The following is a 144,179-nucleotide window of genomic DNA, read 5'->3' on the forward strand; positions in this document are numbered from 1 at the left end:
ACAAAGTACTTATGCTATAAAACTAGGATAAGCGCTGAAGCATTGCCTCCCTGGTGCCAGGATCCAGGATGTCACGGACAGAGTGCAGAAAATCCTCAAGGGCGAAGGTGAACAGCGGGAAGTGGTAGTAGTGCATGTCGGCACAAACGACGTCGGAAAGAAGGGGATGAATATTCTGCAGCGTGACTTTAGAGAGCTCAGAAAAATGCTGAAAAGTGGGACCTCTAGGGTGGTATCTCCGGTTTGCGTCCAGTTCCTCGTGCTGGCGAGAGCAGGAACAGGGAGATACGGGATCTGAATGTGTGGCTGAGGAACTGGTGCAGGGGGCAGGGAGTTAAATTCTTAGACCACTGGGATCTGTTTTGGGGTAAGGGGGGATTGTACAAAAGGGACGGATTGCACCTTAACAGGTGGGGGACCAGCATTCTGGCAGGCAGGTTTGCCACTGCTACACGGGTGGGTTTACACTAAATAGTGGGGGGGGGGGAGGGGGGTCAAATGGGATAGTCAAGGATGGAGTTAAAGGGAAAGAGAGTAAAGGGATAGTTAATGACCCCAGAATTAACGGGAAAGAAAGCTCACAAAGGGATGGGAGAGTGTGGCCAAGTGTTATAGGGATCGATGTGAAAGGTGAGATGAGTAAGGAATTAAAAATATTGTATATGAATGCGCGAAGTATAAGAAGTAAAGTAGATGAGCTTGAGGCTCAGTTAGAGGTTGGTAGATATGACATTGTGGGGATTACAGAGACGTGGCTGCAGGAGGATCAGGCCCAGGAAGTTAATATTCAGGGTTATACATTCTATAGAAAGGACATATAGTATAAGAAAATAACTGCAGATGCTGGTACAAATCGATTTATTCACAAAATGCTGGAGTAACTCAGCAGGTCAGGCAGCATCTCGGGAGAGAAGGAATGGGTGACGTTTCGGGTCGAGACCCTTCTTCAGACTGATGTCAGGGGGGCGGGACAAAGGAAGGATATAGGTGGAGACAGGAAGATAGAGGGAGATCTGGGAAGGAGGAGGGGAAGGGAGGGACAGAGGAGCTATCTAAAGTTGGAGAAGTCGACGTTCATACCACCGGGCTGCAAACTGCCGAGGCGAAATATGAGGTGCTGTTCCTCCAATTTCTGGTGGGCCTCACTATGGCACTGGAGGAGGCCCATGACAGAAAGGTCAGACTGGGAATGGGAGGGGGAGTTAAAGTGCTCGGCCACCGGGAGATCAGTTTTGTTAATGCGGAACAAGCGCAGGTGTTCAGCGAAGCGATCGGCGAGCCTGCGCTTGGTTTCGCCGATGTAAATAAGTTGGCATCTAGAGCAGCGGATGCAATAGATGAGGTTGGAGGAGGTGCAGGTGAACCTTTGTCTCACCTGGAAAAACTGTTTGGGTCCTTGGTTGGAGTTTAGGGGGGAGGTAAAGGGACAGGTGTTGCATCTTGTGCGGGTGCAGGGGAAAGTGCCCGGGGTTGGGGTGGTTTGGGTAGGAAGGGACGAGTGGACTAGGGAGTTACGGAGAGAACGGTCTCTGCAGAACGCAGAGAGGGGATGGGAAGATATGGCCAGTGGTGGGGTCCCGTTGTAGGTGACGGAAATGTTGGTGGATGATATGTTGGATCCGCTGGCTGGTGGGGTGGAAGGTGAGAACGAGGGGGATTCTGTCCTTGTTGCAAGTGGGGGGAGGGGGAGCAAGAGCGGAGCTGCGGGATGTAGAAGAGACCCTAGTGAGAGCCTCAACTATAATGGAGGGGAAGCCCCGTTTTCTGAAGAACGAGGACATCTCAGAAGCCCTAGTGTGAAACACCTCATCCCGGGCACAGATGCGGCGTAGACGGAGGAATTGGGAGTAGGGGATAGACTTTTTGCAGGGGACCGGGTGGGAAGAAGTGTAGTCCAGATAGCTGTGCGAGTCAGTGGGTTTATAGTAAATGTCCGTCACTAGTCTGTCTCCTGTGATGGAGATGGTGAGGTCCAGAAACGGGGGGGAGATGTCAGAGATAGTCCAGGTATATTTAAGGGCAGGAAGGAACAGGACAGGCAGGTGGGCAGAGGCGGTGGAGTAGCTCTGCTGGCGAGGGATGGAATTCAGTCCCTTGCGAGGGGCGACATAGGGACTGACGAGGTAGAGTCACTGTGGATTGAGTTGAGGAATTGTAAAGGCAAGAAGACACTAATTGGTGTTATCTACAGACCACCAAATAGTAGCCTGGATGTAGGGTGTAAGTTGCAGCAGGTGTTAAAGCTGGCATGTATGAAAGGTAATGCCACTGTGGTGATGGGGGATTTCAATATGCAGGTAGACTGGGAAAATCAGGTTGGTTCTGGACCTCAAGAAAGAGAGTTTGTAGAGTGCCTCCGAAATGGATTCTTAGAGCTGCTTCTAATGGAGCCTACCAGAGAAAAGGCAATTTTGGATTTTGTGTTGTCCAATGAACCAGATTTGATCAGAGAACTTCAGGTTTATGGAACCGCTTGGAGGTAGTGATCATATGATTAGTTTTAATCTGCAATTTGAGAAGGAGAAGGTTAAATCGGAAGTGTCAGTGTTGCAGTTGAACAAAGGGGACTATGAAGGCATGAGAAAGGAGCTGGCCAAGGTAGACTGGAAAGGGATCCTAGCAGGAATGACGGTGGAACAGCAATGTCAAGTCAAGTCAAGTCAAGTCAAATTTATTTGTCACATACACATACACGATGTGCAGTGAAATGAAAGTGGCAATGCCTGCGGGTTGTGCACAAAAAGAATTACAGTTACAGCATATAAATAAAGTTAATAAGTTACTATTAGTGTCGACAAAAATTTAGTCTCTGGGGTTATAAAAGTTGACTGTCCTGATGGCCTGTGGGAAGAAGCTCCATCTCATCCTCTCCGTTTTCACAGCGTGACAGCGGAGGCGTTTGCCTGATCGTAGCATCTGGAACAGTCCGTTACTGGGGTGGCAGGGGTCCCTCATGATCTTACTTGCTCTGGATCTGCACCTCCTGATGTATAGGTCCTGGAGGGGGACGAGTGTAGTTCCCATGGTGCGTTCTGCCGAACGCACTACTCTCTGCAGGGCCATCCTGTCCTGGGCAGAGCTGTTCCCAAACCAGACTGTAATGTTGCCGGACAGGATGCTCTCTACAGCCCCAGAGTAGAAGCAATGAAGGATCTTCAGAGACACTCTGAATTTCCTCAGTTATCTAAGGTGGTAAAGGCGCTGCTTAGCCTTACCCACCAGTGCGGCAATGTGCATTGCCCACGTCAGATCCTCTGCGATGCGGACTCCCAAGTATTTAAAACTGCTCACCCTATCCACAATCGACCCATTTATCTCCAGTGGCGTGTACGTCCTTGGATGTTTAGCCCTTCTGAAGTCCACAATCAGCTCCTTTGTTTTAGTGACATTCAAGAGGAGGCTATTGTCCTGACACCAGAGTGCCAGATCAGCCACCTCCTCCCGGTAGGCCTTCTCATCGTTGTTGGAGATCCGGCCCACCACCACAGTGTCATCAGCAAACTTGATGATGGAGTTTGAGCTGAACCTGGCCCCACAGTCATGTGTGTACAGGGAGTACAGTAGGGGGCTAAGGACGCAGCTCTGGGGGATCCTATGTTCAGGGTGAGGGAGCTAGATGTGTGTTCCCCCATCCTGACCACTTGGGGCCTGGCAGTGAGAAAGTCCAGGACCCAGGCACCCAGGCTAAGCCCCAGTTCCAGCAGCTGCTCAACCAGTCTGCTGGGGACTATTGTGTTGAATGCTGAACTAAAGTCAATGAACAGCATCCTCACATAGCCCCCCTGGCTGTCCAGATGAGAGAGAGCGGTGTGTAGAACCTGGGAGACCGCATCACCCGTGGACCTGTTCGGACGGTATGCGAACTGTAGTGGGTCCATGTTGCGAGGAAGGAGGGCGCAGATGTGCTTCTTGACTAGCCTCTTAAAGCATTTCATGACAACCGAGGTGAGGGCCACCGGTCGGTAGTCATTTAAACACGCTGGAGAGGCATTCTTTGGCACCGGTACAATGATGGATCTTTTGAAGCATGCAGGGATCACGGACTTTGCCAAGGAGAGGTTGAATATTGTGGTGAACACTGAAGCAAGCTGAGTAGCACAAGACTTTAGTACTCGCCCAGATATACCATCTGGGCCTCCAGCTTTCCTCGTGTTCACACACGTCAAAGCCCACCTCACCTCATGCTCGGACACCGAGAATGTGTGCACATCCCCGGCGGTGGATCCCCCTCCAGCCTCGCTAGCCAGCGCCCCTTCGGTGCTGTTTTTAGACGGCGAGCTGGTGGTGTTACCCGTCTCAAACCGTGCATAAAAAGAGTTCAGGTCATCAGCTAAGGAGGAGCCGGCACTTCCGGTTGAGGGGGTGCTGGACCTGTAGCTAGTTATAGTCCGTAGCCCCTGCCAAAGGCGCCTGGTGTCCTGCTGCTCCATCTGTGACTCCATCTTGTCCCGGTACCTCCTTTTTGCATCCTTCACTGCCCTTCGCAGTCGGTAGGACTCTCCCTTGTAGTCGTCCATGTTGCCGGATGCCAGGCCGGAGTTGTAAGCAGCGGTGCGAGCATTCAAGGCCACGCGAATAGACCTGTCCACCCAGGGTTTTTGGTTAGGGAAGATACTGACCCTTACCGTGGGGATGATGGTATCGGCTATTGTGGCAATGAAGTCCGTAACCGCTTCCGCAAACTCATTTACGTCTCTGGAACTTGCTTGGAACATGTTCCAGTCGACTTCGCTCAGTGCATCCTGCAGCATGGCCTCTGAATGGTCAGCCCACCGCTTTACGTCCCTCATCACTGTCGCTTCCCGTACTATCCGTTGTTTGTACTCCGGCAGCAGGAAAATGGCAGCGTGGTCAGATTTTCCAAAAGGAGGGAGAGAAACGGCCTTGTAGCCTTTCCTGAACGGCGTGTAGCAGTGGTCCAAAGTTCTTTCCCCCCTGGTGACACACGTGATGTGTTGGTAGAAGTTGGGCATGACCTTTTTGAGATTTCCCCTATTGAAGTCTCCAGCCACCAGCACAGCCCGCATCAGGGTTCTTGTTTTGGTGTTGACACAACACATCGTGTAGGGTCGACAGTGCCACGTCGGTGTCCGCATGCAGTGGGATATAGACGGCTGTGATGATCACCGAGCTGAACTCCCGGGGTAGGTAGAATGGTCGGCATGAGATAGTTAGATGTTCCAGGTCCGGCGAGCAGGAACGAGAAAGCGTCTTAATATTTCCAGGATTACACCAGTTATTATTGGTCAAGAAGCAGACTCCTCCGCCCTTGGATTTCCCGGATTCTTCCGTTCTGTCCGGCCGGAAAACGGTGAAAGACTCGGATGGGCAGATCACCTGGTCAGGCACCAGCGGGGTCAGCCATGTTTCAATCAGACAAAGGATGTTACAGTTCTTTATGTCCCTCTGGAATCTGATCCTTGCCCTCAGGTCATCCAGCTTGTTCTCCAGGGACTGGACGTTGGCCAGAAGTATGCTGGGCAGAGGTGGACGTAAGGCTTGGGTTCTCAGCCTGTTCCGAATCCCCCCTCGCTTCCCTGTTTTTTCCGACTTTCCCACTGACCTGCGCTCCCACTGCTGCTGCCGCGGTGCGCTCCTTTGATGATCTCTATCGGTATATCGGTGAGTAGTTTTCTGTTTAATAGTGCTCCGGTAGCGCTCGAGTTTAATTTTACAAGCGTTTCCCGGTCGTACATTGGTTAATGCTAAGTGCTAGCACACGCTAGCGCACTTAGGGATAATTTAAAAGTAAACATACCAGTTTAAAACGCACAGTTCCCGCAGAGCTACCACGACGGCGACTGGGCTGGACCGCGCCATCACGAATGGCAGGAATTTCTGGGCATAAGGAATGATCCTGTGAGACACAGGATCATTTCATTCCAAAGAGAAAGAAAGATTCTAAGGGGAGTAGGAGGCAACCGTGGCTCACAAGGGAAGTTAGGGATGGAATAAAACTGAAAGAAAAGATGTATAACACAGCAAAGAGCACCGGGAAGCTAGAGGATTGGGAAACTTTCATAGGACAACCAAAGGTAACAAAACGGGCAATACGGGCTGAAAAGATGAAGTACGAGGGGAAGCTGGCCAAGAATATAAAGGACAGTAAAAGCTTCTTTAGATATGTTAAGAGAAAAAGAGTAGCAAAGTCAAATGTGGGTCTCTTAAAGGCAGACATGGGTGAAATTATTATGGGTAACAAGGAAATGGCAGAAGAGTTGAACAGGTACTTCGGATCTGTCTTCACTAAGGAAGACACAATCTCCCAGATGTACTAGAGGACAGAGGATCTAGGGGGGTAGAGGAACTGAAAGAAATTTGCATTAGGCGAGAAATAGTATTGGGTAGACTAATGGGACTGAAGGATGATAAATCCCCTGGGCCTGATGGTCTGCATCCCAGGGTACTCAGGGAGGTGGCTCTAGAAATAGTGGACGCATTGGTGATCATTTTCCAATGTTCAATAGATTCAGGATCAGTTCCTGTGGATTGCAGGATAGCGAATGTTATCCCACTTTTCCAGAAAGGAGCGAGAGAGAAAACGGGGAATTACAGACCTGTACAAAAGTATGACCTGTACAAAAAGGACGGGTTGCATCTGAACCCGAGGGGAACCAATATCCTGGCGGGGAGATTTGCTAAAATAACTGCGGAGACTTTAAACTAGTACGGTTGGGGGGAGGGACTCAAACACAGATAGCTAATAGGCAGTGTGTGAGGCAGGAGGCAGAAAAGGGAAACACTCAGACCCAATATGTAGGAGAGAAAGAAGGGAAAAGAAATAAACTGAGAATAAGAAATGATGGGTCCCTTAAATGTGTATATTTTAATGCTAGGAGCATTGTAAGAAAGGTGGATGAGCTTAGAGCCTGGATTGACATCTGGAAGTATGATGTTGTGGCGATCAGTGAAACATGGTTGCAGGAGGGTTGCGATTGGCAATTAAATATTCCAGGATTTCATTGTTTCAGATGTGATAGAATCGGAGGGGCAAGAGGTGGGGGTGTTGCATTGCTTGTCAGGGAGGATATCACAGCAGTGCTTTGGCAGGACAGACTAGAAGGCTCGATTAAGGAGGCTGTTTGGGTGGAACTCAGAAATGAGAAAGGTTTAGCAACACTTATAGGGGTGTATTATAGACCGCCAAATAGGGAACGAGAATTGGAAGAGCAAATATGTAAGGAGATAGCAGATATTAGTAGTAAGCACAGAGTGGTGATTGTGGGTGATTTCAATTTTCTGTATATAGACTGGGAATCACATTCTGTTAAAGGGCTGGATGGTTTGGAGTTTGTAAAATGTGTGCAGGATAGTTTTTTGCAGCAATACGTAGAGGTGCCTACCAGAGAAGGGGCAGTGTTGGACCTCCTGTTAGGAAATGAGATGGGTCAGGTGACGGAGGTATGTGTTGAGGAGCACTTTGGGTCTAGTGATCATAATGCCATTAGTTTCAATATCATTATGGAGAAGGTCAAATCTGGACCAAGTGTTGAGATTTTGGATTGGAGAAAGGCTAATTTTGAGATGAGAAAGGATTTAAAAGGAGTGAAATGGAAATTGTTGTTTTATGAAAAGGATATAATAGAGAAATGGAGGATATTTAAAGGTGACATTTTGAGAGTACAGAGTCTTTATGTCCCTGTTCGGTGGAAAGGAAAGAATAATAATTTGAAAGAGCCGTGGTTTTCCAGGGAAATTGGACACTTGGTTCGGAAAAAGAGGGAGATATACAATAAATATAAGCGGCAGGGAGTAAATGAGGTTCTTGAGGAATATAAAGAATGTAAAAGGAATCTTAAAAAGGAAATTAGAAAAGCGAAAAAAAGATATGAGGCTGCTTTGGCAAGTAATGTAAAAGTAAACCCCAAGGGGTTCTACAGATATGTCAATAGCAAAAGGATAGTGAGGGATAAAATTGGTCCATTAGAGAGTCAGAGTGGACAGCTATGTGCTGAGCCGGAAGAAATGGGGGAGATATTAAACAATTTCTTTTCTTCGGTATTTACCGAGGAGAAGGATATTGAATTATGTGAGGTAAGCGAAACAAGTAGAGTAGTGATGGAAATTAGGAGGATTAAAGAAGAGGAGGTACGGACACTTTTGAAGAATATAAAAGTGGATAAGTCTCCAGGTCCTGATAGGATATTCCCTAGGACATTGAGGGAAGTTAGTGCAGAAATAGCAGGGGCTATGACGGAAATATTTCAAACATCATTAGAAACAGGGATGGTGCCGGAAGATTGGCGCATTGCGCATGTTGTGCCTTTGTTTAAAAAAGGTTCTAAAAGTAAACCTAGCAATTATAGACCTATTAGTTTGACGTCTGTGGTGGGAAAATTAATGGAAAAGATACTTAGGGACAATATATATAATTATTTGGATAATCAAGGCCTGATTAGAAACAGTCAACATGGATTTGTGCCTGGAAGGTCATGTTTGACTAATCTTCTTGAATTTTTTGGAGGTTACCAGGGAAATTGATAAGGGCAAGGCTGTGGATGTTGTCTATATGGACTTCAGTAAGGCATTTGACAAGGTTCCACATGGAAGGTTGATTAAGAAGGTTAAATCGTTGGGTATTAATAGTGAGGTTGCAAGATGGATTCAACAATGGCTGAATGGGAGATACCAGAGGGTAACGGTTGACAATTGTATGTCAGGTTGGAGGCCAGTGTCTAGTGGAGTGCCCCAAGGATCTGTGTTGGGTCCACTGTTGTTTGTCATTTACAGTAATGATCTGGATGATGGTGTGGCAAATTGGATTAGTAAATATGCAGATGATACTAAGATAGGTGGAGTAGTTGATAGTGAGGTAGATTTTCAAAGTCTACAGAGAGACTTGGGCCTTTTGGAAGGGTGGGCTGAAAGATGGCAGATGGAGTTTAATGCTGATAAGTGTGAGGTGCTGCATTTTGGTAGGACAAATCAAAATAGGACGTACAGGGTAAATGGTAGGGAATTGAGGAATGCAGTGGAACAGAGGGATCTGGGAATAACTGTGCATTGTTCCCTGAAGGTGGAATCTCATGTGGATAGGGTGGTGAAGAAGGCGTTTGGTATGCTTGCCTTTATAAATCAGAGCATCGAGTATAGAAGTTGGGATGTAATGTTGAAATTGTACAGGGCATTGGTGAGGCCGAATCTGGAGTATGGTGTGCAGTTCTGGTCGCCAAATTATAGGAAGGATGTCGACAAAATGGAGAGGGTACAGAGGAGATTTACTAGAATGTTGCCTGGGTTTCAGCACTTGGGCTACGGGGAGAGGTTGAGCAGGTTGGGTCTTTATTCTTTGGAGCGTAGAAGGTTGAGGGGGGACTTGATAGAGGTTTTTTAAATTTTGAGAGGGACGGACAGAGTTGACGTGGGTAGGCTTTTCCCTTTGAGAGTGGGGAAGATTCCAACAAGGGGACATAGCTTCAGAATTGAGGGACAAAGGTTTAGGGGTAACATGAGGGGGAACTTCTTTACTCAGAGGGTTGTGGCTGTATGGAATGGGCTTCCGGTGGAAGTGGTGGAGGCTGGCTCGATTTTATTATTTAAGAGTAAATTGGATAGGTATATGGATAAGAGGGGATTAGAGGGTTATGGTCTGAGTGCAGGTAGATGAGACTAGGTCAGGGAGAATGGTCGGCGTGGACTGGTAGGGCCGGACAGGCCTGTTTCCATGCTGTAGTTGTTATATGTTATATGTTATACAGACCAGTTAGCCTGACATCGATGGTGGGAAAGATGCTGGAGTCAATTATTAAAGAGGTAATAACGGTGCATTTGGAAGGCAGTAAAAGGATAAGTCCAAGTCAGCATGGATTTATGAAAGGGAAATCATGCTTGACTAAGCTTCTGAGATTTTTTGAGGACGTGACAAGTAAAATGGATGAAGGGGAGCCAATGGATGTAGTGTATCTAGACTTTCAGAAAGCCTTTGATAAGGTCCCACACGGGCCATTGGTGAGTAAAATTAGAGCACATGGTATTGAGGGTAGGGTATTGACATGGATAGAAAATTGGTTGGCAGACAGGAAACAAAGAGTAGGAGTAAACGGGTCCTTTTCAGAATGGCAGGCCGTGGCGAGTGGAGTGCCGCAAGGCTAGGTGTTGGGGCCTCAACTGTTTACCATATATATTAATGATTTGAAAGAGGGAATTAGAAGCAACACTAGCAAGTTTGCAGATGACACAAAGCTGGGTGGCAGTGTGAACTGTGAAGAGGATGTTAGGAGGTTGCAGGGTGACCTGGACAAGTTGAGTGAGTGGGCAGATGCAGTATAATATAAATAAATGTGAGGTTATCCACTTTGGTGGCAAAAACAAGGAGACAGATTATTATCTCAATTGTGTTAGGTTAGGTAAGGGAGGTGCAGCGAGACCTGGGTGTCCTTGTACACCAGTCACTGAAAGTTGGCCTGCAGGTACAGCAGGCAGTGAAGAAAGCTAACTTGGCCTTCGTAACAAGAGGATTTCACTATGGAAGTAAAGAGGTTCTTCTGTAGTTGTATAGGGCCCTGGTAAGACCACATCTGGAGTATTGTGTACAGTTTTGGTCTCCTTATTTGAGGAAGGACATCCTTGTAATTGAGACAATGCAGCATAGGTTCACGAGATTGATCCCCGGGATTGCGGGACTGTCATATGAGGAAAGATTGGAAAGACTGGGCTTGTATTCACTGGAGTTTAGAAGGATGAGAGGGGATCTTATAGACATATAAAATTATAAAGGGACTAGACAAGCTAGATGCAGGAAAAATATTCCCAATGTTGGGGGAGTCCACAACCAGGGGCCACAGTCTTAGAATAAAGGGGAGGCCATTTGGAACTGAGGTGAGAAGGAACTTTTTCACCCAGAGAGTTGTGAATTTGTGGAATTCTCTGCCACAGAGGGCAGTGGAAGCCAAATCACTGGATGGATTTAAGAGAGAGTTAAATAGAGCTCTAGGGACTAGTGGAATCAAAGGATATGGGGAGAAGGCAGGCACGGATTATTGATTGTGGACGATCAGCCAGGATCACAATGAATGGCAGTGCTGGCTCAAAGGGCCGAATGGCCTCCCCTTGTACCTATTTTCTATGTTAACCAAGAAAACCCAAGCCCAAAGCCAATGTAGTCTCTAAACTGATTATACCAACTATTGCAAAGGGCAATAACTAACTCCATATGTAACAATATCTACATGTTAACATGCACATCAAAACCAATCATGTAGGTGCAAGTATATCATTGGGGTTATCAAATAGACACCTCCCTTCACTGGTGTTTCATTGAGTTAGGCCCACGAGATCTCGGGAAGGCTCAACAGTTAGTTCTGGTGTCCCAGAACAACCCCGCTCAATACCTGCTCGCACCACCTTGGCTACCAGTATCTACTAAATAAAGGAAACTACAGACGATTAATTCACTCAAATAAATGCTACACTCGTATTCTGTCTTACACTTATCCTAACCCATCATTAAACAGTCTTAGCACCAGAAAAATATAAACGCATAAAACCAGGATACACTTACAAAGAAATACACATACTGCATGTTATATATTTCGTTGGTAGACACAAAATGTGGAGTAACTCAGCAGGTCAGGCAGCATCTCTGGAGAGAAGGAATGGGTGACGTTTCATGTCGAGACCCTTCTTCAGACCTTTCTGTAGTTCTTTCCTTATACATTTCCTTTCTGCCTCCAAGTGACACTATTTCTTCTCCATCAAATCCTCCTATTACCCTGCTCTGCTGCGTCTGACATGTCCTTTCTGTGAATTCCTAGCTCTCCAAATAGCAATATGGTCGATCGCGCTATGAAACCTCTACAACCCACCTCCACCGGACGTCCTCTTGCTTTCCATCCTCGCTGCTCAACTTCTGCTGCCTAATCTACACATCTAAGCTTTTTCCTTTCATAAGACTCATCCACTAAGTTCTCCCACGGCACCGTCAGTTCTATAAAATACATTATCCGCTGACTGACCATAACAAGGGTATGAAGAAGGGTCTCAACCCGAAACGTCACCCATTCTTTCTCTCCTGAGATGCTGCCTGTCCTGCTGAGTTACTCCAGCATTTTGTGAATAACAACAAGCTTTGCTCCCAAATCTACCTGCATCTCTCAATCATTGCTGGCCCTACTCATACCTGTCTGAAAACTTTCCTCCTCTACCTTTCTCTCCCTTACAGACATAATGAACAGCTGCACTCTCAGTCCCGATAACGACTGAATTTATTTGTGCTCTTCTCCTCTCAATTGCTGCAGCTATGCACTTCAAGACCTGGTTATGCCGCTAAATATACTGACCCTGAGAAAGACAAGTCTTGCATCCTGACAAAATATGCCTCAACGTTGTCACCTCCGTACACAGGGGACAGGCTGGGCCCCAACCTACCCATTGTTTGAGGTTCTGCGGAACTTACATGACCCGCCTCCATGCACCACAGGCCCCTACAGCTAAACCTCCACTTCATCCACTGTCCCTGCTTAACCTGAGCCACTGCCCTTATACAGTATATCTCACTGTTTCCTCTTGATGGTATACCTGCTCTACAACTAGTGTCCTCCTCTCTGTTGGACCTGCCTTACTCCACACTGATTTCCCTCCTCCACTGGTAAGCCTCCTTTCCCTCGCTGCACCCTACCAACAATGCCTGTATGCCTCAGAGCTGCTTGTGTTTCTTCTACTGCCTGCTTAGAGTTCCACTTCCTCCCTCTAGTTATACTTGGCACCAGATTGCAAACTAAGGTATCCTTGCTCCCTGATAATTGCAACTCTAACCTCACCTTAGCATACTTAAACTCCTCTGTTTGGCTGGGACAATGGTAAATGGAGAATACCTTTCCCATATAAAGCTACATTATTAAGACATCATGGAACTCCTAACCATTTCCTAATCTATGAACTAACCAATCTCTCAACCCTTTCCACCGTAGAAATTGGCACCTCATATATTGTTAATGGCCACATCAACCTCGGAAATAACCCAAACTACAAACACCACAACTTCAACTTCCCTGGAAGCACTGACTTCTCTATCCTTTCTAACGCGTTAATAACATATTTTCTAAGTTGCTGAACCTGTTCAGTGTCATCCAACTTCCTGTTATATCACCTACCCAAACTTTTAACTGGCTTCTCCATTATAGATGGGATTTCTTCATCTACATAAAACCTTTCTCTACCTTTCCCCTAGCCAAATAAATACTCCGTGACTTACTAGGCTTAATCTTCAATCTAGCCCATTTAACTTCTCTAACGATCTTCTTGTACAAGCTGAAGGTATTTATTCACAAAATGCTGGAGTAACTCGGCAGGTCAGGCAGCATCTCAGGAGGGAAGAAATGGGTGACGTTTCGGGTTGAGACCCTTCTTCAGACTGATTGCTAAACTCTCGTCGGAGAGAGCTTCTTCAAAGTAGACATACGTTTAGGAGAACTCGCAGTGACGCGGCAAAATGTGTAGGAAAAAAACTGTAGATGCTGGTCAAAATCGAAGTTAGACAAAACACTGGAGTAACTCGGTGGGTCAGGCAGCATCTCTGGAGAGAAGTAATGGGTGACATTTTGGGTCGAGACCCTTCTAGGTCTACCTTTAATTTTGATCAGCAACTGTCGTTTTTTTCCTACACATCTAGTCTCTGCCATGCTGTCGTGAAGTCTACTGTACTAAAACACATTCGGACATCTTGGAAATATGCATACACTAAATTTACTATTGATCCTGGATCTCTAAAGAAATCAAAAGCAATGTATATGCGTGCCCTTCTGGATGACTGAGGTTTCCTCTCCAAATTATGGATTTCCTCTCCATATTCTGTGTAAGAGGAGTCAAGGACTCCCTGTCCAGCATCTGTTCAGAAGGTAAGTCTCATCTCCTGCACAGCTCTGATACTGTCTCTGCAGGTGTTCTGATGCCTGCTCACTGTACTGCCTGGAATATTTCAGTAATATTTCTGGAAAGGTTCACGATAATCTATGTCCAAGAGGTTTAAGGAAACTCGACATGTCTCCAATTACACTTGCCAACTTTTCCAGATGCACCATAGAAAGCACACTGTCGGGATGCATCACAACGTGGTTTGGGAACAGCTCTGCCCAAGACCGCAAGAAATTGCAGCCCAGTCCATCACAGATCATCCTCCCCATCATTGACTGCATCTACACTTCACGCTTCCTCGTGAAAGCAGCCAGCTTAATCAAAAACGTATCACCCTGGCCATTCCTTCAATCACATACCACCTGACTTAGAAGCAGCTTCTTCCCTGCTGTTAACGGACTACTGAACACTCCTCTCATATGCTGGCAGTGTAGACCTGATCTTCCAATCTACCTCATTGCAGCCTTTGCATTATTTTTTAATCTGCACTTTCTCAGTAGCTGTAACACTATATTCTGCACTCTGCTTAATTTCTGTTACACTAGCTGTTATTATTTATTTTAGTTTTAGAGATACAGCATGGAAACAGGCCCTTTGGCCCGAGGAGTGATCACCCATTCACTAGTACTATCCTACACACTATTTACAGAAGTCAATTAACCTACAAACCCACACATCTTTGGGATGTGGGATGAAATCGGAGCACCCATGCGGTCACAAGGAGAAGATACAAACTCTGTACAGACAGGACCCTTAGTCAAGAATGAACCCGAGTCTCTGGTGTTGTAAGGCAGCAACTTTACTGCTGTGCCACTGTCATGTTACGATTTGCTTGGATAGCATGCAAATAACATTTTCTCACTATACCCCAATACATGTGACCACAGGAAACTAATACCAAGATGTAGATGGATCCACACATGCTGCTGAAGGTTTGAACATTGCGTTTTAATATTCACTGATGGCAATGGTCTGAGAGCAGGGCTCCGTGCTGGGGATGTCTGCTGTTGAGTGCAAGCTGTTGTTGTGTTGAAAGCTTCCAGTATAGGAGCTGGCAGAGTTCTGAGTAGACAGATGAACAATGACATTTAACCAGAACACTCTGGAATCACTCATCAGGAACGGTAAGCATCTGCATGGGAGACCTTTCACCTTTCAGCCTGGACCCTTGGTCTGAACGGCTAATGAGAGATCTTTCATCTGAGATATTAACTGATCCTCCCTCCACAGCTGCTGCCAGACCTCGTGAATGTTTCCAGAGTTTTGGTTTTATTTCAAGATTTCTAGCATCTGCAAGTTTTATTATTTTCATGATCAATGAAATGGATTTTAAATTAAAGCATCTTCTAAGCTTTCTGCAAGGAAGCAGCGATTTAGATCTACAAGCACCGTTCCCCTCTCCAATCGTTGTCACCTCGGCGATTTCAGAGCTCGATGCTGGGAAGCCAGAGTACATCAGCGGAAACAAAACACGCCAACATTGAAGAGGGCAACAGGATAAACAAACTCTCAGCACCACCACTGAGGTGACAGGTTAGTCTGAACGTTCAATTGATTGCAGCCATCCCATTCCTTACCCCCAACCATCAAACCAGGACTGCTGTGGGCCAGAGAGCCTATATTGAGATTGTGGTATCTGAGAGCAGACACCGGGGCTATTGGCATGGTATCGGAGAGCGACGATCAGTAGGCATGCGTTGTATGGCTTGATGATGCCAGCTCCTCCACTGCTGCCTGCAGTGGTGCTCTGCACTCTTATAGGAAGCGGCAAGTTCCAGTAAAGCCGATCTGTGATCAGGGGTTAGCACAGGCCGTGCACTGACACGTGACTTCATGACAAAGCACTACCAAGCCGAATGGAGGAGGATGACCATGTTTGCACCAACGGATACAACAGCGAGGTGATGGCTGGCGTTCTGTGGGATGGTTTGTGAGACGTTCGATGCAGCTGCCCCATCCCATGGGATGGGAGGGGACCCAACATTCCACCGATCCGCTGCTCTGCAACCTACTCTGTTAGTACACACAAAGGTCTGGGAACTTCATCTCGTACACAGGCACGGAGCGGGGTGGCGTCTGGCCATAACCAGTGATTGTGCCCGATGGGCTCGGAGGAGGCCTGCAAATAAAGAGAGCTCTTCAGAAAAGGCAAAATGGCAGCAAGAGCTGTGCAGAAATTACATAACAGTGTCACTGCTCCTACTCTGGGCGTTCAACCCTGAGGCCAGTGCAGCACTGACACACACTTGCAGATAGAGCTGCCCTCCTTGGGGAGCATGAACCTCAGCCACCACTCGCCCTTGTAAAGGAATCCTCAGCAAGCTAGACGTTTCCTCACTGCTCCATCCACCTGTCCCACTTTCAGGGAGCAGAGACTAGCACTCCAATGTCTCTCTGTGATTGACACTCCTGTGGTCCCTGCTGTTTACGGGATCACACGTGCATGACCTCACACTTGTCTGGATATTTTAGCAACGGGGAAAGGTTTACAATGGTCATCTGGTGTTCTGAGGAAGGGTCGCAGACCCAAAACATTCTTTGTTTCTCCTTCAACAGATGCTATGCCTGACCTTCTGAGTTTTTCCAGCATTTGCTGGCTCGATGGGCCAAATGGCCTCCTCCTGCACCTGTTTTCTAAGTTTCTATGTCCTCTATTCTACTACTCCATCTGGATCTTGTATCCCTCTGATAGGCCTTCCCTCCTATGTTCCGGCACTGTGCTCGTATTCGCCCTTTATCCATGTACCTGTCCAATGTTTTCTTCACATTGTACTTGTACCTGCCTCAACCAGTTCTTTTGACATCTCATATCACATCCCCATCACACTCTAGGTGAAAAAGTTGCCCTTTAGATCCATTTGAAATCTTCCCCCTCTCATCTTAAATCTATATTTAACTTGCTTAGGGAATCCAGGGGAAAAGACTGTGATCGTTCACTTTATCTATGTCCCTCATGATTTTATAGACCCATCTATGGTCACCCTCCTCAGCCTCCTGGGCTCATGGGGAAATAGTTCCAGCCTATCTTTTGAAAAACCAGTCCTAGTAAAAACCTCTTGAATCTTTTTTGCACATTTTCTAGCTTTGACAATAGGTGCAGGAGGAGGCCAATCGGCCCTTCGAGCCAGCACCGCCATTCAATGTGGTCATGGCTGATCATTCTCAATCAGTACCCCGTTCCTGCCTTCTCCCCATACCTCCTGACTCCGTTATCCCTAAGAGCTCTATCTAGCTCTCTCTTGAATGCATTCAGAGAACTGACTTCCACTGCCTTCTGAAGCAGAGAATTCCACAGATTTACAACTCTCTGACTGAAAACGTTTTTCCTCATCTCCGTTCTAAATGGCCTACCCCTTATTCTTAAACTGTGGCCCCTGGTTCTGCACTCCCCCAACATTGGGAACTTGTTTCCTGCCTCTAATGTGTCCAACCTCTTAATAATCTTATATGTTTCGATAAGATCCTTCTAAATTCCAGTGTATACAAGCCTAGTTGCTCCAGTCTTTCAACATATGACAGTCCCGCCATTCCGGGAATTAACCCAGTAAACCTACGCTGCACGCCCCCAATAGCAAGAATATCCTTCCTCAAATTTGGAGACCAAAACTGCATACAGTACTCCAGGTGCGGTCTCACTAGGGCCCTGTACAACTGCAGAAGGACCTCTTTGCTCCTATACTCAACTCCTCTTGTTATGAAGGCCAACATTTCATTGGCTTTCTTCACTGCCTGCTGTACTTGCATGCTTCCTTTCAGTGACTGATACACTAGGACACCCAGATCTTGTTGTACATCCCCGTTTCCTAACTTGACACCATTCGGATAATAATCTACCTTCCTATTCTTACCACCAAAGTGGATAACCTCACACTTATCCACATTAAACTGCATCTGCCATGCATCCGTCCACTCACACAACCTGTCCAAGTCACCCTGCAACCTCATAGCATCTTCTTCACAGTTCACACTGCCACCCAGCTTTGTATCATCTGCAAATTTGCTAATGGTACTTTTAATCCATTCATCCAAGTCATTAATGTATATTGTAAATAGCTGCGGTCCCAGCACCGAGCCTTGTGGTACCCCACTAGTCTGATGCAGACCATCAGACCCTGGGGATTTATCAGCCTTCAGTCCCATCAGTCTACCCAACCCCTTTTCCTGCCTAATGTGAATTTCCTTCAGTTCCTCCGTCACCCTAGGATCTCTGGCCACTAGAACATCTGGGAGATTGCTTGTATCTTCCTTAGTGAAGACAGAGCCAAAGTACCGGTTCAACTCGTCTGCCATTTCCTTGTTCCCCATAATAAATTCCCCTGCTTCTGTCTTCGAGGGACCCACATTTGCCTTGACTATTTTTTTCCTCTTCACATACCTAAAAAAGCTTTTACTATCCTCCTTTATATTATTGGCTAGTTTACCCTCGTACCTCATCTTTTCTCCCCGTATTGCCTTTTTAGTTATCTTCTGTTGCTCTTTAAAAGAGTCCCAATCCTCTGGCTTGCAACTCATCTTTGCTATGTTATACTCTTTTCTTCTATTTTTATGCTGTCCTTGACTTCCCTTGTCAGCCACGGGTGTCTTTTACTTCCCTTAGAATCTTTCCTCCTCTTTGGGATAAATTGATCCTGCAATTTCTGCATTATTCCCATTATGCCATTGCAGTTCCACCGTCTTCCCTGCTAGGGCCTCCTTCCAGTCAAATCTGGCCAGCTCCTGCCTCATGCCTCTGTAATCCCCTTTGCTATACTGTAATACTGACACTTCCGATTTTCCGTTCTCCCTCTCAATTTGGAGTGTAAAACTTATCATATTTTGATCACTGCCTCCTAATGGCTCTTTTACCTTGAGTTCCCTTATCAGATCAGGTTCATTACACAACACTAAATCCAGAATTGCCTTCTCTCTGGTAGGCTCCAGTACAAGCTGTTCTAAGAATCCATCTCGGAGGCACTCCACAAACTCCCTTTCCTGGGGTACAGTACCAACCTGATTTTCCCAGTCTATCTGCATGTTGAATTCTTCCATAACCACCATAGAATTACATTTGCGACATGCCAATTTTAGCTCTTGATTCAACTTGCACCCTATGTCGAGGCTACTGTTTGGGGGTCTGTAGATAACTCCCAGTAGGGTCTTTTTACCCTTACAATTCCTCATTTCTATCCTTACTAATTCTACATCTCCTGATTCTATGTCACCCCTTGCAAGGGACTGAATATCATTCCTTACCAACAGAGCGACCCCACCCCCTCTGCCCACCTGTCTGTCTTTTCTATACGTTGTGTACCCCTGAATATTCAGTTCCCAGCCCTGGTCCTCTTGTAGCCATGTCTCTGTAATTCCCACATCATACTTGCCAATGTCTAACTGAGCCTCAAGCTCATCCACTTTATTTTTTATACTTCGCGCATTTAAATACAACACTTTTACTTCGGTATTCACCTCCCCTCTCACACTGGTCACCATTGGCCCTGACCTTACTCTCTTATCCCATCTAGAACTTTCCTTCCCATTTATTCGAGAGTCCTTTGCAATTTCTCTTGTATTCGCTTCCCCTTTAACTCCATCTTCATATTCCCAATTTGTCAACCCCTCCCCCCCCACTACTTAGTTTAAACCCACACGTGTAACACTAGCAAACCTACCTGCCAGAATGTTGGTCCCCCTGCTGTTAAGGTGTAACCCGTCCCTTTTGTACAGGTCACCCCTACCTCAGAAGAGATCCCAGTGGTATAGAAATCGAAATCCCTGCTCCCTGCACCAGCCCCTCAGCCATACATTCATATCCCCGATCTCTCCGTTCCTGCCCTCACTAGCACGAGGTACAGGTAGCAATCCAGAGATAACCACCCTCGACGTCCTACTTCTCAGTCTTCTTCCTAACTCTCTAAACTCACGTTGCAGTACCTCCTTCCTCTGCCTCCCAACGTCGTTCGTGCCCACATGCACAACTACTTCCGGTTGATCACCTTCCCTCGCTAGGATGTTCTGAAGCCGGTCCGTGATGTCTTGAACCCTTGCAGCAGGGAGGCAACAGACCATCCTCAAGTCCCGCCTGCCGCCACAGAATCTACTATCCGTACCTCGGACAATGGAGTCACCCACTACTCTGGCTCTTCCTGACTTCAGTCTCCCCGGTCGAGTCTCCTTGCCTGGATTAGAGCCACCAACCTGTCTGCCGCTCGGACTGGAAGCGTCTTCTGCCCCGACAGCTCCCAAGAGGATGTACCTATTTACAATAGGCACAGCCACCTTAATGGCATCCTTAATGGCACTATGCTCAATGGCATCCTTTTTATAGCTAGGCAACCAGTACTCCAAGTTGTTGGCGAGACCACGCTCCAAGTGTGGTATCACCAACAACTTGTACAGTTGCAACATGACAACCCAACTCTTGTACTCAATGCCCTAACCGATGCAGGCAAGTGTGCCAAATACCTTCTTCACCACCCTATCTAGCTGTGTTGCTTCTTTCAGGGAACTTAGTACCTACATCTACCGTTCCTTGGCCCACTTAGCCAGTTCAACTAGATCCTTAATAAAGAATCTTAAATAACCTTCTTCACTGACCACTATACTAACAATTTTGGTGTAACTTGCAAACTTATTCTAACTATCCTCTGAAATGCCTTAGTAAGATATTTAGTTGTATGAAACCAAGACGCATCAAAACCAACGATCAACAGCTTATCAGGGCAATTAGGGATGGGTGATAAATGTGATCTTAGCAGCAACAGCCTCATTCCAAGCATCAATTATATAAAAATCCTTCCATAATCTAACTTGGAAATTTCCGTTTCTACTGGATGAGGGATAGGATAGGTTTAGAAGGACATGGGCCAAACGCAGGCAGGTGGGACTAGAGTAGATGGGGAATGTTGGCCAGTGTGGGCAAGTTGGGCCAAAGGGCCTGTTTCCGTGCTGTATGATTCTACTGGAATTGAAAAAAACGATGGCTGGCTAACCTGGAATTCATGTGTGTCAAAGAATTCAGATGGGCTATTTTGCAACTTACCTTACAGTTATCTCAAAGATTTGATTTAGCTTACTCTGCAGAATAGTTGCCTGAAATTAAAGGAACAAGAAGCAGTAAGTAATGGATAATATCACAGTAACTCAGAATCCATCATTCCCTACACATTCCTCCCGTTTGGATCAGGCCCTATACAAACTGGAAAAATGCCGAGACCAACAACAACTGTGGCCTTTCACACTTGAAAGTGGGGCTGGGAAGGAGGTGCTGTAATCGAGTGGGGGAGATGGATAGAAATCCTGCTGTTTCTTTCTATGAATTTGCTGACTGCCCATGGCCACCACGACCACTGTCCTTCAATAGCCCTACAGAGCATCCCTGCAGTCAGTTAATGATCATCCACACTGGATGACATGTAGCCGTGTACCACCCGTACCACCCGTGTACCAGGGCGGCACGGTGGCGCAGCGGTAGAGTTGCTGCCTTACAGCGAATACAGCGCCGGAGACTCAGGTTCCATCCTGACTACGGGTGCTGTCTGTACGGAGTTTGTACGTTCTCCCTGTGACCTGCGTGGGTTTTCTCCGAGATCTTCGGTTTCCTCCCACACTCCAAAGACGTACAGGTATGTAGGTTAATTGGCTTGGTAAATGTAAAAAAATAAAAAATAATAAAATAAAAAAAATGTCCCTAGTGTGTGTAGGATAGTGTTAATGTGTGGGGATCGCTGGGCGGCGCAGACCCGGTGGGCCGAAGGGCCTGTTTCCGCGCTGTATCTCTAAATCTAAAAATATCTAAACCCTGACTAGGTGAGTGAGGATGGTGGGCTCTTTTCCCTGAAGGATATTCTAAACCAAAAATGATTGTGTGAAAATCCAATGGTCTCAGTCTTTATTCCATGGTACATATTTATTCCAAAAGTATTTAATTAGTTGAAATTAAGATTTCCCAGCTGCTGTGGGAAGGGAGCAAATGGCTCTGCATCAATGATGCAAGCCTCTGGGGCTCATGCAGTTATTTAACCACTGCACCATGCCTGGGCGATGGCAACAAGGACAGGTGCTGCAGTGAATTCAGGACTAAAGGAATTCAAGAGTAAACTGGAGTGAAAGGGAGCAGGGATATTGAAAGTTAGGCAGGTTGCAGAGATGTGTTCACATGGCTGACCTGGCTAGCTGGGCTGAATTGCCTGTTGTGTGCTGTAACTGTTATGAATGTCCACGTATCCAAGATCATGGGCCCACCCTTCCTTGGTTTGCTTCAGAGCAGCTAGACACGACCTCTATTGATCACTTATTCCAGGTGCTTGTTACCGTTGCACTAGTTGCACTAGCCCTTTGGACCACATTGGGAATTTTTATGTAGTCTGTCATGCACTTTCTCTCCGTTAGGGGCCAGATTTAGATAATAACTCTTCTTCTACAAGGTAGGTCCTTACCCGTGCTCCACAATGGGCTGCTATCTCTTCAAATGGAGCCTTCTGAAACTTCTCCACCACCAGCCGCCTCCTCTCCCTCTCCTGCTCCTCCATTGCTCCACCATCTACTGGCCAATAAACACAGGGCATCAGTGGCAGCAGCTTCACCCCCACCCACCCCGTGCTGACACAGCAGGCCCCCACCCGATGGTGAGGTGATATCCTTAAATGCAAGAACATCAACTTCTACCATTCATAGGTTATGCCAGGAGAGCGCCAGCAACGTTCAGTGAGGCTCACGACTTGTCTGCTGCAGTTTGCAGACCAAGCATTGGGTACAGAGAGAGTGCCCACTGTCGAAGCTAGATAAAGTCTGCACCACTCCACAGTCCTCTCCACAAAGCCCTAGTTTCCTTCCTTAACTATTCCGTTTAAAATTCCACAGGTGAATCTGCCTCTACTACTCACCGTCTGGCTGTTCACCCTCTTTCCTGCAGAATGTCCTGCGTCTACTCAGAAACATAGAAAATAGGTGCAGGAGGAGGCCATTTGGTTTTTCGAGTCAGCACCGCCATTCATTGTAATCACGACTGATTATCCACAATCAGTAACCCGTGTCCCTTGATTCCGCTAGCCCCTAGAGCTCTATCCAACTCTCTTTTAAATTCATCCAGAAAATTGGCCTCCGCTGCCTTCTGTGGCAGAGAATTCCACAAATTCACAACTCTCTGGGTGAAAAAGTTTTTTCTCATCTCAGTTTTAAATGGCCTCCCCTTTATTCTTAGACTGCGGCCCCTGGTTCTGGACTCCCCCAACATTGGGAACATTTTTCCTGCATCTAGCTTGTCTAGTCCTTTTATAATTTTATACGTTTCTACGATCCCCTCTCATCCTTCTAAATTCCAGTGAATACAAGCCCAGTCTTTCCAATCTTTCCTCATGTGACAGTCCCACCATCCCGGGGATTAACCTTGTGAACCTACACTGCACTGATTCAATAGCAGGGATGTCCTTCCTCAAATTAGGAGACCAAAAGTGGACATAATACTTCAGATGTGGCCTCACCAGGGCCCTGTAGAACTACAGAATAATAATAATAATATGTTCCTTTATTCGTCCCACACCGGGGAAATTTACAGTGTTACAGCAGCAAAGTGGATAGCAAGAGATCATTCATTATAAATAAAAGTAAAGACAAGGATAAATTGTCATCAGTTTTCTGTGTATTCCTTAACTCTTACTGCTACTGTTGACTCGTCTGCTGGGAGCAGTGCTGGTTGTGCAGTCTCACAGCAGCGGGATGAAGGACCTCCGATATCTCTCCTTCACGCACTTGGGGAGAAGGAGTCTGTCACTGAAGGAGCTACTCAGTGCAGTGACAGTGTCCTGCATGGGGTGGGAGTCGTTGTCCAGCAGCGATGTTAACTTTGCCATCATCATCCTCTCTCCCACCACCTACACTGAGTCGAGGGGGCAACCCAGGACAGAGCTGGCTTTCCTGACCAGCTTGTCGAGTCTCTTCCCCTCTGCCACTGAGATGCTGCTCCTCCTGCAGACCACTCCATAGAAAATGACTGATGCAACCACCGTGTTGTAGAAGGTCCTTAGGAGTGCCCCCTGCACTCCAAAGGACCTGAGTCTCCTCAGCAGATAAAGTCTGCTCTGGCCCTTTTTGTATAGCGCATTGGTGTTTTCGGTCCAGTCCAATTTATTATTGAGGTAAACACCCAGGTACTTATAGGAGTCCACCCTCCCAATGTACATTCCCTGGATGTTCACCGGTGTCGGGGGGAACTGGCTGCAACTGTGGAAATGTACCACCATGTTTACTCCTATACTCAAATCATCATGGCTGGTCTGGACTTGACAACTGCCAGACAAGCTGCCATCTTGGAGCCACACCTGTAGCCACAGAATAGATGTCTGCTCGTTAACCCATTTCCCTGCACCATGCTTTTCTGACCTTTCTCTTCCTTCCCAGCACTGCTGAGCCACCCACGGTGCTCTGGTCTTGGATATGGCCACACTCTCTGAGGGAACTTCTCCTCAGAACCAAATACTACTGAGAAAGCAAGATACACCAGGGTCCTCTGAACAGGCATGGAATGAAGGGATATAGACCACAAGAAGGCAGATGTGCAGTGTGAATTGGATTCATGGTCAGCACAGATATGGTGGGCCGAATGGTCTGTCTCAACAGTGCTGGACTGTTCTACCTCCCATGAACTATCTGGCAGTTCTTTCATGTCTGCCTGACAGACACAGTCTCTCGCTGCCAGCAGTTGTTTTAGCTGCAGACTGACAAAAAGACATCGGCAATATAGAATGAATGAGAAGCCAGTGGTAGCAGTGTATGAACAAAGCCTTGCAACAATGCAGCAAGCAGCTGTGCTTACCTGTAGCCCAGCCTGCATGTGCAGGGAGATGTGCTGCCCTCATAGGCTGAGCTACACCTTACCTATTGCTTTCTTCAGGGTTTCGTATGTGATTTCCTCGGCTGGCAACTTCTGTAACAAGATACAAACATTGTCATGTCACTGAGATTCCTATGTAGCAAGCAGATGTACAAGTGAAGCAGAAAGCTCCAAGGAGAACAAAGGCTTATTAACACAATTAACACGCTTGTGATTTCTCCCAATCCCTTTGCCATTCATCACCCTCTCACGGGCCACCAGTGCTTCACCTTTCACCATACATTCCCCAGGCCCTTAATTGCCTGGGCAGGGTTCCTGCCATAACAAGAGGAGTTTAACCCCAGATGCAACGTGATGCCCTGACAGACTCAATTAGAGCCGAGCTCATTTTTCCATCCCCAACACCTGCTACCAAACACAGCTCTTTATCCACTCACTCCTCGGCAACCCTTCACAAGTTTAAATACCTCCACTGAACTAACTCGGGCATGCGGTCCCGTGAATCTGACCAGCTCCGTGTAAAAGTAATCAAATCAGTTGCACCCCTGAGTAGAACACAGCGGCAACTCCGTTGCGTCACAGCTCCAGATTCTCTCCTGCCCTCGTGTACTGTCTGTGTGGAGTTTACATGTTCTCCTTGTCATGCTCCTGTGGCATGCTTCTCCCTCCCTGTGTGCATGTCAGGGGGTATGGGGAGAAGGCAGGAACGGGGTACTGATTGAGATTGATCAGCCATGATCACATTGAATGGCGGTGCTGGCTCGAAGGGCCGAATGGCCTCCTCCTGCACCTATTGTCTATTGTCTATGGCCATGTGGGGTTCCCCTGGGTTCTCCAGTTTCCTCCCACATCCTAATGACGCGGGGGGGGGGGGGGGGGCACTCCGATTAATTGGCTGCTGTTAAATATACCCGATTTAGATAAGTGGTAAAACGAGTCAAAGGAGAATTTATGGGCATGGAAGAGAGAATAAGTTACAGGGCAAGTGTCAGATGAGATTGCTCTGCTGGCATGGATATGACTGGCCTCTTTGTATGTCAGTACAAGGATAATACATCTCTTTGCTTATTATGGATAATTCCAATGCTTAGTCTCTCCATTGTTCTGCTGACTGCACTCCCTGAACCTTTTGAAATGAAGCACCGCAATGTATACAACCTTGCGACAATAGTCCAGCCAATCTTCCGTAAATGTTTCACTTTATCTAGTGCTCCATTCTTCTGCTGCATGACTTTGGTTTTAGTCTTTCTACATTCCATCTACCTGCATTTAAACTAGCAAAGAGTCTGTATCTTGTGATTTTCACAGAGTGGTACCTATCCATTATTAATAGAACATAGAACAGTACAGCACCATAACAGGCCCCGTCACCCACCAGAACATCTTCCTGCACACATTCACGCTGAATTGCTTTGGTTAACCTGCTAAGTGTGAAGAAGGGTCTAGACCTGAAACATCACCCATTCGTTCTCTCCAGAGATGCTGCCTGTCCCGCTGAGTTACTCCAGCTTTTTGTGTCAACCTTCAATTTAAACTAGCATCTGCAGTTCTTTCCTACACACTAAGTATTTACCTGAAACTCTTTACAGTCTGCATCATTTTGACATTCTACTTTTGTGCAAAAAAAAAAAGCAAAATTATTATCTAAATATTGAAGTCAGCAATATCAGTACCAAGAATAAAAGCAGACCACAAGGGTTGATGCTGAGAATATTCACAAAATGCCCAGAAATTCACTGTGAAATGTTATTTGGGCAGGACAGGCACTGCTGAGAAACAGTGTAAAGCTCCCTCTACAGTGTGCCATGAAATATTCCTGGGGTAGGGACAGGGACAGATAGATACAGGGTTTAGTTGGTTTTGAGCCCAGGGACTGTGGAGAAGCCATGAGGCACTCTTTCCACTGAGTTCTTTCATCGTCTCTCACAGGAAGACTCTGTGGGACATGTGCTCAGCTTCCACAGGGAAGGTACCAATTAAAGTTGATATTTGTACTCAATGATAAGCTCTACAACTATGCCTGTCACCAGCAGCCCTTGGTGACACCCTATTCCAGTGAGCCACCTTCTGGCTCACTAACCCAACACCAGCTATCCACTGCAACGTCAGAGAGATACCTCTTCCTTTTCCGGACTATTGCGAGATTCCACTTCCACCTGCAGAGAGATGGTCTCACCAATGCTCTTCCTCTTTGATAAACGATCTTCATCTGCAACACACCATACAGAACACATTAGAGGGTGGCACAACTGGTAGAGCTGCTGCCTCACACTGCCAGAGACCTGGGTTTGATCCTGACCATGGGTGCTCTCTGTATGAAGTCCCTGTGACTGCATGGGTTTCCTCCGGTTGTTCTGGTTTCCTCCCACCACCCAAAGATGTGCGGGTTTGTAGGTTAATTGGCCTGTGCAATATGCCCCTTTTCTGTAGGGAGTGAATGAGAAAGTGAGATAACAGAACTCGTGAGAACAGGTGATGGTCGACGTGGACTTGGTGGGCCAAAGGGCTTGTTTCCTTGCTGTATCTTGCAATTCAATTAACATGGCTTTAGAACAGATTCTATTGGTATGTGTGAAGAAGAGGAGAGATTGTGTATAGGACCATATGCTCTCAAATTTAGATAGAAAAAATCTCATCAAAACTTACACAACTGTGAACAGCCTAACAAGTTAGGTGCGGGAAGATACTTCCATTGATTGAGGAACTGTGGAGTTTGAGAATAAGGCCTTTAGAATCAACACAAGGGGAATTTACTTCAGACACCTTGGAATTTTCACCCCCTGAGGGCAATGGAGTCTCAGTGGCCAGGTTCATTCAAGCAGAGATCGATAGATTTGTGGACGTATAAGAAGTGAGGGATGGGGCAGGAAAGTGGAGCTGAGATAGAAGATCGATGGTGATCTTGACGATTGGTAGAGTTGAATGGCCGTCTCCTGCCTTAATTCGTTATGTTCTTGCATTCACCCTTTGAGACAGAACCCTGTTTCCCTCCTGACCGTTTCTGTAGCTAAGCAGCTTCTCCCTCATGGTCAACCACACAGCACATTATAGTCTTCATTGTGGACCTTTGGCTAAGTGGAAATTACTGACAATATGAAGTGGAACACAAGGCCTGTGTTCTGGACTATGGAGTTGAACTATGCTGGTGCTGAACTATGGAGTCATCATTCCTCTCCTCCACATTACCTTCCCATTTCCCCCATCGCATAACTTTTTCATCCCACTTCCCACTGGATCCCAGGGAGCTCGCACTTGAGGCCCACTTGTCAGGCGGGACATTGTGAAATGCATGAAGACTACATCGAATGTGCTGCACCACGATCTGATGGCCTTTGCTCCTGGCGATGCAGAGTGACACAATTTTTCGCTCTGCAAAAGGTGCAGCCACTGGCTACACCAGCCTCCCTCCCTCCTGTAAATGATCATGTCAGTCTAGTCCAGGACCACGTCACCCTCAATGTTAGCTTGTCCACCCTGCGCTCTGGTTCTACTGCCGTGGAATAGTAGGGGCCATGTTGCACAGTGTATTATGCAGCTGGCAAGCAGTGCTGTGGGAGGTTGCTTGCACATGCCACAAATGGATTCCTTGAACCTCCTACCTGTGAACTGGGGGATGTAGGGGATTCCCAGCCTGTCGGAGCTGTAGCCACTACCTGCAAAAACCTCACTGATCTCATTCTGCAAGAACAGCAGCTCCTTCTCCAATTTGTCTATGGACTCCGGAATGCTGAGGAATAAAAAACAGGAAGAATGCTGTCAATGAGGAGGTCATTGAGTCAGTCATACAGCATGGAAACTACTTACCCACACCGACCAAGGTGCCACATCTACACTAGCCCCACCTGCCCGTGTTTGGCCTGCATCCCTCTAAACCTTTCCTATCCATGGACGTGTTTGTGCCTCATTCCATACACCCACCACTGACTGGTAGATGAGACATGGCCTTGAGAAATACCAACATGGCATTGAAGCAGCAAAATGGTTCTGAGGGAGCAGACCAGGCATGGTCTTCCTGAGTGGCAAAGCAAGCATGAAAGCTGACCGGCCCTCTCCTGCTTCCAGTGTTTACTGAGCATGGGCTGGCTTCCAATGGGGAACAGGGCCTGCGGGTTGCCAAGAAGTGATAGTTTGTGTTGGGTACTGCTCTTCACCTACTTCTCTCATGTGCCTCATCCCTTCGTAATGCAGTACCACACAACAAAGTGAAGAACATTCTTACTGCAGACAGGATCTTGCCTTCACAAACCTTGTGCTGTGACCACCTGCACCATTCTCAGGTGCCAGAGGCAATGACGTCGTCTCTGATCAATTGCACTACATTCTCAAGATGAGCAGCCAGAGGAAGCTGCACATGGGTGGAAACTACATTAGTAGAAGAAGGGATGAGGTCCTGCAGAGTGAATATAGAGTTAGGCAAGAGATTAAAGAGCAGACCTCCAAGAGTTACCTCTGGTACCATGTGCTGGAGAAAGTAGGAAGCCCTTCCCCCCTTATCCCTCCCTCTGGCTTTACATTTCACTTCTCCTCATATGTGGCACCCTTTTGTCTCCTTTTCACTTCTAGCCTTTGTCACTCACTCTACCCATCTGCCAATCCCCCTCACCTGTATCCACCTGTATCCACCTATCACTTGCCAGTCTTTGTCACACCCCCTTCTTTTCCGTTTTCTCCCCTTCATCACTCTGAAAATTGGTTCCCAACCTGAAACATCATCTGTCTATTCCCTCCACAGATGCTGCCATAGGAGTCGAATTAGGCCATTGGACCCATCAAGTCTACTCCTTCATTCAATCATGGCTATCTATTTCTCCCTCCTAACACCATTCTCCTGCCTTCTCCCCATAACTTCTGACACCTGTACTAATCAAGAATCTACACCATTCAGAAAGTATTCAGACCCCTTCACTTTTCTCACAATTGGTTACGTTACAGCCTTATTTTATAATGGATTAAATTCTTTTTATTTATCATCAATCTACACACAATACCCCAGAATGAAGAAGCAAAAACAGGTGTTTAGAAATTTTTGCAAAGTAATTAAAAATAAATAACTGAAATATCACCTTTACATAAGTATTCAGACCCTTTGCTATGACACTCAAAATTGAGCTTAGGTTCATCCTGTTTCCATTGATTATCCTTGAGATGTTTCTACAACTTGATTGGAGTCCACCAGTGGTAAATTAAACTGATTGGACATGATTTGGAAAGGCGCACACCTGTCTATATAAGGTCCCACAGTTGACAGTGCATGTCAGAGCAAAAACCAAGCCATGAAGATGAAGGAATTGTCTGTAGACCTCCGAGACAGGATTGTGTCGAGACACAGATCTGGGGAAGGGTAGAAAACAATTTCTGCAGCATTGCAGGTCCCGAAGAGCACAGTGGCCTCCATCATTCTTATGTGGAAGAACATTGGAACCATCAGGACTCTTCATAGAGCTGGCCACCCGGCCAACCTGAGCAATCGGGGTAGAAGGGCCTTGGTCAGGGAGGTAATCAAGAACCCGATGGTCACTCTGACAGAGGTCGAGTTCCTCTGTGAAGATGGGAGAACCTTCCAGAAGAACAACTATATCTACAGGACTCCACCAATCAGGCCTTTATGGTAGAGTGGCCAGACAGAAGCCACTCATCAGTAAAAGGCACAAGACAGCCCGCTTGGAGTTTGCCAAAAGGCACCTAAAGGACTCTTAGACTATGAGAAACAAGATTCTCTGGTCTGATGAAACCAAGATTGAACACTTCGGCCTGAATGCCAAGCGTCACGTCTGGAGGAAACTAGGCACCGCTCATCACCTGGCCAATACCATACCAATACCATACCAATCCAAAGTTCTTCCATTTGAGATGAAGCATGGTGGTGGCAGCATCATGCCGTGGGGATGTTTTTCAGCGGCAGGAACTGGGAGACTAGTCAGGATTGAGGGAAAGATGAAGGGAGCAAAGTACAGAGAGATCCTTGATGAAAACCTGCTCCAGAGCATTCTGGACCTTAGACTGGGGCGGAGGTTCACCTTCCAACAGGACAACGACCCTAAGCACAAAGTCAATACAACGCAGGAGTGGCTTTGTGACACCACTGTGAATGTCCTTGAGTGGCCCAGCCAGAGCCCGGACTTGAATCTGATCGAACATCTCTGGAGGGACCTGAAAATAGCAGTGCATCGACGTTCCCCATCCAACCTGACAGAGCTTGAGAGGATCTGCAGACGAATGGGAGAAATTACCCAAATACAGGTGTGCCAAGCTTGTAGCGTCATACACAAGAAGACGAGGCTGTAATCGCTGCCAAAGGTGCCTCGACAAAGTACTGAGTAAAGGGTCTGAATACATATGTGATATTTCAATTATTTCTTTTTAATTACTTTGCAAAAATTTTGAAACACCTGTTTTCACTTTTTTATTATGGGGTATTGTGTGTAGATTGATGATTAAAAAAAAAAGAATTGAATCCATTTTAAAATAAGGCTGTAAAGTAACAAAATGTGGAAAAAGTGAAGGGGTCTGAATACTTTTTGAATGCACTGTATCTATCTCTGCCTTTAAAATATCCACTGACGGCCTCCACAGCCTTCTGTGGCAAAGAATTCCAGATTCACCACCCTCTGACTTTCTCCTCATCTCCTTCGTAAAAGAACGTCCTTTGATTCTGAGGCTATGACCTCTAGTCCTAGACTCTCCCACTAGTGGAAACATCCTCTCCACATCTACTCTATCCAGGCCCTTCACTATTCCGTATGTTTCAATGAGGTCCCCCCTCATTCGTCTAAACTCCAGCGATTACAGGCCCAGTGCCGACAATCGCTCATCATAGGTTAACCCACTCATTCCTGGGATCATTCTTTTGAACCTCCCCTGGATCCTCTCCAGAGCCAGAACATCCTTCCTCAGATATGGTGCCCAACATTTCTCACAATATTCCAAATGCTGTCTGACCAGCGCCTTATAGAGCCTCAACATTACATCCCTGTTTTTGTATACAAGCCCTCTTGAAATGCATTGAGTTTGCTTTCTTTACTAACGATTTGACTTTCAGATTAATTTTGGGAATTCTGCACCAGCACTCCCAAGTCCCTTTACACCTTTGATTTCTGGATTCTCACCCCATTTAGAAAATAGTCTACGCCTTTAAACCTACTACCAAAATGCACGACTCCACTCTTTGCTACACTATATTCCATCTGCCCAACCCCTTGAGTTTCTCCAGCACTTTGTGTTTTGCTCAAGCTTTTAGCAACTGCAGTTTCTTGTGGCTGTATCCAAGTAATTGTTCCTCAAAACTGCAAATGTGATCCAATTTAAACAAGTTCAGAATGCAGAAGACAAGCAGTTGCAATCCTCAGTCATTTAGAGATTGCTGGAAAATGTTATCCAGTGAGTCTTTAGCATGAATGACATTATAAAATGAGATCTGTCTCGAGCATCTGTTTTTTCCCCTAACCTTCAAACTTTACAACTCCAGCTTCCTGGTTTTATTGGTGAACTGTGGAAATGTCCCCCACCTGCTCTGTGGCACCATCTAGTGGCTTTGGAGCCTTTAATGGATTTTATATCTGTCTGTGTCTGTCTGTCTCTAAAACTCTCATCTTGTCTGTTTGTTTGTGCGTACCCGAAATACAGCCAAAACGGTACACGACATTGCAACAATTTTAGCCCCACCTTACCATTGGCTTGCGGTTGAAATGGTTTCGGAGAACCCGATATAAGGCGAGAAGCCAGGAGGGTTAAAGGCAGGTATTTTAATTGGCAAATCGCTAGCCACTGTAATGCTGGGCGGTCGGATGTTATCTCCGCTCCAGAGGATATCAGGAGACTCCCCCAGCGCCACAACCTCCCCCACTATATAGACCCAATACCTGGGCCGTCCCCGGACTATACCAAGTGCCGAGGGGTTCGATGCACAGGGTGGCCTGACTTCTGAGAGGCCCCACATGACCCCCCCCCCCCCAGAAACGGAGGCATCATAACGGACCGGCGGACGTACGCGACGACCGGCTCGCGTATGCATGTCCATGTCCATAGACGTCGGGGCCAGCGAAGACGCAGGTGGAGGGGGCCGTGTGGGAGGACGGCTCCGTGGGCGAGGCTGGGCAATCTCACCCGTTGGTCGATGTCCAGGTGACCGACTGACACCGTCTCACGCCGACCCCCAATGTCCAGCACAAAAGTTGGCTGTCCATGCTGCAGCACCTTGAAAGGGCCCCCATACGGCCGTTGGATAGCGCCCGGTGGGCGTCCCGGCGCAAAAAAACGTATTGACAGTCCTGCAGGGCCGCTGGCACGTGCGGGTGAAAAGTCCTATGGTTCGACATGGGAACAGGTGCGAACTTACCCACCCGCTCATGGAGGAGCTGTAGGGCGGTTGAGGGCGGTTCTGGATGATCCGTCGCCGACCATACGAACTCCCCGGGGACGGTGAGCGGGGCCCCGTAGACTAGCTCCGCCGAGGAAGCCGCCAAATCCTCCTTGGGGCGGTGCGAACTCCCAGCAGGACCCACGGCAGTGCGTGTAACCAGTCGGGGCCAGCAAGCTGCACCTTCAGAGCGGCCTTGAGCTGCCAGTGGAACCTCTCTACCAGACCGTGTGGGTGGTAGGCCGTGGTGTGGTGAAGCTGCACGCCCAACAGGCAAGCCATAGCCTACCACAGCTCGGAAGTGAAATGTGGCCCATGGTCTGAGATGCCTACCGGCACCCTGTAACGGGCTATCCAGTGTGCTGAGAAAGCCAGGGCACATGTGGCCGTGGAAGTATTGGCCAGTGGAATGGCCTCCGGCCACCGAGTGAAGCGATCCACCACCGTGAGGAGGTAGGAGATGCCGCGGGATGGAGGAAGCGGGCCCATGATGTCCACGTGGACATGGTCGAAACGGCATTGCGGCAAGTTGAACCACTGCAGAGGCGCTCGGGTGAATCTTGGCGTCTGGCAGGCGATGCAGCGGGCCCAGTGCCCGACCTGCTCACGCAGGCCGTGTCACATGAAACGCGAGGCCACCAATGCTGTCATCGCACAGATGGAGGGGTGCGCAAGCCCGTGGATTGTGTCAAAAATCTTACGTCGCCAAGCCGCCGGAATGATGGGCCATGGCTGACCCGATGAGACGTCAGAGCAACGAAGCGCCGGCTGGCCCGAAAAGCACGTCCTCTAGGCGTAGACCGGAGATGGCAGTCCGGTAGGCCGACATCTCGTCGTCCTCCCGCTAGGGCTGAGTAATCAATTCCCGGACACGTCCCTTGGACGGCATCGAAGACGGGGTGAGACAGTGCAGCGGCGACCCGCTTCTCCTTCCCTGCCACGAAACGGACATCAGTGGTGAATTCCAACACAAAGGCGAGATGGCGCTGCTGCCGAGCGGACCACAGATCGGAAATCTTCGTGAAAGCGAATGTAAGTGGTTTGTTGTCCGTGAAGGCAGTGAATGGCCGACCTTCCAAAAAATAGCGGAAGTGACGTAGCACGAGGTAGAGAGCGAGGAGCTCCCGATCAAAGGCACTGTACTTGTGCTGGGCGTTGGACAGATGTTTACTAAAGAATGCCAAAAGCCGCAAATACCCGCCCATGAGCTGCTCTAGGACCGCGCCCACCGCTGATTCGGGGCGTTCGGGGCATCTTCCCGTGGGTGGACGAGCATCGTCGCCCTAGCGAGGGCCTCCTTAGCGCCGTTGAAGGCGGCCACAGCCTCATCGTGCCACGCTATGGTCTTCTGCTTACCCACCAGGTGGTTGAACAAAGGCCGCATAATGCGGGCCGCAGCCCACAAACTCCTGCAGGCCGCGTACCGTCGACGGCCGTGGAAACTGGCGGATGGCGTCCACTTTCGCCGGCAATGGGACTGCACCCTGCGGGGTTACCCGATGACCCAGGAAGTCGATGGAAGACAACCCGAACTGGCATTTCGCCAGGTTGATGGCGAGGCCGTGGTCGCTGAGCCGCTGACAAAGCTCCTGGAGATGCGCGATGTGCTCCTGTCGCGACCGACTTGCCACGATGATGTCGTCCAGATACACGAAGACAAACGGGAGGCCACGGCACACCCAGTCCATCAGGCGTTGAAAAGCCTAGGCAGCGTTTCTCAGGCCGAAAGGCATCCTCGTGAACTCCCATAGGCCGAGAGGAGTGATTATTGCCGTCTTCGGGATGTCGTCCAGGTGGACTGGGATCTGGTGATACCCTCGCACCAGGTCCACCTTTGAAAAAATGTTAGTCCCTGCCAGGTGTGCACTGAAATCCTGTTTATTTGGGACAGGATATGGCCCTGGGCACCATATGGAGGGGGGATGCCCGCGGGCTGTCGGATCGACGGACGATACCCAGGGACTCCATAGTGCGGAACTCGTCCCGGGCGATGCGGAGTTTTCCGGGTGGGAGTCGGCGAGCGCGTGCGTGGAGTGGTGGACTGGAGGTTGGGATGACGTGGCGCACTCCATGTTTCGGGCTCGTGGAGTGAAACTGGGGCGTGAGGATGCCTGGGAAATCGGCGATAACCTAAGCTATTATCGAGCGCCAGCGCCGTCTGTCGGTGGTGGCTGGTGCTTGTTGGGACGGGGCTACCGCGGACGAACTCACGCTGGCCGCAGGGGGCGGTCTCGCAGGCCGCCGGCGCACGGCCGAAACCCAGTCGACAGCTGAACCGACTTGCTGGGCGGTGTCGGGCGCCCCGGACCCGGCATCCAGCGCGTCCATGTCACTGCCTCTGGCCAGCAACAACTCGTCCGCACTCTCCAAGCGCCTGAAGGTCATCGAAAGAGGCTGCAGGTGGACGTCGTCGGGCAGCTGCTGGAGAAAGGCATATTCAAAAAGGAAATAGGGCCAGTGCCCCTCCATCAGCTTCATCGTTTTGCCGAGCAACGGCGCCGGCCGCCGGGACCCGACATTCTAAAGATGCGCGCCGCACGCCCCATGCGGCTGAGGCCGCAGCAGGAGAGTCTTCAGGCCGCCGTACCTGTTATCTGCCAGGGGCGCATTCAGGTAGGTGATAATGCAGCCGGTCGTCTCCTGGTCCAGGATGCCAACAACATGATAGTACTTTGTGGTGTCAGCGGTGATGCCCCGGAGGTGAAATTGGGCCTCCGCCTAGTTATGCCATATGTTTGGTTGCGCGGTCCAGAAAGTTGGATGTTCAAGGCCTACCGCGTTGAGTTGAGCCGGGTCGAGTAGCTGGGCCTGGTCGGCGGGCTGCACGTTGTGATGCATCATCTTCGCAGTAGCGCATGTCGGGGTCACCAATGTGGCGTACGTCGGCGAACCCGAAATAAGGCGAGAAGCCAGGACGGTTCAAGGCAGGTTTTTCAATCAGCAAATCGCTAGCCACTGTAATGCTGGGCGGTCAGACGTTATCTCCGCAGCGCCGCAAACTCCCCCACTACATAGACCCAACACCTGGGCCGTCCCCGGACTATACCAAGTGCCGAGGGGTTCGATGCACAGGGTGGCCTGACCTCTGAGAGGCGCCACAGTCGTTATATTTTTAAAATTATTCACTTTTTAAACTTTAATAAACCACTCTTTAAACTTTAATAAATTTGATTGGCTCTACCACCTCCCCCCCACGTGGGGTCTGGCGCGTCCTGATAGGCTACCTCCATGTTTGACGTCACAATGGGAATCCAACGGGTCCGCGCCTGCGCAGTTGCGGCCCGTTGATCTAATACTTACGTAAGATGGCCGCCGGATCCGCGCAGGCGCAGTTGGGGGAGGGTTGCCGCTCAGAGTGACGGGAGTAGCGGCCAATGGGGGGGGGGGGGTGAGGGAGGAAAGGGGAGAGGAAAGGGGAAAGGAGAGCGACCGCAGGCAGTGAGAATGGGCCCGCACCTGTCCTCCACTATCACCCTGAGTACCGGCACACCACAGGGCTGTGTTCTGAGCCCCATGCTCTACTCCCTCTTCACACACGACTGTGTTCCTGCATTCGACACCAACACCATTGTCAAGTTTGCAGACGACACAACGGTGATCGGGCTTATCACCAACGGTGATGAAACAAAATACAGAGCGGAGGTGCAGAACCTGGCGGACTGGTGCTCGGATAACAACCTGTCCCTAAATACCACCAAGACCAAGGAGCTGATCATCAACTTCCGTAGGTCACATAACGGGGAATATGCCCCGATCTCTATCAACGGGGACAGTGTGGAGAGAGTGTCCAGCTTCAAGTTTCTGGGCACTCACATTTCGGAGGACCTAACAAGGTCCAATAACACTGCTGCGCTGGTCAAGAAGGCACAGCAAAGACTGTTCTACCTAAGAACACTGAAAAAGTCTGGTCTACCCCAACAGCTGCTGACGACCTTCTACCGCTGCACCATAGAGAGCATCCTAACGCATGGCATCCCTGTGTGGTACCTCAGCTGCACGGAGGCAGAAAGGAAAGCTCTACAGCGGGTAGTCCATAGAGCTCAGAGGGCCATCGGAACACAGCTACCAGACTTGGAGGGCATCTACAACACACGATGCCTCAGAAAAGCCACCAGCATCCACAAAGACTCTTCACACCCCTGCAACAGTCTGTTCGAACTCCTTCCATCGGGCAGACGATACAAGGCCTTCTACGCCCACACCTCCAGACTCAGGAACAGCTTCATCCCCAGGGCCATAGCTGCTATGAACCGGTCCTGCTGAGCCGGATGGTCACAACGCACAGTGATCCGGCACAGATCAACTTGCACTTTATCCTGTCTAAAACTGTTACAATTGTTTCGTTGGGTTGCTGTTGTCTAAATTAATTAGAGATTTGCACCCAAGGGGTCCACGCCCGTCTAGTCTACTTTAAAAGTTTTAATTGGTCCAGATGTTTGTCACTCAATATTTGTAGAAATAAAGTTACAACTTTATTTTGGTCACCCTGAGGATGTCATTAAGCTAGAAAGAATGCACAGAAGATTTACGAGAATGTTGCCAGGACACGAGGGATTGAGCTATAGGGAGAGGTTGGGTAGGCTAGGACTGCATACCTTGGAGCATAGGAGACTAAGGGGTGAGATCATTAGGGGTCAATGCACAGTCTTTTACCCAGGGTAAGAGAATCAAGAACCAGAGGACATATGTTTAAGGTGAGAGGGGAAAGATATAATAGGAACCTGATGGGCAATACTTGCACTCAGAGGGTGGTGGGTATATGGAACAGGCTGCTGGAGGAGGTAGAGGAGGCAGGTACAATAACAACAATTAAACACAGGGACGGGTACATGAATAGGAAAGGTTTAGAAGGAAATGCGGGCAAATCGAACATCTTGGTTGGGACTGACGAGTTGGGCCAAAGGATATGTTTCTGTGTTGCATGTTACAAATTAAAAAAATAATAATAATTTCAATATTAAGGATTAATTCATGTACATAAATTACAAGTATAGAAACATAGAAAATAGGTACAGGAGTAGGCCATTTGAGCCAGCACCGCCATTCAATATGATCATGGCTGATCATCCAAAATCAGTACCTCGGTCCTGCTTTTTCACCATATCTCTTGATTCATTTAGCCCAAAGAGCTATATCCAACTCTCTCTTGAAAACATCCAGTAAATTGCCCCCCACTGCCTTCTGTGGCAGACAATTCCATAGATTCACAACTCTCTGGATGAAAATGTTTTTTCTCATCTCAGTCCTAAATGGCCTACCCCTTATTCTTAACCTGGTTCTGGACTCCCTCAACATCAGGAACATTTTTCCTGCATCTAGTGTGTCCGATCCCTTACAAATTTTATATGTTTCTATAAGATCCCCTCACATCCTTCTAAATTCTAGTGAATATAAGCCCAGATGATCCATTCCTTCATCATGTGTCAGTCCTGCCACCCTGGGAATTAACCTGGTGAACCTACGCTGCACTCCCTCAATAGCAAGAATGTACTTCCTCAAATTAGGAGACCAAAACTGCACACAATACTCCAGATGTGGTCTCACCAAGGCCCTGTACAACTGCAGTAGGACCTCCTTGCTCCTAAACTCAAATCCACTTGCTATGAAGGCCAGCATGCCATTTGCTTTCTTCACTGCCTGCTGTAGCTGCATGCTTACTTTCAGTGACCGATGTACAAGTACACCCAGTTCTCGTTGCACCTCCCCTTTTCCTAATCTGACACCATTCAGATAATAAGCTGCCTTGTTATTTTTGCCACCAAAGTGGACCACCTAACATTATCCACATTATACTGCATCTGCCCACTAACCCAACCTATCCAAGTCACCCTGCAGCCTCATAGCATCCTCATCGCAGCTCACACTGCCACCCGGCTTTGTGTCATCCGCAAACTTGGAGATGTCACATTTCTTCGTCTAAATCGTTAATATATGTTGTAAATAACTGGGGTCCCAGCACTGAACCTTGCGGCACCCCTGCCATTCAGAAAAGGACCCATTAATTCCTACTCTTTGCTTCCTGTCTGCCAATCAGTTCTCTATCCATGTCAATACCCTACCCGCAATAATTGTGCTCTAATTTTGCACACTAATCTCCTGTGTGGGACCTTGTCAAAGGCTTTTTGAAAGGCCAGATACACCACATCCACTGGCTCTCCCTTATCCATTCAACTTGTTACATCCTCAAAAAATTCCAGAAAATTAGTCAAGCATGATTTCCCCTTCATAAATCCATGCTGACTTTGACTGATCCTATCACTGCTTTCCAAATGCACTGCTATTACATCTTTGATAATCGACCCAAGCATCTTCTCCACGACCGATGTCAGGCTAACTGGTCCATAATTCACCGTTTTTCCTCTCCCTCCTGTCTTAAAAAGTGGAGTTACATTGGCTACCCTCCAGTCCACAGGAACTGATCCAGAGTCGAGAGAACATTAAAAAATGATCACCAATACATCCACGATTTCTCGGGCCACCTCCTTGAGTACTCTGGGATGCAGACCATCAGGCCCTAAGGATTTATCTGCCTTCAGTCTCAACAGTTTATCTAACACCATTTCCTGACTAATGTGGATTCCCTTCAGTTCCTCTCTCCCACTAGATCCTCGGCCACCTAGTATTTCTGGGAGATTGTTTGTGTCTTCCTTAGTGAAGACAGAACCAAAGTACTTGTTCAACTGGTCTGTCATTTTGTTGCTTCCCATTATAAATTCGCCTGTTTCTGACTGCAAGGGACCTACATTTGTCTTCACAAATCTTTTCCTGTTCCATATGGTACACTGGTCTTTATCAGTTCAGAAGAGGAGAAGTTGGAACAATATGTTACAGTTGTACAAGGACACAAAGTGCCTGAGTAACTCAGCGGGCCAGGCAGCATCTCTGGAGATCATGGAGAGATAACATTTCAGGCTGGGACCTTTCTTCAGACTGATTGTGGTGGTGTGGGGGAGAAAACTGGAAGAGAGGTGAAGGCAGGACAACGCTTGGCAAGTGATAGGTGAATACAGATGAGAGGGGGGAGGTTTGATAGGCAGATGGTTGGACAAAGGCCAGAGATGAACAGACAAAAAGTGTGATGCAAGGATAAAAGCTTATAATCTAACGGTGTGAACATTGAATTCTCCAATTTCCGGTAACTAACCCACCAACAAACGGGGCCTGAGGTTGGAAGATACGATTGTGAGAAAGCACACTGCAACAATATCAAACCAAGTCACTATTCTGCGGAGGAAAGCAGCCCCAATTTCATACCTGTTTTCAGGTTCAAAGACTCCTTCAGGTAAAAGGTATTGTGCTGTCTTTTGACGTGTCTCGATCACCTGCAAAAACAATGGTCAACAGTTAGGAAATTAATAATGGTTTGGGAGGGCAGGGGGGGGGGAGAGAGAGAGAGGGAGAGTGAATCTAGGTTTGACCAATGGGCGGGTTGAGAGAGTGAATGATGGGTTTAACCAATCATTCATTAATGAATGAGAATGGGAGAATGAATCATGAGTTTGACCAAAGAGAAGGAATGGTGATTCACAGGTTTGTCCAATGGGGAGAAAGAGAGTGACTGATAGGCACGAAAAGCTGGGACAGGCAGCATCTCTGGAGAGAAGGAATATGTGACATTTCAGGTTGAGACCCTTCTTCAGAGAGTCAGGGGAAAGGGAAACAAGAGATAGACAATGATGTAGAGAGATGTAGAACAAATGAATGAAAGATTTTCAAAAAAGTAATGATGATAAAGGAAACAGACCATTGTTACTGTGGCCTGGGTGAAAATAAGTTACAGACAATGAGACTCAACAAGATGACTTTGAAGCTGGTATGACTTGGGTGGGGGAGGGAGGGTGAGAGAGGGGATATGGGGGTTACATGAAGTTACAGAGTTCAATATTCACCTCACTGGGTTGTAAGGTGCCCAATTGAAATATGAGGTGCTGTTCCTCCAATTTGCGTTTGGCCACACTCTGACAATGGAGGAGGCTCCAAGACATAAAGGTCAGTGTGGGAATTGGAAGGGGAATTAAAGTGTTTGGCAACGGGAGATCAGGTAGGCCCAGGTTGACTGAACGATTGTGTTCAGCGAAACCATCGCCCAGTCTACCTTTGGTCTCGCCCATGTATAAGAGTCCACAAACTTGAACAACGAATACAGTAGATGAGGTTGGAGGAGATGCAAGTGAACCTCTGCCTAACCTGAAAGGACTGTTGGGGTCCCTGGACAGAGTCGAGGGAGGAGATATAGGGACAGGTGGTGCATCTCCTGCGGTTGCAGTACCTGGAGAGGGGGTGGTTTGGGTGGGAAGGGATGTTAACCATGGAGTTGCGGAGGGAATGGTCTCTGCGGAAGGGGGAAAGGGGTGGAGATGGGAAGAAGTGACTAGTGGTGAGATCCCGTGATGGCGGAAATGTGTTGTGGCGGAAATGTGTTGTATGCAACAGCTGATGGGGTGAAAGGTGAGGACTAGGGGGACTCTGTCCCTGTTGCGACTGGAAGGAGGGGGAACAAGAGCGGAGCTGCGGGGCACCAAGGAGCCACATGTGAGGGCCTCATCTATGATGGAAGAGGGGTACCCCTGTTCTCTAAAGAATGGACAATCTCAGATGTCCTGGTATGGAACACCTTATCTTGAGCGCAGATGCGCCGTAGATGAGGAATTGGGAGTAGGGGATAGAGTCTTTGCAGGAGGCAGGGTGGGAAGAAGTGTTGTTGAGAAAGTTGTGGGAGTCAATAGGTTTATAATAGATGTCAGTTGACAGCCTATCTCCTGTGATGGAGATGGTGAGATCAAGAAAGGAGAGGGAGGTGTCGGAGATGATTCAAGTGAATTTCAGTGCAGGATGGAAATTGGTGGTAAAGTTAATGAAGTCTGTGAGTTCTGCATGGGTGCAGGAGATAGCACCAATGCAGTCATCAATGTAACGGAGATAGAGTTCGGAGATAGCACCAGTGTACGCCTGGAACAGGGATTGTTCAAAGTACCCTACAAAGAGGCAGGCATAGCTGGAGCTCACACGAGTGCCAATGGCTACTCCTTTGATTTGGAGGAAGTGGCAGTAGTCGAAGGAGGAGACATAGGCCTTGGAGGGAGTCACCAGAATGACATCTGGGCTCCAACGTATGATGAGATTACCAGAACTACAGGAAAGATGTGGTAGCAAATTAATGCAAATACGATTCATCAGGATGACAACTGGAATGGAGGGCTGTAGTAAGAATGAGCCAGTGGAGGGGGATAGATAGGATAGACAGTCAGAGTCTTTTTCTCAGGGTAGCGGAATCCAGAAGTAGTAGGCACAGTTTTAAGGTGAGAGGGAAAAGTTTAAAGAATATCTGAGGGCAGGGTTTTCACACAGAGGGTGGCGGTTACCTGGAATGAGCTGCAAAAGGAGGTGGTAAAAGCAGAAATAATTACAGTTAAAATGGCATTTATAGAAGTACCTGGATAGCGAAGGAGTGGAGGAACACAGGATTAATGTGGGAAAATGGAATTAGTGGGTCTGCATGAACAAGGTGGGCCGAAGTGCCGCACATTTTGTTTTAGTTTAGAGATACAGCACAGAAACAGGCCTTTCGGCCCACCGAGTCTGCAATCCCCACACACTTGCACTATCCTACATATACTAGGAACAATTTACACTTATACCAAGCCAATTAACCTACAAACCTGTACATCTTTGGAGTGTGGGAGGAAACTGATGATCTTGGAAAATGAATGAATGAGTTTATTAGCCAGGTATGTACACATACAAGGAGTGTGCCTTGGTGCTCCGCTCACAAATAACAACATGAACATACAGTAACAATTAAGAATAAAGCATAAAACATTAAAACATTAAGAATACAACATTACGGTTTAAATGTGTGAGTGAAATAAACCAGAGCAAAAACAGACTACAGACTTTGGTTATTGAGTAGAGCTACTACTCGCGGGAAAAAAAACTGTTTTTATGTCTGGCTGTGGCTGCTTTGACAGTCTGGAGTCGCCTTCCAGAGGGGAAGTGCTTCAAAGAGTTTGTGGCCAGGGTGAGGGGGTCAGAGATGATCTTGCCCGCTCGCTTCCTGGGCCTTGCAGTGTACAGTTCATCGATGGGGGGAAGGTTGCAGCCAACAACATTCTCATCTGATCGAACGATTTGCTGCAGCCTCCGGATGTCGTGCTTGGCGGCTGAGCCAAATCAGACCATGATGGAGAAGGTGAGGACGGACTCAATGATAGCAGTATAGAATTGGACCATCATTGCCTGTGGCAGATTGTGTTTCCTTAGTTGCCGCAGGAAGTACATCCTCTGTTGGGCTTTTTTTGACTGTGGAGTCAATGGTGGCCCCCCATTTAAGGTCCCTGGAGATGATGGTTCCAAGGAACTTAAATGACTCCACAGATGTGACTGTGGTGTTGTTGATGGTGCGTGGGTGGAGGGGAAGCTCTTCGAAAGTCCACAATTAGTTCCACTGTCTTGAGAGCATTGAGCTCCAGGTTGTTGCGATGGCACCAGGACACCAGCTGTGTCACTTCCCCTCTGTAGGCAGATACCTCACCATCCTGGATCAGTCCAATCAGGGTAGTGTCATCCGCAAACTTGAGGAGCTTGACAGAGGAGTCTGTGGAGGTGCAGTTGTTGGTGTAGAGAGAGTAAAGGAGAGGGGAGAGTAGGCAGTCTTGCGGTGCTCCTATGCTGAGGGTCTGCGGGTCCGAGATGTGCTTTTCCAGCCTCACATGATGCTTCCTGTCTGTCAGGAAGTTGATGATCCACTGACAGAGGGGTTCAGGCACAGTCAGCTGGGAGAGTTTGGAGTGTAGTAGTTCTGGCACAATGGTGTTAATTGCAGAGCTAAAGTCCACAAACTTGCATAGGCAAATCCTGGCATAGATCCCCTTGCGATCTAGGTGCTGGAGGATGAAGTGCAGGCCAAGGTTGACTGCGTCATCCACCGATCTATTGGCCCTATATGCAAACTGCAGGGGGTCCAGCAGGGGGTTTGTAATGTTTTTCAGCTGGGCCAGCACAAGTCTTTCAAAGGTCTTCATGACTACACCATGAAAACTCATGCAGGTCACAGGGATAACGTACAAACTCCGTACACACAGCACCCGTAGTCGGGATCGAACCTAGGTCTGCAAGCGCTGTAAAGCAGCAACTCTACTGCTGTGCCACCGTGCCTCCCAGGTTCTATGACTGATGAACTGGCTGAAAGATCATTGGTCTGCCATAGCAACTTTGATATTGCTTAACCTTTCCCTGTGACCCTCGTGTCAGGGTCCAAGACATTTCAGACTGACTTCAGAACATCCTCGAGAGGGACGGGGAGTAGTTGTGCATGTAGGCACAAATGATATGGGTAAAAAGAGGAAGGAGGTTCTGCAACGTGAATATAGAGAACTAGGCAGGTGGGCTGAAAAGCAGGACTTCTCGGGTGGTTATCTCTGGGTTGCTTCCAGTCCTCTTGCTAGTGAGGGTAGGAATAGGGAGATGGGGGTCTGAATGTGTGGATGAGGAGTTGGTGCAGGGTGCAGGGATTTAGATTTCTAGATCTGGTATTTATTCACAAAATGCTGGAGTAACTCAGCAGGTCAGGCAGCATCTCAGGAGAGAAGGAATGGGTGACGTTTTGGGTCGAGACCCTTCTTCAGACTGGGATCTCTTCTGGGGCAGGGGTGACCTGTACAAAAGGGATGGGTTGCACCTTAATTGGAAGGGGACCGACATTCTGGCAGGCAGGTTTGCTAGTGCTACACGTGAGAGTTTAAACTAAAATGTGGGGGTGGAGTCAACAACGTGGATGCGTATGTGTGCAGCTAACGGGAAAAAGAGTGCAGGAAAGTTCACGTTTAAACTAACAAGGCAGGGGTATTGGAACCAGTGCAATGAGACAGATGGCCATAAAAGGATGACTGAAGCAAAAGGTAGAAGGGAGATAAGAAAAAAAGTCCCCCTGTTTGTCTGCAGTGCCAGAGGAAGCCAGGTGTCCATGATCGAGGAGATGGGGGTCACGCTTCCTGCGTTTCCCCACACCCCTCCTCCCCCTCAGACCCTAACATGTCACCTTACCTGCTGGATGTTCTGGCAGAAGGCTGGTAGGTTGGTGAGCTGGCTGATGAAGTCCAGGTAAGCAGAGGCAAGGGAATGTATTGCACAGCGGTTCCACACAGGCAGGAAATCTTCATTGTTCAGGGAAAGTTCCTGTCAAAGGGAGAGACCTTTTCAGTTTCCATTGTTGACCCCCAGCTGCGTGGAGATCTTACGCTAAGAGAGAAATCAATGCACGAAGCAGCGGAGCGAAGAGCAGTTGGCAACAGAGTCAATGACCTTGGTTCATTCCTGGCCTCAGCTGCTCTCCAAGTGGAGTTTGTGCATTCCCCTGGTGACTAGATTGTGAGAGAAATACAAGAGGAGCACCAGTCTGGAGCGCCAACACCACACAGATAACACCCACCCCTACCTGGAGGACCAATACCACAGGGGTCCCAACCCCACTCCCCCCACCCTGCCCCTACCTGAAGGACCAATACCACAGGGGTCCCAACCCCACTCCCCCCACCCTGCCCCTACCTGAAGGGCCAATACTACACGGATCACACCCACCCCTACCTGGAGAACCAATACCAGCGGGATCACACCCAGCCTTCCTCGCTGGACCAACCTGAAGGGCCACACGGATCATCCCCCCACCACTGTCCCTACCTGAAGAACCAATACCACACGGATCACCCCCCCACCTCATTGGACTTACCTGAAGGGCCAATACCACACGGATCAGGTCCACCACCACCTCTTCATTGGCTAGCTCCACACTGATGATGGCCAACATGGCATAGATGGCATCGTAATGGATGAAAGAGTTATCCTGCTGCTTACAGCTCATGTAGATATATCTGTACAAGGTCTGTGAGTGCTGTGGGGGAAGAGGTCAACTTTAACCACAGTGGACAGTATTACCAGAAACAGATATCCCATCTCCCTTAGCTGACCCATGCTGGAAGAAGTAACCGTAACAACATTGAAGAGGTATCCGACAGGTATTTGAATGAGCTGGACAGAGAGAGATACAACATTAATGTAGACAAGTGGGATAAATAATGATCAGTATCGACATGTGGGCCAAAGGGGCTGTTGCCATGCTGTATCTCTATACTCATCTGATCACATTCTCTGCCATGTCCTTTCCTTTGGTGAATACCAAACAGGATGTTCATGTAGTACTTGGCCTATATCCTGACTCCAAGCATACATTCCCTCCTTTATCCTTCAGTGGTCATACCCTCTCCCTGGTTACCCACTTGGTTTTAATGTATGAATTTGAATGTCAAACGTGTTTTTAATGTCTGTGTTGTATGACTCTATGTAAAAGAAGCCTTGGAATTGTCTTTATTCGGACTTGCAAATAACATTTCATGGCCCACTTCTGGCTCTCCTAATTCCCTGCTTGAGTTCTTTATTGCTTTCTTCATATTCCTCAAAGGCCCTTGTTTGACAGATCTTGGATTACTCTTGGTCTTTCTGTTATACCCACACTGGGTGAACACAGCGGTCAGTAAAACAGTACACTTACCTTCTTCATGAAGAGCGTATCCTGCCGAGAGCATTTTTCTACCTTCAGCACCAGGGCAGAGATATCGGAAGTAAGACTGAGGAGCAAAACGAAACACAGCCAGTCACAGAATAGTTGGGCGCATACAACAGGACACGTACACACAGGCACATACACAAAGGGATTAATGCACACACATGACATGCACATACATGCACACACACACGCACGCAGTATTTTGTTTGTGCTTTCAACATGGTAAAAGTCAGATTAAAATTTTTTGAGGATGTGACAAGTCAAATGGATAAGGGACAGCCAGTGGATGTAGTGTATCTGGACTTTCAAAAAGCCTTTGACAAGGTGCCACACGAGAGATTAGTGTGCAAAATTGGAGCACATTGTATTGGGGGTAGGGTATTGACATGGACAGAGAACCGGTTGGCTGACAGGAAGCAAAGAACAGGAATTAATGGGTCCTTTTCAGAATGGCAGGCAGTGACTAGTGGGGTGCCGCAAGACTCAGTGCTGGGACCCAGTTATTTGTAGTATATATTAAGGATTTGGACGAGGGAATTAAATGTGACATCTCCAAGTTTGCGGATGACACAAAGCTGGGTGGCAGTGAGCTGCGAGGAGGATGCTATGAGGCTGCAGGGTGACCTGGTTAGGTTGGGTGAGTGGGCAGATGCATAGCAGATACAGTATAATGTGAGGTTGTCCACTTTGGTGGCAAGAACAGGAAAACAGATTATTATCTAAATTATGTCAGATTAGGAAAAGGGTAGGTGCAACGAGAGCTGGGTGTACTTGTACATCAGTCACTGAAAGTAAGCATGCAGGTACAGCAGGCAGTGATGAAAGCAAATGGCATGTTGGCCTTCATAGCGAGAGGATTTGAGTTTAGGAGCAAGGAGGTCCTACTGCAGTTGTACAGGACCCTGGTGAGACCGCACCTGGAGTATTGTGTGCAATTTTGGTCTCCTAATTTGAGGAAGTACATTATTGCCATTGAGGGAGTGCGGCGTAGGTTCAGCAGGTTAAAAGCAGGTTAATTCCCGGGATGGTGGAACTGACATATTATGAAAGAATGGGTCGACTGGGCTTGTATTCGCTGGAATTTAGAAGAATGATAGGGGATCTTATAGAAAGATATAAAATTCTTAAAGGATTGGACAGTCTAGATGCAGAAAAAAATGTCCCGATGTTTGGGGAAGTCCAGAACCAGAGGTCACAGTTTAAGAATAAGGGGTATTTAGGACTGATATGAGGAAAAACCTTTTTACCCAGAGTTGTGCAAAAATCCATCGAAGACCTTGAAGCCTGGCTCACCAAAGTCGACAAGTCAGGCCTACCTGGCAGATTCAAGGCCTGGATCTATCAGCATTCCATCCTGCCCCGTGTCCTGTGGCCTCTCCTGGTTTACACTGTTCCATTGACCACAGTTGAGTCCCTCGAAAGGAAGATCAGTGGCTTTCTTCGCAAGTGGCTTGGCCTTCCCCGCAGCCTCAAAAGTGCAGCACTGTACGGGACCAATAACATCTTGCAGCTCCCATTCAGTGGTCTCACTGAAGAGTTTATGGTGGCACGGACAAGAGAAGCCCTACAGTACAGGGACTCCAGGGACCAAAAGGTGTCATCGACTGGCATCGAGGTGAGAACAGGGAGGAAATGGAGGGCGGAGAAAGCAGTGGAGGTGGCAGAGTCATGCCTAAGGCAAAAGGCATTGGTGGGAGTCATAGCAACTGGCAGAGCGGGCTTGGGATACTTCCCTAAGACCCATGTTGGCAAGGCCCAGGGCAAGGAGAGACACCATCTCATCCAGGAAGAGGTCCGAGCAGGTGTGGAGGAAGAGCGTGTGAGCAGGACGGTGGGGCCCAGGCAGCAGGGAGCGTGGACAAGGTGGGAGAGCATACCGCAGCGCAGGATTACCTGGTCAAACATCACGCAGGCAGACTTCCAGCGCGTCCGGTTCCTTGTCCAAGCTGTCTACAATGCCCTACCAAGCCCAGCAAACCTCCACGTCTAGGGCAAGAGCGTGACACCTTCCTGCCCACTTTGCACTGGAAGGGGATCATTAGAACATCTCCTCAGCAGCTGCCCAAAGTCCCTTGGTGAAGGTCGCTATCGGTGGCACCATGACCAGGTGCTCAAGGTGGTTGCTGAGAGCATAGCCACTGCCATCAGTAGCAGCAAACACCACCATGCCCCGAAGAAATCAATCACTTTTGTCAAAGCTGGAGAGAAACCTCGACCACAACCAAAAACAAGGGCGGGCCTCCTCTACACGGCCACTGACTGGCAGCTGCACGTTGATCTGGGCAGACAGCTGAAATTTCCGCAGCACATCACAGCAACATCACTCCGGCCAGACATGATCATCACCTCCGAAGTGACAACACAGCTGATCATTCTGGAGCTGACAGTGCCCTGGGAGAAGCGTATGGAAGAAGCAAATGAAAGGAAACGCGCAAAGTACCAGGAGCTGGTGGTGATGTGCCGGCACAGAGGCTGGAAGACACGCTATGAACCCATAGAGGTGGGCTGCAGAGGCTTTGCAGGACGCTCACTCTGCAAAGTCCTCAACCAATTGGGCATTATGGGGCTGGCAAAGAAGAGGGCCATTCAATCCGCAAACGAAGCCGCAGAGAAAGCCACTAGATGGCTTTGGATTAAGAGGGCTGATCCGTGGGCAGTTGCTGCTGTGACGCAAGTCGGGGCCTGATCAACCCCGGCTGGGTCGCCTGGGCGAGGGTGTCTGATGTTGTGAGACCCGAAACACTCGATGACCCCAGGTCACATCACTGCGGATGCGTCCGAGTGCATCCAGAAGATGTATCTTGCACATTGAATCTGTGGAATTCTCTGCCACAGACGGCAGTGGAGACCAATTCACTGGATTTCAATAGAGGGTTAGATTTAGCTATTAGTGCTGGAGTAACTCGGTGGGTCAGGCGAGAAGGAATGGGTGACGTTTCGGGTCGAGACCCTTCTTCAGGCTGATGTCAGGGGAGGGGGTAGGACAAAGAAAGGATGTAGTAGGAGACAGGAAGACTAGTGGGAGAACTGGGAAGGGGGAGGGGATAGAGGGAAAGAGGAACTATCTGAAGTTAGAGAAGCCAATGTTCATACTGCTGGGGTGTAAACTGCCCAAGTGCAATATGAGATGCTGTTCCTCCAATCAGGAAGTGCAGATTAAGACAGTCAGCGTGGACCTATTTGGGAAAAACCTGACTAGACTATTTAAATAGCATCTGGACAGATGAAGGGTAGCCCACCAATGTAGCTTACATGAATTTGAGACGGGTGTTTATCGAAGCCTCACAAAGCAAATAGATCAGAAAAGTAAAAGCCCCTGGGATAAAGGGAGAGTGGTGAGTTGTTTAAAAATGGTCCATGCGGCAGGAGCAAAGGGTAATGATTGACAGGAGTTTAGAAACTGTGTGGCTAGGTGCCTCAGGCTCCACATTTTTATGAGGGACTAGCAAAGCGGGCCCTTTGGGCCCGTCCCCACACCCCCCATTCTCTCCTCCCCCAGCCCCACTCTTACTCTCCAAGTGTGCCCGTTGGGCCCGTCCTCCTGATCTGTGTATGTCAAGTGACTTGCAATAACAAAAAAGACTACTTTAAAACAATCAGCACTCTCCAAGTGTGCCTGTTGGGCCCGTCCTCCTGATCTGTGTATGTCAAGTGACTTGCAATAACAAAAAAAACCACTTTAAAACAAGCAGTGATCTGGAAACTTTTTGAAACAATGTAGCTGTTTTTTGAAACAATGTAGCCGTCACAAGCTGCACAAGCTGAAGGCTCAAGCTGAAGGCTAAATCTGCACCGCAGCGCCCCCCTGAAAAGGGGGGGGGGGGGGGGGGGCAAGCGCTTTAAAACCTCTGTAACTTAAAAAACACGCGACCAAAGCAAATGAAAATATCACGGCCGGTCGTTTGGGAGGTTGGCGATTAAGGCGGTGCGAAAACCGTCACGCTACTGTTCACCAGTTTTCCGCAATCGCTGTTACGCGCGAACATATCAAATAATTCAGGTCAAACCCAAAAAATATATATATACAAGATCTGAGTTTTAATAGTATATAGATCGAAGATATTAATATAGGGGCATGGTTTAGCAGGATGACATTGAGAACTAAATTGGCAGTGGATTGCCTGGGGAGGTATGTTAAAGAAAGGCTTGGGTGGACTTGAAATTTGAAGAAGAGTGAGGTGATGTGTTTAAGGAGGGATTGCAGTTGGAAATACAGGCATATGAGTGGGGTAAAAAAAAGAGGAAAAGAGCCGAGCGCTTGCACGAAGCGTATACTGGGGGTCAAAAAATGGGAAAATTTACACAAAATTACCAGTTTTAAGCCTCTTTTTGTACATTTCAAAGTAAAAACGGACATTACAAAATAATGTGAATATGTCACTGTATACTAACAACATTTTGAAGTAAATTCGCACATTAATTGATAATCAGCCCAAAAAGGTGGTAAATGGCTTTTAACCATATAACCATATAACAACTACAGCACGGAAACAGGCCCGTTCGGCCCTACCAGTCCACGCCGACCACTCTCCCTGACCTAGTCCCATCTACCTGCACTCAGACCATAACCCTCTAATCCCCTCTTATCCATATACCTATCCAATTTACTCTTAAATAATAAAATCGAGCCTGCCTTCACCACTTCCACCGGAAGCCCATTCCATACAGCCACCACCCTCTGAGTAAAGAAGTTACTTCTCATGTTACCCCTAAACTTTTGTCCCTCAATTCTGAAGCTATGTCCCCTTGTTGGAATCTTCCCCACTCTCAAAGGGAAAAGCCTACCCACGTCAACTCTGTCCGTCCCTCTCAAAATGTTAAAAACCTCTATCAAGTCCCCCCTCAACCTTCTACGCTCCAAAGAATAAAGACCCAACCTGTTCAACCTCTCTCTGTAGCTTAAGTGCTGAAACCCAGGCAACATTCTAGTAAATCTCCTCTGTACCCTCTCCATTTTGTCGACATCCTTCCTATAATTTGACGACCAGAACTGCACACCATACTCCAGATTCAGCCTCACCAATGCCCTGTACAATTTTAACATTACATCCCAACTTCTATACTCGATGCTCTGATTTATAAAGGCAAGCATACCAAACGCCTTCTTCACCACCCTATCCACATGAGATTCCACCTTCAGGGAACAATGTTGCCTGGGTTTCAGCACTTAGGCTACAGAGAGAGGTTGAACAGGTTGGGTCTTTATTCTTTGGAGCGCCAATTCTCGTTCCCTATTTGGCGGTCTATAATACACCCCTATAAGTGTTGCTAAACCTTTCTCATTTCTGAGTTCCACCCAAACAGCCTCCCTAATCGAGCCTTCTAGTCTGTCCTGCCAAAGCACTGCTGTGATATCCTCCCTGACAAGCAATGCAACACCCCCACCTCTTGCCCCTCCGATTCTATCACATCTGAAACAATGAAATCCTGGAATATTTAATTGCCAATCGCAACCCTCCTGCAACCATGTTTCACTGATCGCCACATCATCATACTTCCAGATATCAATCCAGGCTCTAAGCTCATCCACCTTTCTTACAATGCTCCTAGCATTAAAATATACACATTTAAGGGCCCCATCATTTCTTATTCTCAGTTTATTTCTTTTCACTTCTTTCTCTCCTACATTTTGGGTCTGAGTGTTTCCCTTTTCTGCCTCCAGCCTCACACACTGCCTATTAGCTATCTGTGTTTGAGTCCCTCCCCCCAACCGTACTAGTTTAAAGTCTCTGCAATTACCTTAGCAAATCTCCCCGCCAGGATATTGGTTCCTCTCAGGTTCAGATGCAACCCGTCCTTTTTGTACAGGTCATACTTCCCCCAGAAGAGGTCCCAATGATCCAGAAACTTGAATCCCCGCTCCCTGCACCAGTTCCTCAGCCACGTATTTATCCTCTACCTCACTCCATTCCTATTCTCACTATCGCGTGGCACAGGCAGTAAGTCTGAGATTATTGCTTTGGAAGTCTTTTTTTTGAACTCTCTTCCTAGCCCCCTAAATTCTCCTTTCAGGAACGGGGTACTGATTGAGAATGATCAGCCATGATCACATTGAATGGCGGTGCTGGCTCGAACGGCCGAATGGCCTACTCCTGTACCTATTGTCTATTGTCTAATGTTATCCCACTTTTCAAGAAAGGAGCGAAAGAAAAAACGGGGAATTACAGACCAGTTAGCCTGACTTCGGTGGTGGGAAAGATGCTGGAGTCAATTATTAAAGAGGTTAGGTAAGGGTGCAGCGAGACCTGGGTGTCCTTGTACACCAGCCACTGAAAGTTGGCGTGCAGGTACAGCAGGCAGTGAGGAAAGCTAATGACATGTTGGCCTTCATAACAAGAGGATTTCAGTATAGGAGTAAAGAGGTTCTTCTGCAGTTGTATAGGGCCCTGGTAAGAACACATCTGGAGTATTGTGTACAGTTTTGGTCTCCTAATTTGACGAAGGACATCCTTGTAATTGAGGCAATGCAGCGTGGGTTCACGAGATTGGTCCCTGGATGGTGGGACTGTCATATGAGGAAAGATTGAAAGGACTAGGCTTGTATTCACTGGAGTTTAGAAGGATGAGAGGGTATCTTATAGGGACGTGTAAAATTATATAAGGACTGGACAAGCTAGATGCAGGAAATTTTTTCCCAATGTTGGGCGAGTCCAGAACCAGGGGCCACTGTCTTAGAATAAAGGGGAGGCCATTTAAAACTGAGGTGAGAAGAAACGTTTTCACCCAAAGAATTGTGAATTTGTGGAATTCTCTGCCAGAGGGCAGTGGAAGCCAAATCAGTGGTTGGATTTAAGAGAGAGTTAGACAGAGCTCTAGGGGCTAGTGGAATCAAGGGATATGGGGAGAAGGCAGGCATGGGTTATTGATTGTGGATGATCAGCCATGATCGCAATGAATGGCAGTGCTGGCTCGAAGGGCCGAATGGCCTCCTCCTGCACCTATTTTCTATGTCTATGTCTATGTCTATACATCGTTTCTTTTTTTTTCCGATCAGATTTCTCTGTTGGTAAACGCGATTTTGGCAAAGTGAAGAACGCGGAAATCATGCAAAAAGCGCGGAAAATGGATTTTAAAAACGCGGAAATCTGAGGAAAATTCACATGCCTGGAAATATGAAGAAGGAATAAACGTAGAAATAGTTGGGAATATTCTGCAACTCAGGCAATATCAGAGAAGGAGAAACAGAGCAAATACTTTTGGTCTGTGACTTTTGGCCTGAACTACTTGCTGTGCATCTTTTATACATTGTCTTGGAAAGGCTGCACTGAGAATCAATGCAGGAACTCTGGGCAGCTTCACAAATAGGTGGCATTACCAGAGGCCGTTACAAAGCAGCACCCCCACAGAAGAAGCAAGCAGAAGGAACAAGGTTGGTGGTCCAAGAGGGTGCCTGCTCAGCACAGACGGCCCACTTGTCACACACCTGACGCGACAGAACTTGCGCCTGTTTTCTTGGCGGTCGATCAGACTGAGGAGGATCTCGATGACCAGGAGGCGAAGTTCTGTATCCTCCATTAATGAGGCAGACAGAAGAGACTCCAAGAAGGAGGTGGGCAGGGTTGCTAACAGGTTCTTGCTCTGGAATCCAATTGTCACCTGCAGGCAGAAAAGACATAGCAAGGGTCGAGTGTGTAAAGTGGAACCTCTGAGGAGCAGTCAAAGTTACAAACAACAATGTGCTGAACGAGATTACATGCGACACTCACTATCAACCTAATAGTGAAATCTGTACTAAACCGACTGACAGATCCTCAACAGGACGTAGTGGATAAGCACAACTTGCACACAGAACAAAGTGAATCTCTGGAACCCTCTGTCCTCAAGGGTGCTGGAAGCGGATATATAATTGGATATATTTAAGGTGGAGAAAGATTGAGGGCTACAGGAACTGATGCTGGAGAGGCGTTGACACCAACGTAGATCAGCCAAGACTACATTGAATGGCCGGACAGGCTTGATGGGCCTGCTGGCCTAATCCTGTTTTTATTGTTTTGTATTCAAAGTTTCCTCTATACTGTCCATTTCACACCTTTGCCAGTAAAATCTGGCAGGGAACTGGTTGATATCTCCCGAGGCTGCTTGAAACACTAGGTCTCTGCTACAGCTCTCCTGATTGAGGAGTTTTGCTGTGCCTTGTGGTGGAATTAAATACGACTTGGTGGATTGGCAGGCCAGAAGATGAGAATTTAGAGACCAATGTGATTGTCTTTCAGCTTCTGGGCAGTCAGGTATTTGCATTGTAGGAGTGAGAGAATATTTTCAGGATGTCTTTACCTGGAGGAGAGATTTCAGCAGTATCAACTGAATCATACGATTTGCATCATCCCTGGAAGACACAGAATGAAAGTTAATGCTGTTTTAACTTAAAATATGAGTGCAAAGAGGTCTCCCCTAGATTGGAGAAACCAAATGTATATCGAGTGATCACTGTACAGAGCATTATATGACTTGATTTCACCTTATCACAGATATTCCTTTTGCTTTATAGTTTTTTTCTGATGTTAGTCTTCTACCTTTCCATGGTTACTACCCAAACTGCTGGGTGTTTCCAGAATGTTCTGATCTTGGAATAAATATCAGTAGCTAGTAGGGCAGGTGGATCACGAATATTAACACAAAAACCTGGAGTAACTCAGCAGGTCAGACAGCATCTCTGAAGAAAAGGAATAGGTGATGTTTCGGGTCGAGACCCTTCTTCAGACTGAGAGTCAGGAGAAAGGGAAACAAGAAATATAGACGGTGATGTAGAGAGATATAGAACAAATGAATTAAAAGATTTGCAAGAAAGTAACAATGATAAAGGAAACAGGCCATTGTTAGCTGTGACCTGGGTGAAAATAAGTACAGACAATGAGGCTCAACAAGATAACTTTGAAGCTGGTGTGAGTATGGCGGGGTAGGGATGGAAAGAGGTGATGCAAGGATTACTTGAAGTTACATAAATCAATATTCATACCACTGGGGTGTAAGCTGTCCAAGTGAAATACAAAATGCTATTCCTCCAATTGTGCGTGGCCTCACAATGGAGGAGGCTGAGGACAGAAAGGTCAGTGTGGGAATGGGAAGGGAAATTAAAAGTGTTTGACAACCGGGAGATCAGGTGGGTCCAGGCGGAATGAGCAAAGATGTTCAGCGAAACGATCGCCCAATATACGTTTGGTCTCGCCAATGTATGAGAGTCCACACCTTGAACAACGGATGCAGAAGATGAGGTTGGAGGAGATGTAAGTGAACCTTTGCCTAACCTGAAAGGACTGTCGGGAAGGTAGTTCTGACATTTTCGCCACCTCCAACGGGATCCCACCACTAGCCACATCTTCCCATCTCCACCCCATTCCGCCTTCCGTCGAGACTGTTCACTCCGCAACTCCTTGGTTAACTCATCCTTTCCCACCCAAACCACCCCCTCCCCAGGTACCTTCCCCTGCAACCACAGGAGATGCAACACCTTTCGCTATACCTCCTCCCTCGACTGTCCAGGGACCCCAACAGTCCTTTCAGGTTAGGCAGAGGTTCATGTGTTGAATACAATGGCTGATGAGCTGAAAGGCAAGGACAATGGGGACTATAGTTGTTCCTAGTCGCATAAGGGACAGTGTCCCCTTAGCCCTTATCTTCCACCCCCATCAGCTGTCGTTTCGCTGAACACCATTGCTCAGTCTGCCCGGACCTACCTGAACTCCCGGTTGCCAAACACTTTAATTCCCCATTCCCATACTGACCTTTCCTCCATTGTCCAAGGCCTACCTGAGGCTTCCACCGCTGCTGCCGCCGACCTCTGCCGCCTCCCCAGGGGCCGCCACCGCTGACCTCCTAGGCCTACCTGAGGCTTCCACCGCCTCCCCGGGGCCACTGCCGTCAACGTCAGTGGCCTCTTCGCCACCGCTGCCACCGACCGTCCAGACCTCTTCGCCACCGCTGCCGTCGTCCTCGGCCATCCGCTGACCGGGCCGACCGCCACTTACCCGCGCTCCAGTACCCCGCAGGCCTCCACCTGCGATTGTGTCGATCCACACCGCTCCACCGCCCAGCAGCACGTCGCAGCCATCGCTGTACCTGGCTCCCAGCAGCACGTCGCAGCTCCACCCGGCTCACAAACACCGCGCTGGGCTCACAGCCCCCACCAGGCAGTCCCACAGCACCGCTGGGTCCTACTGCCCACCCCCTACTACAGGTAACCACTAGCCAGGCGCCCCTAACTACTCTCCACATCGGTCCTCATGCCCCCCTCTGCCCTGCTAACCCACCACCCCCTCACCATACATCCCCTCCACCTCCGCCTGCCACCCTGCCTTCATCCGACCCCAACCCCCACACTTGCCCGGAGTTCACCACCCCCCCTGACCTCCCCCTTTAAGACACCGAACGGTCTGTCCTCAGCAGGGGCCTCACCTTTGTTCCCCTCCGCCCCCACATCAATGAGTTCCGGGTCCGCCACGATGTGGAGCTCTTCTTCCATCGCCTCCGCCTTCGAGCCTTTTTCCATGGGAAGGAGTCCTCACCCCCCACTGATGACCCCTTCTCCCGTCTCCCTCCTCTTGGACCCCCCCGGTTGGCCAACTACCCTCACTAGAACTTTTCATCTCCAACTGCTGGCATGACATTACCCGCCTCAAATTCTCCACTCCCCTGACTCACTCTAACCTCTCCCCTTCTGAACGTGCAGCCCTCCACTCACTCTGCAACAACCCTGACTTACTCATCAAACCCGCTGACAAGGCAGGTGCTGTGGTAGTCTGGCGTGCTGACCTCTACCGGACCGAGGCCAGACAACAACTCTCAGACACCTCCTCCTACTTATCCCTGGACCATGACCCCACCGACGAACACCAGACCTTCATCATCAGCACCATCACGGACCTCACCATTTCCGGCGCTCTACCCTCTAATGCCTCCAAACTTATCGTTCCCCAGCCCTGCACGGCCCAATTTTACCTCCTACCTAAAATCCATAAACAGAACTGTCCCGGCAGACCCATTGTTTCTGCCTGCTCATGTCCCACCGAACATATTTCCACCTATATCTCAACTCCATCCTATCCCCCCGGTTAAATCCTTCCCCACCTACGTCCAAGACACCTCACATGCTCTCCATCTCCTCAATAACTTCCGGTTTCCAGGCCCCCACTCCCTCATCTTTACCATGGATGTCCAGTCACTCTACACTTCCATCCCCCACAAGGATGGTCTTGAAGCCCTCCGTTTCTTCCTCGACCGTAGAACCAGCCAATCCCCATCTACCAACACTCTCCTCCGCCTAGCAGAGCTGGTTCTTACCCTCAACAACTTCTCCTTTGACTCCTCCCACTTCCTCCAAACCAGAGGCGTAGCTATGGGCACTCGCATGGGCCCTAGCTATGCCTGCCTCTTTGTCGGGTACGTCGAACAATCCCTGTTCCGGACGTACACCAGCCCCATCCCCAAACTCTACCTCCGCTACATCGATGACTGCATTGGTGCTACCTCTTGCACCCATGCAGAACTCACTAACTTCATACACTTCACTTCCAATTTCCATCCTGCTCCTAATTATACTTGGACTATCTCCAACATCTCCCTACCGTTTCTGGACCTCACCATCTCCAATCACAGGAGACAGACTAGTGACTGACATCTACTACCAACCCACTGACTCCCACAGCTATCTGGACTACACTTCTTCACACCCTGTCTCCTGCAAAAAGTCTATCCCCTACTCCCAATTCCTTCGTCTACGCCGCATCTGCGCCCGGGATGAGGTGTTTCACACTAGGGCGTCAGAGATGTCCTCATTCTTCAGGAAATGGGGCTTCCCCTCCTCCATTATAGATGAGGCTCTCACTAGGGCCTCCTCTACATCCCACAGCTCCGCTCTTGCTCCCCCTCCCCCCATTCGTAACAAGGACAGAATCCTCCTCGTTCTCAACTTCCATCCATCAGCCAGCGTATCCAACAAATCAACCTCCAACATTTCCGTCACCTCCAACAGGACCCCACTACTGGCCACATTTTCCCATCCCCTCCTCTTTCTGCGTTCCGCAGAGACCGTTCCCTCCGTAACTCCCTGGTCCACTCGTCCCTTCCTACCCAAACCACCCCATCCCCGGGCACTTTCCCCTGCAAACGCAGGAGATGCAACACATGTCCCTTTACCTCCCTCCTCAACTCCATCCAAGGACCCAATCAGTCTTTCCAGGTGAGACAAAGGTTTACCTGCACCTCCTCCAACCTCATCTATTGTATCCGCTGCTCCAGATGTCAACTTCTTTACATCGGTGAAACCAAACGCAGGCTCGCCGATCGTTTCGCTTAACACCTTCGCTCAGTCCGCCTTAACCAACCTGATCACCCGGTGGCTGAGCACTTCAACTCCCCCTCCCACTCCCAGTCTGACCTTTCTGTCATGGGCCTCCTCCAGTGCCATAGTGAGGCCCACCGGAAATTGGAGGAACAGCACCTCATATTTCACCTGGGCAGCTTGCAGCCCAGCGGTATTGACTTCTCCAACTTTAGATAGTTCCTCTGTCCCTCTCTTCCCCTCCCCCTTCCCAGTTCTCCCACTGTCTTCCTGTCTCCATCTATATCCTTCCTTTGTCCCGCCCCTGACATCAGTCTGAAGAAGGGTCTCGACCCGAAACTTCACCCATTCCTTCTCTCGTGAGATGCTGCCTGACCTGCTGAGTTACTCCAGCATTTTGTGAATAAATACCTTCGATTTGTACCAGCATCTGCAGTTATTTTCCTACACTTTCCTCAATTGTCAGTGTGAGGCAAATTTTAGGAACAGCATGTCATATTTTGCTTGGGCATTTTACAACCCAGTGGTATGAACATTGACTTCTCTAACTTCAAGTAACCCTTGCATCCCCTCTCTCCATCCCTCCCCTACCATAGTCGTATCAGCTTCAAAGTCGTCTTGTTGAGTCTCATTGTCTGTACTCGTTCTCAACCAGCACACAGCTAACAATGGCCTATTTCCTTTATCCATCATTACTTTTTTCCATAACTTTCATACCTTTGTTCTATAATCTCTCTACATTACCGTCTATATCTCTTGTTTCCCTTTCCCCTGACTCTCAGTCTGAAGAAAGATCTCGACCTGAAATGTCACCTATTCCTTTTCTACAGAAATGCTGCCTGCCCCGCAGTTACTCCAACATTTTGTGTCTATCTTCAGTTTAAACCAGCATCTCCAATTCCTTCCTACACAGGACAGAGGCATAGAAACATAGAAAATAAGTGCAGGAGGAGGCCATTTGGCCCTTCGAGCCAGCACCGCCATTCATTGTGATCATGGCTGATTATCCACAATCAGTAACCCGTGCCTGCCTTCTCCCCATATGCCTTGATTCCGCTAGCCCCTAGAGCTCTATCTAACTCTCTTTTAAATTCATCCACTGCCCTCTGTGGCAGAGAATTCCACAAATTCACAACTCTCTGGGTGAAAAAGTTTCTTCTCACCTCAGTTTTAAATGGCCTCCCCTTTATTCTTGGACTGTGTCCCCCTGGTTCTGACTCCCCCAACATTGGGAACATTTTTCCTGCATCTAGCTTGTCCAGTCCTTTTATAATTTTATACGTCTCTATAAGATCCCCTCTCATCCTTCTAAACTCCGGTGAATACAAGCCCATTCTTTCCAATCTTTCCTCCTATGACAGTCCCTCCATCCCAGGGATTAACCTCGTGAATAGGTAGACACAAAATGCTGGAGTAACTCAGCGAGTCAGGCAGCATCTCAGGAGAGAAGGAATGGGTGACGTTTCGGGTCGAGACCCTTCTTCAGATATCAGGGGAGGGGGCAGGACAAAGATAGAATGTAGTCGGAGACAGGAAGACTGGTAGGAGAGCTGGGAAGGGGGAGGGGATAGAGATGGGAAGCATGGACTACCTGAAGTGGGAGAAGTCAATGTTCATACCGCTGGGGTGTAAACTGCTCAAGCGAAATATGAGGTGCTGTTCCTCCAATTTGCGCTGGGCCCCACTCTGACAATGGAGGAGGCATTTTCCAGGTGAGGCAGAGGTTCACCTGCACGTCCTCCAACCTTATCTATTGTATCCGCTGTTCCAGATGTCAACTTCACTACATCGGTGAGGCCAAACGCAGGCTCGGCAATCGTTTTGCAGAACACCTCCGCTCAGTCCGTCTCAGCACTTCAACTCCCCCTCCCATTCCCAATATGACCTTTCCGTCCTGGGCCTCCTCCATTGTCAGAGTGAGGGCCAGTGCAAATTGGAGGAACAGCACCTCATATTTCGCTTGTTCAGTTTATACCTAATCTGACAACACTGAGATAATAATCTGCCTCCTTGTTTTTGCCGCCAAAGTGGATAACCTCACATTTATCTACATTATACTGCATCTGCCATGCATCTGCCCACTCACTCGACCTATCCAAGTCACCCTGCAACCTCCTAACATCCTCTTCGCAGTTCACACTACCACCCAGCTTTGTGTCATCCGCAAACTTGCTAGTGTTACTTCTAATTCCATCATCCAAATCATTAATATATATTGTAAATAGTTGCGGCCCCAACACCGAGCCTTGCGGCACTCCACTCTCCACTGCCTGCCATTCTGAAAAGGACCCGTTTATTCCTAATCTTGGCTTCCTGTCTACCTACCAATTCTCTATCCATGTCAACACCTACCCCCAATACCATGTGCTCTAATTTTACTCACCAATCTCCCGTGTGGAACCTTATCAAAGGCTTTCTGAAAGTCTAGAAACACAACATCCACTGACTCTCCTTCATCCATTTTACTTGTCACATCCTCAAAACATTCCAGAAGATTAGTCAGGAAGGATTTCCCCTTCATAAATCCATGCTGACTTGGACCAATCCTTTTACCACTATCCAAATGCGCCGTTATTACCTCTTTAATAATTGACTCGAGCAACTTCCCCATCACTGATGTCAGGCTAACTGGTCTATAATTCCCCGTTTTCTCTCTCGCCTTCTTGAAAAGTGGGATAACATTAGCTACCCTCCAATCCACAGGAACTGATCCTGAATCTAATGAACATTGGAAAATCATCACCAATGCATCCACGATTTCTAGAGCCACCTCCTTGAGTACCCTGGGATGCAGACCATCAGGCCCTGGGGATTTATCAGCCTTCAGTCCCAGACGGGATTTGCTTTCTTGGACAGAGCATAAAACGAAAGGTTAGAAGCAGATATGGCAGTGAAGTTGCTCACCCTGGTTTTCTCAAGTCCAGGGCCTGGTGAACTGTTGGCAGTGGAACTTTTCCCATGATGAACAACATGACTTCAGACCTTTGATAGGCAGGCAAGGTATTGGCAAAAGCACCTAAAGAGTAAGGACAAATTGTAAGTAGAGGCAGAGACAAGCAGGTAGCATTGTAGTGCTGGCACATGGACAGGCTGCAGCAAGACCAGGGCACAGGATAAACCCAGAGTGAACACAGGGTGGACCCAGAGGGCAGCTTACCTATCTTGTATGGACCCTGCCCTTTCTAGAACTAGACCTGCAACCCTGGAAATCTGACACCCTCCCTCCTGCACAATCACTTCAGCCAGGCATTTATGTATCTCTTACCATATTTCTGTGTCATTGACACGTCACGCCAGGAGTATTCCAAATTGTTGTTTGTAAAATATATCAATGATACGGATGAAAATGTAGATGAGCTGATCAATAGGTTTGCAGATGACCCAAAAATTGACGGAGTTGTGGAAAGTGAGGAAGTTGTCAAAGATACAGCAGGACACAACCACTTGAGAAATGGCAGATGGACTTTAATCTGGATATGTATGAGGTGACCATTTTGGAAGATCAATTGCAAGAGGAAAGTATGCAGTAAATGGAAGAATCCTTAGGCACAATGACATACAGAAGGATGTTGGGGCGCAAGTCCATAGCTCCATGAAAGTGACAACACAGGTAGATGGAGTGGTAAAGAAGGCATACTTGTCTTCATCGGCTGGAGCACCGTATAAAGTAGGAAGTCTTGTTCCAGCAGTATAATATTTTAGTGAAGCCAAATTTGACCAATTGTTTGCACCTCTGAATATATAGGAAGGATGTGACCATAGAAAAGCCCGTCTACTCCCCACATTGTAGAAAACTCTATAATTCTTGGTCTTAAGTAAAGCCATGACACTACATTTCTGTTCTGGTGCGAGGACATTAACCCAATATGTTAATTCAGTTTTTGCTGACTTGCTGAGTGTTTCAGCTTTTTCTGTTTCATTTTAGATTTTCAGCATTTGCATTATTTTGGTTTTGGGACCTCTCAACGCTACATTCTGCACAGATTGCTGGAGTAACTCAGCGGATCAGTCTGAAGAAGGGTCCTGACCCGAAGTGTCACCTAACTATGTTCTCCAGTGATGCTGCCTGACCCACATTGTGTCTTCTCTTGTAAGCCAGCATCTGCAATTCGTTGTTTCTACAACATTCTGAATTTTGTTTCCTTTCTCTTTGCACTACCATGTGTACTCGTGTATGGTTTTGTAATCATGCATGGATCTTTTTTTTTACCTGGATAATACACAATACAAATATTTTCACTGTATCTTGGTACACGTGACAATAAACCAATACCAGTAGATCAACGTTGGTCTTGCTCCCTGTGCAGTTCAGCCACCCACTTTGGCTGCACTCCCCAGGAACTCTGCCTCATCTGTATTCAGTACTACATTACTTATAAGGTCCTCCTTATAGTCTCAAAGCCCTAAATGGCTTGGGAGCAGCATATTTTACAGAGTCCCTCCTTCTGATGCCCCTACTCGAGCGCTCAGGTCTGCTGATGCCAGCCTGTTAGCCACTCAATGCCGCAGCAGTAAGAACATTGGGGAAGCAGCCTTTTTCAACTGCGCCCCAAGCTGTGGAATACCCTACCCAGGGCTATGAGGGATGCTGACTTTTTATACGGCAGTTGATTTTTAAACGGCAGTTAAAAATATATCTTTTTACTCAACCTTTTAACTGATTTTACTTCCTTTGTTCTTTTACACTCCCAATTTTATATTTTATATTTCTATATAAATATGTGCTTTGTATGCCTATGTCCTTACTGTTTTAAATTGCATCTTTGTTTTAGACATGTATTTGTATTTGTGGAAAGCACTTTGTGCTGCATTAAATTGCATGAAAAGTGCTATATAAATAAAAGTTATTATATTATTATTGTTATTAAAATGTGGTTCCGAATATTTCCAAAGCAGATGACAGGAAGCAATCACCCTGCCAGCCATGCCACATGCCCAAATGACTTCACTCACCAATGGTCTTGATCACAGCCTCCTGAAACACTCGCTCCTCGTGCTCTTTGATGATCTGGTTGCTGATGTTGGTTGTGGAATCATATTTGCCCTTGACTTCATAATCAATGCTGAGGCGCAGATGTCGTAGCAATGTGTTGAACACCTCCAGCACCGTGGGCCCTAAGGAAGGAGGCAGTGGACTGAGCATGTGTTGGGAAGCTGAGGGCTGGCACACTGACAATGCACCAGTCAGCGTTTCTTGTATGCAATTCAGATCAGTGGGCCTGTGTGAAAGGATGCCACAGAAGGTGTGTTCTCATTACAGAGTAACCTTGTGGCTGAAGCATCTGCAAGATTATTTCTAAAGTCACAAGGCAGCTGCTGAGGTGAACAGCATACCCATAGAACAGACACTGTTCTAGCAAACCCTTACTTTGGAGCACCACAGCCCCTCATCCAGAGCAGTCCAGGCACCAGGCCTCAGAATGTACTTTTGCTATACATTTAAGAGGCATGAGAACAGTTACATAACCGGCAGGGAATAAAAGGACATAGCCCACGTGCAGGCAGATGTTCAGTTTAAATTAGCATCATAGCATTGGCACGGTAGGTCAAAGGGCTGTTCCTGTACTGTTCTATGTTGTCAGTTGCACTTTACAGAGTTCAGTTATCACAGTGGGGCTGCCCAGTTACAGCAGTAATGTCAGGCGCAGAGGTCACTGGGACTACTCTCTGGTGCCAGCGGATTGAGATACAAGGATAACCCACAACCCCCCGGCAGGGTTTTCGCCCATTGCCTCACATGGTAAATTTTCATCATCTATCATTCTGACTAAAGAGTAGGCGTGGGTGTATTTAGTGAGCAGAAGCAGAGAGGCATGCTTAAGCAACTCAATTCCACCTCGGGTTGAGTGACCGTCATCATGTGTCTCTGATCTGGTAGAAATAAACCACCACTGGCCACCAACACAATAACAAAATGCTGTCCGAAAGCAAAAGGAGTAAGGAGAGAAGTCTTCACACCCACCTACAGAGCCAGCGGCTGCAATCACAGCGGATTCAGACAGCACCTCCACAATGCCAGTACGTACTTTGGCGACACTCTTACTGTTGGCATCCAGATGTCCTACCAGCTGCTGTATGACCAGATGGGAATGTTGCGACTACATGAGACAAGGAGTGTAGAAGGATTAACAACAACCTTACTTTTACTTCCCTGACTCCGTCCAAACTACAGATCTATGAAGGCCATCTCAAAGTCCAAATACACCATCAGCACTGGCTTTCCTCCCTTATTCTGCTGGTTGCAAACTCAAAAGTCTCAGCACATTTGTGAAATATGTTCCTTTTATCAGTCCGTGATGACTTTGCCTAAATCGACCCTGCATTAAAATCTCTATTAAAAGCTAAGCATTAAGAAAAGTGATTGATAGGGAAATCCTAGTCCCACCCATCTGCCCAAAAGAATGTCCTCTTATTTATTGGGCTTCATGGGTCGGATCAGTCTTGAATTTGTGGAGCACCAGTGATCGGAATAGAAGATGTACTAGTGTCATGAGTTCTAGAAAAGGGTATCACTGGAGCAAATGAGGAGGCTATGCAATTCCTTGAGGGGGATGGCTTTTCAGAACAATGTTTTTGCCATTGGAATGACTATGGTAGGGGATATAGGAGGAATCTACTTGGCCCATCAAGCCAGCCTCGCCATTCAATATGATCATTGCTGATCTGCCCCAGACCTCAATTGCAGCCCTTCTTAAATCAAGGTACAACATTAACCAAACACCAGTCTTCCAGTCGCTCACTCTCAGCTGATGATATAAATATCTCTACCAGGGCCTCTTCCCACAGTCCCATTGTACATTGGGCAGGCTCTGTGGATTTAACCACCTTTATGTGCTTTACGACCACCAGCATCTCCTCTTTTATGTGGACATATTTCAGTGCATCACTATTCTTTTCTCTGAATTTCCTAGCTTCCATTATCATCTCCACGATAAATACAGACAAGAAATACCAATTTAAGACCTCGCTCAACTCCTGTGGCTTCACACATAGATCACATTGATCCATTATGATCTATTCTCTCCCTAGTTACTCCTTCGTTCTTAATGTGCATAAAATCTGTTAAGAGTCTCCTTTACCTTATCTGCCAAAGCGACCGTAACCTCTTTTTGCCCTCCTGATTGACCTTGCAAGTGTACCCCAGCTGCCTATACCTGTCTTACACCTGCTTTTTCCTAATGAGGGGCTTAATATCCTTCCTCAATCATGGTCAGCCAAGATTCCCATATCTGTCAGCCTTGCAGGAACATGTTGATCCTCAACTCTCCGTCTCACTTTTAAAAGCTTCCCACTTAACAAAGAGCAGAAATGCACCAGAACAGGCTGACAATGCCTGTGCCAAACATGATGCCAAGACCAACTCTTATCTGCCTGCACATAATCCACATCCCTCCATTCCCTGTATTTCCATATGCCTATCCAAAGGTCTCCTAAATGCCTCTATTGTATCTGCCACACCCACATCCCTGTCAGCATATTCCAGGCACCCACCACCCTCAATGTAAAAAAACTTCCCTGCACAACTTTAAACTTTGCCCCTCTCACCTTAAAGCTATGCCCTCTAGTATTTGATTTTTACATCCTGGGAAAAAAAAGGTTCTGACTGTCTATATGTAGGGAACTGCACATGGTTCCCCCCGAAGATAAGACACAAAATGCACCGGTAACTCAGCGGGACAGGCAGTGTCTCTGGAGAGAAGGAATGGGTGACGTTTTGGGTCGTGAACCATCTTCGGACTGTCTACCTTCTCTACGCATCTCATAATTTTATATACTTCTATCTGGCCTTCCTGCAACCTCAAGCTTCCCAGAGAAAACAATCCAAATCTATCCAACCTCTCCCTGTAGCTAATACGCCCTAATCCAGGCATCATTTTGGAAAACCTCTGCAAACCTCCATATTCTGTAATGGGACAACCCAGAACTGCATGCAATACTCCAAATGCACCTAAGCAAAGCTTCATCATGACTTCCTCACTCTTCCACTCAATGACCCAACCTATGAAAGCAAGTATACCATATACCTTATTTATCACTCTACTTATGTTACCACTTTCAGGCAGTTATGGAGTTAGACCCCAAGATCCATCTGTTACTGCTGTTAAGGGTCATGCCATTCATTGCAACATTTCACACTTGCTCAAATTCAACTCCATCTACCATTTAGAAACATAGAAAATAGATGCAAGTGGAGGCCATTTGGCCCTACGAGCCAGCACCACCATTCATTGTGATCATGGCTGATCATCCACAATCAGTAACCCGTGCCTGCCTTCTCCCCATATCCCTTGATTCCGCTAGCCCCTAGAGCTCTATCTAACTCTCTTTTAAATTCATCCAGTGAATTGGCCTCCACTGCCTTCTGTGGCAGAGAATTCCACAAATTCACAACTCTCGGGGGGAAAAGGTTTTTTCTCATCTCAGTTTTAAATGGCCTCCCCATTATTCTTAGACTGTGGCCCCTGGTTTTGGACTCCCCCAACATTGGGAACATTTTTCCTGCATCCAGCTTGTCCAGTCCTTTTATAATTTTATATGTTTCGATAAGATCCCCTCTCATCCTTCCAAATGCCAGTGAATTCCTCCACCCATTTCTGTAGCTGATCTATATCCCGCTGTATACTTCAACAGCCTTCCTCACAATCCACGATCCCAGCAATCCTGGAGACACCTGCAAACTTACTGCTAACTAACCCATCTACTTTCATGCCAAGTTGTTTATGTATCACAAAGAGCAACAGTCACAGCAAATATCCCTGTGAAAATCCACTGGTCACAGTCCTCCAGTCCTTGCATCACAACCTTCTGTCTTCTATCAGTAGGTCAGTTTTGAATCCATACGACCAAGTCAGTATTAATCCCAAGCATTTAATCTTCTGGATTAGCATATCATAGGGGAACTTTTATCAAAGACAGACACAAAAAGCTGGAGTAACGCAGTGGGACAGGGTCCTCTCGGGTCGAGACCCTTCTTCAGACTTATCAATTTGCTCGAGATTTTTTTGCTTACAAAAAGCTTCTTTCAATCAACCTTCGCATTGTGGACCACAATTTACAGACTCTCTTCAGGATGTTCTGAGGCCATTCAGTGATGTCCTTACCCTGGCACCAGGAAGCAACAATCCTGACTGGAATTATGTACATATCACAAAAACACAGACAAATGTTTCCTAACTAATTACCCAATCATTGCTGCTGCTGAGAAATTCTGCCAACGTTGATCCTATCAGCTAAATTGTTTGATCATACTTTAAAGTCTATCCAATTTGCATAGTCTGTCCAATTTGGATTTAAGGATTATGCAGGATTCTGTATTAGAAGATTAATTTAGACACTTTAAGCCGCTACATATGTTAGACTGGGAAACACTTGAGGTTTAATTGAACACAAACCAACAGCTGAGCCATTAATGCTCATTCACGGATAAATTCTGCAATCTCTACCCAAGGAAAATAGATAGAGAACAGCAAACCCACTGCAGCCCTCAGATCATTCAGTAACAATCCCAATACTGTTCACAAACTCACTGACTAGAGAGGTGCCTTTTTAATCTGGCAGGCTGAACTCTGTGCTGAGGCTAGGCTTCAGTTCTCAGACTGCACATTCCACTGTAGAGTCACAGAGCCATACAGCATGAAACAGGCTCTTTGGTCCAACTTGCCAATGCAAACCAAGATGCCCCATCTACACTAGTCCCATCTGCCCGTGTTTGGGTCATATTCCTCTATACCTTTCCTGCCCATGTACCTGTCCAAATGTCTTTTAAATGTTGTTAGAGCACGTGCCTCATCTACCTCTTCTGGCAGCTCGTTCCATACACCCACCACCCTTTGCATGAAAACATTGCTCCTCAGTTGCCTATTAAATCTTCCCCCTCTCACCCTAAACCTATGTCATCTGGTTCACAATTCCCAGACCCTGGTAACAGACTCTACCCTATCAATTCCCCTCAGAAGGCAGTGGAGGCCAATTCTCTGAATGCATTCACGGGAGAGCTAGATAGAGCTCTTAAGGATAGCGGAGTCAGGGGGTATGGGGAGAAGGCAGGAACGGGGTACTGATTAAGAATGATCACATTGAATGGCGGTGCTGGCTCGAAGGGCCGAATGGCCTTCTCCTGCACCTATTGTCTATTGTCTATGATCTTATACACCTCTAGAAGATCACCGCCTCCTGCCTAGCCTGCCCTACCTCTCCCTATAACTCAGGCCTTCAAGCCCTGGCAACATCCTCATAATTTTTGTCTACACTCTTTCCAGCTTAACAGCATCCTTCCTATAGTAGGGGAGACCAAAACTGAACATCATACTCCAAATGCGGCCCAACCAATGTCTTGTACAACTGTCACATAACTATGTAACTTCATTGTTGCTGAGTTGATATGGCAAACCAGTGGCACAACTTGTAGAACTGCTGCCTCATAGTTCCCGAACCCTGGGTTCATTCCTGACCTCAGGTAATCTTTGTGTCGTGTTTGTACATCCTTTCTGCTTTCTCCCACATCCCAAAGATGTGTATGTTGTTAGGTAGATTGTGGAGGGAATAAATTGAAATGAGTGTAAATGAGTATTCAATGGTTGATGTAGACTTGGTGAGCCAAGCTGTATACTCTATGATTAACATCATTGATTCAGAGCTCCACACATTGATAAACAAAGCATACCACACAGACAATGTGGCCTATAAATAATACACCTTCCCTTCTGAGACTGTTTCCTAATGGTTCCACCAATGCAATAAACTTTTCACAATTCAACAGGAAATATTGATGACCAATGGCGAACCGCACACTGATGGTACAGATCACTGGCCTGAGGAGTGAGGAAATAGTCTATGGAGTGTAACAGTGGCTGCCTTTCTCCCTGATACAAGGTGGTATAGTCCCATTAGTGACAATGCACAATAAGATAATTAGGCAAAAACCTTACAGCATAGTTACCTGAACGGAATACATGATGATTTTGAAGCAGTGCACCGCAAACAGCTTTGGCTCCCACAGTGAATGGTTATCCAAGTGCCTGAGGAAAAGATTACAAGCGGTTTAATTATAATGGCCAATATGTCACATAGGATGTCTTCAGTGGCAGGTTGCAATTTTCCCTGCGTCCTTTCTTCCACTGCCAGAGGTGAGGGAAGCAGCATCTCATTCTATTTCCTTGTCCTTAGCTCTCTACCTTTGCAATCGTCCTCAGCCATGTAATCTCAGAACTCTCTTCCTTGTGAGTAATTTCAAGGACTGATTGATAACTTAGGTGACCTCAGCCGCATCATCTTGGAATATTGGACAGAGTACTTACTCGTTTAGGAGAAGCTGGTTCTAATCTCGAAGGAAATGTCCAACTCAGTCGATTATCAGGGTTTGAATGTTGACAAAACAGGCCTCCATCCACAAGAACACGAGATCAAAGCATTATAGGAAGCTCCGTGCCCCCAAAATGTTATGCGGTTACGCGCATTCCTAGGACTAGTCACGCATTACAACTGGTTTATAAATCAGTCGTCTACAGTGTTAATGTCTTCATATCATTTATTGCAGTAGGACCTACGCTGGGTACGGTCAAGAGCAGAGCAGAAAGCATTTGAACAAATAAAACCAACCGCCTTAAATTTGGCACCTAAGCTGGTGTATTATGGTCCAAAAAAGCCTAGAGTTATGAGGTGTGACGCTTTGCCATATGGGCTAGGGGCTGTCCGTTTACATCGATTACTTAGGTGCAGGTGTAGGCCTTTCGGCCCTTCGAGCCAGCACCGCCATTCAATATGATCATGGTTGATCATCCACAATCAGTACCCCGTTCCTGCCTTCTCCCCATATCCCTTGATTCGGCTAGCCCTAAGAGCTCTATCTAACTCTCTTGAATGCTTGTGGAACAGAGATGCCCGTTGTTTTTGCGTCAAGAACAATGTCTCAGACAGAGATAAATTACTCATAGCTTGACCGAGAAGCCATTGCTGTGATGTTTGGCACCAAGCGTTTTCGCTTATATATATATATTTGGACGCCCTTTCGAAGTCTAAACAGACCACACCCCTACTAGGTCTGATGGGGGAAACACGAGGTATCCAGCTCATGTCGTCACTGAGAATGCAATGGTGGTCTTTAACCTTATCCACTTATACACAATGAAGTACACGCCAAAAAAGGACGATATTGTGGCTGATGCCCTGAGCAGATTGCCCATTGTCGATGGAACAAAATCCAGCACACCTCATTTGAAGCTGTTCACCTGTTGCAAAGCCTAGATAAAACACTAATCAAAAGTCGCATCATTAGGCATGGGGCAGGTCGGAATCCACTTTATGACAGCTAAAAAGAGTGCTACAAGTCGGTTCACCTGACTAACAGCCTTTTACAAATGATCAACATGAAATGAGCCTGCAGGATGGCTGCTATTATGAGGTAACCGAGTAGCGGCTCCCCTTCAAGGCCGTCAATGCATACTCTGCGATCTACATGATGCTCACCCAGGTGTGGTTAGAATCAAGGCACTTGTGAGGAGCTATGTGTGGTGGCCAAAAATGGACACCGATATTGAAAATATTGTACGCATTTGCTCTATTTGTCAGAAGATGCAAAATACATCAGTAAACATGCCGGCATCTAAAGCGCATGCGTGCCAGCATCTTAGACAATAGACAATAGGTGTAGGAGTAGGCCATTCGGCCCTTCGAGCCAGCACCACCATTCAATGTGATCATGGCTGATCATTCTCAATCACTACCCCGTCCTGCCTTCTCCCCATACCCCCTGACTCTGCTATCGTTAAGAGTGACGTGGTTCTCGGCCAGGACACGGTCTGAAAGGCTGCAGCCATTATTTGTAAGTTACGATGCTGTTTAAAGTTCAAAGTTAATTAGTAAATTACTGTAAAATTACTTACTCCATTGCGGTTATTGTTCCGGGCAAAACATAATAAGGATGACCAGAACTGTATGCTGTGCTCAACTGTGGCCTCACCAACATCTTATACAGTGTACGATAATGTCCTGTAATCAATACCTTAACCAATTAAATCAAATGTGCCAAATGCCTTCTTCACCTCACTGACTATTTGTGTTGCCATTTTCATGGAATGATGTACCCATGATTTGGACGAGGGAATTGAATGCAACATCTCCAAGTTTGCAGATGACACGAAGCTGGGGGGCAGTGTTAGCTGTGAGGAGGACGCTAGGAGGCTGCAACGTGACTTGGATAGGTTAGGTGAGTGGGCAAATGCATGGCAGATGCAGTATAATGTGGATAAATGTGAGGTTATCCACTTTGGTGGCAAGAACAGGAAAGCAGACTATTATCTGAATGGTGGCCGATTAGGAGAAGGGGAGATGCAACGAGACCTGGGTGTCGTGGTACACCAGTCATTGAAAGTAGGCATGCAGGTGCAGCAGGCAGTGAAGAAAACGAATGGTATGTTGGCATTCATAGCGAGGGGATTTGAGTATGGGAGCAGGGAGGTTCTGCTGCAGTTGTACAGGGCATTGGTGAGACCACCACCTGGAGTATTGCGTAGAGTTTTGGTCTCCTAATCTGAGGAAAGACATTCTTGCCATAGAGGGAGTGCAGAGAAGGTTCACCAGATTGATTCCTGGGATGGCAGGACTTTCTTATGAAGAAAGACTGGATAGACTCGGCTTGTACTCGCTGGAATTTAGAAGATTGAGGGGGGATCTTATAGAAACTTACAAAATTCTTAAGGGGTTGGACAGGCTAGATGCAGTTAGATTGTTCCCGACGTTGGGGAGGTCCAGAACGCGGGGTCACAGTTTAAGGATAAGGGGAAGTCTTTTAGGACCGAGTGAGAACGTTTTTTGTTTTCACACAGAGTGGTGAATCTGTGGAATTCTCTGCCACAGAAGGTAGTTGAGGCCAGTTCATTGGCTATATTTAAGAGGGAGTTAGATGTGGCCCTTGTGGCTAATGGGATCGGGGGGAATGGAGAGAAGGCAGGTACGGGATACTAAGCTGGATGATCAGCCATGATCATATTGAATGGCGGTGCAGGCTCGAAGGGCCGAATGGCCTACTCCTGCACCTATTTTCTATGTTCTATGTTTACCCGAGGTGTCCTGCTCTACAACATTCCCTAGGCCCAAACCAAGGGAATGTTGGCTGCCCTGGTTCGTCTTACCAAAATACAACACCTCACATTTATCTGAATTTCAACTCCATTCCTCAGATCATTGGCCCAGTTGATCAAGGTCCTGTTGTAATCTTAGATAACATTTTTCCCACTCCATAATTCCACCAATTTTAGTGTCATCTGCAAACTTACTAACCATGTTAACAACATTGTCATCATTAATATAAATATACCACAGTAGATTTTGCACTGACCCCTGTGGCACACTACATATTAGAGGTCTCAGGTCCCAAAAACAACCCTCTACCATCACCCTCTGTCTCTTCAACCCGATTTTGTATCCAATCGGCTAGCTTGGCCTGGACACTGTCTACCACACTGCTCTCATCAATCTTCTCGGTCACCTCTTCAAAAAGCTAAAGTCAAGTGCTATAGGTATGGAGCAGATGACCAGCCTTTTGTGTGAATGTGCTTTATATTCAATTGTTAATTTCTGTTGAGTCATAGATGATCTATTCTGAAAATTAGCAATATTAGAAGGTTTAGCTCAGAATAGTTTGTCTAATCTGATGAACAATGCATTCTGTATTCAGCAATGCTCAGCATATCACTTACATATCACTTACACTTACATTAAAACTGGCTTGATGGCATTTTTGATGTTTCCGTAGGCAGCTCTGCCCAGCAGCTCCCGGAGACAACCTTCTGCCAGAGCAGCTGGACTCTCCTTCTCCTTCTCAGTTGCTTGCAGTGGGGATGGAGATCGGCTAAAAAGATTCATTTAGCAGAATTAAGATAGTTGTAATTTTTAATACCAAGATGGAAAATTAAACTTTTTATGGATCAGGAGTATGGGGCCAAAGGAAGATACAGAGTTTGAGATGAGCCACTTTTGCCAGTTCTGTCTTCTCATTTTGAAGTTGGCCTTCCCCCTGTTCAGGACCTTCATTTGTAATCTATCCTTGTTCTCCACAACAATCTTTTCCCACTGATCCTCCCACCACTTGCCAACCTAAGATTCCCTTAGACCTGCACATTTGCAGGTAAACAAGGTGGCAAAGAGGACTTTTGGAACTCTGGCCTTCATCAGTCAGGGAATTGAGTGTTGATATAGTAAAATGTAAGGTCAACAGTCTAAGGAAACCTAGATGTTAAGATAGGAAAAAGGGTCTTGACCCGAAACGTCACCCATTCCTTCTCTCCAGAGATGCTGCCTGTCCCGCTGAGTTACTCCAGCATTTTGTGTCTACCCTGATTTCCTTCCTGAAGTGAGTGATGCCCTGAATTCGAAACAATACTCCAGTGGGGTCCATCCAATCTATATATTACTAAAACTCTCATCTTGTCTGTTTGTTTGTGCGTACCCAAAATAAAGGTACACGAAAGCGCAATAATTTTAGGCCCACCTTACTCACCATTGGCCTGCGGTTCAAATGGTTGTTATATTTTAAAAGTTATTAACTTTTTAAACTTTAAAATATCACTTAAAAAAACTTAATAAATTTGATTGGCTCTACCACCTCCTCCCCATGTGGGGTCCGGTGCGTCCTAACTGGCTTCTGCCGCGTGTTCGAAGTCACAATGGGAACCCAACGTGTCTACGCCGGCGCAGTTGGGGCCCGTTGATCTAATACTTATGAAAGATGGCCGCTGGATCCGTACATGCGCAGTTGAGGGAGAGTTGTCACTCAGAGGGGGGCGGGATCCGCATGTGTGATGGAAGTGGCAGCCAATGAGGGGGGGGGGGGGGAGAGCTCTCCTGCTGCTGGCCGCCACGACGGTTGCCTGGGGCCGGGGTGAGTGGCTCCCTCTCCCCTTTCCTCGCCCGCCCCGCGCCCGGGGGAGTTTTAAGGGTGGTTGAGGGGGGATGGAGTGGCTGAGTGTCGTCAGTTGGGGGAGGGTTGTCGGGCCCGCAGGAGAGGTTTGGACGGAGGGTGTCAGGCCCACAGGAGAGGTTTGGACCCAATGGGTCCACGTCCGCCTAGTATATTATAAAACCTGTGGAGGAGAGTTATTGATGTACAATTCAATTACTTCCCTTTAATAAATATTTGGTAGTCTTTGAAGCTGGAATGCTGCTTAATGGAAAGCAGTGATATGTGGAAGCTCGTGAGTACCCAGCAGGGAATGAGGGAATTGAACATAAGATTTCCCAGTTTGACCCGGTCTACCTTAAAGAACGGACTCAAGGACGGCTCATGACTGGGTTGTTGTTCTATTAAGGCTAAAGTGAATTTATTTAGCCCGGAGTTCCCAAATTTGGTGGTAGAAAATAAGCGAAAGACAGAGATTTTGAAACCAAGAATGATGATCGGATTGGAGAACCAAAAGGTCTCGCAGCTGTGCAGCTAAGAAAGAATAGGGTGGCTTACCTGTCGGCATCCTCTACCTGCTGCAAATTGAAGAGCAGTGAGGGGACAATCTTATCCATGTGCTGGGGTTCCCAGATGTTGGCTTGCAGCTCATCACTGACTGTCTTTCTCACCACTCCCTGCAGACCCTTTATTCCAGACATACGGATTCTGATGGGAAGAATGTAGCAAACGCTATCAAAAATGTGCATTCACTTACCACCAATCTCCCCATTGGCATAGTAAAAGGAAGGCAACTCCAAGATATCCAAGAAATTCCACACACTTCAGCTTTGGACAAAAGTAACTGGTCCTCAATGAGACAGCATTTGTGTTGATCATGGACTTCTGGCGCTGAGGGTGCACACTGAGGGGTTCTGTTGTCTGCTGTGCCCAAGGACATAACCCCAAACCTACAACTAGGTTCCAAGTCCACATTCCTCTCTGAGGACAGGCATGTCCCACCAATGGAATCACAGGTTTACACAAACAAGGACACTGTGAGAGACCCTCGACATGCCACATCCACACTGGTGAAGTGAGATAAATCTACGTTCTCACCCTCCCTCCCAATCACCACCCTCCATTCCCACCCTCCCTCCCAATCACCACCCTCCATTCCCACCCTCCCAATCACCGCCCTCCATTCCCACCCTCCCTCCCAATCACTGCCTTCCATTTCCACCCTCCCTCTCAATCACCACCCTCCATTTCCACTCTTCCTTCCAATCACTGCCCCCATTCCCACTTCCCCTCCCAATTACTGCCTTCCCACCCTCCCTCCCAATCACCGCCCTCCCTCCCATTCACCACTCTCCATTCCCACCCTCCCTCCCAATCACCACCCTCCATCCCAATCACCACCCTCCATCCCAATCACTGCCCTCCATTCCCACCTGCCCCAGTGGACCCAGTTCCTGTGCTTCCTTTCAACTCGTTGGTCTAGCTCCCATGGTCTTCATAGGTTCATGACTTAGGAGCAGAATTAGGTCATTTGGTCCATCCAGTCTACTCCGCCATTCAATCTTGGCTGATCTATCTTTCTCTCTCAACCCCATTCTCCTGCTTTCTCCACATAACCCTTCGCACCTTACTAATCAAGAATCTGTCAATCTCCACGTTAAAGATAACCAATGACTTGGCCTCCACGTCTACCTGTGACAATGAATTCCACAAATTCACCACCCTCTGGCTAAAGAAATTCCTCCTCATCTCCTTTCTAAAGGTACGTCCTTTTATTCTGAATTTAAATAGACCAGTATCTCGTTTCCCAAACTTACCCTGTTCATTGGAAAATCTATTATAATATTTATAAAAAGTGAATTCAAAGTGTGTTGGAACATTAATAGGACTAACAATAAATAATCTGAAAAATCTGCCGCACCACAACAGTCCTGAGGGAGCTGGATTGTCAGAGGCGTATTGTATAGTTTTAGGATGACACCCTGCTCAATGCCTCAGCCAATTAAGGCAAGAATTCCAGAGGTCATCCTAATCCTCAGCAATGCCACCTATAGGGAAACATCTCCATTCTGTTCCTCCACACATGCTGATTGCCTGTGCCCCTGTTCGGCTCACCCTCACTAAATCTGTTTGACTGGCAATGACACTGTTTAACACCACATTTTTGCTCACTCCTCATTACAATTTATTTGTAAAAAAGAGTGAAAATCAGGAAATTAACAATGAGGATCATAAAAAAACATTTTTCACAGAATCAAAGGTTTCAAGTTATTAACTTACCAGCTAACCTTTGGCCCCATGCCAGCTGCAACAGGTTGCTCACAACAGAATTGGCTTCTGCCTCAATCTAGCAACCCTCATATGACCACCCACCCTTAACTCACCTCTCGCAGCCCCTCCCCAAGCAGTGATTGCCACCCTTTGACTCAATAAGTCCCACTCCCATACTCCCTCCAACCTCAACCATGCCTGCAGTAGCCCCTTGCTCCGCCACCCCAGCTGACATCTAGCCCTTCTCCCACCCTCCTCAACAGCTCAGGCCAATAACAGCCCAGATATTGCTGATTTCCTTTGAATGCTCTGAATTGGCACAGCCCTTGGTGTAAAGGCTAACTTGGGGCTCGGGCATCATTAAGTTCCAGTCAGTGAATGCCTGTAGTGAGACTACTGTATACCCCTCTTCAGGTCTAGAGCACATTCTAGTCAACTGGTTCACATTTTCCCAGATTGAATCTCATTTCCCATTTTTTTCACACTTGGATAATCCATTGTTTCCCACCCAAACCACCCCTCCCCAGGTACTTTCACCTGCAACCGCAGGAGATGCAACACCTGTCCCTTTACCTCCCCCCTCGACTCCATCTAAGGACCCAAACAGTCTTTCCAGGTGAGGCAGAGGTTTGCCTACACCTCCTCCAACCTCATCCTCTGTGTCCACTGTTCCAGGTGTCAACTTCTCTACATTGGCGAGACCAAGCGCAGGCTCGGCAATTGTTTAGCTGAAAACCTCCGCTCAGTCTGTCTTAACCTACCTGATTTCCCGGTGGCTCAGCACTTCAACTCCCCCTCCCATTCCCAATCTGACCTTTCTGTCCTGGGCCTCCTCCATTGTCAGAGCGAGGCCCAGCGCAAATTGGAGGAACAGCATCCCATATTTCACTTGGGCAGTTTACACCCCAGCGGTATGAACATTGACTTCTGTAACTTCAGATAGTCCCTGCTTTCCCTCTCTATCCCCTCCCCCTTCCCAGTTCTCCCACTAGTCTTCCTGTCTCCGACTACATTCTATCTTTGTCCCGTCCCCTCTGCTGACATCAGTCTGAAGAAGGGTCTCGACCCGAAACGTCACCCATTCCTTCGCTCCAGAGATGCTGCCTGACCCGCTGAGTTACTCCAGCTTTTTGTGTCTACCATTAATATCTCCATTACTTCCCAACCACCATGCCAATTTTTGTACCGTCTATAAATTGCTTCAATTTTCTCCTCTCCATGTACATCTAACTTGCAGATATGCACATGACAGAAAGTAAGGAACCTAGCACTGAATGGACCCATAACCTAAATTATAAAACTATCAGATGACCGCTGTCATTCATTTTAGCATGCATCACTGAGAATATCCCGCTGCACAGCAGAAGATCATCTGACATTTCCTGGAATAGAGGTTGGATGCGGACTCACTTGGTCCTGTCAGTAGCATCGTCATATCCTGAGTGACACATCTCACTGAACCGGCACACAAAAAAGTCATAGCTTCGATGGTATGACGGGGTGTCCTCTTCAATGTTTGCAAACTTTATGAACTGAGGAAAAGAAAACTATTAAATTACATCGATTCTGGTGCACACAAAGCAAGTTATATTTTGTCTGCCTTCCACATTAGATTCACTACACCCTCTGTCCATTCCCTTCTTGCATCCCCATTAGATTCACCACTCCCTCCCTCCGTCCACTCGCTCTCTCCCCCGTCCCTCCCTCCGTCCACTCCCCCCTCCACCCACTCCCTCCTCCATCCACTCCCTCTCTGCCCACACCCGTGCCCGTCCCCGTCCACTCCCCCTCTGTCCACCTTCCCACTGTCCACTCCCTCCTCCGTTCACTCCCTCCTCTGTCCACTCCCTTCCTCCGTCCACTCCCTTCCTCTATCCACTCCTCCCCTCCGTCCACTCCCTCCTCCGTCCACTCCCTTCCTCCATCCATTCCCTTCCTCCGTCCACTCCTCCCCTCCGTCCACTCCCTCCTCCGTCCACTCCCTCTCTGCCCACACCCGTCCCCGTCCCCTTCCCCGTCCAGTCCCCCTCTGTCCACCTTCTCACTGTCCACTCCCTCCTCCGTTCACTCCCTCCTCTGTCCACTCCCTTCCTGTCCACTCCTCCCCTCCCTCCTCCGTCCACTCCCTTCCTCCGTCCACTCCCTCCATCCACTCCCTCCTCCGTCCACTCCCTCCGTCCACTCCCTCCTCCATCCACTCCTCCCCTCCGTCCACTCCCTCCGTCCACTCCCTCCTCCGTCCACTCCCTCCTCCGTCCACTCACTTCCTCTGTCCACTGCTCCCTCCGTCCACCTTCCCACTGTCCACTCCATCCTCCGTTCACTCCCTCCTCTGTCCACTCGCTTCCTCTATCCACTCCCCCCTTAGTCCACTCCCTCCCTCTGTCCACTCCCTCCTCCGTCTATTCCCTTCCTCCGTCCATTCTCCCCTTCGTCCACTCCCTTCCTCCGTCCACTCCCCCCTTCGTCCACTCCCTCCCTTTGTTTGCTCCCCCCGTCCACTCCCTTGTGTTCCCATTAGATTCACCACTCCCTCTCTCTGTCCCTCCCCCCACCCTCTCTATGTCCACTCCCTCCCTGTGTCCACTCTCTCGCTCCATCCACTCCCTCTCCCCATCCACTCCCTTGTGCTTCCATTAGATTCAGCACTTCCTCTCCCCGTCCATTTCCTCCCTCTATCCATCCTCCCTCCGTCCACCCCCCCTCTGTCCACTCCCTTCCTGTGTCCCGATGGATGAAAGACTCTCTGCTGAAAGACACGGTGCCATTTTTGCAGCATCTTACTTTAGGAAAGATGTAAAGGCTTTTAGTAGGGTACAGAAGCAATGTGCAGTGTCACAGCAATTATCACTGCTGCCTCACAGCTCCGGAGACCCAAGTTGGATCCCGACCTTGGACACAAGTCCATGGTAATGCAGGAGGTGGTCTTGTGTTCTGTGGTTGAGGTAGGATTAGAGTTGTGCAGGTCTTTTTAAGAATCTGATGGCTCCACAATACCTGCCACTAACTTTCTCACCACTCATGTTAGGCTCACCAGACTGTAGTTTCTTGGCTTGTCATGTACCCCATCTTAAATAAATGCAAAACAGTCACAACACTCTACACATCTGGTAGCTAACGTGTAGTCTAGGAAGATACAAAGATCTCTGCTAGGGCCCTAGTAATAGACAGCGTGGAAACAGGCCCTTTGGCCCAACTTCTCCACACCGGCCAATATGTCTCAGGCACACTAGTCCCATCTGCCCGCATTTGGCACATATCCCTCCAAACCTGTCCTATCCATGTACCTGTCTTGACTGTTTTTTAAACATTGGGATAGTCCCTGCCTCAACTACTTTCTCTGGCAGCTTGTTCCATACACACATCATCCTTTGTGTGAAAAAGTTACCCCTCAGTTTCCTATTAAATATTTCCCCCTTCACCGTAAACCTATGCCCCCTGGTTCTCGATTCACTTACTCTGGGCAAGAGACTCTGTGCATCTACCCAATCCATTCCTCTCATGATCTTATACACCTCTATAAGATCACTGCCTCATCCTCCTGCACTCCAAGCAATAGAGACCAGCCTACTCAACCTCTCTCTATAGCTCAGACCCTCTAGTCCTGGCAACATCCTCGTAAATCTTCTCTGTACGTTTTCCAGCTTGACTTCTTTCCCATAATATGGTGCCCAGAACTGAACACAATACTCTAAATGTGGCCTCCCCAACGTCTCATACAACTGCAACATGACCTCCCAGCTTCTATACTCAATATTCTGACTGATGAAGGACAATGTGCCAAAAGCTTTTTTGACCACCCTATCCACCTTCCTCCTCAGTGGCACTAATCCACTCAGTAATTTGCAGTCTGAGAATTGAGAGGCAGACTTACCGAATTTGTTCCCAGGATCTGCAATGCTGCTTTGTCAGACTCGAGAAGCTTGGCCACCATCTTGAGAAAACTCTCCACAAACAAGTTAATGCTTTGGCAGTGACAGGCCATCAGGAGCTGGTCGAGAGCCTCCATTGCAATGCACACATACCTGACGGGCAATCAAGCATTCACAACATTCAATACAGCAACCAGTATGCATCCCTCCACACGCGGCAACCCTCCACACGCGGCAACCCTCCACACGCGGCAACCCTCCACACGCGGCAACCCTCCACACGCGGCATCCCTCCACACGCGGCATCCCTCCACACGCGGCATGCCCCTCCACACGCGGCATGCCCCTCCACACGCGGCATGCCCCTCCACACGCGGCATGCCCCTCCACACGCGGCATGCCCCTCCACACGCGGCATGCCCCTCCCACACGCGGCATGCCCCTCCCACACGCGGCATCCCTCCACACGCGGCATCCCTCCACACGCGGCATCCCTCCACACGCGGCATCCCTCCACACGCGGCATCCCTCCACACGCGGCATGCCCCTCCACACGCGGCATGCCCCTCCACACGCGGCATGCCCCTCCACACGCGGCATCCCTCCACACGCGGCATCCCTCCACACGCGGCATGCCCCTCCACACGCGGCATCCCCCTCCACACGCGGCATCCCTCCACACGCGGCATCCCTCCACACGCGGCATCCCTCCACACGCGGCATCCCTCCACACGCGGCATCCCTCCACACGCGGCATGCCCCTCCACACGCGGCATGCCCCTCCCACACGCGGCATGCCCCTCCCACACGCGGCATCCCTCCACACGCGGCATCCCTCCACACGCGGCATCCCTCCACACGCGGCATCCCTCCACACGCGGCATCCCTCCACACGCGGCATCCCTCCACACGCGGCATGCCCCTCCACACGCGGCATCCCTCCACACGCGGCATCCCTCCACACGCGGCATGCCCCTCCTACACGCGGCATGCCCCTCCTACACGCGGCATGCCCCTCCTACACGCGGCATCCCCCTCCACACGCTGCGTCCCTCCACACGCGGCGTCCCTCCACACGCGGCGTCCCTCCACACGCGGCGTCCCTCCACACGCGGCGTCCCTCCACACGCGGCGCCCCTCCACACGCGGCGCCCCTCCACACGCGGCGCCCCTCCACACGCGGCGCCCCTCCACACGCGGCGCCCCTCCACACGCGGCGCCCCTCCACACGCGGCGCCCCTCCACACGCGGCGCCCCTCCACACGCGGCGCCCCTCCACACGCGGCACCCCTCCACACGCGGCACCCCTCCACACGCGGCGCCCCTCCACACGCGGCATCCCTCCACACGCGGCATGCCCCTCCTACACGCGGCATGCCCCTCCTACACGCGGCATGCCCCTCCTACACGCGGCATCCCTCCACACGCGGCATCCCTCCACACGCGGCATCCCTCCACACGCGGCATCCCTCCACACGCGGCATCCCTCCACACGCGGCATCCCTCCACACGCGGCATCCCTCCACACGCGGCATCCCTCCACACGCGGCATCCCTCCACACGTGGCATGCCCCTCCACACGGGGCATCCCTCCACACGCGGCGCCCCTCCACACGCGGCGCCCCTCCACACGCGGCGCCCCTCCACACGCGGCATCCCTCCACACACGGCATCCCTCCACACGCAGCATGCCCCTCCTACACAGCATCCCTCCACACGCGGCATCCCTCCACGCAGCATCCCTCCACATGCCGCATCCCTCCACACGCGGCATCCCTCCACGCAGCATACCTCCACATGCCGCATCCCTCCACACAGCATTCCTCCACACGCAGCATGCCCCTCCACACGCAGCATGCCCCTCCACACAGCATCCCTCCACACGCGGCATCCCTCCACACGCGGCATCCCTCCACACACGGCATCTCTCAACACAGCATCCCTCCACACGCGGCATGTCCTCCCATCTTGACCTCCCGTGCTGTAGGGAAACCCATGCCCCAGATGGCAGAATTTATTATCCGGTGGGACCCAGATACCCAGAATCAACCTGTGAGTCTTTCCCTGAGTATATTCAAGATAGGGAATGGGCTTAGTGGAGGAAAGTGGTGCAGAAGTGCAAGAGCAACCATGATCTTACCGATTGGCAGAGCAGGCCTGAGGGTCCGAATGGCCTTCGTCTGCCCTATTTCCTATGTCCTTACCCATATCGGTGCCTGGCCACATCTCTGCTCAGTCTCTCTGCAAGATATGCACCAATTCGGTCCAGCTTTTCCGGTGCAGACAGGGCGTAGAAGGTCAGCTTCTCCATGTTGACTTTCACTAGCCCATCCTGTGGACAATAGTTGGGAAAAGTTAGCTTTGGTTATGGCTGTGCCTAGAGGCCGCAGCTGAGAATGGGTGACATTGAGGTGACATCCCAAAGGCAGGTGGTGTGACAGCGGTTGATCAACCACACACATCACATGCCAAGGCCTTTGACCGCACCTCCTGACAGGGCCAAATATCTGCAGTCTCCTACTTCACCAATCTTTGTGTCGGTCCCTGCTCCATCGTCCCACCTCTGCTATCATCCTCTCCTTACGCTCCACAATCTCTTCCCATTCTGTCCTCCCTCTCCTCCTCACTCCCTTTATCCTTTCTCCTCTTATTCTACCTCCTCTTGAAGAACCATTTGGTACAGGCTAAACCTTCCTGGTGACAAATGTCAAGCCTGCAGTAGACTAAGGATATCCAACTCCCTCTAGTGAAGAAGGAATATATCCCGGAATTGCATCTTGAAGATCCAAATGGCATTCTCATTATTCCTGTTGATTGCACAAAGCTGACACAGATGACACAAAGCTGGGTGGCAGTGTCAACTGCGAAGAGGATGTTAGGAGGTTGCATGGTGACTTGGACAGGTTGAGTGAGTGGGTAGATGCATGGCAGATGCAGTATAATGTAGATAAATGTGAGGTTATCCACTTTGGCGGCAAAAACAAGGAGGCAGATTATTATCTCACTGGTGTCAGGTTAGGTAAGGGGGAAGTGCAGCGAGACCTGGGAGTCCTTGTACACCAGTCACTGAAAGTTGGCGTGCATGTGCAGCAGGCAGTGAAGGAAGCTAATGGCATGTTGGCCTTCATAACGAGAGGATTTGTGTACAGTTTTGGTCTCCTAATTTGAGGAAGGACATCCTTGTAATTGAGGCAGTGCAGCGTAGGTTCACCAGATTGAGGGGGGGGGAGAGAGGGGGGGGAGAGAGGGAGAGAGAGAGAGAGAGAGAGAGAGGGAGAGAGGGAGGGGGAGAGGGAGGGGGAGAGGGAGAGAGGGGGAGAGGGAGAGGGAGAGAGGGGGAGAGGGAGAGGGAGAGGGAGAGAGAGGGAGGGAGGGAGGGAGAGAGGGAGAGAGAGAGAGAGAGAGAGAGAGAGAGAGAGAGAGAGAGAGAGAGAGAGCGAGAGAGAGAGAGAGAGAGAGAGAGAGAGAGAGAGAGAGAGAGAGAGAGAGAGAGAGAGAGAGAGAGAGAGAGAGAGAGAGGGGGGGAGAGAGCGGAGAGAGAGAGGAGAGAAAGGGGAGAGAGTAGAATTGAGAGGGAGATAGAGGGAAGAGAGAGGGGGAGAGAGGATGAGGTAGCATTGGAGGAGAGGGAGGGAGAGTCATATTCAAAGAGAGGGGGAAGTGAGATGCACGTACGTATAAGAAAATAACTGCAGATGCTGGTACAAATCGATTTATTCACAAAATGCTGGAGTAACTCAGCAGGTCAGGCAGCATCTCGGGAGAGAAGGAATGGGTGACGTTTCGGGTCGAGACCCTTCTTCAGACTGATGTCGGGGGTGGGACAAAGGAAGGATATAGGTGGAGACAGGAAGATAGAGGGAGATCTGGGAAGGAGGAGGGGAAGGGAGGGACAGAGGAGCTATCTGAAGTTGGAGAAGTTGACGTTCATACCACCGGGCTGCAAACTGCCCAGGCGAAATATGAGGTGCTGCTCCTCCAATTTCCGACGGGCCTCACTATGGCACTGGAGGAGGCCCATGACAGAGAGGTCAGACTGGGAATGGGAGGGGGGAGTTAAAATGCTGGGCCACCGGGAGATCAGTTGCGTTAATGCGGACCGAGCGCAGGTGTTCAGCGAAGCAATCGCCGAGCCTGCGCTTGGTTTCGCCGATATAAATAAGTTGACATCTAGAGCAGCGGATGCAATAGATGAGGTTGGAGGAGGTGCAGGTGAACCTCTGTCTCACCTTGAAAGACTGTTTGGGTCCTTTGATGGAGTTGAGGGGGGAGGTAAAGTGACAGGTGTTGCATCTCGTGCGGTTGCAAGGGAAAGTGCCCGGGGTTGGGGTGGTTTGGGTAGGAAGGGACGAGTGGACCAGGGAGTTACGGAGGGAACGGTCTCTGCGGAACGCAGAGAGGGGAGGGGATGGGAAGATATGGCCAGTGGTGGGGTCCCGTTGTAGGTGACGGAAATGTTGGTGGATGATATGTTGGATCCGCTGGCTGGTGGGGTGGAAGGTGAGAACGAGGGGGATCCTGTCCTTGTTGCGAGTGGGGGGAGGGGGAGCAAGAGCGGAGCTGCGGGATGTAGAAGAGACCCTAGTGAGAGCCTCATCTATAATGGAGGAGGGGAAGCCCCGTTTTCTGAAGAACGAGGACATCTCAGAAGCCCTAGTCTGAAACACCTCATCCCGGGCGCAGATGCGGCGTAGACGGAGGAATTGGGAGTAGGGGATAGACTTTTTGCAGGGGACCGGGTGGGAAGAAGTGTAGTCCAGATAGCTGTGCGAATCGGTGGGCTTGTAGTAAATGTCCGTCACTAGTCTGTCTCCTGTGATGGAGATGGTGAGGTCCAGAAACGGGAGGGAGATGTCAGAGATAGTCCAGGTATATTTAAGGGCAGGATGGAAATTGGAGGTGAAGTGTATGAAGTCAGTGAGTTCTGCATGGGTGCAAGAGGTAGCACCAATGCAGTCGTCGATGTAGCGGAGGTAGAGTTCGGGGATGGGGCCAGTGTACGTCTGGAACAGGGATTGTTCGACGTACCCGACAAAGAGGCAGGCGTAGCTAGGGCCCATGCGAGTGCCCATAGCTACGCCTCTGGTTTGGAGGAAGTGGGAGGAGTCAAAGGAGAAGTTGTTGAGGGTAAGAACCAGCTCTGCTAGGCGGAGGAGAGTGTTGGTCGATGGGGATTGGCTGGTTCTACGGTCGAGGAAGAAACGGAGGGCTTCGAGACCATCCTTGTGGGGGATGGAGGTGTAGAGTGACTGGACATCCATGGTGAAAATTAGGGAGTGGGGGCCTGGGAACCGGAAGTTGTCCAGGAGATGGAGAGCGTGTGAGGTGTCATGGACGTAGGTGGGGAGGGATTTAACCAGGGGGGATAGGATGGAGTCGAGGTAGGTAGAGATAAGTTCGGTACGTACGTATAAACAGATGGAGGGACAGACAGATAAGAAGCGAGTGTGTTTGCAGACATTTCACTGAGGGCTATGGTCACATTCCACATTGGAACTCCGTTGCAAGATACTGGCATGATTTGCACATATTCAAACCATCTCCTAAAAATGGACTCTCTTACTGCTCGTCTGGTACACTGCCCGACCTGATATATCTTTACACTGCGATGTTTAATTGATTACCACAGGAAAATACATTCACACTGTCTACAGGTCCAAAGCAAAAGCATCACTGCCTGTTCAATTTTATGAAACAATGTTTTAGTTAATGGATGGCTATTTACCTCAGAGTCCTCAGGGAAGATATTGTCCACTAGCCTCTTGTATCTTGGCCGCAGAGCTCCACAGCAACCGCAAACACCTGCAAGAAGCACAGACGTGTCATTGACCCACTTACACATGCACCATGCAACTTCCTGTGGGAAAACATGGTGCACTAGATTGGGAATGTTTGTTACAGCAATAATATAAGCTACCATGAAGACCAGGTGATCTTCAAACTAAAGAGTGACACATGACCAAAGTCCTATGAAAACATAGGGAGCTCCCAAAACATCTCATTAATCCCTAAATGGCATTGCATAAAATCACGACAATAGCCAAGGAATTAGGCCCTTCACCCATCCTCATCAATGCCAACCAAGATGTCTAACTGAGCTAATCCAACTTGCTTGCACACAGCCTGTATTGCACAAAACTATATATATATATATATATTGGAATGCTTGAGATTGCAGCCCTCTGCATGTTTGGAAAGGCTGCCTTTAACATTCTGTAAAACACCCAGCACCCTACTTGATCTTTGGGTGTTTAGAATGGTGGATTATGAGTCGGGAGTCCAAGTCAGCTGGGATACTGCCTCATGCAACACCTGTTCCTTAACATCCCCCCGCTACTCCATCCAGGGACCCCGACAATGTTTTCAGGTGAGGCAGTGGTTCACTTGCAACTCAAACCTCATCTACTGCTCCAAATGTCAACTTCTGTACATCGTCGAGACCAAGCGCAGGCTCGGCGATCGTTTCGCTGAACACCTCCACTCAGTCCGCCTTAACCTACCTGATCTCCCAGTTACTCAGCACTTTAACTTCCCCCCCATTCCTAATCTGATCATTCTTTCCTGGGCCTCCTCCATTGTCAGAGTGAGGCCCAACACAAATTGGAAGAACAGCACCTCATATTTTACTTGGGCAGCTTGTACCCCAGCGGTATGACCATTGACTTCTCTAACTTCAAATAGCCCTTGCTTTCCCTCTCTCTCCCCCTTCCCAGTACTCCCACCAGTCTTACTGTCTCCGACTACATTCTATCTCTGTCCCGCCCACTCCCCTGACATGTCTGAAGAAGGGTCTCTACCTGAAACATCACCCATTCCTTCTCTCCAGAGATGCTGCCAGTCCCGCTGGGTTACTCCAGCATTTTGTGTCTACCTTCCATACTTCCTCATCTGTCAGTTCCTGGGCCGGGGTCAAGGAAAGAGCGTTCACGTTGCCACCAATCTTTCCACCACTATGCACAAGAAGCACAAGAAGCGCAAGACGCCATTGTTAGCAGATGCTGAGAAGTGTGTTCAGCTCTGGCTGAACAATTTCTAATCTTGTGACATGGACTCGATAAGAAGAGAAGAAGCTCCTGGGCCTAGCCAAGGACCATCATTCGCAGGTCCAGGCCTCTAGTGTCTGCCTGAGCCACCTTCATGAGCATAAGGTATTTTCTGGCTCAACAGAGTTCTTGCAGGACCAGTGTTTACAGAAGCTGGATTACATCCTGGACAAGGAACATAGACAATAGACAATAGGTGCAGGAGTAGGCCATTCGACCCTTCGAGCCAGCACCACCATTCACTGTGATCATGGCTGATCATCCACAATCAGTACCCCGTTCCTGCCTTTTCCTCATATCCCTTGACTCCGCTACCTTTAAGAGCTCTATCTAACTCTCTCTTGAAAGCATCCAGAGAACCGGCCTCTCCTTCCGAGGCAGTGAATTCCACAGATTCACAACTCTCTGGGTTAAAAAGTTTTTCCTCATCTCCATTCTAAATGGCCTATCCCTTATTCTTAAACTGTGACCCCTAGTTCTGCACTCCCCCAACATCTGGAACATGTTTCCTGCCTCTAATGTGTCCAATCCCTTAATAATCTTATATGTTTCAATAAGATCCCCTCTCATCCTTCTAAATTCCAGTGTATACAAGCCCAGTCGCTCCATTCTTTCAACATATGACAGTCCTGCCATCCCATGGACTCTACATCTGCATTAACTTTTAAAACAAAAACTTGCAGTGGAAACATCTATAACTCTGCTTCCAGAACTGGAGCATTACGCTGTTGGTGCTGAGATATCTGTCACACTGTGACAGAAATTTAATGAAATGAGGATAACACCTGATTATTAAATGGCTAAAGAAATTACACTAAAGGATAAAGGATAGAATGTGTAGGAAGGAACTGCAGATGCTGGTTTAAACCGAAGATAGACACAAAATGCTGGAGTAACTCAGCGTGACCGGCAGCATCTCTGGAAAGAAGGAATGGGTGGCGTTTCGGGTTGAGACCTTCTTCAGATTTCTTCTGAGAGTCAGGGAAAAGGAAACGGAAGATATAGAACGTGATGTAGAGTCAGGGGAATGGGAAACAAATATATAGATTGGGGGAAAGGATAGAATCCTTTAATTAATGAACCCATTTCTTTCCAATTGCGAGTCATCATTAAGTATGGGTAAGGTGTGGGAAGACTGGAGGGTGGCAAAGGTTGTGCCTCTATTTAAGAAGGGTGGCAGGGAAAAGCCTGGGAACTGTAGGCCAGTGAACTTAACCTCTGTGGTCAGAAAGTTACTAGAGAGTATTCTGAGGGATAAGATATTCTGGCATTTAGATGGACAAGGGCTGATCAGGAATAGTCAGCATGGTTTTGTACGTGGGAAGTCGTGTCTCACAAATCGGATTGAGTTTTGTGAAGATATGACCAAAAGGTTGATGAGGGCAGAGTTCTAGACGTATATATGGATTTCAGTAACGCATTCGACAAAGTTCCGCATGGTAGGCTGCTCTGGAAGATTAGATCCCATGGGGTTCAAGGACAGATAGCTGAATGAATGGAAAATTGGCTTCACGGAAGGAAGCAGAGGGTGGTGGTGGATGGTGGCTTTTCAGACTGGCGGCCCGTGACTAGTGGTGCGCCTCAGGGTTCGGTGCTGGGCTCATTGCTGTTTGCCATCTATATCAATGATTTGATTGAGAATGTACAAGGCATGATTAGCAAGTTTGCAAATGACACAAAAGTGGGGGGGTATTGTAGATAGTGAAGATGGTTGTCAAAAATTGCAGCAGGATCAGTTGGGCAGGTGGGCTGAGGAATGGTTGAAGGAATATCTCACATTTAGAGATATTGCATTTTGGGAAGTCTAACAAGGGCAGGACCTACACAGTGAATGGTAGGGCTCTGGGGAGTGTCGTAGAGCAGAGGGGTCTAGGAGTGCAGGTGGTGTCGCAGGTAGATAGGGTGGTCAAAAAGGCTTTTGGCACATTGGCAGACCTCCCAACATTTGATTTTACAAATTCATAATTTTGATGTCCAAAATTCAGAATTTTACATCAAAATTGATAATATGGCATGTAATGCAACTTTTCAGCAAAAAAAAAGTATGCACGCCAAATGCACATACGTTGCGTTACATTCATGTGTGAAAAACAAACTATTATTTCCAACTATTATTATAGTGAATAGTTTATTATAGTGAAAAACAACTATTATTTCCAACAGTCCATAGTTCATGAACTACATGTACAATGTCAGGCCTATTATGAGTATATTCTGCTATTTATAGAAAGGTTATTGAACAGAGATACTTTTTGCAACACAAAGAACATTTGTTTTGTTTTGTTGTTTCTATTTTGCTTTTTCCTTACACATCCCAATTCTCTTGGTATTGAATAAAACAATGGTCATAAAGAACAATGGTATGACTAAGTTATGAAGAAAGAGTTGATATATGCGACTCGACTAAACATACATAGAAACATAGAAAATAGGGGCAGGAGGAAGCCATTTGGCCCTTCGAGCCAGCACCGCCATTCATTGTGATCGAGGCTGAACATCTACAATCAGTAACCTGTGCCTGTCTTCTCCCCATATCCCTTGATTCCACTAGCCCCTAGAGCTCTATCTAACTCTCACTTAAATGTATCCAGTGATTTGGCTCCCACTGCCCTCTGTGGCAGAGAATTCCACAAATTCACAACTCTCTGGGTGAAAAAGTTTTTTCTCACCTCAGTTTTAAATGGCCTCCCCTTTATTCTTAGACTGTGTCCCCTGGTTCTGGACTCCCCCAACATTGGGAACATTTTTCCTGCATCTAGCTTGCCTAGTCCTTTTATAATTTTATACACCTCTATAAGATTCCTTCTCATCCTTCTAAACTCCAGTGAATACAAGCCTAGTCTTTCCAATCTTTCCTCATATGACAGTCCCGCCATCCCAGGGATTAACCTCGTGAATCCACGCTGCACTGCCTCAATGCAAGGACGTCCTTCCTCAAATTAGGAGACCAAAACTGCACACAATGCTCCAGATGTAGTCTCACCAGGGCCCTTATACCTAATCTGACATAATTGAGATAATAAACTGCCTCGTTATTTTTGCCACTAAAGTGGATAACCTCACATTTATCTACATTATACTGCATCGGCCATGCATCTGCCCACTCACTCAACCTGTCCAAGTCACCCTGCAGCCTGCTAACATCCTCTTCGCAGTTTACACTGCCACCCACCCAAATCATCCGCAAACTTGCTAGTGTTATTTCTAATTCCATCATCCAAATCATTAATATATATTGTAAATAGTTGTAGTGTACGGAAGTACTTGTTGAAGTAAATTAGCACATTAATTGATAATCAGCCCAAAAAGGTTGTAATTGGCTTTTCTGCTGTGTTTTATATTTTAACCCCGTCATAATTAATTAATTTTGTTATATAATCTTGCACTTAAATTTAACATTTACTTATTACAGTTCCACCACTGATTTTCTGGCACTCTTGGTTTCAGAGCTTTGCTGGTTTATCCAGCTGGCCAAGGGAACAGCTATGGGGATAAATGTGCTGGCTCCAGTTGGGCTGGAGTTCCAGAGCCCCGGCCACAGGTGGCAAATTCAACCCACCGATCGGCCATGGAAGTCCCGATGAGGTTGAGATTGGCTGCCTTGCCCAGCCTAGGTGTCACATTTTTGGGGAGACTTCCAGGGCGGGGGGACTTCTCGCGGCACCTCCAGCGGCCAAATTGACAAATTGCAATTACCGACTGTTTTGCGGAAAAATGTGAGGGGAAATTGGACTGGTGGAAATGAAATAAGAAAGCGGAAACTTTCCGCCAAATTCAGAAGGGTTGGGAAGGGTGCATTGGCCTTCATCAGTCAGAGTATTGAGTTTATAAGTTAGGAGGTCATGTTATAGTTGTATGGGACATTGGTGAAGCCACATTTAGAGAATTGTGTTTAGTTTTGGTCACCATGTTATAGGAAAGATGTTGTCAAGCAGGAAAGGATACAGAGAAGATTTACGAGGATGTTGCCAGGACTGGAGGGTCTGAGCTATAGGGAGAGGTTGAGCAGGCTAGGATTTTATCCCAAGGAATGCAGGAGGATGATCCTATAAAGGTGTATACGATCATGAGAGGAATAGATCGGGTAAATGCAGAGTCTTTTGCCCAAAGTGGGGGAATCGAGAACCAGAGGACGTAGATTTAAGGTGAGGGGGGAAAGATTTAATAGGAACCTGAGGGATAAGGTTTATACACAAAGGGTATTAGGTCATTTATATATATCGCAAACAGCAGAGATCCCAGCACAGATCCCTGTGGAATTTCCATTGGTCACAGACCTCCAGTCACAATATCCACATTCCACCTCAATCCTCTGTCTTCTATTAATAAGTCAGTTCTGAATCTATACCACCATATGGATAAAGGGATTGAAGGCCTTGTGGCAAAGATGATGTTAAGATAGGTGGAGGGGCAGGCAGTGGAGAGGAAGCAAGGACTCTGCAGAAGGACTTGGACAGGTTAGGAGAGGGCAGAGAAGTGGCAGATGAAATTCAGTATAGCAAGATGCAGAATGCATTTTGGTAATAAGAATAAAAGCGAAGATTATTTTCTAAATAGAGGGAGAATCCAGAAATCGAAGGTGCAAAGCCACTTGGAGTGCTGGTGCAGGACTCCCAAAAAGTTAAATTGAAAGTCAAATCAGTAGTAAGGAAGGCAAATTCAATGCTAGCATTTATATTAGGAGGACTGAAATACAAAAACATAGATGTAATGCTGAGGCACTATAAGACGCTGGTCAAGCCGCATTTGAGGTACTGTGAGCAAATTTGGGTCCCATATCTGAGGAAGGATGTGCTGGCTCTGGAGAGGGTCCAGAGGAGGTTTACAAGAATGATTCCAGGAATGAGCGGGTTAACACATGACGAGCGTTTGACGGTACTGGGCCTATACCTGCTGGAGTTTAGAAGGTTGAGGGGGGACCTCATTGAAACTTACAATGAAATGCATAGAGTGGGTGTAGAAAGGATGTTTCCACTGGTGGGAGAGACTGGAACCAGAGGGCAGAGCCTCAGAATTAAAGGGCGCTCTTTTAAAAAGGAGGTGAGGAGAAATTTCTTTAATCAGAGGGTAGTTAATCTGTGGGACATTGCCACAGAGGGCTGTGGAGGCCAAATCAGTGGATATTTTTAAGGCAGAAATAGATAAACTTGATTAGAACGAGTGTCAAGGATTATGGGGAGAAGGCAGGAAAATGGGATTAGGTGGCAGAGATCAACCATGATTGAATGTAGACTCGATTGGTGCAGACTCGATAGGCCGAATGGCCCAATTCTACTCCTATGACTTGTGAACATGTGAAGTCATCGTGAATCCCGTACATCTTAATCTTCTGGATCAGCTTACCACGAGGTACCTTATCAAAATCCTTACTAAATTCCATGTATACAACATAATCAACCCATCATCAGTCTCTTCTGTCATCTCTTCAAAAAACTCAATCAAGTTAGTGAGACTCGACCTGCCACGTACAAAGCCATGCTGGCTATCCCTAGTTATCTTCCAAATGGTAGTAAATCTTACCTCAAATAAATCTTTTGTGTCCTCCCTCGGCCTCTAGTGAAAACAATCCAAGTTTGTCCAATCTCCTCTAAAAGCCAACAATCTCCAATCCAGACAACAACCTGGTGAACTTCTTTTGCCCCCCTTTCCAAATCCTCATAAGTATAGATTTATAAATTCTGTTTCAGAGATTAAGTTAACTCCATTTTAAATGTCTCTTTTAACTTCTTGTGAAGCTATTGTTAACTCTATTTCACCCACATTTTATTTTTATCACTGGCCTGGGAATGTATGACGAGCTTGCTTTGTGTCTAAGCTGTGCTATTTCTCTCCAGGTAATATGTAGCAGGGCAGTCTGAAGGGAGCTTTAGAGATACAAAAATTTGCAGATGCTGGAATCTGAAGCCAAAAATAAACTCTGGAAGAATTCAGCGGGCGTTTTACTCTGTGTCTCGCCTTTGGTTCACCTGATCTGGAAAACTTCCGCAGGGTGGAAAGAACAATATATTATGATCCAAAACTCCTCAAACCAACAATAGTTCAAAAATTAGAAAGTGTTCCAACTGCAGAGAGGTTTTGTTGGAAACCCCACCTTAACAGCACTGCTTATTCATCCTGTGTTTCTGAGTCATGAACCTTCAGGCTACATGAATAGCAGAGGGGAGGAATTGTGCACCCATAGGAAAACAATAACCTTGAGACTGCCTTTGGCACGTGTACTAGTAGTGTAAGCTGTACGGGATGGTCGTTTGTAACTATCTGTTCCACACTGTTTTGCCTACCTCTCCTTCCTGAGATGTGCCGATTCTTGATGCAGTGATGGAACTATTAGCCGAGCGGAATGTCTCACTGAACTGAGCTCAAAGCCTGAGCTTGCTGGGGCAGCATGATTGAGGATGCAGCCCTTAACGAATATCCACCTACACACACTGTTTCAGTTTGACCAGCATGGGCGACAGTCAGAGACAGGAGTCTGGTTGACTTTTCCCCCCTCTTTCAGAGCTATCTGAGGTACATGAGTGGGGCTGGATAAGGTCAGCGTGGCTTTGCTCACTTCCATGCCGAGTTTATGGTGCATCTGCATCTCTGCAGCATTAAGTTAGGGCAATATCATTGTAATGCCACCTCACACAGATGATGTAATTCATCAGACACAAATGACTGCAGCTATTTCACAAACACATTTTACAACACTTCATGTGCAGTATCCACTTAACTGATAGCTTAACAAATTGAGAACAACATTTCAGTCAGAAACCAGCAGACTAAAATTAATTTAATGTATTAAAGTGGCTTTACAATACTCCATCGTTATTTTAATACTGGGGCATAATTCTGATAAGATGATTAATTCAATCCTTACCGTACATCTTAAAGTGGACTATACCATCTCTCCCTCAATCCCAGGCAGAAATCTGAAAGAATCTAATCTCTCCTGAAATGAGCGAAGCAGGTGACCTTAGCCCTGTGTGACGACAACAGCGATCCTGATGAATACTGAATGACAGACACACACACACAGACTTTTCATTCAGCCTAGCCAGCATGGGATGAATCGAGGAGGAATCACTGAAGATCCTTTCTTCTCTCTCGGGACATGTTTTCAGCTTCACAGTCACCGATACAACGCTTCAGCACTGGGTGTGTTACATCAGCATCAGCAGCAAACTGCTGGCAGGCTCACAGCTCATTACGACTGGGATAGGGGGTGGGGAGTGCTGGATTCTCAGCGTGTTTTAAACGCATTTAGCAGAGGACGATTAAAGTACAGTTCATCAAATCATTGAAAGCAACTATCTGGAAAACTATTTAACCAATAACATTGCTGCCTGTTTCAGCCACTAAATATCATCCATCATTTACTCTGAATGTACTCTGAATATCTGTCAGAGTTGCTGTTCATTAAACGACAGCACCCTCCACCACCACAATCTTGCTGGCTAGTCCAGAGCTGGCAAAATACTTATCACTGTTAGATACTTACCAGTTCCAATATGGTGGTCAGCAATTCCACAGCAGTCCATTAGGAATGCTCCTGTGTTCACTCACCAGCATTCCAGTAAATCAAGGCTTGGTTTTCACTTCTCAAAGCAGAAAGCAGTTTGAAGGAGAACGGAGAGGCAAGACACCATGCCGATCTCTCCTGTTGTCTGGAATGCTGTTTATTATCCTTCCAATTGAAAGGAGGTTTCTGGATTCAATAGAGAGCAAGCAGCTCAGCTTTATATTCCAGCCTTCACCCTCCTCCGTCCTCGCTCTCCTTTCAAGGGCGTTTTGATACAGTGACACAAATAGACCCATTTCCAGTCCTTTCACATTCACATTAGCAAAAACAACGGGCTTCAGCACAGAGCTTTCAATGTAAAACATATCACCACCGTGCAGTGACACCAACACATAGAAGGAACACCAGCAATAACTTTTGTCATTTACTTTTACACCTGGGGATATTAGTTGTCATGCCATCTATATACTAAAACTCTCGTTTGTTTGTTTATTTGTGATAGAACTACAGCCAAAACGGTACACGATAGCGTGACAATTTTAGGCCCACCTTACTCACTGTCATCGCTTTAATGGTAAAGCAAGTAGTTTTATTGAAATTGGTGTTATATTTTTAAAGTTATGCACATTTTAAAGTTTAAATCTATCTCGTAGGGAGGGAGGAGCGAGGGAGGAAGGGAAAGGGGGAGGAGAGTGGATCAGGGGTGTTGAGGGGGATGGAGCGGGGGAAGGGGAAGTGGGGAGGGGAGGGGGGGAGGAGGGGGAGGGGAGGAATTTAGAAGGATGAGAGGGGATCTTATCGAAACGTATAAGATTATTAAGGGGTTGGACATGTTAGAGGCAGGAAACATGTTCCCAATGTTGGGGGAGTCCAGAACCAGGGGCCACAGTTTAAGAATAAGGGGTAGGCCATTTAGAACAGAGATGAGGAAAAACTTTTTTAGTCAGAGAGTTGTGAATCTGTGGAATTCTCTGCCTCAGAGGGCAGTGGAGGCCAATTCTCTGAATACATTCAAGAGAGAGCTAGATAGAGCTCTTAAGGATAGCGGAGTCAGGGGGTATGGGGAGAAAGCAGGAACGGGGTACTGATTGAGAATGATCAGCCATGATCACATTGAATGGCGGTGCTGGCTCTAAGGGCCGAATGGCCTACTCCTGCACCTATTGTCTATTGGGAGGGGGGTAGGAGAGGGTGCTGCACCAATGCAGGAGAGGTTTGGGCCCAACTTAGTCTAGTGAACAATAAAATACACAGTACAAAGTTTACAAAGCAAAACATCCAATCTGGCATCAGTGTATACCAACAACAACAGGTCACAGACTTAATTATGAAATTCATTGGGTGGTAAAATGAAGGCTTTTAAATAGGGATGAAATTAGTGAGCAAAACGGTGCGGGTCAGAATCTGTGATCACATGAACACAGATAAATATAAGCAAATACATTTTAACTTCTGGGTTTGCATTTTACAGATGCACAGCAGGCAGGATAACGTTTACAATCGCAGATGCAGTTAAAGTGTCAATGTACGGATGGAAATTAGAGGCATTTGTAGAAGACGGTGGTCATGGAGCGAGAGCACAGGCAATACTCAAATATAATGAGGTAGCAATCACTGTTGAGTACAGCCAGCAATTGTAGTGTTTAGATATGATGTGGTGTTTTTTGTGGTTGTGTACTATGTGGGGGGGGTACTGTAAAATTGTCTCTTCTGTACGGAGACTTGACCTTTGTTTTCTGGGTGGTGTCTCCGTTTCCGCTGTGGCCTACCATCGGCCAAACACCTGGAGCTGGCGGCCTCCACCTGGGACCATCTGCGGAGCTGCCTGCCTTCGGAGGCTGTGGTGGCGCTGTGAGTGCGGCTGCGACTCGCCTTCGGAGGCCCCCGAAATCTTTGGCCGCGGGCCGCATGGATATCGGAAGCTCGCAGGCCCCACCCTGGGTGGGGGCCGACATCGGGAGCTCCGGCAGCGGCAGCATCTTCGCCCGCCCCGAATCGCGGGACTTGGGTCGGCCCGCTGTGGACCTTTCACCGTCCGGCGCAGCCTGGAACCGGACGCGCGATTTTTCTCTGCCCGGCGGGGGCTTCAATGTCGGGAGCCACGACCGCCCCGACGTGGCAAGTTCAACAGCCTGACCGCGGGAGAAGACGGCAGGGGAAGAGAAATGACATTCTGGCCTTCCATGACAGTGAGGAAGTAACTGGAGGAGACTCACTGTGATGGATGCTTTTTTGTTTTTTTTTGCGTTGGTTTATGAAAGTGTGTGTTATTGCTTATTTCTATTGCTCTTATTGTTGGACTGTGGGTAACGGAATTTCATCCAAAAGACTTGTTTTTTTGGATGACAATAAAGGTTATTCTGATTCTGATTTGAGCCAGCTATTCAATATGATCATGGCTGATCATCTAAAATCAGTACCCCGTTCCTGCTTTCCCCCCATCTCTCTTGATAGGAAAAAAAACTGCGGATGCTGGTTTAAATCGAAGGTAGACACAAAATGTTGGAGTAACTCAGCGGGTCAGGCAGCATCTCAGGAGAGAAGGAATAGGTGGCGTTTCGGGTTGAGACCCTTCTTCAGACTAATGTTCTTGAAACGTCACCCATTCCTTCTCTCCCGAGATGCTGCCTAATCCGCTGAGTTATTCCAGCATTTTGTGTCTCCCTTGATTCCTTTAGCCCTAAGAGCGAAATCTAACTCTCTCCTGAAAACATCCAGTGGCCTCCAGTGCCTTCTGTGGGAGAGAATTCCACAGATTCACAACTCTCTGGGTCTTCTTGCGTATGGCGTGCACAGTCTAAAGTTGTAGGTCAAGGGTAGACATCCAGGCCAGGGCAGCATCAGTTGCTGGGTGGATGGCCTTGATGCCACTAGGGAAAAGCCTCAGTGAGCCGCCATTCACCATGTGTGGGATGGTCTGGTCTGGATATCCGCAGTCGCAAGCAGGGCTGTCTGTCATCCCCCACTTGTGCAGGTGATGGGCTGTTCTTGCATGGAGGATGCGGGTCCTGTTCAGGGTTAGCCATTGCTTGCGATGGAGGTCAAATCCCGGTGGTTTCACTGTGGGGTCTGTGATCACCTCTCCGTTATTGGTGTTGGCATCTTTCCAGGCTCTGCGCCACTCAGTCTTGGGGTCAAAGTCTTCCAGGGATTTGGCTGAAGACCAGAAGGGTTTGTGGGACTTCAGGCGCATGTTGGGCAGATTGTTCAAGTCAGCATGGATGGGAAGGTCAGGGTTAGCCTCGATGGTGCACCAATCTTTCAACATCCTCTCCCTTCTGTGTATGCTGGGAGGGGCGATGTGAGAGAGGACAGGGAGCCACTGCAAAGGTGTTGACTTAAGCATCCCTGTGATGACCCGTATTGCAGAGTTAAGGACAGTGTCAACTCGTTTGGTGTGGCAGCTATTAGCCCAAGCTGTTGAGCAAAACTCGGCCGTTGAGTAGACTAGGGCTAAGCTTGCGGTATGGAGGGTGTGTGCATTGGATCCCCACTGTTGCCTGCAAGTTTCCTGATGATGTTGACCTTTGCTCCCAGGTTGGGAGATTGCAACCTTCACGTGGTCCACCCTGTTTCGACAGATGCAATCAACCCGATGTGCACAATCTAACAGACAACTCTCTGGGTGAAAAAATGTTTCCTTATCTCAGTCCTAAATGGCCCCCTTATACTCCAAGTGCCGTCTCACTAGGGCCCTGTACAACTGCAGTAGGACCTCCCTGCTCCTAAACTCAAATCCTCTCGCATGAAGGCCAATATGCCATTAGTTTTCTTCACTGCATGCTGTACCTGCATGCTTACGTTCAGTGACTGATGTACGAGCATACCCAGGTCTCGTTGTACATCTCCTTTTCCTAAGTCCCGCAAACCCTTCTGGTCTTCAGCTCATAGGAGGAGCCAGCGCTGCCGTCGCAGCTGCGGCTTGCCTGCAGTCCGTCTGTCTTTTGTGTTTTTTGTTGTTTTTGTATGAATTGTAGTTTTAATATGATGTAGTGTTGTATGTTATGTTTTGGGGGGGGGGGGGGGTGGGAGGGAACGGGAACTGTAACATTCTCTCTCCCGAACGGAGACGCGACCTTTGTTTCTGTGTCGTGTCTCCGTTCCCGTTGCGGCCTACCACCGGCCATGCACCTGGGACCACCCTGGGGCTCTGGTTCACAGAGCCCGCGGCCCGGACTCACCACCTGTGGCGCTGGCTGCCTGCGGATGCTGCGGGAACGGCTGCGACTCGTCTCCGGAGGCTCCGGCGCGGGCCGCGTGGACGTCGGAAGCCCGCAGGCCCCTGGATGGGGGCCGACATCGGGAGCTCCGGCAGCGGCAGAGGCAGCGTGTTTGCCCGCCCCGAATCGCGGGGCTTGGGTCGGCCCGCCACGGACCCTTCACCATCCGGCGCGGCCTGAAATAGGCCGCGGGATTTTTCACCGCCCAGCGGGGGCTTCAATATCGGGAGCCCCGACCGCCCCGACGTGGCAACTCCAACAGCCTGACCGCGGGACAAGACGGCAGGGGAAGAGAAAAAGACATTCTGGCCTTCCATCACAGTGAGGAGGGACTGGAGGAGACTCACTGTGATGGATGTTTCTTTTTGTTTGGTGTTAGTTGTGATTGTATGTGTTATTGCATTTTTATTGATTAATCTTATTGGTCTTATTGTTCAACTGCGGGTAATGTTTCATTTCACTACACATTTATGTGTATGTGACAAATAAACGACTATTGACTATTGATTCAAAAATTTGCCTTCCTGTTCTTGCCACCAAAGTGGATAACCTCACATTTATCCACATTATACTGGATCTGCCATGCATCAGCCCACTCACCCAACCTATCCAAGTCACCCTGCAACCTCATAGCATCCTCATCGCAATTCACCCAGCCTTGTGTCATCCGCAAACTTTGAGATGTCCAATTTAATTCCCACGTCTAAATTGTTAATATTTATTGTAAATAACTGGGGTCCCAGCACTGAGCCTTGCAGCACCCCACTAGTCACTGCCTGTCATTCTGAAAAGGACCCATTAATTCCTACTCTTTGCTTCCTGTCTGCCAACCAGTTCTCTATCCATGTCAAGACCCCACCCCCCATACCATGTGCTTTAATTTTGCTCACTAATCTCTTGAGTGGGGCCTTGTCAAAGGCTTTTTGAAAGTCCAGATACACCACATCCACTGGCTCTCCCTTTTCCATGTTACATCCTCAAAAAATTCCAGAAGATTAGTCAAGCATGATTTCCCCTTCAATGTCGGGAGCCCCGACCGCCCCGACGTGCAGCGGCAGCAGCAGCAGCAGCGTCTTTGGGGCTTGGGTCGGCCCGCTGCGGACCTTTCACCGTCCGGCGCGGCCTGGAACGTGGCAACTACAACAGCCTGACCGCGGGAGAAGACGGCAGGGGAAGAGAAAAGACATTCTGGCCTTCCATCACAGTGAGGAAGTGACTGGAGGAGACTCACTGTGATGGATGTTTCTTTTTGTTTGATTGTGTGTGTTATTGCTTATTTTTATTGCTCTTGTTGTTGGACTGTGGGTAATTTTTCATTTCACTGCACATTTATGTGTATGTGACAAATAAACTTGACTTGACTTGAAATCCATGCTGACTTTGACCGATCCTGTCACTGCATTCCAAATGCACTGCGAAAACATCTTTAACAATCGACTCAAGCATCTTCCCCACTACCGATGTATGGCTAACTGGTCTATAATTCCCTGTTTTCTCGCTCCCTCCTTTCTTAAAAAGTGGAGTTACATTGGCTACCCTCCAGTCCACAGGAACTGATTCAGAGTCCAGAGAACATTGGAAAATGATCACCAATGCATCCACGATTTCTAGGGCCACCTCCTTGAGTACTCTGGGATTCAGACCATCAGGCCCTGGGGGTTTATCTGCTTTTGGTTCCAACAGTTTAACTAACACCATTTCCTGACTAATGTAGATTCCCTTCAGTTCCTCCCTCCCACTAGATCCTCGGTCCCCTAGTATTTCTGGGAGATTGTTTGTGTCTTCCTTAGTGAAGACAGATCCAAAGTACTCGTTTAACTGTTCTGCCATTTCTCTGCTTCCCATTATAAATTCGCCTGTCTCTCATTGGTCCTACAAGGGACCTACATTTGTCTTCACTAATCTATTCCTTTTTACATATCTAAAGAAGTTTTTAGAGTCAGTTTTTATATTCCCCGCAAGCTTTCTTTCATGCTCTTCTTTCCCCCTCTTAATTAACCCCTTTGTCCTCCTCTGTTGAGTTCTAAATTTCTCTCAGTCCTCTGGTTTGCTGCTTCCTCTGGCCAATTTATATGCCTTTTCCTTGGATTTAACACTATCCTTGATTTCCCTCGTTAGCCACGGTTGAGCCACCTTCCCGTTTTATTGTGTTTGCCAGACAGGGATGAACAATTTTTGGAGTTCATCCATGCAGTCTTTAAATGTTTGCCATTGCATCACCACCGTCAGCCCTTTAAGCATAATTTGCCAGTCTATCCTAGCCAATTTCCGTCTCATACCTTCAAAGTCTCCTTTCTTTAAGTTCTGGACCCTAGTCTCTGAATTAATCGTGTCACTCTCCATCCTAATATAGAATTCCACCATATTATGGTCATTGTTGCCCAAGGGGCTCTGCACAAAAAGATCGCTAACTAATCCTTCCTCATTACACAATACCCAGTCTAGGATGGCCTGCCCTCTAGTCTGTTCTTCTACATATTGGTTTAAAAAAACATTCCTGAGAATCCTCCTCCTCAGCACTGCTACCAATTTGGTTGGCCCAATCTATATGTAGGTTAAAGTCACCCATGATAACTGCTGTACCTTTGTTACACGCATCCCTAATTTCCTGCTTGATGATATCCCCAACCTCCCTACTGCTGTTACAACACAATAGATGCAAGAGCAGGTCAGAGCTTGGTATTCAAAGTAACTCATCTCTCAGATTCATTTTAGTCTTTGTACATCTGGGTACAACATAATGGTTAATTTTCCAGTGTTGTAATCCAGAAAACCAAACCAATGATCCTGAGACAGTTGTTAAAATGTTATGATGGCAGCTGGGTTTTTTAATTTCCAACTCTAATTAGCAGAATTGTCTAATTATTATAAATTATCATGTGATTCACTCTTACCTGGGCTGACCACCATGTGACTCCAGTTCTTTAACTATCTTTGAAGCGGTCCAACAAGCCTCTTGGTTCAACGGCAGATAGTAACGTGGATTTTCCAATGGTGCCCAAATCCTGTGAATGAGTTGTAAACATTATTTCGGAGACATAAGTAGTCAGGATCAGGTCAACCATTGTACGAACAAGGAACTGCAGATGTCAGTTTACACAAAAGGACACAAAGTGCTGGTATAACTCAGTGGGTCAGGCAGCTTCTCTGGAGAACTTAGGAAGGTGAGACCTATCGGTTGGGACCCTTCTTCAGGTGGAGGAAATGTATGTTTAGGGTGGTTGATGGAGAATCAGACTCAAGTCTGAAGAAGGATCCCAACCCGAAACGTCATTTATCCATATTCTTCAGAGATGCTGCCTGACCCGCTGAATCACTCCAGCACGTTGTGTCGGATGAACTATTCTCTGCTTGTCTGGAATGACTGCAGCTTCAACAACTCTCAAACTGGACTTGTTTTCCCTGAAGCAAAGCAGGCTGAGAGGTGACATGCCTTCCATTTGAGAGGCATAGATAGGGTAGAACCTCCTCGTCTTTTCCTATAGTGGGGATGTCTAAAGCTAAATAACATAGGTTTAGTGGATGAGGGAGAATTAGAGGGGATACATTTTACCCCAAAGGGTAGTTGGCATCTGGATTGAGGTGCCAGGGAAAGTGATGGAGACAGGAACAGTAATGACATTTAAGAGACATCTTAGCTCCCATACGGGAGATGGTATTTACGCAGGCAAGTGGAGTTAGTATAAATAGGCATGATGGTCGACATTGATGTGGTGGTACAAATGGTCTGTTTCTATGCTGTACAACTCCTTGATTATGGCAACACCATCCAGGACAAAGCAGTCCACTGGACTGATTCTCCATCAACCACTCTAAACATACATTTCTTCCACCTGTAATGCATTCTACATACAAGATGCGACGTGGTAACTCAACAATGACATCCAAATCCACAACCCACTATTATAAAAACATATTAGAGGCATAGATAAGGTAGACAATCAGTTTTTTCCCCCCAGGAAATATCAAATACCAGAGGCATAGCTTAAAGGTGAGAGGGAGGAAGTTTAACGGAAATGTGTGGAGCAATGTTTCTTCACACAGACTATTGGATGTCTGGAACGCGCTGCCATGGGAGGTGGTGGAAGCAAATACAATAACAGTTTAAGAGGCATTTAGGCAAATACAGGAACAGGTTGGGAATAGAGGGATACAGACCATGTGCAGGCAGATGGGATTAGTTAGATTGGCATCATTGTCAGCTCAGACATAGTGGGGACTATTCCTGTGCTGTACAGTTCTGCATTTTGTACCCCTTAATGATCAAAGATAGTAGGTTTAAGAACTATACTCCCTTTCACCCTGCCTTCCCAAGTTTACTCTATCACCTCATACATACTCAAACATCAGCAGCTCTGAGCCATTACTTGGCAGGCATTTTATTGGTTCCGCTTTCGTCTGTCCACCATTGTCATTCACCAAATCTAAGAGGAATCACCCTTTTCACCTTGTGCTAATGCACTCCAATGAGGAGTTGTAGAACACTGCAAGTGGCCACAATTATGGCCCATTCACAGATCGCTGACTCATTGAAAATTCCTGACATGGAAGGCATGTCTTGCATCTCAACAAAAGCCCAAATACCCTTGACCACAACGAAACCATCAAAAATACCAACTCCTCCCACCCCCTGAATGCATTATGCAAAATCTGACCATCTGCCTGTGTTTCTACTCTTTTCTTTCAAGCATAGATACAATCAGTTCAAACTCAACTACAATAGAGCAAAGGTCAAAATATAGGTCTCAACATGGTAGCGCATCAGTTCCCTAGACAAAGTCCAATATCCGCAATGGGGTAAAGGTAAATCAGAATAATGAGAGGAATAGATCGGGTAGATGCCCAGAGTCTCTTGCCCAGAGTTGAATAGAGGTCCAGAGGACATAGGCTTAAGGGGAAAAGATTTAATAGGAATCTGAGGGGTAACTTTTTCACACAAAGGGTAGTGTGTATATGGAAGAGGCTGCCAGAGGAGGTAGTTGAGACAGGAACTATCCCAACATTCAACAAACTGTTAGACAGGTACATGGATAGGACAGGTTTGGAGAGAAATGGACCAAATGTTGGCAGATGGGACTAGTGTAGCTAGGACACGCTGGCCGGAGTGGGCACGTTGGGCCCAAGGGCCTGTTTCCACACTGTATCGCTCTATGACAGACAGTGCCCTAGCTTATGGAAGAATCGTTCAGATGCCTGATAACAATGGGGAGGAAGCTGTTCATGAGATTGGTGGTGTGTGCTTTCAAGTTTCTGTACCGTCTTCCGGGTGGGAGCAGGGTGAAGAAGGAGTCATCAGGGTGGGACAAGTCTTTGATTATGTTAGAAAAAGGACACAAAGTGCTGGAGTAACTCTGTGGGTCAGGCAGCAGCTCTGGGGAACATGGATAGGTGAACTTTCGGGCGGGGACCCTTTTTCAGATTCAGCTGAGAACTTTATTCTGCACCATTCTTCATAATCTTTGATTATGTTGGTTGCAGCGTGAAGTGTAGATGGAGTCGGTGATGGGAAGGCTGGGCTGTGTAATGGACTGGGCCACAACTCTGCAATTTCTTCTGGTCTTGGATAGAGCTGTCCCAAACCAAGCTGTGATGCAACCTAACAGTATGACGTCTACGGTGCATCTGTCGAAGTTTCTAGGAGTCATTGGAGACATGCTGAATTTGCTGAGTCTCCTCAGCAAGTAGAGGCGCTGGTGTGCCTTCTTGGCTGTTGCATCAATGTGGTTGGTCCATGAGATCTTTGGTAACATCAATGCCAAGGAACATGAAGCTCTCAACCGTTTCCACATCTACACCACTGATGCTGATTGGAGCATGTACTCCACCACGCTTCCTGGAGTCAATAACTAGCTCCTTCATCTTGCTGACATTGAGGGAGGTTTTTGTCCTTATGACTTCTTTATCATTCCAAGAAAGTAGAGAGCCAGTGGCACATCTTTTTCTTGATTGCATCTATGTGCAATCCAGGATAGTTCATCTGAGTTATTAACGCCCAGGAAATTGAAGTTATCCACCGAACAACCAATAAAAGCTGGCATTAGGTCACATGACTTCGTCTTTCTGAAGTCAATCATTAGTTCCTTGTTTTTGTTGACTATGACTGAGAGGATATTATTGCAGCATCACTCACCGTGATCTTCCATCTGTCTCCTGCATGCTGCCTCATCACTGTAATTGGTTCAACAACAATAGAGTAATCTGCAAATGTATAGATGGTATTGGAGCAGTGTTTAGCCTCATAATCATAGGTGTAAAGAGATTGGATGAGGGGACTGAGAACGCAACCCGTAGGTGTATCCGTGCTGATGGAATTTTTATTTGGAAAACTGTGACGTGTTGCATTTTGTAACGTTAAATCAGGGAAGAACTGTCACAGTAAATGGCAAATGGCAAGGCTCTGGAAAATGATGTAGAACTGAGACCAAGAGTAAAATTCCCTGAAAAAGAACATCAGGTAAACAGGGTGTAGAGGAAGTTATTTGGTATATTCACAAAATGCTGGAGTAACTCAGCAGGTCAGGCAGCATCTCGGGAGAGAAGGAATGGGTGACGTTTCGGGTCGAGACCCTTCTTTCATCAAAGGTTTGTTTATTGTCACGTCTACCAATTAAAGTACAGTGAAACTCGAATTACCATACAGCCGTACTAAAAAAAGCAACAAGACACACAACTAGATGGAAGTTAACGTAAACATCCACCAAGCAGATTTCGCCACATTCCTCACTACGATGGAAGGCAATAAAGTTAAATCTTCTTCCTCTTTATTCTCTCGTGGTTGGAGCAGTTGAACCATCCGCAGTCGGGGCGATCGAAGCTCCCGCAGCTGGTGATCAAAGCCCCCGCATCGGGGCGATCGAAGCTCCTGCGGCTTGGAGCTCCCGAAGTTGGACACTCTAATCAGGAACTGCGAGCTCCACGATGTTAAAGTCCGCAGGCTCCCGTGGTTGGAGCTCCGAGGCCGATCGCCGACAGGGATTGTCAACTCCATGATGGTAAATTTGCAGGCTCCCGCAGTTGGAACTCCCGAAGTCGGTCTCCAGCAGAGGCCGCCAGCTCCACGATGTTAGGCTGCACTGTGGCGCCACCCAGTGGTGATCAGTTAGGGCATTTAGAGGGTTTGGGACATCATGTTGCACTTATACAAGTTGTTGGTGAAATCACACTTAGTAGGATTGTGCACAGTTCTGGTCACCCAGCTATAGGAAGGATGTTATTAAGCTGGAAAGAGTGCAGGAAAAAAATTATGATGAATTTATCGGGAGTTAAAAAGAGATGTTGGATAGACTGGGACTTTTTCCTGGAGCATACGAGAGTGAAGGGTGGCCTTGTAGGGATTGAAAAAATAGCAAGGCAGGAATACTCTTTACAATTGTATAATTGATAAATATTTGTGTACCAAAATGTCCAAGTTCAGGCAATATAGGAAGCAAACGTATGCATTGTGCAAGCAATGGAGAAGGCAAATGAAATGCTGGCATTTATTAAGGGAAATTGAAGTTAAAAAGTAAGGATGTCTAGCTGGGCTTACATCAGGCTTTGGTTTGGCATCATTTGGAAATACTGTGCAATTCTGGTATCCTGATTTTAAAATAATATTTTTTAAATTTTAATTATTAGATTTAATTCTGTAATAATTCTAATAATTAAAGATTTAATTATTAGAATACATTTCATTTAAAAAAGAAAATATAAAGAATATATTTGTCTTGAGAGTCAAGGCAGCACAGATTTACTGGTACCTCCTGGGAAGAGGTGATAATCCTATGAGGAGCACAATCTCAATGGAATTTTCAAAATGAGAGGAGATCTCACTTAGATGCATAACATTCTGAGGGGAAATGATAGTTTAGTTTCGATTTTACTTTAGAGATACAGCGCGGAAACAGGCCATCAGCCCACCGAGTTCACACCATCCAGCAATCACCCCGCACATTAACACTCTCCTACACACAATAGGGACAATTTACATTTATACCAAGCCAATTAACCTACAGACCTGTACGTCTTTGGAATGTGGGAGGAAAGCAAAGATCTCAGAGAAACCCCACGCAGTCACAGGCAGCAATTGACAGATTCTTGATTAGTAAGGGTGTCAAGGGTTATGGGGAGAAGGCAGTGGAATGGGGTTGAGGGGTAGATAGATCACTGCTACACGGGTGGTTTTAAATTAAATGGTGGGGGTTGTGTTCCACATGGGATAGACAAGGATGGAGTTAAAGGGAAAGAGAGTATAGGAATAATTAAGAAACACCCCAGAATTAACAGGACAGAAAGCTCACGAAGCAATAGGAGAGAATGGCCAAGTGTAATAGGAATCGATGTGGAAGCTGAGATGAGCAAAGGATTAAAAGTACTATATGTGAATGCCCGAAGTATAAGAAGTAAAGTGGATGAGCTTGAGGCTCAGTTAGAGATTGGTAGGTATGACATTGTGGGGATTACAGAGACGTGGCTTCAGAAGGATCAGGACTGGGAACTGAATATTCAGGGTTATACGTCCTATAGAAAGGGCAGGCACCTGGGCAGAGGAGGTGGGGTAACTCTATTGGTGAGGGATGGAATTCAGTCCCTTGCAAGGGGTGACATTGGGACTAACGATGTAGAATCACTGTGGATAGAGGTGAGGAATTATAAAGGTAAGAAGACACTAATGGGAGTTCTCTACAGACCCCCAAACAGTAGCCTGGATATAGGGTGTAAGTTGCAGCAGGAGTTAAAATTGGCATGTAACAAAGGTAATGCCACTGTAGATATGGGGGATTTCAATATGCAGGTAGACTGGGAAAATCAGGTTGGTTCTGGATCCCAAAAAAGGGAGTTTGTAGTGTGCCTCCGAGATGGATACTTAGAGAAGCTTGTACTGGAGAGAAGGCAATTCTGGATTTAGTGTTGCCCAATGATCCAGATTTAATAAGGGAACTCAAGGTAAAGGAATCGCTTGGAGGTAGTGACCATAATATGATTCGTTTTAATTTGCAATTTGAGAGGAAGAAGGTTAAACCAGGAATGTCAGTGTTGCAGTTGAACAAAGGGGACTATGAAGGCATGAGAGTGGAGCTGGCCAAGGTCGAATGGAAAGGAATCCTAGCAGGAATGACAATGGAACAGCAATGGCAGGAATTTCTGGGCATAATCCAGAAGATGCAGGATCATTTCATTCCAAAGAGGAAGAAAGATTCTAAGGGGAGTAAGAGGCAACCGTGGCTGATAAGGGAAGTTAGAGATGGAATAAAGCTAAAAGAAAAGATGTATACGATAGCAAAGAGTAGTGGGAAGCCAGAGGAGTGGGCAACTTTCAAAGAACAAAAGATAGCAAAAAGGGCAATACGGGCTGAAAAGATGAGGTACGAAACGAAGCTGGCCAAGAATATAAAGAAGGACAGTAAAAGCTTCTTTAGGTATATTAAGAGAAAAAGATTAGTAAAGACAAATGTGAGTCCCTTGAAGGCAGAAACGGGTGAAATTATTATGGGTAACAAGGAAATGGCGGAAGGGTAGAACAGGTACTTTGGATCTGTCTTCACTAAGGAAGACACAAACAATCTCCCAGATGAACTAGTGGACAGAGGATCAAGGAAGACAGAGAACTGAAAGAAATTTGCAAAGGCGAGAAATTGTATTAACATATAACATATAACAACCACAGCATGGAAACAGGCCTGTCCGGCCCTACCAGTCCACGCCGACCATTCTCCCTGACCTAGTCTCATCTACCTGCACTCAGACCATAACCCTCTAATCCCCCTTATCCATATACCTATCCAATTTACTCTTAAATAATAAAATCGAGCCAGCCTCCACCACTTCCACCAGAAGCCCATTCCATACAGCCACCACCCTCTGAGTAAAGAAGTTCCCCCTCATGTTACCCCTAAACCTTTGTCCCTCAATTCTGAAGCTATGTCCCCTTGTTGGAATCTTCCCCACTCTCAAAGGGAAAAGCCTACCCACGTCAACTCTGTCCGTCCCTCTCAAAATTTTAAAAACCTCTATCAAGTCCCCCCTCAACCTTCTACGCTCCAAAGAATAAAGACCCAACCTGTTCAACCTCTCTCTGTAGCCTAAGTGCTGAAACCCAGGCAACATTCTAGTAAATCTCCTCTGTACTCTCTCCATTTTGTCGACATCCTTCCTATAATTTGGCGACCAGAATTGCACACCATACTCCAGATTCGGCCTCACCAATGCCCTGTACAATTTTAACATTACATCCCAACTTCTATACTCGATGCTCTGATTTATAAAGGCAAGCATACCAAACGCCTTCTTCACCACCCTATCCACATGAGATTCCACCTTCAGGGAACAATGCACAGTTATTCCCAGATCCCTCTGTTCCACTGCATTCCTCAATTCCCTACCATTTACCCTGTACGTCCTATTTTGATTTGTATTGGGTAGACTGATGGGACTGAAGGATAAATCCCCAGGGCCTGATGGTCTGTATCCCAGGGTACTAAAGGAGGTGGCTCAAGAAATCGTGGACTCATTGGTGATCATTTTCCAATGTTCAATAGATTACGGATCAGTTCCTGTGGATTGGAGGGTAGCTAATGTTATCCCACTTTTCAAGAAAGGAGCGAGAGAGAAAACGGGGAATTATAGACAACAGACAATAGGTGCAGGAGTAGGCCATTCGGCCCTTCGAGCTAGCACCGCCATTCAATGTAGTCATGGCTGATCATTCACAATCAGTTCTCCGTTCCTGCCTTCTCCCCATACCCCCTGATTCCACTATCTTTAAGATCTTTATCTAGCTATCTCTTGAAAGGATCCAGAGAATTGGCCTCCACTGCCTTCTGAGGCAGAGAATTCCACAGATTTACAACTCTCTGACTGAAAAGTTTTTCCTCATCTCCGTTCTAAATGGCCTACCCCTTATTCTTAAACAGTGGCCCCTGGTTCTGGACTCCCCCAACAATGGGAACATGTTTCCTGCCTCTAACGTGTCCAATCCCTTAATAATCTTATATGTTTCAATAAGATCCCCTCTCATCCTTCTAAATTCCAGTGTATACAGGCCTAGTCGCTCCAGTCGTTCAACATACGACAGTCCCGCCATTCCGGGAATTAACCTAGTGAACCTACGCTGCACGCCCTCAATAGCAAGAATATCCTTCCTCACATTTTGAGATCAAAACTGCACACAGTACTCCAGGTGCGGTCTCACTAGGGGTCTGTACAACTGCAGAAGGACCGCTTTGCTCCTATACTCAACTCCTCTTGTTATGAAGGCCAACATTCCATTGGCTTTCTTCACTGCCTGCTGTACCTGCATGCTTCCTTACAGTGACTGATGCACTATGACACCCAGATCTCGTTGAACGTTCCCTTTTCCTAACTTGACACCATTCAGATAATAATCTGCCTTCCTATTCTAACCACCAAAGTGGATAACCTCACATTTATCCACATTAAACTGCATCTGCCATGACCAGATAGCCTGATATCGGTGGTGGGGAAGATGGCATCATCTTTCACATGGGTTTCCAGTCCCTATACACTTTCATACCATTGATCGTCCCTCAAGAGTTTCTCTTTTAATTCATCCCAGTTTACAAATTAAAGGTGTAGCCATAGACATTCAAATGGGCCCAGTTATGACTGCCTCTTTGTTAGCTACATGGAGCAGTCTTTATTTCAAACCTACCCTGGCACCATTACCAAATGTTTTCGTCCCTATATTAAAGGCTGCATTGTTGCTGCCTCCTGCTCCCTTGCAAAACTCAAAAATTAATTAGGTTTGCTACTAACTGTACTAACTGGTCTTAAATTCACTTGGACCATTTACAACACATCTCTTCTTTGAGCAAAACACAAAGTGCTGGAGTAACTCAGCAAGTTAGGTAACATCTGTGGAAGGAATGGGAGTGACGATGTTTCATGTCGGGACGCTTCTCCAGTCAGTGGAAGGGTTCTGACCTCATACGTCACCTCATCATACCCTCCACAGATGCTGCCTGACTCACTCTGTTCCGTCAGCTACTCTCCCTTTTTGGCTACATAATGTGTGGCAGCTGATCATGATCACTTTGTAAATATTTTCATTAACAGAAAGCTAGATGATTAATATAATGATTAATACTCCTTGAGGAATTTTAATCTTCAAACTCGTGAATTATATTAGAGCAGTTTTTTTCAGTGTGCTTAGTAACCTTAGATTTGGAGAGTTTATTTTTAGTGAACCGTTTAAGATATTAATTTAGGATAAAAATAGGAGATTTAGGATACTCATTGCAAAATCTCTTCAAGGTAGTTCTTTCCTACATGTTTACGATATTATCCATGGTAAGTGCCCATGGCTACACCTTTGTACAAACAAGACAAAAACAGAAACTGGGTCATATAAAATGTACTTTGGTGGACGTGAAACCTTTGATTTTAGGTGGAATGCTGATATCATTATACAACTAGACCAAGTGGTCCCATTGGGCCCAAACCACTCCTGCATTGGTGCAGCACCCTTTCCTCCCCCACTCCCCCCTTCCAGCCCACCCACCCCTCCCCCTCCCGGGAGCAACCCACGGTTGCCGTAGCAACACGCCTCCCGGCCGCCATTGGTGGAACGGGGGTGGGAGAGGGGAAAGAGTCTTGTCCCGGCCCAATGCGGGGATGTTCAGTGGTAGACGGCGACGGCTCTCCCACTGTTGCTGAGCCGCTGGAGTGTGGATGGCATGGTGACGGCGCTGAGCCGGCCAGGGAGTGGAGGGGGGACGGGGGAGCCAAGGGCAGGCCCAGGCCTCGGCTTCCACCTCCACCGCCAGGCCTCACTGCCACCTTTCCCCTTGGCCCACCTCAGGCTCGCAATTACCCACGTCCAGGCCGACCCAGGTTGCTTCCCTCGGCACCAGGCCTGACTCTCCCACCCCAAAGAGACAGGCAGCCGAGCCATGCTCAACAGGCCCCAACTGCATTTGTTCTGCGCACACGCAAATGCGGCGGCCATCTTACGTAAGTACCAGATCAACGGAGCCCCAACTGCGCATGCGCGGTTTTAAAAACTTTTAAATGTGAATAACTTTAAAAATACAACACCGATTTCAATGAAAATCCTTCCACAGGACGACGGTAAGGTGGGCCTAAAATTGTCGCGCTATCGTGTATCGTTTTGGCTGTAGTTCAGGAACAAGCGAACAAACAAGAGTTTTAGAATATATGTATTTTTACAATACTGGCACACAATAATGTGACATAGGGGGTCAAATTTCAAATTCCTTCAAAAAAGTTGACAAGCCCTTTATTGTGTACTGATTGTGTACTGATTGAGAATGATCAGCCATGATCACATTGATTAGCGGTGCTGGCTTGAAGGGCCGAATGGCCTACTCCTGCACCTATTGTCTACTGGGTTCATGACTAACATAGTTTCAACAAAAAATATAAGGATAGTATATTGATGGGAAGTTTCCGAAAACGGCATCAGAATGCACAAATACATTTTGTTTAACGGTTGTCACGTGGTGTCCACCAGTGACCTGGTTGGCACAGTAAGTGCACGTATTTCTTATTCCTTTCTATGTTTATGAATACCACATGGAACAATAAAATTGCAAACACCTTTTCCACTTCATTCACCTCATCAAGTAATAGAATGCGTCCATCTGAGTGGACACCGCAACGCGCGTTATATAAGAAAAACATACGTTACAATACATTGTATCTTTGGCTTCATTTGTAAGTAAAGGCAAATTTCATTGGCACAACTTTGGTCCTCATGTTGATAAAACAGCAATAAAAGTTTCCAAAGGTGATGGAAAGACTGGAGGAAAGACTAGGTGCTGAGCACTCTCTTATACCTGCATTAAGGAGGCAATTAAACACACCTGCGCAATTACAAACGCCTGTGAAGCCACATGTCTCAAACATTATGGTGTCCTGAAATGGGGGGACTATGTATAAACATGGATAGGTGACGTTTCATAGAGTGCTGGAGTAACTCAGTGGGTCGGGCATCATCTCTGGAGAACATGGATAGGTGACGTTTCACACAGTGCTGGAGTAACTCAGTGGGTCGGGCATCATCTCTGGAGAACGTGGATAGGTGACGTTTCACAGAGTGCTGGAGGAACTCAGCGGGTCAGGCAGCATCTCTGGAGGACATGAATAGGAAACGTTTTACAGAGTGCTGGAGTAACTCAGCAGGTCAGGCAGCATCTCTGGAGAACATTGATAGGTGACGTTTCAGAATGTTGGAGTAGCTCGGCGGCTCGGGCAGCATCTCTGGAGGACATGGGTAGGTGACGTTTCGCGGGGTGCTGGAGTGGCTTGGCGGGTCGGGCAGTGTCTCTGGAGAGCGTGGGTAGGTAATGTTTCACAGAGTGCTGGAGTGGCTCTGTTGAGAGTTGAGACCCTTCCTCAGTCTGAAGAAAAGTTTGAAATAAATTACCAAGTGGTATTTGAATCATACATATAATAAAAATACCTTGTTCTTCAGACTGTTGTTATGACGTACTGAAGGCATTTCATGTTCAGGGACCCCTGGAGAAAGTTTATATTCATACAGCATTCACATAGACACTGTAACAGCTTTGTAGCTGACATGGGTCTGATGTTTTTGTCTGTCACGGTCGTTGTGGAGCTTCCGGAAGTTGACACGAAGGAATGAAGTTAACGACTTGGTCCGTACGAAAGGTAAACAAGAGACAGTGTTGCCAAACTGAAGATTGGCAGTTTCTTAGTTTTGATGACCAATTTATGCCCCCAAATTTTTTATTGACTTTAAAAAGTCGGAAAATATATCATAAACGGTCGTTGTGTTTTTGACACAACGATGTTTTTGATATATTAAATATGAATTTTTTTTAAAAAAATGAACTCACCCCAAAATCACCACTACCATAGGATACCACGTTGGGGTTTGTGAAAAGCAGTAGAGGTTTGAAGCCTCCGTGGTTTAACTTACGGAGGTACCGACCCTGATATCGGTCGTTGTGACAATGGACGCCAAGCACAATGACCGTTACCGGATCTTTGCTAGGCAGCATACCAGACATATTACTGCATTTTTCTCCTGGTATTGATGAAGATATTTCCCTAGATCATTATCAAAATGTATATGTATGAGGGGCCATATGATGTTTATTTATGAATTAAACATTCATGACTAAATGTGGCAGAGTTTTTATGTCCCATTTTTGGTGTCCAAAATGGTGGTAAAACAATGAAAATTTGTCATGAAAAAAGTTTTTCACTTTCGGTCTTGAAGTTATCTAATTTATATCTGTTATTTATAAGGTTTCACATGATGGGTAAATTTTTGTTAAGAACAGTGTATTGGTGTAAAAACCTGAATAATAATCTTGTTCCTAATAATCTCTCCAGTATTGTAAAAATACACATATGTTCAATATTTCTCTACTCTGTCATTTATTAGATAAGATCATTTAAAAACTGCTCCAAAACAGTGTAGAAATTGCTCCTCCGTTGTACTGACTAAACAGTCTTGATACTGAAGTCTAATCTGAAATTCAGTTGAAGCAATTATATATTTAGAGCTCATAATAAAAGAATAATTTCACGAAGCAGTACATCTCCAGGCAGTTGTGGACTTACAAACATTTGCAGTCGTAATTCTGCACTGTAAGCTTCACCATTTCCTCCAGACTGCGCCATAAACGTCAAGATCATATCTAGAAAAAAAATACGAGCTTGACAATGTCACTCGCAAAGAAACAGTCTGCGTCTGTGAACTTTAATCAGGCCAGTCTCAGCACACAGCAATGTTCAAGCAAGTGCAGAGCTGCAGTAGGGAGCCACATGAAGATGATAATGGGGGAGTTTATCATATCATATCATATCATATATATACAGCCGGAAACAGGCCTTTTCGGCCCACCAAGTCCGTGCCGCCCAGCGATCCCCGCACATTAACACTATCCTACACCCACTAGGGACAATTTTTACATTTACCCAGCCAATTAACCTACATACCTGTACGTCTTTGGAGTGTGGGAGGAAACCGAAGATCTCGGAGAAAACCCACGCAGGTCACGGGGAGAACGTACAAACTCCTTACAGTGCAGCACCCGTAGTCAGGATCGAACCTGAGTCTCCGGCGCTGCATTCGCTGTAAAGCAGCAACTCTACCGCTGCGCTACCGTGCCGCCCCGGCAGGTGGAGGCCAGGTCAGGTGGAGGCCAGGTCAGGTGGAGGCCAGCCCCTGTGCAGACAGCAGAGCAGGAGGTCAGTCTGGAAGACAAATATGACACGAGTAGCCAGGACATCGCCCATGGGTGCCTGGGAGACTAGACCGAGCCGGCATGTGATGAGGGAGGGAGGGAGGGGTTCTCAGCCCTCGCACCACAAAAGCACTCACTGTGGGAGGGGGCTAGACAAGTACTCACAGGGAAGGGGGTGGCCTGGACAGTTACGGGGGTCCAGCTCAGGCAGGCACTCGAGATCGTCAGGAGAGGGACGGGGGGAGCCCGGTTGATGGTGTGGGGAGGAAGGGGACGGGTTGATGAGGGTGGGGTTACATGTTGGTATGGGGATGATGGGGGGGGGGGTTGATGAGGGTGGGGTTACATGTTGGTATGGGGATGATGGGGGGGGGTTGATGATGGGGGGGGGGGTTGATGATGGGGGGGGGGTTGATGATGGGGGGGGGTTGATGATGGGGGGAGGGTTGATGATGGGGCGGGGGTTGATGATGGGGGGGGGGTTGATGATGGGGGGGGGTTGATGAGGGTGGGGTTACATGTTGGTATGGGGATGATGGGGGGGGTTGATGATGGGGGGGTTGATGAGGGTGGGGTTACATGTTGGTATGGGGATGATGGGGGGGGGTTGATGATGGGGGGGGGTTGATGAGGGTGGGGTTACATGTTGGTGAGGGGATGGGGGGACGGGACGGGTTGATGACAGTGTGCGGACAGATTGATGAGGGGATGGGGGGACGGGTTCATGAGAGTGTGGGGGGACGGGTTGATGAGAATGTGGGGGATCATTGATGGGGGACGGGTTGATGAGGCATGTTGGGGGGGGGATGGGTTGATGAGGTGGTGAGCGTGTGTTTGAGGTGATCATTGATGGGAGGGGACGGGTTGATGACAGTGTGCGGTCAGATTGGTGAGGGGATGGGGGATCGGGTTGATGAGGGTAAGGGGGGATCATCATTGATGGGGGGACGGGTTGACGAGGGTGTGGTGAGCGTATGTTTGAGCCGAGGGTGTGGTGTTGCAGTGGGTGAGGTGCAGAAACGGGGTGGGGTGCGGGATGGGGTTTGTTCGATGAGGGTGGGGTGAGGCGACGGGTGTGGGGATGGAATGGGGCGATGAGGATGGGGAGGTGGGGACGGGGTGGGTCGTCAACCGGGTGGGGCGAAGAGGACGGGGGGTGGGGGTGCGGGACGGGGGGGAGGTCTCACCGCCGGTCGCCGCTCGTCGTGTTCCCGCGCGCGGGTCCCGGCCCCACGCGCCGCGCTGACAGTTGACGCTCGATTTGAAATGCGAGTGACGCGACGGATCAGCATGGCCCGCCTCGGCCGCCAGCGACCAATGGGAGCTGCGCATCCGCTCCCTGACACCTCCCCCCAGTCGGGGCGAGCGCCACGGAGACACGTGGCCCCAGGGAGGCGCGTGCGCGAAGACTCCGGCGGCGGTCAGCCCCCCCCCCTTCCCCCAGGTGGGGCGGTCACGGTGGCACAGCGGTAGAGTTGCCGCCTTACAGCGAATGCAGCGCTGGAGACCCGGGTTCGATCCCCACTACTGGTGCTGTCTGTATGGAGTTTGTACGTTCTCCCCGTGACCTGCGTGGGTTTTCTCCGAGATCTTCGTTTTCCTCCAACATTTAAAGACGTACTCCAAAAGACCCAAAGGTTTGTAGGTTAATTGGCTTGGTTAAAAAAATGTCCCTAGTGGGTGTAGGATAGTGGGTGTAGGATAGTGTCAATTATAAAAGACGAAATTGCAGAGCATTTGGATAGTAGTAACAGGATCGTTCCGAGTCAGCATGGATTTACTAAGAGGAAATCATGCTTGACTAATCTTCTGGAATTCTTTGAGGATGTAACTAGGAAAATTGACAGGGGAGAGTCGGTGGATGTGGTGTACCTTGACTTTCAGAAAGCCTTCGACAAGGTTCCACATAGGAGATTGGTGGGCAAAATTAGAGCACATGGTATTGGAGGTAGGGTACTGACATGGATAGAAAATTGGTTGACAGACAGAAAGCAAAGAGTGGGGATAAATGGGTCCCTTTCAGAATGGCAGGCAGTAACTAGTAGGGTACCGCAAGGCTCTGTGCTGGGACCGCAGCTATTTACAATATACATTAATGACTTGGATGAAGGGATTAAAAGTACCATTAGCAAATTTGCACATGATACAAAGCTGGGTGGTAGTGTGAACTGTGAGGAAGATGCTATGAGGTTGCAGGGTGACTTGGACAGGTTGTGTGAGTGGGCGGATGCATGGCAGATGCAGTTTAATGTGGATAAGTGTGAGGTTATCCTCATCTCAGTTCTAACTGGCCTACCCCTTATTCTTAATCTGTGGCCCCTTGTTCTGGACTCCCCCAACATTGGGAACATTGGTGGTAGGAATAAGAAGGCAGAGTATTATCTGAATGGTGTCAAGTTAGGAAAAGGGGACGTACAACGAGATCTGGGTGTCCTAGTGCACCAGTCACTGAAAGGAAGCATGCAGGTACAGCAGGCAGTGATGAAAGCCAATGGAATGTTGGCCTTCATAACAAGAGGAGTTGAGTATAGGAGCAAAGAGGTCCTTCTGCAGTTGTACAGGGCCCTAGTGAGACCGCACCTGGAGTGCTGTGTGCAGTTTTGGTCTCCAAATCTGAGGAAGGATATTCTTGCTATTGTGGGCGTGCAGCGTAGGTTTACTAGGTTAATTCCCGGAATGGCGGGACTGTCATATGTTGAAAGACTGGAGCGACTAGGCTTGTAGAAGGATGAGAGGGGATCTTATCGAACGTATAAGATTATTAAGGGGTTGGACACGTTAGAGGCAGGAAACATGTTCCCAATGTTGGGGGAATCCAGAACAAGGGGCCACAGTTTAAGAATAAGGGGTAGGCCAGTTAGAACTGAGATGAGGAAAAACTTTTTCAGTCGGAGAGTTGTGAATCTGTGGAATTCTTTGCCTCAGAAGGCAGTGGAGGCCAATTCTCTGAATGCATTCAAGAGAGAGCTCTTAAGGATAGCGGAGTCAGGGGGTATAGGGAGAAGGCAGGAACGGGGTACTGATTAAGAATGATCAGCCATGATCACATTGAATGGTGGTGCAGGCTCGAAGGGCCGAATGGCCTCCTCCTGCACCTTGTTATGAAGGGTCCTGACCCGACAGGTCGTCTCCCATTCCCTCTTGGACGGTGAATTCCTCCAATGATTTGCGTTGAGTTATACTTCACGCCCTCTTTGTTTTCTTCTGTTTGCCCGAGGCATCCTTCTGGACTTAAACTCGCCGAATGTTCCGCCCGATCTCACTGCTAAACTTGTCATATCCCCATTTTTTCCTCAGCAGAGCCTCGACCACTTGTCGAGGTGCAGCCGAGCTGTTGACACGGTCAGGATCCACACCTTCCCTCTTCTGTCACCACCACCCTGGTCCCTGCTGCCTGGCCTGGCCCTGGACCCTCTCGGTGGTGTCTTGTGCCCATCACTTCCGAAGAGTCCACAAGGGACTATATAGGAAGTATCCTATACCCACTAGGGACAATTTTTAACACTATCCTACACCCACCAGACATTTTTTTAACTAAGCCAATTAACCTACAAACCTTTGGGTCTTTTGGAGTACGTCTTTAAATGTTGGAGGAAAACGAAGGTCTCGGAGAAAACCCATACAGACAGCACCAGTAGTGGGGATCGAACACGGGACTCCGGCGCTGCATTCGCTGTAAGGCGGCAACTCTACCGCTGTGCCACCGTGACCGACCCACCTGGGGGAGGGGAGGGGGGGGCTGACCGCCGCCGGAGTCTTTGCGCACGTGCCTCCCTGGGATCACGTGTCTCCGTGGCGCTCGCCACGACTGGGGGGGGGGGTCAGGGAGCGGAAGCGCGGCTCCCATTGGTCGCTGCCAGCCGAGGCGGGGCCTGCTGATCGGTCGCATCACCCGCATTTCAAATCGAGCGTCAACTGTCAGCGCGGCGCGTGGGGCCGGGACCCGCGCGCGGGAACACGACGAGCGGCGACCGGCGGTGAGACCTCCCCACCGTCCCGCACCCCCACCCCCCGCCCTCATTGGCCGTCCCCGCACCCAGCACCCCACCCCGTCCTCTTCGACCCACCCGGTTGCCGACCCACTGCCCCACCCTGTCCTCATCGCCCGTCCCGCACCCCACCCCGTCCCCACCCTGCCCCCACTGCTGCCCCATTCCATCCCCACACCCGTCGCCTCACCCCACCCTCATCGAACAAACCCCATCCCACACTTTTCCCGCACCCCACCCCGTTTCTGCACCTCACCCACTCTCCCCACAGCAACCCCTCACTCACATCCCCCAGCCTCATCAACCCGGCCCCTCACTCGCACAAAACGCCCACCCCCTCACCCACTGCAACACCACACCCTCGGCTCAAACATACGCTCACCACACCCTCGTCAACCCGTCCCCCCATCAATGATCCGCCCATACCCTCATCAACCCGATCCCCAATCCCCCACCAATCTGTCCGCACAATGTCATCAACCCGTCCCCTCCCATCAATGATCACCTCAAACATACGCTCATCAACCCGTCCCCTCCATCAATGATCCCCCCATACCCTCATCAACCCGTCCCCATCAATGATCCCCCCATACCCTCATCAACCCGTCCCCCCATCTATGATCTCCCCATACCCTCATCAACCCGTCCCCCATCAATGATCCCCCCCATACCCTCATCAACCCGTCCCCCCATCAATGATCCCCCATACTCATGAACCCGATCCCCCCACCCTCTCACCAATCTGTCCGCACACTGTCAACCCGTCCCCTCCCATCAATGATCACCTCAAACATACGCTCACCACCTCATCAACCCACCCTCAACCCCCCCATCAATGATCCCCCCACACCCTCATGAACCCGTCCCCCCATCCCCTCACCAATCTGTCCGCACACTGTCATCAACCCATCCCCCTTCCTCCCCACACCATCAAACGCCCCCCCCCCCTCCCTATCCTGACGATCTCGAGTGCCTGCCTGGGCTGGACTGGACTGGACCCCAGTCCCCGTAACTGTCCAGGCCACCCCCTTCCCTGTGAGTACTTGTCTAGCCCCCTCCCACAGTGAGTGCTTTTGTGGTGCGAGGGCTGAGAACCCCTCCCTCCCTCATCACATGCCGGCTCGGTCTAGTCTCCCAGGCACCCATGGGCGATGTCCTGGCTACTCGTGTCATATTTGTCTTCCAGACTGACCTCCTGCTCTGCTGTCTGCACCGGGGCTGGAGGAAATGGTGAAGCTTACAGTGCAGAATTACGACTGCAAATGTTTGTAAGTCCACAACTGCCTGGAGATGTACTGCTTCGTGAAATTATTCTTTTATTATGAGCTCTAAATATATAATTGCTTCAACTGAATTTCAGATTAGACTTCAGTATCAAGACTGTTTAGTCAGTACAACGGAGGAGCAATTTCTACACTGTTTTGGAGCAGTTTTTAAATGATCTTATCTAAAAAATGACAGAGTAGAGAAATATTGAACATATGCGTATTTTTACAATACTGGAGAGATTATTAGGAACAAGATTATTATTCAGGTTTTTACACCAATACACTGTTCTTAACAAAAATCTACCCATCATGTGAAACATTATAAATAACAGATATAAATTAGATAACTTTTTTCATGGCAAATTTTCATCGTTTTATCACCATTTTGGACACCAAAAATGGGACATAAAAACTCTGCCACATTTAGTCATGAATGTTTAATTCATAAATAAACATCATATGGCCCCTCATACATATACATTTTGATAATGATCTAGGGAAATATCTTCATCAATACAGGAGAAAAATGCAGTAATATGTCTGGTATGCTGCCTAGCAAAGATCCGGTAACGGTCGTTGTGCTTGGCGTCCATTGTCACAACGACCGATATCAGGGTCGGTACCTCCGTAAGTTAAACCACAGAGGCTTCAAACCTCTACTGCTTTTCACAAACCCCAACGAGATATCCTATGGTAGTAGTGATTTTGGGGTGAGTTCATTATTTTTTTTAATATTCATATTTAATATATCAAAAATATCGTTGTGTCAAAAACACAACGACCATTTATGATATATTTTCTGACTTTTTAAAGCCAATAAAAAATTTGGGGGCATAAATTGGTCATCAAAACTAAGAAACTGTGCCAATCTTCAGTTTGGCAACACACTGTCTCTTGTTTACCTTTCGTACGGACCAAGTCGTTAACTTCATTCCTTCGTGTCAACTTCCGGAAGCTCCACAACGACCGTGACAGACAAAAACATCAGACCCATGTCAGCTACAAAGCTGTTACAGTGTCTGTGTGAATGCTGTATGAATATAAACTTTCTCCTGCGGTCCCTGAACATGAAATGCCTTCAGTACGTCATAACAACAGTCTGAAGAACAAGGTATTTTTATTATATGTATGATTCAAATACCACATGGTAATTTATTTCAGACTTTTCTTCAGACTGAAGGGTCTCAACTCTCAACAGAGCCACTCCAGCACTCTGTGAAACATCACCTACCCACGCTCTCCAGAGACACTGCCCGACCCGCCAAGCCACTCCATCACCCCGCGAAACGTCACCTACCCATGTCCTCCAGAGATGCTGCCCGAGCCGCCGAGCTACTCCAACATTCTGAAACGTCACCTATCAATGTTCTCCAGAGATGTTGCCTGACCTGCTGAGTTACTCCAGCACTGTGAAACGTCACCTATCCATGTTCTCCAGAGATGATGCCCGACCCACTGAGTTACCCCAGCACTCTGTGAAACGTCACCTATCCATGTTTATACATAGTCCCCCCATTTCAGGACACCATAATGTTTGAGACATATGGCTTCCCAGGTGTTTGTAATTGCGCAGGTGTGTTTAATTGCCTCCTTAATGCAGGTGTAAGAGAGTGCTCAGCACCTAGTCTTTCCTCCAGTCTTTCCATCAGCTTTGGAAACTTTTATTGCTGTTTATCAACATGAGGACCAAAGGTGTGCCAATGAAATTTGCCTTTACTTACAAATGAAGCCAAAGACACAATGTATTGTAACGTATGTTTTTCTTATATAACGCGCGTTGCGGTGTCCACTCAGATGGACGCATTCTATTACTTGATGAGGTGAATGAAGTGGAAAAGGTGTTTGCAATTTTATTGTTCCATGTGGTATTCATAAACATAGAAAGGAATAAGAAATACGTGCACTTACTGTGCCAACCAGGTCACTGGTGGACACCACGTGACAACCGTTAAACAAAATGTATTTGTGTATTCTGATGCCGTTTTCGGAAATTTCCCATCAATATGCTATCCTTATATTTTTTTGTTGAAACTATGTTAGTCATGAACCCAATGAAATGCTTGTCAACTTTTTTGAAAGGAATTTGAAATTTGACCCCCTATGTCACATTATTGTGTGCCAGTATTGTAAAAATACACATATTCTAAAACTCTTGTTTGTTCGCTTGTTCCTGAACTACAGCCAAAACGACACACGATACGTGACAATTTTAGGCCCACCTTACCGTCGCCCTGTGGAAGAAGTTTCATTGAAATCGATGCTGTATTTTTAAAGTTATTCACATTTTAATGTTTAAAAAAACGCGCATGCGCAGTTGGGTCTTGGTTGATCTGGTACTTACATAAGATGGCCGCCGCGTTTGCGCGTGCGCAGTACAAATGCGTCCGCACCTGCGCAGTTGGGGCCTGTTGAGCAGGGCTCGGCTGCCTGTCCCTTTGGGGTGGGAGAGCCAGGCCTGGTGCCGAGGGAAGCAGCCTGGGTCTGGGCCTGGACGTGACTGGGTAATCGCGAGCCTGAGGTGGGCCAAGGGGAAAGGCAGCAACAGCGGCAGTGAGGCCTGGCGGTGGAGGTTGAAGCCGAGGCCTGGGCCTGACCTCGGCTCCCCGTCCCCCCTCCTCTGCCTGGCCGGCTCAGCGCCGTCACCATTTAAAAAAAAAAAATTTATATCAAAAAATACTTTATTCAAGTAATAAATATCATTTACAAAACATCTTTTTTTTAACAAGCCCATCCGACATTTCTGGAGGTTACACATTCAATACAGGCATTTACTTCCAAATTTACATACATTTTCTTACATTTACAGACATCAACCCAGTATCCCTTATTTGGAGGGGCGTCTCTCTCCACCACACCCTGCCCCCCATGTCCAGCAGCGGAAGGACTCTAGACTGTGGCCCTCCCCCACAGAGCCTTGGCGTTGGCTGCACCAAGCTTCAGTGCGTCCCTCAGCACGTACTCCTGCAGTCTGCAGCGGGCCAGTCGGCAACATTCCTTGATGGACATCTCACTCCGCTGGGAGGCCAACAAGGCTCGGGCAGACCAAAGAGCGTCTTTCACCGAGTTGATGACCTTTCAGCAGCACTCGATGTCGGTCTCTGAATGCGTCCCTGGGAACAGTCCGTAGATCACAGAGTCCTCTGTGACGGAGCTGCTCGGAATGAATCGTGACAGGGTCCCCTGCAGACCTCTCCAGACTCTCTTGGCAAATTCACACTCTGTGAAGAGGTGGGCCACCATCTCCTCTCAGTAGCAGCCGTCCCGAAGGCAGTGTGCGCCGGGTGTGAGGTTCCGGCGGTGCAGGAAGGATCTGACTGAGAGCGCTCCCCTCACTGCCAGCCAAGCCAGGTCTTGGTGCTTGTTGGTTAGTTCTGGCGATGAGGCATTTTGCCAGACAAGCTGGGCAGTCTGCTCTGGGAACCACGCCACAGGATCCATGGAGTCATTCCCCTGCAGTGCCTGCAGGACGTTACGTGCTGACCACTGCCCGATGGACTTGTGGTGAAAGGTGTTGGTCCGGAAGAACCTTTCCACGAACGACAGATGGTTCGGCAATGTCTAGCTGACTGGCACATTGCGTGGCATCTGCGCCAGGCCCATCCTTCGCGACACCGGGGACAGGTAGAACCTCAGCAGGTAGTGGCATTTGGTGCCCACGTGCCTTGGCTCTATGCTCCGCCTGATGCAGCCACACACGAAGGTGGCCATCAGGATGAGGGCGACGTTGGGCACGCTTTTACCCCCGTTTTCTGCTGACTTGTGCATTGTGGCTCGTCGCACCCGGTCCATCGCCGACCCCCAGATGAAACGGAAGACGGCCCGGGTGATCCCCTTGGCGTAGGAGGGAGGGACGGGCCACACTTGCTCCAAGTACAGCAGCCCCGAGAGCACCTCACACCTGATGACCAGATTTTTCCCCGTGATGGAGAGGGAGCGCTGCTTCCACAGCTCCAGCTTCTTCCCCACCTTGGCTATCCTCTCCAGCCAATTCTTGTTACACGCCTCAGCCTTCCCGAACCAGATCCCCAGCACCTTCAAGAAGTCAGGCTTGATGGTGAAGGGGATGGAAGATCGGTCGGGCCAGTTGCCAAAGAGCATGGCCTCGCTCTTCCTGCGGTTTACCCTGGCCCCCGTGGCCAACTCAAACTGGTCGCAGACGCTGATCAGTCTGCAGACCGACCCTGGATCCGAGCAGAAGACGGCGACATCGTCCATGTACAGGGAGGCCTTGACCTGAGTGCCCCCACTGCCTGGCAATGTCACTCCTCTTATGCTCGCATCCTTCCTGATGGATTCGGCAAAGGGTTCAATGCAACAGACGAACAAGACAGGGGAGAGAGGGCAACCCTGCCTGACTCCAGACCTGACGGGGAAGCTGTCTGATTCCCACCCATTAATTTGGACTGCACTACAGATATCGGTGTAGAGCAGGTGTATCCACTTCCTGATTCCCTCCCCAAAGCCCATTTTGGAGAGCACGTCCCTCATGTACGTGTGCGATATCCTGTCGAAGGCCTTCTCCTGGTCCAAGCTGAACAGGCAGGCATCCACCCGTCTGTCCTGCACGTAGGCAATGGTATCTCTCAGCAGCACCAGGCTGTCTGAGATTTTCCTGCCAGGTACAGCACAGGTTTGGTCCGGGTGGATCACCTGTCCCAGAGCAGACTTGACCCGGTTGGCGATGGCCTTAGACAGGATCTTGTAGTCTACATTCAACAATGTGATGGGTCTCCAATTCCTTATGTCGTTCATCTCCCCCTTCTGCTTGTAGATTAGGGTGATGCTGCCCTTCCTCATAGAGTCTGACATGCTGCCGGCTAGAAGTATATCGTTGTACACTTCCAGCAGGTCCGGGCCCACCCAGTCCCACAGAGCTGAGTACAACTCTGCCGGTAAGCCATCGCCTCCGGGAGTTTTACTCGAGTCAAAGGAACGGATGGAGCCAGTCAGCTCCTCCAGGGTCAGTGGTTGGTCCAGACTCTCCCGCTTGCTGTCGTCCAAGACTTCCGTGATGGAGGACAGGAAGTTCTGGGAGGCGGTGCTGTCTGTGGTCTTTTTATCGTACAGATCCTTATAAAAGGATCTGCAGGTCACCATGCCACCCACAGTCCAGCGGCTCAGCAACAGTGGGAAAGCCGTCGCCGTCTACCACTGAACATCCCCGCATTGGGCCGGGACAGGACTCTTTCCCCTCCCCCACCCCCGTTCCACCAATGGAGGCCGGGAGGCGGGTTGCTACGGCAACCGTGGGTTGCTCCCCGGAGGGTGGGGGGTTGGCTGCAAGGAAGTAGGGGGGAGTGGTGCTGCACCAATGCAGGAGTGGTTTGGGCCCAACGGGACCACTTGATCTAGTTGTATAATGATATCAGCATCTATCTATCTATCTATCTATATAATACTAAAACTCTGCGGTCCAACATTCCGTATGTATGTATGTATATGTGTATGTACGGAAGATTACTTACAAACCCTACTCCTCCTAGACGGTACACCAAAGCGCTACGATTTTTGTACCGCCGTATTCACCATTAACCTGGGCAACTATTGTAAGTACTTTCGTTCAAATTGAAGCTACCTTTTTAAAGCTAGAGAGATATTAAAGTTTAAATTTTCATTTCTAACCCTTTTCTTCAAGGGGCTACATTTGTTTCCAAAAGTTTACAGAAAAGGATTTAGTTTTCAGCAAGGATTTAGTTTTCAGCTTGTGACGGCGGCTACATTGTTTCGAAAAGCTTCCAAGAAGTCTTTTTTGTTATTGCAAGTCAAGTCAAGTCAAGTCAAGTCACTTTTATTTGTATAGCACATTTAAAAACAACCCACGTTGACCAAAGTACTGCACATCTGATTAGGAAAAAAACCCACAACATCTGATTAGGAAAAAAAAAAAAAAAAGAAGGCTATAGTGGTCACTTGACATACACAGATCAGGAGGACAGAGTAAGAGTGGGGCTGGGGGAGGAGAGAATGGGGGGTGTGGGGACGGGCCCAACGGGCCCTCCCCAACGGGCACACTTGGAGAGTAAGAGTGGGGCTGGGGGAGGAGAGAATGGGGGGTGTGGGGACGGGCCCAACGGGCCCTCTTTTCCGGGCCCAACGGGCACACTTGGAGAGTAAGAGTGGGGCTGGGGGAGTGAGAATGGGGGGTGTGGGGACGGGCCCAACGGGCCCTCTTTTCTAGTCTTCTATATAATACTAAAACTCTGCGGTCCAACATTCCGTATGTATGTATGTATATGTGTATGTACGGAAGATTACTTACAAACCCTACTCCTCCTAGACGGTACACCAAAGCGCTACGATTTTTGTACCGCCGTATTCACCATTAACCTGGGCAACTATTGTAAGTACTTTCGTTCAAATTGAAGCTACCTTTTTAAAGCTAGAGAGATATTAAAGTTTAAATTTTCATTTCTAACCCTTTTCTTCAAGGGGCTACATTTGTTTCCAAAAGTTTACAGAAAAGGATTTAGTTTTCAGCAAGGATTTAGTTTTCAGCTTGTGACGGCGGCTACATTGTTTCGAAAAGCTTCCAAGAAGTCTTTTTTGTTATTGCAAGTCAAGTCAAGTCAAGTCAAGTCACTTTTATTTGTATAGCACATTTAAAAACAACCCACGTTGACCAAAGTACTGCACATCTGATTAGGAAAAAAACCCAAAACATCTGATTAGGAAAAAAAAAAAAAAAAGAAGGCTATAGTGGTCACTTGACATACACAGATCAGGAGGACAGAGTAAGAGTGGGGCTGGGGGAGGAGAGAATGGGGGTGTGGGGACGGGCCCAACGGGCCCTCCCCAACGGGCACACTTGGAGAGTAAGAGTGGGGCTGGGGGAGGAGAGAATGGGGGGTGTGGGGACGGGCCCAACGGGCCCTCTTTTCCGGGCCCAACGGGCACACTTGGAGAGTAAGAGTGGGGCTGGGGGAGTGAGAATGGGGGGTGTGGGGACGGGCCCAACGGGCCCTCTTTTCTAGTATACTACTAAAACTCTGCGGTCCAACATTCCGTATGTATGTATGTATATGTGTATGTACGGAAGATTCCGAAGAATTTCTGTCCATAACTTACAAACCCTACTCCTCCCTGAAGGTACACCAAAGCGCTACGATTTTTGTACCGCCATATTCACCATTAACGTGGGCAACTATTGTAAGTACTTTCGTTCAAATTGAAGTTACCTTTTTAAAGCTAGAGAGATATTAAAGTTTAAATTTTCATTTCTAACCCTTTTCTTGAAGGGGCTTCAGCGCGTGATGTCACAATGGCACCCGTGCACCAATCAGAGATCAGCTCGGTTTTAAATTTACATCTTCAGCTTGTGACGTCACAATGCTTGTGTGAGATTGTTGCAACATTGTTGCGAAAGGCAACTGCCAGTTTTTTAAAGTTGTGCAAGTCACTTAACATACACAGATCAGCATGGGGCCCCTATTCCCTCCCTCCCCCCCTTCCCCCCTCAACCCCTTCCTCCCCACTCCTTCGCACCTCCATCCCCACTCCCTCCCCCCCTCCTCCCCAACTCCCTCCCCACCTCCCTCACCCCTCCTCTCCTAACTCCCCCCCCTCCCTCCTTCCCTCCATCCCTCCCCCCCTCCCTCCACCCTTCCATCCCTCTCCCCCTCCCCCCTCCTTCCACCCTCCCTCCCCCCTTCTGGTTACAAAGGAAACCCTACGGGGACGGGCCCAACGGGGAAAGAGGGGTACTGGGAAAAGGGGAAGTCCCCCTCTCCCCCTCCCCCCTAACCCTCTCCCTCCCCCTTCCCTCCCCCCCTCCCCTCCTCCCTCCACACCTCCTCCCTCCCTCCCCTCCTCCCGGTTACAATGGAAACCCTACGAGGACGGGCCCAACGGGGAAAGAGGGGTACTGGGAAAAGGGGAGGTCCCCCTCCCTCCCCCCTTCCCCCATCCCATCCCCCCTCCCTCCCCTCTCCCTCCCCCCCGTTCCCCCTCCCCTTCCCCCCTCCCTCCACACCTCTCTCCTCCCTCCCTCCCCTTCCCTCCCTCCCATCCTCCCAATGCTTGTTTGAGATGGGTGCTACATTGTTTCGAAAAGTACCACTAACAGATCGCAGTGAGAAGCACTATGTGACCGTGAATGTTTCAAAACAAGCACTTAAAAAGCACTTATCTTTTTTTAAAGTATTTTTTTTTATTGCAAGTCACTTAACATACACAGATCAGCATTGGGCCCCTATGCTCGTGGGCCACCGGGGCAAGTGTTTCGAAAAAAGCACTGAGAGTGTGTCTGGGGGAGAGAGAGAATGGGGGGGGGGGGGGGGTCTGAGAATGGGGACTGGGGAGGGGGACAACAGGGGTCGTTGCGGAGGGGGCTTGGTGGTGGGGGAAAGAGGGGTACTGGGAAAAGGGGAGGTCCCACTTCCCCCCTCAACCCCTTCCTCCCCCCTCCTTTCCACCTCCATCCCCACTCCCTCCCCCCTCCCTCCCCCCTCAATCCCAACCTCCTTCACCACTCAGCCCCTAACTCCCCCCCTCCCTCCTTCCCTCCATCCCACCCTCCCCCACTCCCTCCCCCCTCCCTCCACCATTCCATCCCTCTCCCCCTCCCCCCTCCTTCCACCCTCCCTCCCCTCCTCCCGGTTACAATGGAAACCCTACGAGGACGGGCCCAATGGGGAAAGAGGGGTACTGGGAAAATGGGAGGTTCCCCTCCCTCCCCCCTCACTCCCCCCTCCCTCCCTTCTCCCTCCCCCCCTCCCTCCCCCTCCCCTTCCCCCCTCCCTCCCCTTCCCCCCTCCCCCCTCCCTCCCCCTCCCCCCTACCCCCTTCCCTCCCCTCTCCCTCCCCCCCTTCCCCCCTCCCCTCCCCCTCCCTCCCCCTCCCCTCCCCCCTCCACACCTCCCTACTCCCTCCCTCGAAAAGCAACTGACAGAAGCACTAAGTAGCCGCGAATGTTTCAAAACCAGCACTTAACCGCGAATGTTTTTTAAAAAAGCACTTAACCGCGAATGTTTCAAAACAAGCAATTAAAAAGCACTTTTTTTTTTAAAGTATTTTTTTTTATTCCAAGAGAATGGGGGGGGTCTGAGAATGGGGACTGGGGAGGGGGACAACAGGGGTCGTTGCGGTGGGGGCTTGGTGGTGGGAGAAAGAGGGGTACAGGGAAAAGAGGAGGTCCCACTTCCCCCTCAACCTCTTCCTCCCCCCTCCTTCCCACCTCCATCCCCACTCTCTCCCCCCTCAATCCCAACCTCCATCACCACTCAGCCCCTAACTCACCCCTCGCTCCTTCCCTCCATCCGACCCTCCCCCACTCCCTCCCCCCCTCCCTCCACCCTTCCACCCCTCTCCCCCTCCTTCCACCCTCCCTCCCCCCCTCCCGGTTACAATGGAAACCCTACGGGGACGGGCCCAACGGGGAAAGAGGGGTACTGGGAAAAGGGGAGTTCCCCTCCCTCCCCTCCTCCCTCCCCTCCCCCCTACCCCTCTTCCCCCCTCCCCCTCCCCTCCCCCCCTCCCTCCCCCTCCCCTCCTCCCTCCACACCTCCCTCCACACCTCCCTCCTCCCTCCCTCCCCCCCTCCCGGTTACAATGGAAACCCTACGAGGACGGGCCCAACGGGGAAAGAGGAGTACTGGGAAAAGGGGAGGTCCCCCTCCCTCCCCCCTTCCCCCTCCCCCATCCCCTCTCCCTCCCCCTCCCTCCCCCTCCCCCCTACCCCCCTCCCTCCCCTCCCCCCTCCCTCCCCTCCCCTCCTCCCTCCACACCTCCCTCCTCCCTCCCTCCCCCTTCCCGCCCTCCCCTCCTCCCGGTTACAATGGAAACCCTACGAGGACGGGCCCAACGGGGAAAGAGGGGTACTGGGAAAAGGGGAGGTCCCCCTCCCTCCCTCCCCCCTACCCACCTCCCTCCCCTCTCCCTCCCCCCCTTCCCTCCTCCCTTCCCTCCTCCCTTCCCTCCTCCCTTCCCCCCTCCCCTCCCCCCTCCCATCCCCCCCTCTCCCCCCTCCCTCCCCCCTACCCCCCTCCCTCCCCTCTCCCTCCCCCCCTCCCCTCCCCCCCTCCCTCCCCTCCTCCCTCCCCCTTCCCTCCCCCAACCCTCCCCCTTTCCTCCCCTCCCGGTTACAATGGAAACCCTACGAGGACGGGCCCAACGGGCCCACTCGGTCTAGTCTATCTATATACTACTAAAACTCTGCGGTCCAACATTCCGTATGTATGTATGTATATGTGTATGTACGGAAGATTCCGAAGAATTTCTGTCCATAACTTACAAACCCTACTCCTCCCTGAAGGTACACCAAAGCGCTACGATTTTTGTACCGCCATATTCACCATTAACGTGGGCAACTATTGTAAGTACTTTCGTTCAAATTGAAGTTACCTTTTTAAAGCTAGAGAGATATTAAAGTTTAAATTTTCATTTCTAACCCTTTTCTTGAAGGGGCTTCAGCGCGTGATGTCACAATGGCACCCGTGCACCAATCAGAGATCAGCTCGGTTTTAAATTTACATCTTCAGCTTGTGACGTCACAATGCTTGTGTGAGATTGTTGCAACATTGTTGCGAAAGGCAACTGCCAGTTTTTTAAAGTTGTGCAAGTCACTTAACATACACAGATCAGCATGGGGCCCCTATTCCCTCCCTCCCCCCCCTTCTCCCCTCAACCCCTTCCTCCCCACTCCTTCCCACCTCCATCCCCACTCCCTCCCCCCCTCCCTCCCCCCTCAATCCCAACCTCCATCACCACTCAGCCCCTAACTCCCCCCCTCCCTCCTTCCCTCCATCCCACCCTCCCCCACTCCCTCCCCCCTCCCTCCACCATTCCATCCCTCTCCCCCTCCCCCCTCCTTCCACCCTCCCTCCCCCCCTCCCGGTTACAATGGAAACTATACGGGGACGGGCCCAACGGGGAAAGAGGGGTACTGGGAAAAGGGGAGGTCCCACTTCCCCCCTCAACCCCTTCCTCCCCCCTCCTTCCCACCTCAATCCCCACTCCCTCCCCCCTCCCTCCCCCCTCAATCCCAACCTCCATCACCACTCAGCCCCTAACTCCCCCGCTCCCTCCTTCCCTCCATCCCACCCTCCCCCACTCCCTCCCCCCTCCCTCCACCATTCCATCCCTCTCCCCCTCCCCCCTCCTTCCACCCTCCCTCCCCCCTCCCGGTTACAATGGAAACCCTACGGGGACGGGCCCAACGGGGAAAGAGGGGTACTGGGAAAAGGGGAGGTCCCCCTTCCCCCCTCAACCCCTTCATCCCCCCTCCTTCCCACCTCCATCCCCACTCCCTCCCCCCCTCCTCCCCAACTCCCTCCCCCCTAACTCCCCCCTCCCTCCTTCCCTCCATCCCTCCCTCCCCCAATCCCTCCCCCTCCCTCCACCCTTCCATCCCTCTCCCCCTCCCCCCTCCTTCCACCCTCTCTCCCCCCTCCCGGTTACAATTGAAACCCTACGAGGACGGGCCCAACGGGGAAAGAGGGGTACTGGGAAAAGGGGAGGTCCCCCTCACTACCCCCTTCCCCCTCCCCTCCCCCCTTCCCCTCCCTCCCCCTCCCCCCTCCCTCCCCTCCCCCTCCCTCCCCTCCCCTCCTCCCTCCACCCCTCCCTCCTCCCTCCCTCCCCCTTCCCTCCCTCCCCTCCTCACGGTTACAATGGAAACCCTACGAGGACGGGCCCAACGGGGAAAGAGGGGTACTGGGAAAAGGGGAGATCCCCCTCCCTCCCCCTTCCCCCCTCTCCCCCTTACCTCCCCCCCTCCCTCCCCTCTCCCTCCCTCCTCCCCCCTTCCCCCCTCCCCCCCTCCCCTCCCCCTCCCCTCCTCCCTCCACACCTCCCTCCTCCCTCCCTCCCTCCCCCTTCCCTCCCTCCCCTCCTCCCGGTTACAATGGAAACCCTACGAGGACGGGCCCAATGGTGAAAGAGGGGTACTGGGAAAATGGGAGGTTCCCCTCCCTCCCCCCTCCCTCCCTTCTCCCTCCCCCCCTCCCTCCCCCTCCCCTTCCCCCCTCCCTCCCCTTCCCCCCTCCCCCCTCCCTACCCCTCCCCCCTACCCCCTTCCCTCCCCTCTCCCTCCTCCCTTCCCCCCTCCCCTCCCCCTCCCCTCCCCCTCCCCTCCCCCCTCCACACCTCCCTACTCCCTCCCTCGAAAAGCAACTGACAGAAGCACTAAGTAGCCGCGAATGTTTCAAAACCAGCACTTAACCGCGAATGTTTTTTTAAAAAGCACTTAACCGCGAATGTTTCAAAACAAGCAATTAAAAAGCACTTTTTTTAAAAAAGTATTTTTTTTTATTCCAAGAGAATGGGGGGGGGGTCTGAGAATGGGGACTGGGTAGGGGGACAACAGGGGTCGTTGCGGTGGGGGCTTGGTGGTGGGGGAAAGAGGGGTACTGGGAAAAGGGGAGGTCCCACTTCCCCCTCAACCTCTTCCTCCCCCCCTCCTTCCCACCTCCATCCCGACTCTCTCCCCCCTCAATCCCAACCTCCATCACCACTCAGCCCCTAACTCACCCCTCCCTCCTTCCCTCCATCCGACCCTCCCCCACTCCCTCCCCCCCTCCCTCCACCCTTCCACCCCTCTCCCCCTCCTTCCACCCTCCCTCCCCCCCTCCCGGTTACAATGGAAACCCTACGGGGACGGGCCCAACGGTGAAAGAGGGGTACTGGGAAAAGGGGAGTTCCCCCTCCCTCCCCTCCTCCCTCCCCTCCCCCCTACCCCTCTTCCCCCCTCCCCCTCCCCTCCCTCACCCTCCCCTCCTCCCTCCACACCTCCCTCCTCCCTCCCTCCCCCCTCCCGGTTACAATGGAAACCCTACGAGGACGGGCCCAACGGGAAAGAGGAGTACTGGGAAAAGGGGAGGTCCCCCTCCCTCCCCCCTTCCCGCTCCCCTCCCCCCTCCCCTCTCCCTCCCCCTCCCCCCTACCCCCCTCCCTCCCCTCCCCCTCCCTCCCCTCCCCTCCTCCCTCCACACCTCCCTCCTCCCTCCCTCCCCCTTCCCGCCCTCCCGTCCTCCCGGTTACAATGGAAACCCTACGAGGACGGGCCCAACGGGGAAAGAGGGGTACTGGGAAAAGGGGAGGTCCCCCTCCCTCCCTCCCCCCTACCCACCTCCCTCCCCTCTCCCTCCCCCCTTCCCTCCTCCCTTCCCCCCTCCCCCCTCCCATCCCCCCCTCTCCCCCCTCCCTCCCCCCTACCCCCCTCCCTCCCCTCTCCCTCCCCCCTTCCCCCCTCCCCCCTCCCCTCCCTCCCCTCCTCCCTCCCCCTTCCCTCCCCTAACCCTCCCCCTTTCCTCCCCTCCCGGTTACAATGGAAACCCTACGAGGACGGGCCCAACGGGCCCACTCGGTCTAGTATACTACTAAAACTCTGCGGTCCAACATTCCGTATGTATGTATGTATATGTGTATGTACGGAAGATTCCGAAGAATTTCTGTCCATAACTTACAAACCCTACTCCTCCCTGAAGTTACACCAAAGCGCTACGATTTTTGTACCGCCATATTCACCATTAACGTGGGCAACTATTGTAAGTACTTTCGTTCAAATTGAAGCTACCTTTTTAAAGCTAGAGAGATATTAAAGTTTAAATTTTCATTTCTAACCCCTTTTCTTGAAGGGGCTTCAGCGCGTGATGTCACAATGGCACCCGTGCACCAATGAGAGATCAGCTCGGTTTTAAATTTACATCTTCAGCTTGTGACGTCACAATGCTTGTGTGAGATTGTTGCAACATTGTTGCGAAAAGCAACTGCCAGTTTTTTAAAGTTGTGCAAGTCACTTAACATACACAGGTCAGCATGGGGCCCCTATTCCCTCCCTCCCCCCCTTCCCCCCTCAACCCCTTCCTCCCCACTCCTTCCCACCTCCATCCCCACTCCCTCCCCCCTCCTCCCCAACTCCCTCCCCACCTCCCTCACCCCTCCTCCCCTAACTCCCCCCCCTCCCTCCTTCCCTCCATCCTCCCCCCCCCTCCCTCCACCCTTCCATCCCTCTCCCCCTCCCCCCTCCTTCCACCCTCCCTCCCCCCTTCTGGTTACAAAGGAAACCCTACGGGGACGGGCCCAACGGGGAAAGAGGGGTACTGGGAAAAGGGGAGGTCCCCCTCCCTCCCCTTCCCCCCTCCCCCTCCCCCCTAACCCTCTCCCTCCCCCTTCCCCCCTCCCCTCCCCCCCTCCCCTCCTCCCTCCACACCTCCCTCCTCCCTCCCTCCCCTCCTCCCGGTTACAATGGAAACCCTACGAGGACGGGCCCAACGGGGAAAGAGGGGTACTGGGAAAAGGGGAGGTCCCCCTCCCTCCCCCTTCCCCCATCCCATCCCCCCTCCCTCCCCTCTCCCTCCCCCTTCCCCCGTTCCCCCCTCCCCTTCCCCCCTCCCTCCACACCTCTCTCCTCCCTCCCTCCCCTTCCCTCCCTCCCATCCTCCCAATGCTTGTTTGAGATGGGTGCTACATTGTTTCGAAAAGCACCACTAACAGATCGCAGTGAGAAGCACTATGTGACCGCGAATGTTTCAAAACAAGCACTTAAAAAGCACTTATCTTTTTTTAAAGTATTTTTTTTTATTGCAAGTCACTTAACATACAGAAATCAGCATTGGGCCCCTATGCTCGTGGGCCACCGGGGCAAGTGTTTCGAAAAAAGCACTGAGAGTGTGTCTGGGGGAGAGAGAGAATGGGGGGGGTCTGAGAATGGGGACTGGGGAGGGGGACAACAGGGGGTCGTTGCGGAGGGGGCTTGGTGGTGGGGGAAAGAGGGGTACTGGGAAAAGGGGAGGTTCCACTTCCCCCCTCAACCCCTTCCTCCCCCCTCCTTCCCACCTCCATCCCCACTCGCTCCCCCCCTCCCTCCCCCCTCAATCCCAACCTCCATCATCACACAGCCCCTAACTCCCCCCCTCCCTCCTTCCCTCCATCCCACCCTCCCCCACTCCCTGCCCCCTCCCTCCACCCTTCCATCCCTCTCCCCCTCCCACCTCCTTCCACCCTCCCTCCCCCCCTCCCGGTTACAATGGAAACCCTACGGGGACGAGCCCAACGGGGAAAGAGGGGTACTGGGAAAAGGGGAGATCCCCCTCCCTCCCCTCCCCCTACCCCCTTCCCCCCTCCCCTTCCCCCTCCCTCCCCCCTCCCTCCCCCTCCCCTCCTCCCTTCACACCTCCCTCCTCCCTCCCCCCCCCCCTCCCGGTTACAATGGAAACCCTATGAGGACAGGCCCAACGGGGAAAGAGGGGTACTGGGAAAAGGGGAGGTCCCCCTTCCCCTCAACCCCTTCATCCCCCCTCCTTCCCACCTCCATCCCCACTCCCTCCCCCCCTCCTCCCCCTCCCTCCCCAACTCCCTCCCCCCTCCCCCCTAACTCCCCCCTCCCTCCTTCCCTCCCTCCCCAATCCCTCCCCCCCTCCCTCCACCCTTCCATCCCTCTCCCCCCTCCTTCCACCCTCCCTCCCCCCTCCCGGTTACAATTGAAACCCTACGAGGACGGGCCCAACGGGGAAAGAGGAGTACTGGGAAAAGGGGAGGTCCCCTCCCTCCCCCCTTCCCCCTCCCCTCCCCCTCCCCTCTCCCTCCCCCTCCCCCCTACCCCCCTCCCTCCCCTCCCCCCTCCCTCCCCTCCCCTCCTCCCTCCACACCTCCCTCCTCCCTCCCTCCCCCTTCCCGCCCTCCCCTCCCGGTTACAATGGAAACCCTACGAGGACGGGCCCAACGGGGAAAGAGGGGTACTGGGAAAAGGGGAGGTCCCCCTCCCTCCCTCCCCCCTCCCCTCTCCCTCCCCCCCTTCCCTCCTCCCTTCCCCCCTCCCCCTCCCATTCCCCCCTCCCTCCCCCCTACCCCCCTCCCTCCCCTCTCCCTCCCCCCTCCCCCCCTCCCCTCCCTCCTCCCTCCCCCTTCCCTCCCCCAACCCTCCCCCTTTCCTCCCCTCCCGGTTACAATGGAAACCCTACGAGGACGGCCCAACGGGCCCACTCGGTCTAGTATACTACTAAAACTCTGCGGTCCAACATTCCGTATGTATGTATGTATATGTGTATGTACGGAAGATTCCGAAGAGTTTCTGTCCATAACTTACAAACCCTACTCCTCCCAGACGGTACACCAAAGCGCTACGATTTTTGTACCGCCATATTCACCATTAACATGGGCAACTATTGTAAGTACTTTCGTTCAAATTGAAGCAACCTTTTTAAAGCTAGAGAGATATTAAAGTTTAAATTTTCATTTCTAACCCTTTTCTTGAAGGGGCTTCAGCGCGTGATGTCACAATGGCACCCGTGCACCAATGAGAGATCAGCTCGGTTTTAAATTTACATCTTCAGCTTGTGACGTCACAATGCTTGTGTGAGATTGTTGCAACATTGTTGCGAAAAGCAACTGCCAGTTTTTAAAGTTGTGCAAGTCACTTAACATACACAGATCAGCATGGGGCCCCTATTCCCTCCCTCCCCCCTTCCCCCCTCAACCTCTTCCTCCCCACTCCTTCCCACCTCCATCCCCACTCCCTCCCCCCCTCCTCCCCAACTCCCTCCCCACCTCCCTCACCCCTCCTCCCCTAACTCCCCCCCCCTCCCTCCTTCCCTCCATCCTCCCCCCCTCCCTCCACCCTTCCATCCCTCTCCCCCTCCCCCCTCCTTCCACCCTCCCTCCCCCCCTTCTGGTTACAAAGGAAACCCTACGGGGACGGGCCCAACGGGGAAAGAGGGGTACTGGGAAAAGGGGAGGTCCCCCTCCCTCCCCTTCCCCCCCTCCCCTCCCCCCTCCCCCTCCCCCCTAACCCTCTCCCTCCCCCTTCCCCCCTCCCCTCCCCCCCTCCCCTCCTCCCTCCACACCTCCCTCCTCCCTCCCTCCCCTCCTCCCGGTTACAATGGAAACCCTACGAGGACGGGCCCAACGGGGAAAGAGGGGTAATGGGAAAAGGGGAGGTCCCCCTCCCTCCCCCCTTCCCCCATCCCTTCCCCCATCCCATCCCCCCTCCCTCCCCTCTCCCTCCCCCTTCCCCCCGTTCCCCCCCTCCCCTTCCCCCCTCCCTCCACACCTCTCTCCTCCCTCCCTCCCCTTCCCTCCCTCCCATCCTCCCAATGCTTGTTTGAGATGGGTGCTACATTGTTTCGAAAAGCACCACTAACAGATCGCAGTGAGAAGCCCTATGTGACCGCGAATGTTTCAAACAAGCACTTAAAAAGCACTTATCTTTTTTTAAATATTTTTTTTTATTGCAAGTCACTTAACATACACAGATCAGCATTGGGCCCCAATGCTCGTGGGCCACCGGGGCAAGTGTTTCGAAAAAAGCACTGAGAGTGTGTCTGGGGAGAGAGAGAATGGGGGGGGGGGGTCTGAGAATGGGGACTGGGAGGGGGACAACAGGGGTCGTTGCGGAGGGGGCTTGGTGGTGGGGGAAAGAGGGGTACTGGGAAAAGGGGAGGTTCCACTTCCCCCCTCAACCCCTTCCTCCCCCCTCCTTCCCACCTCCATCCCCACTCGCTCCCCCCCTCCCTCCCCCCTCAATCCCAACCTCCATCACCACTCAGCCCCTAACTCCCCCCCTCCCTCCTTCCCTCCATCCCACCCTCCCCCACTCCCTGCCCCCTCCCTCCACCCTTCCATCCCTCTCCCCCTCCCACCTCCTTCCACCCTCCCTCCCCCCCTCCCGGTTACAATGGAAACCCTACGGGGACGAGCCCAACGGGGAAAGAGGGGTACTGGGAAAAGGGGAGATCCCCCTCCCTCCCCTCCCCTACCCCCTTCCCCCCTCCCCTTCCCCCCTCCCCTCCCCCTCCCCTCCTCCCTCCACACCTCCCTCCTCCCTCCCTCCCCCCCTCCCGGTTACAATGGAAACCGTATGAGGACAGGCCCAACGGGGAAAGAGGGGTACTGGGAAAAGGGGAGGTCCCCCTTCCCCCCTCAACCCCTTCATCCCCCCTCCTTCCCACCTCCATCCCCACTCCCTCCCCCCCTCCTCCCCCTCCCTCCCCAACTCCCTCCCCCCTCCCCCCTAACTCCCCCCTCCCTCCTTCCCTCCCTCCCCAATCCCTCCCCCCCTCCCTCCACCCTTCCATCCCTCTCCCCCCTCCTTCCACCCTCCTTCCCCCCCTCCCGGTTACAATTGAAACCCTACGAGGACGGGCCCAACGGGGAAAGAGGAGTACTGGGAAAAGGGGAGGTCCCCCTCCCTCCCCCCTTCCCCTCCCCTCCCCCCTCCCCTCTCCCTCCCCCTCCCCCTACCCCCTCCCTCCCCTCCCCTCCCTCCCCTCCCCTCCTCCTCCACACCTCCCTCCTCCCTCCCTCCCCCTTCCCGCCCTCCCCTCCTCCCGGTTACAATGGAAACCCTACGAGGACGGGCCCAACGGGGAAAGAGGGGTACTGGGAAAAGGGGAGGTCCCACTTCCCCCCTCAACCCCTTCCTCCCCCCCTCCTTCCCACCTCCATCCCCACTCGCTCCCCCCCTCCCTCCCCCCTCAATCCCAACCACCATCACCACTCAGCCCCTAACTCCCCCCCTCCCTCCTTCCCTCCATCCCACCCTCCCCCACTCCCTGCCCCCTCCCTCCACCCTTCCATCCCTCTCCCCCTCCCCCCTCCTTCCACCCTCCCTCCCCCCTCCCGGTTACAATGGAAACCCTATGAGGACGGGCCCAACGGGGAAAGAGGGGTACTGGGAAAAGGGGAGGTCCCCCTTCCCCCCTCAACCCCTTCATCCCCCCTCCTTCCCACCTCCATCCCCACTCCCTCCCCCCCCTCCTCCCCCTCCCTCCCCCCTCCCCCCTAACTCCCCCCTCCCTCCTTCCCTCCATCCCTCCCTCCCCAATCCCTCCCCCCCTCCCTCCACCCTTCCATCCCTCTCCCCCCTCCTTCCACCCTCCCTCCCCCCCTCCCGGTTACAATTGAAACCCTATGAGGACGGGCCCAACGGGGAAAGAGGAGTACTGGTAAAAGGGGAGGTCCCCCTCCCTCCCCCCTTCCCCCTCCCCTCTCCCTCCCCCTCCCTCCCCCTACCCCCCTCCCTCCCCTCCCCCCTCCCCTCCCCTCCTCCCTCCACACCTCCCTCCTCCCTCCCTCCCCTTCCCGCCCTCCCCTCCTGCCGGTTACAATGGAAACCCTACGAGGACGGGCCCAACGGGGAAAGAGGGGTACTGGGAAAAGGGGAGGTCCCCCTCCCTCCCTTCCCCCTACCCACCTCCCTCCCCCCTACCCACCTCCCTCCCCTCTCCCTCCCCCCCTTCCTCCTCCCTTCCCCCCTCCCCCTCCCATCCCCCCCCCTCTCCCCCCTCCCTCCCCCCTACCCCCCTCCCTCCCCTCTCCCTCCCCCCCTCCCCCCCTCCCCTCCCCCCCTCCCTCCCCTCCTCCCTCCCCCTTCCCTCCCCCAACCCTCCCCCTTTCCTCCCCTCCCGGTTACAATGGAAACCCTACGAGGACGGGCCCAACGGGCCCACTCGGTCTAGTCTATCTATCTATATACTACTAAAACTCTGCGGTCCAACATTCCGTATGTATGTATGTATATGTGTATGTACGGAAGATTCCGAAGAATTTCTGTCCATAACTTACAAACCCTACTCCTCCCTGAAGGTACACCAAAGCGCTACGATTTTTGTACCGCCATATTCACCATTAACGTGGGCAACTATTGTAAGTACTTTCGTTCAAATTGAAGTTACCTTTTTAAAGCTAGAGAGATATTAAAGTTTAAATTTTCATTTCTAACCCTTTTCTTGAAGGGGCTTCAGCGCGTGATGTCACAATGGCACCCGTGCACCAATCAGAGATCAGCTCGGTTTTAAATTTACATCTTCAGCTTGTGACGTCACAATGCTTGTGTGAGATTGTTGCAACATTGTTGCGAAAGGCAACTGCCAGTTTTTTAAAGTTGTGCAAGTCACTTACATACACAGATCAGCATGGGGCCCCTATTCCCTCCCTCCCCCCCCCTTCTCCCCTCAACCCCTTCCTCCCCACTCCTTCCCACCTCCATCCCCACTCCCTCCCCCCCTCCCTCCCCCCTCAATCCCAACCTCCATCACCACTCAGCCCCTAACTCCCCCCCTCCCTCCTTCCCTCCATCCCACCCTCCCCCACTCCCTCCCCCCTCCCTCCACCATTCCATCCCTCTCCCCCCTCCCCCCTCCTTCCACCCTCCCTCCCCCCCTCCCGGTTACAATGGAAACTATACGGGGACGGGCCCAACGGGGAAAGAGGGGTACTGGAAAAGGGGAGGTCCCACTTCCCCCCTCAACCCCTTCCTCCCCCCTCCTTCCCACCTCAATCCCCACTCCCTCCCCCCTCCCTCCCCCCTCAATCCCAACCTCCATCACCACTCAGCCCCTAACTCCCCCGCTCCCTCCTTCCCTCCATCCCACCCTCCCCCACTCCCTCCCCCCCTCCCTCCACCATTCCATCCCTCTCCCCCTCCCCCCTCCTTCCACCCTCCCTCCCCCCTCCCGGTTACAATGGAAACCCTACGGGGACGGGCCCAACGGGGAAAGAGGGGTACTGGGAAAAGGGGAGGTCCCCCTTCCCCCCTCAACCCCTTCATCCCCCCTCCTTCCCACCTCCATCCCCACTCCCTCCCCCCCTCCTCCCCAACTCCCTCCCCCCTAACTCCCCCCTCCCTCCTTCCCTCCATCCCTCCCTCCCCCAATCCCTCCCCCTCCCTCCACCCTTCCATCCCTCTCCCCCCTCCCCCCTCCTTCCACCCTCTCTCCCCCCTCCCGGTTACAATTGAAACCCTACGAGGACGGGCCCAACGGGGAAAGAGGGGTACTGGGAAAAGGGGAGGTCCCCCTCACTACCCCCTTCCCCCTCCCCTCCCCCCTTCCCCTCCCTCCCCCTCCCCCCTCCCTCCCCTCCCCCCTCCCTCCCCTCCCCTCCTCCCTCCACCCCTCCCTCCTCCCTCCCTCCCCCTTCCCTCCCTCCCCTCCTCACGGTTACAATGGAAACCCTACGAGGACGGGCCCAACGGGGAAAGAGGGGTACTGGGAAAAGGGGAGATCCCCCTCCCTCCCCCTTCCCCCCTCTCCCCCTTACCTCCCCCCCTCCCTCCCCTCTCCCTCCCTCCTCCCCCCTTCCCCCCTCCCCCCCTCCCCTCCCCCTCCCCTCCTCCCTCCACACCTCCCTCCTCCCTCCCTCCCTCCCCCTTCCCTCCCTCCCCTCCTCCCGGTTACAATGGAAACCCTACGAGGACGGGCCCAATGGTGAAAGAGGGGTACTGGGAAAATGGGAGGTTCCCCTCCCTCCCCCCTCCCTCCCTTCTCCCTCCCCCCCTCCCTCCCCCTCCCCTTCCCCCCTCCCTCCCCTTCCCCCCTCCCCCCTCCCTACCCCTCCCCCCTACCCCCTTCCCTCCCCTCTCCCTCCTCCCTTCCCCCCTCCCCTCCCCTCCCCTCCCCCTCCCCTCCCCCCTCCACACCTCCCTACTCCCTCCCTCGAAAAGCAACTGACAGAAGCACTAAGTAGCCGCGAATGTTTCAAAACCAGCACTTAACCGCGAATGTTTTTTTAAAAAGCACTTAACCGCGAATGTTTCAAAACAAGCAATTAAAAAGCACTTTTTTTAAAAAAGTATTTTTTTTTATTCCAAGAGAATGGGGGGGGGGTCTGAGAATGGGGACTGGGTAGGGGGACAACAGGGGTCGTTGCGGTGGGGGCTTGGTGGTGGGGGAAAGAGGGGTACTGGAAAAGGGGAGGTCCCACTTCCCCCTCAACCTCTTCCTCCCCCCTCCTTCCCACCTCCATCCCGACTCTCTCCCCCCTCAATCCCAACCTCCATCACCACTCAGCCCCTAACTCACCCCTCCCTCCTTCCCTCCATCCGACCCTCCCCACTCCCTCCCCCCCTCCCTCCACCCTTCACCACCCCTCTCCCCCTCCTTCCACCCTCCCTCCCCCCCTCCCCGGTTACAATGGAAACCCTACGGGGACGGGCCCAACGGTGAAAGAGGGGTACTGGGAAAAGGGGAGTTCCCCCTCCCTCCCCTCCTCCCTCCCCTCCCCCCTACCCCTCTCCCCCCTCCCCCTCCCCTCCCTCACCCTCCCCTCCTCCCTCCACACCTCCCTCCTCCCTCCCTCCCCCCTCCCGGTTACAATGGAAACCCTACGAGGACGGGCCCAACGGGGAAAGAGGAGTACTGGGAAAAGGGGAGGTCCCCCTCCCTCCCCCCTTCCCGCTCCCCTCCCCCCTCCCCTCTCCCTCCCCCTCCCCCCTACCCCCCTCCCTCCCCTCCCCCCTCCCTCCCCTCCCCTCCTCCCTCCACACCTCCCTCCTCCCTCCCTCCCCCTTCCCGCCCTCCCGTCCTCCCGGTTACAATGGAAACCCTACGAGGACGGGCCCAACGGGGAAAGAGGGGTACTGGGAAAAGGGGAGGTCCCCCTCCCTCCCTCCCCCCTACCCACCTCCCTCCCCTCTCCCTCCCCCCTTCCCTCCTCCCTTCCCCCCTCCCCCCTCCCATCCCCCCCTCTCCCCCCTCCCTCCCCCCTACCCCCCTCCCTCCTCCCCCCTCCCCCCTCCCCTCCCTCCCCTCCTCCCTCCCCCTTCCCTCCCCCAACCCTCCCCCTTTCCTCCCCTCCCGGTTACAATGGAAACCCTACGAGGACGGGCCCAACGGGCCCACTCGGTCTAGTATACTACTAAAACTCTGCGGTCCAACATTCCGTATGTATATACGGAAGATTCCGTATGTTTGTACGGAAGATTCCGAAGATTTCTGTCCATAACTTACAAACCCTACTCCTCCCAGACGGTACACCAAAGCGCTACGATTTTTGTACCGCCGTATTCACCATTAACATGGGCAACTATTGTAAGTACTTTCGTTCAAATTGAAGCTACCTTTTTAAAGCTAGAGAGATATTAAAGTTAAAATTTCTCATTTCTAACCCTTTTCTTGAAGGGGCTTCAGCGCGTGATGTCACAATGGCACCCGTGCACCAATGAGAGATCAGCTCGGTTTTAAATTTACATAATTTTTTTTCTGACCTTTTTTTTCAAGGTCTTCAGCTTGTGACGTCACAATGCTTGTGTGAGATGGTTTGCAACATTGTTGCGAAAAGCAACTGCCAGTTTTTTAAAGTTGTGCGAGTCAGTTAACATACACAGATCAGCATGGGGCCCCTATTCCCTCCCTCCCCCCCCTTCCCCCCTCAACCCC

At 49.5% G+C, this 144,179-nt stretch overlaps 1 protein-coding gene across 7 annotated transcripts; it reads right to left on the reverse strand.

Moving 5' to 3' along the window:
• Positions 1–14,780: 14,780 nt before the first annotated feature.
• On the reverse strand, positions 14,781–115,282 carry LOC144596438 (protein EFR3 homolog B-like). Of its 7 annotated transcripts, none has more exons than XM_078404679.1 (25): positions 115,207–115,282; positions 102,549–102,659; positions 95,414–95,620; positions 86,613–86,689; positions 83,092–83,219; positions 80,890–81,040; positions 78,426–78,547; positions 75,303–75,452; positions 73,563–73,697; positions 69,789–69,867; positions 64,812–64,947; positions 63,803–63,964; positions 61,754–61,865; positions 54,847–54,898; positions 53,996–54,168; positions 46,558–46,633; positions 45,739–45,900; positions 45,057–45,188; positions 40,269–40,336; positions 28,258–28,385; positions 26,776–26,867; positions 24,703–24,751; positions 22,266–22,372; positions 20,870–20,919; positions 14,781–15,970 (listed from the first exon to the last, which is right to left on the reverse strand). In XM_078404679.1, exons 3-25 carry the CDS (start codon positions 95,451–95,453, stop codon positions 15,868–15,870), a joined length of 2,484 nt encoding a protein of 827 aa, XP_078260805.1. In that variant the 5' UTR covers positions 95,454–95,620; positions 102,549–102,659; positions 115,207–115,282; the 3' UTR covers positions 14,781–15,867. The 7 variants fall into 7 exon arrangements, with proteins under 7 accessions (XP_078260805.1, XP_078260806.1, XP_078260807.1 ...); XM_078404680.1 differs by having other exon boundaries at positions 22,266–22,369; positions 115,207–115,230; XM_078404681.1 differs by lacking the exon at positions 95,414–95,620 and having other exon boundaries at positions 115,207–115,239.
• Between the last annotated feature and the right edge of the window lie 28,897 nt (positions 115,283–144,179).

The sequence above is a fragment of the Rhinoraja longicauda genome, chromosome 9 (assembly GCF_053455715.1).
Source record: "Rhinoraja longicauda isolate Sanriku21f chromosome 9, sRhiLon1.1, whole genome shotgun sequence".
In the NCBI taxonomy this organism is placed as follows: Eukaryota; Metazoa; Chordata; class Chondrichthyes; order Rajiformes; family Arhynchobatidae; genus Rhinoraja; species Rhinoraja longicauda.

Bases quoted from the DNA above. Each gene is read 5' to 3' on its own strand.
- LOC144596438 (XM_078404679.1), bottom strand. From the start codon at position 95,453: ATGGACTGCTGTGGAATTGCTGACCACCATATTGGAACTG. The intron at 61,866-63,802 runs GTGAGTGAAGTC...CTTACTCTTTAG, and splicing joins GGCTGTGATCAAGACCATTG to GTGCTTTTGCCAATACCTTG. The intron at 26,868-28,257 runs GTAGGAGGTTCA...GGTGTGTTGCAG, and splicing joins CTACATCCCCCAGTTCACAG to ATGAAGATCGTTTATCAAAG.